Below are 144,179 nucleotides of genomic sequence, written 5' to 3'. Positions count from 1 at the left end.
GGCGGAAGACAATGAGGTAGGGACCAATCATATTGTCTCAATCCATAATGAATGGTAAGGGCATCACAGGTTTAATTGAACAAGTGACACACGGTTATCATAGAGCCCTAAAATTGCTTCTGGGTTTCGTGCTAGGTTCACGTCTGACCAAACATATGTACACGCAGACAGATGAATTTGGAAATTCGCCTCTCGTCTGATTAATATGCTCATTGTTCTGGCTCTGCATCAAATAACACTGAAGGATTAAAAAAAAAGATTTAACACCCCCCAATCAGTGCACGATTTGACAGAAGAATCACAGTTCGTTTTAGACCTTTCTAAATTTTTGAGTCAATTAATATAAATAAACCTGATAGCTTTCTGACCTGTAGTTTATTTATTGTCTAAGTTGCTTTTAAAAAAAAAAAAAGTTGGTTAATGAACCACACATATAGAAGTCGTTGACCGCCGCACTTGAAGCATCAGTGGAATACTTGAGGCTTGTAGCGCTAAAAATCGCGTTTCGATACCTGTGATGAGCAGAATGCGGATAGTTCATTTTGTAGTATTACTTTTTGTCAGGGTGTTATGTATTATGTATTAAAGTAGGGAGTCTTTTACAGAAAATGTCTGTGACATGTTGGCGATAAAATTGAAAATAAACGGACAGCTACATGTTTTAAAATAATATATTCAAAACACGTCAAAAGTATCAACAAAATTATTTACGCTATAGGATATCACCGTTATATCTAAAACTAAATAATTCTCTTTTCTTCTGTAATTACAATATAATTATTTTAGTGATACGTTCACTTACGCTACCTCCTGAATTACCACACTTGTAACCAGAGCTTTAAATATTTGTCTTCTTTTCGTCAAATTCCACACAAATACGTTCAGTTACTTTAGAACACCATTTGACAAGACAACTTATTTTTCTTATTTCTGTTAAACTGTGAAACTCACTTTAAGCATTGCCCGTTACTGCTAAGTTAACAATCACACAATCTGATTTCACTTTCACTAACTTAACGCTTTTGACTGAAATTTACACTGGGTAGAGTTGAAACAGTGGACACTTAAGACACCTTGTAAGCGACAAACGTTGGATTATACCAACCAACCAACCAACGATAAGTTACTTAATATTCAACTTCTAAATGTCATCTTGAGAATTCCGACATTTATTTCTGGACAATCTAATATCTCTCACTTAACTTGCTTTTTTGAATGTGCACGTATTTATAACAGTAACGGATTTACCGTTATATATTTAGTTTAATACTTACCTTGTTTTATATAGTTTTCTTTTGGCATGTGACGTATTCTTAGCTGTATATTGCGCAAGCCACCTGTTCTCGAAATTTGTATAAGATTCTTGAGAGTAAGAATTAACAAAATTCGTTTTACGAAAATGCGCTAGAACATTGTTGAAACTTCGAGAAAATATTGTGAATCATATAAAAGCAACTAAGAGAGACAGAAGATAATTGTTAGTCGGCAACATTTAGTGCGCTACAGGCTTCGGAAGCTATAATTGTGATTAACAACTATTAATAGGAACACCACAAAAACAAACCAGGAGTGTTTGTGATATTTCGAACATCACAAACCGTTTAACTTCAACAGATTACTTCGGACGTTATTATTTCTACAAGGACAGGCTCGGCATGGCCAAGTGTGCTAAAGCGTTCGACTCGTAATTCGAGGGTCGCGGGTTCGAATCCCGGTCGCACCAAACATGCTTGCCCTCCCAGCCGTGGGGGCGTTATAAAGTGACGGTCAATCCCACTATTCGCTGGTAAAAGAGTAGCCCAAGAGTTGGCGGTGGGTGGTGATGACTAACTGCCTTCCCTCTAGTCTTAAACTGCTAAATTAGGGACGGCTAGCACAGATAGCCCTCGAGTAGCTTCGTGCGAAATTACAAACAAACACACAAAAAAAAATCTACGAGGACACTATATGTCTTCGCTAGACAAAGTCAGCTTGCAAGGGCGTTAGGCCAATGGAACCAGCTAGCTTAAGCGAGGTGTGACAATATCAACTCTCAGAATTAATTTGCTAATCGTGGACCTGCGTCGTCGATAAAATATTTGATTCTAGACCAGATATAAAGTCATTGTTGTTTTACGTTTGTAAAACTTTTTTACATGAATCATTATTTCTAATAACTAGTAGTGATAACAGTTATTATAAATTATATTTTTTTTTGTATATTAAAGTATATTTGTGTTAAAAAAGAAAACTGTGTGTATCAGTCTTGTTGGAAAGCGTTATAAATTTAATTCATGTTAACATTTAATTAACTTCTAAATTCAAATTTCTGACTATTTTAAATCTTAATACCTGATATACGTGACATAACAAATCAGAGACGCGTCCGAAATAAATTATAATACGTAACAATACAACAGAATAATGTATAAATTATTAGATCTCAACTGGGAACAATATTACACATAACTAGAAAAAAATTGAAACTTCGAGTATGATGACGTCAACATTTCTAAAGCCTAAAACAACAGTTAAGTAGCGTACAGACCGCTTATAACTATTACTTGTGTCGCGGGTGAGACTTCAAAACAATTTTAGTATAATATACTCAACCCTGCATTTAGAAATTATTAAGAGAACGAAAAATTGCCGAAAGCGATGCCCTAGTTTTAACGCTAGTAAGAGAGTAAATAATAATCAACTATACTACTAATTCATTTTGAACAAAGAAATATATACTAACGTGAAAAACTGTCAAAGTTTTGAATAAAGCGAACTTTTCTAATTCACTTTTTAATGATGTTTATTATGCTGTATTTTACATTCAATAATATATACAAAATTTCCGATATACTTTGTAAACGTGCAAAAATAAATATCTCTTACTGTTCGGATTTCACGTTTTCACTGCAACCTGGTGAAAGGTAAAAAACTAAAGATAAATTTATTTATTTTTTAGGTTGGACAATAGAACACCAAACTTATGCAAACCTTTCAATCTGTCAAAGAACACTTTGATCCAACTAGCAACAACATTTGGGATGGAGGAAAACAACTTTCATTAAAACTTAGGTTCGTTCAGGTTTTAAACAGCAGAATAAATATGTATATCAACACTTAGATCTAACTAGGTTAAACCAAATGACACTTCAGGTGAGACACAGACTACTCACTCATTAATAATCCGGTTAGGTTAAACCTAACAACACTTAAGGTGAAACAAATTATGCTTATCAACTTAAATACGGTAAGGTCTGACAAAGAACGTTTATGAATACCTGAACTCGAAGATAACATTTTAAAATATTTCGTGACAAAGAATATTCTTTATTAACTCTAGCACCTGACCATGTTGGAATTAACAGGACTTTGTGTCAGATGAAGAGCTTTCCAAAACACTTTAACTCTAGCACCTGACCAAGCTAAAATTAACAAGATTTTACGTCAGATCAAGAGCTTTCCTGAACACTTTAACTCTAGCACCTGACCAAGTTGAAGTTAACAGGATTTTATGTCAGAGGGAGTGCTTTCCTGAACACTTAGATTAGAGAAGTCTTCAACTCAGAAATAAACGTATATTAATGTTTAGATATGATTAAGATAAAACGTATCTTGAGAGATATGGACTAAATCAGAACACCTTTGGGCAAGGGTATGATTATTCCTGTTCCAATTACCAGCACTTATCGCCTACGCGATTTTCCTTGATCTTCAAATTATTTATTTTCTTATATTATTTACTACCAGTGGGGCATTTATATACGAGAAATTACATCTTTTTATAATATCTAATACTTTATTTTGCATATTTATAGTTTGTTTAATACACAATGAAACTCAACAATATAACGCTATAAAATGTTATTTAAAAATTACAAAATGAAGGTGGTATTAAATTAGGAAAAGAAAGAGAGTAGAAAGCAATATGCACATTTATAAACAGCAAACTGTAACATAACACCTTGAGATGACATTTGCACAGAAAATATTGATAATTTTCGCATCTATCTGTTTCTTAAAGCTTTGATGTAACTAGCAAAAAATACTTGTAATCTATTGTGGGGTTCAATGACACTCTTACGTTTCATAGAAACTTCAACGTACTGGTCGTGTGCTTCCGTTATTTCTAGAGTTACCACAAGATAACCCTTGTCCAAAAACAATCAACGTAAGGACACAATCGTGTGACACCCGACCCCTGTGCCACGTATGGTCCCGCTTGCTATATGTGAGAGTAGGAATAAAATTTCAGTCGCTGCGCCCCTGAGATTCTGGGAGAACCATGAGTAGCATATCCATTACCAGATTTGGGTCTAGCGATCCTGAACACCTACTACTGGATCTTCACCGAACGTGGGTGACCTTCGGTGTGCATTATAGTCTTTTTGATTTACATTGATAGTAGAGCATACTCCCCCTCTGAAAAATTATGTTAAAACATATCCCAATGATATTAGGCTGTTGCATATTTCATGTGTAAATTTGAAACAAACTTTATTAGTGGCTGAAAGAGAAGCACCATTGTAAATTTATCATAATAATATAGTATATTGTCTGGTTCATTTCAAACTCACTTTATTTTTCTTATTATAAAAACTAAATCATATTTATATTGATGTTTGTGCCATGGATAAAATTGATGTAATTTTTATTGTACGAGTTCAAGTTTGGTCACACTATGACGAAAGAAGCTTATCATATCAATCATGCATTTGTAGATAACATAACTAATGAGCACACACCACAGCGTTGGTAACACAAACCTTGAAAATGAGCTCCGGGGTCGCCCTCAGACACCCATTAATGAAGAAGAATTGAAGGTCTTAGGTGAATCATATACCCGGAAAACCATGAGAGGACTTGCTGACAAATTTATTGTTAATTATTCAAAAGTTTCCCGACGTCTTAAACAATTGGTAACGTGAAAAAGCTCGATAAATGGCACCTTACGAATTGACTTAACACTATCAAACAGAACGAAATGAAATTTGTTCCTTACTCTTTGCACGCAACAAGAAGGACCCCGTTTCTCTATAGAATTTTCACCTGTAATGAAATATGGGTTCTTTACTGCAACTGACGACGTTCCGGACAATCGGTTGTCAATGATGAAGCTTCAAAACATATGTCAAAACAAGCTCTTTACCCAAAGAAGCTTATGGTTAGTGTTTGGTGGTCGTCAGCAGGTGTGATGCATTATTTTTTTTAAGTCCAGGAGGAACAATCACAGCAGAGGTATATTGTTGTAAACTTGAAATTATGAATTAAAAGTTATTATGAAAACATCCAGCAATAGTCAGTCACAATGGATCCATACTACTTCATGTCAATGCTCAACTTCAAGCTTCATGCGTTACTGTTCGAAAACCAAATGCACTTCAGTATAAACCTTTACTCATCCACCATATTCCTGAGGTCTTTTCCATACAGCTTATCACTTTTTTAAATATTTGGACATTTTTAAAGGAAAAGAAAACGTTTGCTAACCAGAGATCAATTGAAAGCGCATTCAAAGACTTCAGTGCATCAAAGGACGTCCAGTTCTTTAAAAATGACATTTATAAATTTATAATTCGTCGGCAGAAGTGTATTGGGTCTAAAGGAGGTTATTTTGATTAAACAAATTAAACGACAAAAACATGTACTTGTTTCACATTTTTCTTTTAAAATCTGACATTTCATGTGCAACAGCCTGATAACTAAGTAAGTGGGAGAAGTTTTGTCTCTCTGACTTGTACAATGGGCACAATTTCAAACATGAGGTTCCTGGGATCCCATGGAGGCTAGGTACACAAACTCCAACACCATATTCGGCTTTAGCGATCAAAATCACTTGCTTTTATGCCATCAACATTCCTGGATAAACTTTTAGGTGCGATTTTTCCCTCTTTAGTAGGAAAGCTTCTCCATGTAGATAAGGACTCCTACCAAACAACCCAGACTCCAATTAGCTCCAAAACTTTGGAAGGGGTTCGCGATTAAACAAATAAATTCACAAATATAGAGCGTGAATTAATGTATGATGACAGGCCCATTTTTCATTCGATGTAAGATTTTGTTTCATTCATTTTTTTTTTGTAGCATTTGCAGAAAAAAGTGTCTCTTATACAAAGTTCTCTTATTCATATCACAAAATCATTTAGGAAGTTTACATCCTGCATTAAATAGCAACTGTCCACTTGCTCAGTAATGACGAGAAAACCCACTGTAGAGAAAAATATGTATGTAAAAACGACTGGTTTGGGTTCAGAAAAAATTTATGTAGAGGAGCGAACAACGTTTCGACTTTCTTCGGTCATCGTCAGGTTCACAAAGAAAGAAAGAGGTTACCTCTTGTCCACTTGCTTGTTTTTCTATCTTTGAGGTAAGTAGCTTCATAATATTTGGTCGGAAGTATCCAATAAACCTCTGATACTGGTAATATAGGATTACCACCTGCTGTTTAATCTAGGATTACTACCTGATTTTTGGCTATTGTATGGCTTTGGCTAATCACAAATATTATTTAGCACCACAGTAGTCTGTATTAGATTATAGAAGCATATTGTTAATTGAGAATTTGGAACACACTTTTTATGAGAGCCAATTTAAATAGCAGTTAAAGTGTGTTGTTGTTTTCTTTGTATCTGGTACCGTTATATATGTGTCCAGTGATTTGTTAGGCAATTTTAAATTTCGAATTACATTTCGCTCAGTTTTCTCCAGCAATCAGATCATGTTCTTAGAACCATCTCTTTCTGGTTTTGTGTTCCTGACTGTTCTTCTTTTAGTGTGTACAAACATAGAATGTGTCACGAACACAACATAGCCGAACTTTGATGCCTATTTACAACGTTTTCTTGGACTATATTTATTGTATGAAGTGGTATCTGTCACGGGATGTGATTATTTGCTTTTAATGATCACGCATTCTGATGTTGTATAACAATGGTGAAGATTTTGCACCCATCTATTAAAGATGCTATCTATCGGTTCATATTTGTTCGATTGTTTCATTATTTCATTTGTAGTCACCAGCTGGCGTAATCCCACTACAGAAACAATGAATTTGTTAGATTACAAATGCTTCAGTTCTTTTTCTTCTTATGCAACTTGTCTTTTCGTTTTTGTCCATTTTATAATTTCGTCCATAATTGTTTTTCCAAATGACCCAACGTTGGTAAAGCTATTTTACTATCGCTTCTTCACATATCTAGTTGGACCTGGTGTTTATTTTGCAAACAAATCATTTTCTCCCATTTGTCTGCTGTCTTCATTACTGTCATAATGTGAATCTTTGCTTTCATTACTTGATGTTATCTACTCATTATTAACAAGTACATATTCAAAACTGTATTAATATTTTTTTCATCTTCATTTTACTCATGCAAAATTATTAAAGAAAATTGAAACGGAATGAATTTATTCAGAAAACTGAAATTGAAATGAATTTTACACTCCAGGTGGCGACCTTTCATACGTATAAAAGATGGTTCAGCATGATTCCACAAGAAAGATGACTGACACAATGTGATGCATCATATTGAGTAACTTCAGGTTTTTGCCTGTATACTCCTCGTAAACATGCCACAGAATTTCGTTATAATATAGACAGGGAATATAGCAGTAACTGATAGAATTAATTGCAATATGGATTTTGTTTTTGATTACATTTTTTTATCGTTAAGGAACTCGTGAAAATTGTAAATAGTTAAGAGATAACTGTTTAAAGAGATAATGGGAGCATCTTGGTAATTCTAGAACTAAGTGTTTGACTAACTGTTGCGATTATGTTGACTTCAGAACTGAAAGTACGGAATATGTTCAAGCGCATTGTACAGCTTGAACTTTGGACCCTCCGATACGCAGCCCGGCATGGTATCCACTATGTCACGACCTGACTAAGAATTTGTTTATGCAAACTGGTTTTCAAATCAGAGCTGAAGTTGAAGAAGTCTGGTACATAACTACAGGGTGGCCCGTAAGTCCCTACCTATCCATATGTTGTGTCTAAACAACGTTATAATACTAATGATGAATTGAAGGCAGCTGTTACCGCGGCATTCCTGTTATGTTGAGAAAAATGTCTCACAGAACATGACGTCACATAATATTATGCAACGAGAATGAGGGACAGCACACAGATACACTGAATACATAAGATATATGCATGGGTAGGGACTTACGGGCCACCCTGTATGTGTGTGTTTTTTAATAGCAAAGCTATTATTAAGCTAACTGTTCAGCCAACCGAGGGGAATCGAACCCCTGATTTTAGCGTTGTAAATCTGGAGACATACCGCTGTACTAGCGTGGGCTACATAACTATGATCTTACAAAACACAAACCAAAATAGACCCACTTTCTAAAAGTAAAATTATAAGTATTCTAATTTTACGTTTTTCTTAATTTACGGTGAACAATGTTTTGGATGTAAGAAAATATTATTTTTGTAAACTTGACTACTTCTGAGAAGTTGTTTGGCCTGTGGGCCACTTTTCCACTATTTGTTATCATTCTCAATTAATTCAAATGATGAAGTAAGATCTGCCTTTTGTTGTGCCAAAATTTATCGTTCGAAACTTTTCTAATTAACAAATCTTCGTTCTTGTTCACTTACTAGAGAAGTTCTGTTTTTTATTTAATTAAAATATTTCATTTACTTATCAAATTAACTCTATTTAGTAACGGCTACACATATATTTCAAATTCATTTCGATCACACGCCGCTTGGAGTTGTGAATCAGCTGTTTTCTTCACCTGACAACAATTAATGCTTGTCACTAAAAATAGCGAAAGGACGCCAAGAAACGACTATCAATATAACTGCTCAACCTATGCAAACACCGAATACGCACTGAAGTCACCCATATATATATATATAAACACACACATTAGACATTTCAACTAAACATACAAATGAGAAAAGCATTCATAGAAAAGAAAAAAATACCCAAAAGGGGGCGGCACTACGTCTCTTCTTTCTACAGTATGAATACTTTTCTGATTTGCCTTTTTAACGCACTACTTCAATATCGAGCAGACTGGTATGACAGAAGACAACGTAAAGGTAAATTGATTTTGTTAAAAACAGAAACAACTTGTGTTGTTTAATAAACTAATATTGAAAGGATTTTAACAGTTCTGAGAAAGAGGTATACTGAATAAAGAGCTAACATTAACAACGGCTATTGACAACTGGAGAAAATAAGTACAAAACTGGAAGTGATGTTTAGTTTGTAATGTTAATTTTAAATTTTCCTTTTATTCTGAAGGACATCGTTTATTTGCTGAAAGTAATGATTTTCGTCTTCGAATTCATATGCATTAGTTTCATGTCAAACACGCTGATCACGTTTGTATGTGAATAGATGTTTATTGTGAATTTTTGTACAATTCAGAAAATCCTTTTTTTACGTATCCTCGTTCTGAAATGTTTCAGTTGAACTTACGTAGAAAACCCTCCTCTTTTTACTGTATTAACGTTCAGGAATACTTATTTTGCACTTGCATTGAAATTTCTTTTTACGTGTTTTGTGATTCTGGACTTCATCAGGCGAATACATTTAGAAAACTCTTCTTTTTTACATGTATTTTCTTTCTGGACTTTATTACTTGAACTTAACAGAAATTTCTTCGTTTATTCCCGTTTTGTGTTATACAGTTAAGTTGAGCTTATATGGAGCCCATATTTACGTATTCTCGTACTGAAATACTTAACTTGAACTTACATAGAAAACCCATTTTTTAATTCTCTTCCTGTACCACATTTTCAGTTCAACTTACATTTTAAAGGATTTTGTCGTGAATGGCTGACGTTGCTTTGATTTATTTATTTCTGTAGATTGTTTTTCGATTTTAAATGGTTTTTAAAAAGTGAGGCCGGATTAAGGGTTTTATTGGCCCTAGGCTTTTCAACTTATAGAGATCCCTCTACGTCACAACGTGAAGCCCCCTTATTTAGTGTGAGACCCTGGGATTCAGCCCGCTCGGCCCATTCTTTAATCCAAAGTTCCCAAATATGATATTTTACACATAGTAAACCAATTCCTTTTTTTTTCACTTCAGGCCCAGAATGACCAGGTGGTAAGGGCCCTCGACTGGAGCCCCGAATTTGAATCCCCATTTAGATTTAAGGCTGAATGTAACAGTCAATCCCACTATTCGTTGATAAAAGAGTAGTCCAAGAATAGGTGGCGGGTGGTGATGACTAGCTGCTTTCCCTCTAGTTTTACACTGCTAATTAGGGATGGCTAGTGCAGATAGCCCTCGTGTAGATTTGTACGAAATTTAAAACAAACAAACTATACGTTCTATTCTCTTATGCGATCTTTGGATAAGATATATTCAGCACTACAGCTTTCATGATCATAATTATTTTTCTCAACTAAAACTTTAGTTATTTCAATTTACATGCAAATATATAGAAGAATACAGAGATAAGATATGAAGGAACAAATGTTTGGATGGAAATACTTAAAAGTTCAATTGTGACATTATCATCCCATATCATAACTTCAGACTTTCATAAGTCAAAGAGGATTTTCTGAAAGAAGTTAGAGAAGTGAGGGTCGAAAGGCTGTAAAACTGGCATTTAAAAAAAAATCTTTACTATTGAGGGAAAGATTAGGATTCATCACAAAACTCAAAATAGCTTTCAGGACAACAAATCATGTTAGGATTGTAAGATGTGTTTTTTAATGAGGTTGCACCATTTCGTAATACTGATTATCCCGAAATACACTCTACGTGCAAAGAATAAACCAGTTGATATATGTGAAATGACAAACAAAAAAACATAAAAGTTCAGCTGCACCAGATGTAAGAAATGGTAATGGACATGAAAATAAAATAAAATTACTGGATTTAAAGCAGGATAACACTTTAAACAAATTAATTTGATGAACAGATGATAAACAAAAGTGAATTTGTGTTAAAGTTTCTAAGCGTATCTACTATCCTACCTAACTTGGAAATACTGACCAGAAGAAATGTAGCCAGCAGTACCCAACCAAGCTAAGGGGTTCTTTGTTATTCTTATAACGTACCTACAGCTGTATTATTTTCCCACCATTTAAACTGTGGGTACGTTATAAGAATAACAGAGAACCCCTCAGCTGAGTTTGGTACTACTGGCTGCATTTCTTCTGGCCAGTATTTCCAAGTTAGGGAGGACAGAAAAAACCTTGAAATTAAACCAGGTAGAGAATTTCTTCATATTCAAGTAAATGGCTGAAGTTTTACCAGAAGCCAAGCATCTCCAATGGTTTCTTTGTACCAAGCCTTTGATTAAAAAAAATAACAACTCCCTTGAAACCTCATCGGTGATCGTATCTTTACCTTAAACCAACAGAAATTAAAACTATTTGAGATTTTTCTAATGATGGCAAACTAAAATCTATCTACAGAACATAAACTTATTTTTTTTTCAATCACGTTAACTAGATGCACCTCAACATTAAGTTCACCTGTGAATAGGAAAAAAAACTAACCAAATAGCATTTCTCAACCTCAAGATCACTAGAACTGATACACAATTCAAACAGAAATTCACAGAAAAATCACTCATACTGGACTATACATTCCCTGGGACTCAGCACATGAAACAAAACAAAAACTCAACATATTAAGAAACCAAATAAACACAGCCACAAAGCAATGCTCACCTGATAAAATTAACGATGAAATCAACAAAATAAATTAACACTTCATCAACATCAACACATTTTATTCTATTTTATAAATTATGTTGGTGTTGTGTTTGTCAGTGTAGTTTTTACATAGTACGGACTTTAGTTTTGTACCTGGTTTTTGAATAAATGTAGTGTTTATTGGAATGTTGTGTTTTGTTATAAGATTTTCCAAATGTTGGTTATTTTTTCGCTGATATATGATCGGAAATATATGATATGCAGAAGTATAAGGTTTTGTAGCTGGTTGTATCTTGGGATTTATTGTTGCTTATTTGTTATCGTTGTAGTTGTGCATGTATAAATTTTCCACGGGTTTTTGAGAAAATTTGTTGATGTTGATGAAGTGTTGTTTTATTTTACTGATTTTATTGTTAATTTTATCAGGTGAACATAGTTTTGTGGCTGTGTTTATTTGGTTTCTTAATATGGTGAGATTTTGATAGGAAAGAGAGAGTTTGAAAGTGACCTCGGAAGGTCGAAACGTTGTTCTCTCCTTATCAATAAAAGTGTTAATATCCATACCAGCCGTTCTGAGATACAAAACGTATGTGGGTTGAAACAAGCCAATTAAAAACATTTTAAATTGCTTTCTACACTCTGCGTAGGTAAAATAATTTCTTATAATGCAATCAATCACGCTACCATTGTCTTGTCTTCTATCTTTGGTGGCTAATATGTCAATCTCTAGACATTTATCTGTTTCTCAACCTCTTCATGAGTTATTAGGCTTTTCGCTGAAATTTTGATAGCGAGTCTGAATTTCTTGCTTAGGCCTGTTTAATGATATTTTTATTTTAACTGGATTTCTGAAGTTGGTGGTTGTCAACAATCGTGATATCTTCCTCTAATCTCTTCAACCATAAACGAATGCATGAATGTTTTGAAGTCCTTAATCAGTTTATTTCCTTTACTTAGATTTCTATTGCAATAAACCAAAGTCGTTTCTCTGTCTTAAACCTATGTTGTTTGACTTCATTAAAACAAAGGCTTCCATTCTGCAGGCAAAATACAACCTTTAGGACAAGAAATTACGAAGATTCTGTTATTAAACGTTCTAGTGTTCCACAATTTCCACATCACCTTTATTCCATGTGTAACAATGCTTGTTCTTCTTTTATTTGGCACTTTTAAGAACTTTCCTTGTTTCGCTTCTCTATAACCCAATGTTTTGTTTTCATAGCTTGTTCTTTCCTATCCAGTGCTAAACATTCCAAATAATAGAAGAGGATGAAAAAAATTCATTTCTGCTGGCTTGCCAACACTCATCTTGTCTATGATTCTCCTCGAACTTCTTTACTAGTAGATCTATATAGTGATTGAGCCACTCAAAGCATTGAGATGAAGCCTAACATCCTCTTGCTACAAATTCCTCAACACTTCTCAGGAAACGTTCAGGATCCTGAGGTGAACCCTACAATTCATTTGCTTCAAGCTTCCCATCATTACAACAGTTTCATTTCTCTTTTAAAATAATTTCAAACAGAAAATGTTGTTGAACACTCTACTTACAGGGCTTACATTGCGAAAACTTTTTGGGAATTCCGAGAAAATATAGCTTATTGTCATCTATATTCAACCCTGCAAAGACCTGACTTTGTGTAATTCTACTTAAAAATGCGTTTCGATTAACTGTTGGATCAAAACTGTATATTTGAAGAAAAAAGAATGTATTTTCCCATCTTCTTTGGGTCAAATTTTATCCCTGAGCTCTTACACCACCGTACTTTATACTGCTTGACTTCTCAGATTTTATAATAATCAAACACTGTCCAATTATACTTAGCGACAGGTTATTTTTTTCAGTTTTAATGTTTTTGTGGTGATCATTTCTGAGACATCTTTATTTAAGATTGTCTTAACACTACGTTATTGAGGTTTTACTGTCATCAGGTTGTACTTATCAGGAATCAGCTCATATCAAATTTAAACATATCAAGTTTATGTTTATTACAGTGTTCAGCAACAACTTTATTCTTAACTGGGCCTGGCATGGCCTAGCGCGTTATGGTGTGCGCTTCGTAATCTGAGGGTCTCGGGTTCGCGCCCGAGTCGCACCAAACATGCTCGCCCTCCCAGCCGTGGGGGCGTTATAATGTGATGGTCAATCCCATTATTCGTTGGTAAAAGAGTAGCCCAAGAGCTGGCGGTGGGTAGTGATGACTAACTTCCTTCCTCTAGTCTTACACTGCTAAATTAGGGACGGCTAGCACAGATAGCCCTCGAGTAGCTTTGTGCGAAATTCAAAACTTATTCTTAACTAGGTTTTGTTTCTTACTGACAGAATAGTGTTCTTCCTTTGCTTCCCTCATTACGGTCTGTTCTGTTTCTTTTATATCCCTCTGTTTACATTTATACTTCTTGCTCAAAACTATACCAACAAGCCCCTTTCTATCAGACCTTTCACATCTCTTTTCCACAATTAGGATTATAACACTTATGATCATGGAAGGTACCATAAACTCCACAGCGGCTAGATAGGAAAGATGGCCGATACCCCCAATATTCCCCACCTATGTTCTTAAGTACTAATCCATTAAGAACTGATCATATATGGGGCGTTTTTCCCTTTCTCGTTCATTAAAATCTTATATAAACATGTTCTGAAGTTCGGTGTAAGAATCGGTTTGGGTTGAGAAAGGCATTCAAGGATACATAACTTTACATTAAGAAACATAATCGGATCTTTGGTCTTCAATAAACTTTATTAATGAATAGCGCTACAAATGATTTAGAGGTGTGGCAGAACTGGGAAACTGGGAACATTTACTGCCAAAATATACTATGTACTTTGTGGCCATGATTGTGCTATAAGAGTTATGGTCAAATTCCACTAATCGATCAGACAAGAACAGCCCAAGCGTTTGTAGTTTAAACTCTGCTTTCCTTTTAGTTTATTATTTCAAAATTAGAAAAACAGTTATATACAAATTACTGTTGTATATTTTAGATAAATAATAAACAGTATTGCAAAACTGCTGGATCCATAGCAGAAAATACAAAATTGAGGCCACTCTTTATTTCAGCAGGATTGATAGATGTGTAAAAATATAGCATCAAGAATTTAGTTTTCACTCTGTAGTATTAAGGAATCTAGAAAATACTATAGAGGAGGCAGTTTTTTACCTTATGATGTTAACTGATCTAAAAATGCAGTATAAGGAGATCACTTCATTTTATCGTATTGATGGATCTATGAAGCGAACGTTTTACTAGGTAGTATTGATGGATCTTAGGAAAATATAATCGCTTGGTAAAGTAGTTTTATCACGGTTCTATAATAAATGCAAAATTAGTATATGCTAATTGTAACTAGTGCTACTTCCAACTGAATATAATTAAAAAAAAAAACAGAAAAGTTGTTTGACATTCTATTTCAAAAACAGCATATACGTTGTTACATGTTCGATATGTGAATATATTTTCATAAAATGAAAGCCACCAAAGGACGCAAACAAAATCATCAGTTTAAACTTGTTCAAGTATTATTTATATACACTAAGTATCTAAAATTAATGTTTAACGCAAGTCTTTCACTACCTCTTAAGATAATTTAAACTCCTGCTTTATTTAGTTTAGAACAATCTTATAAGATCTGTGAAGTCTGTTAGTCCAACCAATGGTTGAACGTATTGCCCAGAAAATGAAAACATCCTATGTCTTTACATCAAACTGGAGAGAAAAGAGGAGAGGGTAGGTGAGGTGAGGTGAGGGAAGGTGACAAAATAAAGCAATATCATGGTAACTTTCACCCCAAGGACGACCTCCTGTGGACAGTGGTCAAAGCATGAAACCATTCTGATTTGAACTCCCCGCTTAGTAAAGGTTGCTGACCCGCTCTCCTTCCCAAATATGCATCTGTGCTGAAATATATCTAATTATAGAAAATGGAGACATAATGATTTATTTTTAAGCTTGTCAGAATAGCCCCTGTTTTATCGATCTTACGCCTAAAGAGCAAAACTGACCGTTCCACTATGCTCTAACTGGACATAATATTTCACCTAGTTGAATATTTAACAGTAAAGGTCTTTTATTCTAAAAGAAAGGAGTTTTAGAATGCGTCACCTTTTCACTCCCACCTTATAAGTGATTTATTACTTTCTCCCGGTTCATCTCGCATTTCTTTGCTTCCCGCTGCTTTTGTCCGAAAGGTTGCACTACAGTTTCCATTATGATGACTGCCAGTTAGACCAAAGAAAATAAAGACATTGAAACACGAGCGCACGCCCCTGAGAAACGACATAAAATGTACCTCTTGCGTGAAATCACCTTGGTCTGCTATCATGTACATGTGTAATAATTAAACTGAGCAACCTTTGAATCGGCAGATTAAGATTCGTATACATAGGACTATACTATTTTCTTATCCGTGAGCACGTGGTAAAGGTTTTCTAAAGCTCAGATCGAATTTTCACTGGGAAATTCGAGCTCCATGCAGGAACGTGATGGCTTTATTCGCGAAATTAAATAGATCCGGAAATCTTTATGGTGTTAAACACACGTGACAAATATGACTATGTAACTGATATAGAAAATTCAACGTCTGTGACTAACTTCGCAATTGAGATCTACGTCGTTTGGCCAACTAAAGTCCGTTGGTGCTATCTATAACAAACGAAACCATGAAATTTAGTAAACCTGATGTACAGACTGCACACAGTAACGACATGTGTTTATGGATAAATGACCATTTTTTTACTTGTTTTATAGAGCACTGCTGTTTGTTTATAAGGTCACTTTTTCCGTAATTTACAAAAGTGTCACCTATGAAAGCATACAATAAGAGATAATGAGAAACATGTAATACCATGTTCTCAAAAACCATACTGCATTCAAATGAATGTATTTAAAGTTATAGTAAATTAACAATCTTTTAAACTGATATAAGTATGGCAATGGACGACTTGGTTCTGGATTAACAACTGTTGTTACTTTCTAGTATATAAAAAACTCTTTAACACTTTTCATGCGTACATATATTTCATACACAGATATTGTAATTATTTTAACACACTATTTAAGTCTCAGTTCGATAGGAACTAAAGAAATGCGTGTTTATTTACTTCTGTTCGTTTTTAAGCTTTCTCACAAATGGATGTAAACGATTGTTTGTTTAGAATTTTTGCACGAAGCCGCAAAACAGCTCTATGTAGATAGCCATCTAATTTTGAATTGACGGACTAGTGATAGAAGGCAGTTAATCAACGACGCCTACTACCTACTCTAATAAGATAATGATAATTTATTATCACACTTACAATATAGCCCCAGTCTCAAAGTACAGAATGACATTTAAAGTTAACAAAACGCGACCTGTAGTTTCTGGGCCTCACTAGTACTAACTTTTGGTTTTCTGATTTGATTAGTTTTGAATTTTGCGCAAAGCTAGTCGAGAGCTATCTGCGTTAGCCGTCCCTAATGTAGCAGTGTAAGACTAAAGGGAAGGGACCACCACCCAAAGCCAACTCTTGAGCTACTCTTTTATTAACGAATAATGAGAATGACCGTTACATTATAACGCCCCCATGGCTGAAAGGGCAAACATGTTTGGTCTGATGAGGATTCGAACCCGCGACTCTCAGATTACAAGTCAAGTGCCTTAACCACCTGGCCATGCCGGACCGTACGACTAACTTAAAAAGCAACATAGTATACACGAAGAAACTATTAGTTGGTGTCCTTTCGTTTTATTTCAGCTACAGTTATGTTTTATTTGTATGTAATTTTATAATTTATTTATTTTAAATCCAGGAGAGATAGACATGTGAACATTCACAGATTGTATTGTAAACATTCTTCACCATTTCTAAGGATACCTTTTTTTTTTGCGGGATTTCTAAAAGAAACAAAAATAATATATTAGCTTCTCTATCATAATCCCGCCAAATTACAGGCTAGGTAGTGAGAAATGTAACGTCCCATTGCATTATTTTTCATCTACATTTTAAACTTTACCACAGAAACCCCAGCCATTAAACCCCATCTGCTTCAGAACAGTTTCTTCAGAAATATAGTTTCCATGACGATGCTTTTCAACTTTTTCCTTTCTCATGTTTACATTGTTCATTGTTGTTTTACATATTGCGAAGTGCATGTGTGTATTTTCTTATCGCAAATCCATTTAGGACTATCTGCTGAGTCCACCGAGGGGAATCACTTACCGATGTACAAGCAGGGAGCATATCACGAAGTATGAAGTTATACCTACATTAACTACAATGTGTAGTTTACTAAGTAGTTATTACACCTGGAGATCACAGCTATGCATGCTTTAACTACAACGTTTGGCTGATCACATAGTTACTTCCAAAAGTAACAAGAGTGGTGGATATCGACAAATAATCCGAATGAAATACTTAAAACCTCAAAATACACCAATAAGTAAAACATTTCACATTTTTCAGTCTCTCACATGTTTCATTTTCTGGTACATCTGACTACCAATAAACTTATTTTTTACCGTAATATGTAGATGTGATAAAGGTTTTTCTTCCTCATAACGTTTCGGTAATAGGAAAGAAGAAACTGGTTGCATTTTGTCCTTTATTTGGGTGAAAGCTCTCAACTTATAGATGATATAAAAGATATAGTATTGTTATTTTATGTTACAATATGGTTAGCATTTAATATTTCTAAATTACAACATAATGAGCAGTTAGTAATGACCCTTGAGTGTTTAGAGTAAAAAAAACTAATAGTGGTCTGTAAGATAAGTCTTTTTTTTTTTTTCGAGTTGGTTTCGCCCCACTCTCTAGAAATAAAGTTTCTTTGGAGTCAACCAAATATTTATAGCTATAGTTTCAGTTCATTTCTGAGCATTTCAACTCGAATTACTCTTTTGTGAATCGCTCATCTTATTAAAAATGCCTTTTCCGATTACTGTTATTAATAATTATTAAGTTATCAACAGTTACTTTCATTTTCATACAAACTTGCAATCTTAGAAACATAAAGATATAACAATAAAACCACTCAGTTAATAACTGCAGATGTTATGTAACCATACCTTTGCGTTATTTGTGTGTTTAATAATTTATACTTTTTGCCATGTTCGGTTTGTCTTCTGTAAACAAAGTCAAGTAAAACACATAAAATTTCATGTAGTTGTTGAGTCAGATCTACCAACATGTTACCTCCAACACTAGAAACAAAACAGAATGTTGTTCTATAATAATAACAAGACCAGTAACCGTTCTCTGAGTATTTCTGATTTTATAGAAAAAGATGGTAAAGTGTGCATTGCGAATCTATAAGTTATTTCTTTAGAAAAGGCAAGAAGACAGCGAAAGGAATGATGTGATGCAACCCTAAGAAAGTTAAAGTGAAAGATATGCTCTTAACCCGGACGTGAAACTTTAATGTGCTTCCTCTAAGAACCAGCATGCACCAATATTTACAGTCTTTTCTACTATAAGATCTTGGAGTCACAAGAGTTGTCACCTACACATGATGTCCTCCACAAACGTGTTTTGTGTGGATAGTCATAGGAGGTACCGTCTACGCAGACAGGATGGATGTGCCTGCAACTAGGCGTTGCTAGAAGTTGTTATCTATGGTTGTGCAATGGAAAGCAACAAAAAGCACTATTTGTGCTTCAGAAAAAACTTGCCAGTGTACCAGCTATTGCAGCTTACCTCATGATAAACAATATAGATGAAAAAGTATAGAGGAAGCTTAGGAAATGTTTGGAACAATTTCCTGAAGGAAATAATAATTATATTGTGTTTGAATATATCAATTTGTCACGTCTGTGCAAATTTTGACTGAAAGTGTTAGCATAAATTTCTTATCTATTCGCTACTGAATAACAAATGCATCATTTTGTGAAATGCATGTTCTCTAAATAAACTGTTTTTTCGCTATTATTTTTAATGAGATTTATTGCTGATATAAGAAAACTACATGGCTTGGTTGAAACTTGGAAGACCCACAAACCACCTTAGAGTTTGATCGCATTTTCTGCTAAAATACATAAACTACAACGTGCCTTTGCCTATATTGTAAAAATATCTTCAAAATATAAATCACAGTGATTGAAAAACACACAAAAAACTTTCATTTTTAAAAAATTAACATTCTTATTCTATTGAAAATAACCCCTTTTTCGTTAGACAACACCTAGAAATAGACTCAGCAGGTGCAAATGGGAATTTTGGCGTTAACTTTTTTCTAATAGCCCAAACTAACTGGAAAAAGTCATCTCGTGTTTCATAACGGTTATTTAATACACAAAAAATAAAGTTTTAAAAATATAGCTTTAATTCTCATTTATGTTTATTGCTTTACTTGGGTTGTATTTACGGATACAATATTTGCATGGTGTATGATGTTAATGAATTTATTATATAATTTGGTGAACTTAGAACCAGATGTTTATATTATTATATAATAAATTCATTAACATCATATACCAAATTAAACATAATTAATTTTTATATATTTAAATATCTGGCAGAATAAGAAATTGATGAATTTATTATATAATTTGGTGAACTTAGAACCAGATGTTTATATTATTATATAATTTGGTGAACTTAGAACCAGATGTTTCAATCTTCTCTGCTAAGCCAGCAACAAATATCAACACAATTTTGTAAATGACATCATGATCTATTGTTCAAATTGTCTCTGGTATATAAATTGAACGTTAGAACACAGCAATGTTGTTATCCGTCAACATTAGCATAAACGGGCAAGTATTAACTTATTCTCATAAAAGTCATGGCACACCTCATAATTTAACGAAGAGAAATTTTGAAAAGAATCTTGTTGATGAATATGAATTATATAAGAAAAGGCACGAGCAAAATAAACTACAATAAAGACTTAAATGGTCTAAAACACTTTCCACAAGCTGAAGAAGTAGACACAGGAACCTTTGAAACCCAAACACATTTACATGCTTCAAAGATAGCATCAACAAAACGGGAGTATCATTATACAAACTTCGCGCGTACGACGTCAGAGAAAACAATATAGCAGCATGTTAGAATAAAACAGTTATAAGCCAAAAATAATAATCACAATCATTATTCAAATACTGGCTAGTTCAATTTAAGCCTTAATATTTTCAGTTTTACGTTACAACTTATGCTATCAGTACTTTAAACCACTTGATACACAGTGTTTTTCCATCAGGTCTTTATATTTTATTAAACGTTATTTTCACCAACAGTGTTGGTTAGAATATTGTCATTTCAGTTTTCATCTTGTATTACTATTCTTCTAAGGCCCGGCATGGCCAGGTGGGTTAAGGCGTTCGACTCGTAATCCGAGGGTCGCGAGTTCGAATCCCGGTTGCACCAAACATGCTCGACATCCCAGCCGTGGGTGCGTTATAATGTGACGGTCAATCCTACTATTCGTTGGTAAAAGAGTAGCCCAAGAGTTGGCGGTGGGTGGTGATGACTAGCTGCCCTCTCTCTAGTCTTACACCGCAAAATTAGGGACGGCTAGCGCAGATAGCTCTCGAGTAGCTTTGCGCGAAATTAAAAAAAACAAACAAAAAACAAAACAAACTATGTAAATATTATTTGCATTGTAAGCTGAGAAAAATAACTTAGGACCAACCTAAATTTTCTAAGCTTGTCAAACCTTCTTATGAGATACTATTGGAGTTACAGCCGAAAAGTTATCTCTAAAATATATAAAGGATACAACTGATAAAATAATTTAGTTTAATCTTCATAAGAACGAAATAACAGCATATTTAAGTATACATGCTCATCAGTAGGTTGGAGTTTAGCTCTGATTTGTGTAGATAGTTGGCTTCATCAGATACTAATATTACTTTCACTGGAGTGATTTTAGAAACATTGAAATTTGCCAATACGTTAATGCATCAATAATAGGTACTGGTAAGACGTAAGAAGGAGAAAATATTTTTGTCATTCTGCGGTAGTGTAAGTTAAGCCATGATTTACGTCACAACTTTTAGAAAGTAAACTGCAATCTGAAATGAAGGATTGAAACCGACTTTCAGCGTATAAAAATAAATTACGCTTGTAAAATGTCCTCAAAACTTGATTGGTGGTTGGAGGGAATTGTGAGGAACGTACCTGTTTATTTCCGGCTAAGTACAAAGTTACACAAATGGCTATCTGTACTCTGTCCACTGTGGGTATCAAAACCCGATTTTTAGCGTTGTAAGTTCGTAGACATACATTTGTGTCACTGGAGAGGAGAGAAAGAAATATCCTCATTTGTTTAAAAAATCTTCATACAACTAATTAAATAAAAAAACAAGAACAACTTCGAATTATACAGAATAACTAAGTATAAGAAGTAACGTAAGTATCTCTTACCAGACTCTATTTTTATTTTTCATAAGATAGTATAAAGTTCTTGGTATTAAAGATTAATTACATGCAAGTGGATAACGATTATTAATGTTTAATGTAGCAGTTCAATAACACAAACACATACTGATGGAACAGTAGTTAGGTTGAAATAATTTGCATAACCAAATGAAGTGAGTTGTTCTAATAGGAGCATACATACAATTTTGAATGGCCTGATTATATGAAACTATAACTCGTTTTTCACATTTACCAAGCGAAGCAAAACAAAACATAATAAAAGCCACGTTATACCACACATGCTAGTCCTTTTAGCCTTGAGGGCGTTATAATGTTACGATCAATCCCACTATTCGTTGATAAAGAGTAGACCTAGAGTTGACGGTGGATGATGATAACTAGCTGCCTTCCTTCTAGTCTTATGCTGCTAAATTAGGAACGGCCAGCGCAGATAGCCCTAGTGTAAATTTGCGCGAAATTTAGAAAAACAACAACATAATAAAAGCAAGATATATTATTAAATGTGAAATCACACTGAAAGTCTGAATACCAACTTAAACATAATTAATTTTTATATATTTAAATATCTGGCAGAATAAGAAATTGATGTGATAGTTGTACTGAAAGGAATAGAATATAACACCAAAAACATATGCAAACAAACAAACAAACAAATTCTACGATGGTGAGTAAACATTCCACAAGCACGTGTAGCCAAAAGTAGGTGTTGTTTTCTGAACAATGCAAGGACTACTCCTCTAAACACAGGGTACGGTTAACCCTAAAATCACTTGTGGAATCAATGTCTCAAAGGCTTTTGAAACATTTTTCTAAACTATTTATGTACCAAAATATTTATGAGATTACGACTTTCTTGGGTACACGGTCCCCAATAACATATGAACCACATATAAAATTAAAATAAAATTACTATTAATACTCAAGTTAATCTCATTAATTACTGCGGGGATACCCTGCGAGTTTTATAAAGAAAATGAGGTATACAGAAATTATCACTGGTACAGCAGATGATTTAATTAGCTACTTGGTTTTTCCGTGAGTTTTGTATAAAAAATTAGTTACGTAGAAAATATAAACAAAATTATCATTAATACATAGATAACCTTATTAATTACTACTGGGGTTTCCTGCGAATTTTACACAGAAATCAGCTATTCCAACTGTTGTGTTTTATTAGATATGGGTATAAAATTACTTAATAGATGCAATAAGTAGATTTCAGCACAATGAAACTACAAAGATAATCGATAACCTCAGGGCTAATATCTGAAAACACACACACAAATCAGCATTTTAAAAACAGATATAATGTTAACTTAAGTTTATAAATTATATAAAATGTATGTTGCAGTAACGATTCCATTTATATTTCTTTTCGTTTTTAGTGTAAAGGTACAGACTTGGCTATTTGAGCTCTATTTGCTGCCAGGAGTCAAACGAAAAATTTTAATGTTGTAATTCCCTAAACTTAGCGCAACCCACGGGGAGGACTTTGATTTTCAAACATTATATATACAGTATCACAGTCGACTCAAAGCAGGACAGAGACCTTGAAGCAACGGTTACTGCTGGTTGGGTACCTTCCTGCTGGTCAGAAGTTCAAAAATAAGGAACGGCTGAATATGAGCCATAACGATTTTTGATCTGGCTGATTAACTCATGATCGCAGTTTAAAAATACCAGTATCATAGATAAAGGTGCTGTTATATGTATAAGACACGTGTTTTAACAAAGGTACATTAAATTATATACATTAATAACGGCCTGGCATGACTAAGCGTGTTAAGGCGTGTGACTCATGATCTGAGGGTCGCGGGTTCGCATCCCGGTTGCGCCAAACATGCTCGCCCTTTATGCCGTGGGGGCGTTATAATGTTACGGTCAATCCCACTACTCGTTGGTAAAAGAGTTAGCGGTGGGTGGTGATGACTAGCTGCCTTCCCTCTAGTCTTACACTGCTAAATTAGGGACGGCTAGCACAGATAGCCCTCGAGTAGCTTTGTGCGAAATTAAAAAAAAAAACAACAAATTATGCATTAATAATGCTTGAATTTGATGAACATTACACATTTCAATTCCAATGGTATATTCATTAATTTATTCGAAAATTTTTCTGTTAGAAGTTTCTCACATCTTTAATAGTCACTAATTCCAAGACAGTATAACATTTGTGTGAAAGTGATAATGGAACAGAATGAAAACTTAAGCGGATGCAGTTAAGAACAAATATCACCTCCTCCCCTTCAAGTCTAAATTTATGATTTACCCCAAAATAAAATTATTGGCCAGAAACTAACATCTTAAAAAACAATAACACTGACAGCGTTATTTTTCTAAGCTCCAAAAAGTTACCTCGGTAACATATACTAAGTTAGTATGAGCTTCAATAAACTTCCTTGTTGCTGCCGAAATTGATTTACGTTTCATTAAAATCTATACAAAATTCCAAACCCATCAGAATATTTATGTTTAGGTGAAGAAGTGGATTTGTACTTGATTAATCTTATCATAACCTTCAATATCCTTCAGTATGCACTTTCTGCAACAGATTTATTCGCATGACCAATAAACACCAAAAGTACCCTCAGTGGCGTAATCACAAAAGATGCCTTCCCCGCCCAAAAAGAAATTGGGCCACCCACAATGATATCCTTTGTCGCACACCTTTTTGTTTTTCCCTCCTCGCGAATGCAGGTTAAGGGGGCATACTTATGGGCTGTTGAAGGAGAAAAGAAAAGGTTTGTCTACATTGTAGTATCCACAGTTTTAAGTAATTTCAACTGAACTAATATTCGCCATTATAAACTTCAGTATGCCTGTAACATTTTAAATATCAAAAACTTGATAAAGCTTAAAATGTAAAGGAATTCTAAAACGTAAATTGTAGAATATTTGGCGAGAAAATTCATAAAAGTATTTATTTTGTGACTATAAGAAAAGCAAATCATGAACATCTAACTAGAACGCATAAATTTGGTTTGTTATGAATTTCGTGCAAAGCTACACAAGAGCTATCTGCGCTAACCGTCCCAAATTTTGCAGTTTAAGCCTAGAAGAAAGGCAGCTAGTCATTACCACCCGCCGCCAACTCTTGGGCTACTCTTTTACCAACAAATAGTGGGATTGACAGTACATTATAACGCCCCCACAGTTGAAACGGCGAGCATGTTTAGTGTAAAGGGGTTTCGAACCTGCGACCCTCAAATTACGAGTCGAGTGTCTTAACCACCTGGCCATGCCGGAACAGAACTGATAAGACGACCTAAATCACGGATGTTTCACTAGAATGGATAGAGACCATAAAACGCCCAAATCATGAACATTTCACCAGAATGGATTACTAACCACAAGAGGAGAAAATCATTAACGTTTCGCTAGAATGGATTAGACACGTCTAAGTAATGTTGAGGTTGAAAACGTTTGTCTTTCAATATATAGCAAGCAGCCTCTTCTTTGTCTGAATACATGTTACTATATCTTTTGTCATTAGAGGGCGACCACAACTAGCACCTTCTCTTAACTACTAATTCTTTTTGGGTAAATGAAGTTCTGTAATAAAAGTTTGTTTGTAGCTAAGTACAAAGCTGCACCATGGGCTATCTGTGCTCTGCCCTCACGGGTATCAAAACCCGGATTCTCCGCAGACATATCGCTGTGACAATGGGGGGAGCGTAATAAAAGGAATAACAATCATATCAATGAACTCATTCGCTAGAAAGGCATAAAACAGGGTCGAATAAGATTCCCTTTTTTACCTCGGCTTGAAAAATCAGCAGAACGTGTTGTGGTAAAATATTGCTTATAAATATTCAGTGACAATGATATAATGATAACCACCAGTTGTGAAGTTCTTTGCACATTGTTAATCTACAACTTAGATGTGTTGTTTTTTGTTGTATAAGCACACTTCATTTACACTAAATATTTATCATTGTTTATTTGACAAATGAGAACTAACTACAGCAGTGAAGTAATACTAAACAAAACTTATAGGGGCATATAATTGCTGACCTGCCAAATGCTTGGTATCCTCTCCCATACATATAAATATAGAGTATTAGAAACAATCGAAGAAATGCAGAGGTGATACAAATGAAGGAGAAGCAAATGAAAAGTGATGAAACTAAATGGTCAATTTTTTTCATTAATACAATAAATATAAAATAAAGGTGAATAAAGTGTATAATACCCAGTATTTTCTATTTGCTTTAACCAGTGTAGTAATTTTGTTTTAATGCTATTGTAAGATTATGAAAATATCATGTGAAATATTGTTGGATACATTCTGTATTACTCTTTACAATTCAGCCAAAAGTCTAGTTGCCGTTCAACTTTCAGGGTTTTCCTGGTAACCCTTATATCTTCAATAATATTCATCTCGCAACTTTGTTCAGACCACACCATGGATACGAGTGCTACATCAATATGTTTTTATTTCATGGTATCATTTCATCAAGTTGATACACGTTATTCGTTCTGTGTAGGGCTTCAAATAACCTAACCCACTCTTTTAGTGTTTCTTTAATATGTTTCACTGTAGGTGTCTTACGTTGACCGAGACTTTGTTTTCCCCTCTGCCACTGAACAGACTATTTATTGTTGATTATTGTTAAATAATATGTACTTTCCACCAGCTGTGCTCGTCGTATTGTTTGAAGTCTGATGCTCATTATAACCGTTTGATTTGGTTATCTTTCTTCAGCCACTAATGTATTCTGGAAGAAATGTTAACACTCATTAAGCTATTGGTAAGATCTCAAATGGACTGTCATTTATCTCGTAAAAAGCGTACTCCAGGTTACCTAACAATACGTTTAAAAATGTCAACTACTTTTTTCATGAACAACACTGGTTTAACGTACCTTTTTCAGCGTTTTTATAAAGCTCTTACTGAAACGTGAGATTATGTAAGAAGACTTCAGTAGACGAAACTAATTTTTAACAGTTTGCCAAGTGGAATTTTGTTGCCATGACTGCATCTACCTCACTACTGCTGGGAATAGTATGATTGCCTCTGGTTTCATAAGAGTTATAAACTTGTATATCTCTGTCTCATTGGTTTGATAACACAAGATTAAGCTACAAACTTTCATTAAGTGACTGTATACTGGTGGAAGTCGTTTGATTAAAGGGGTGAGCAATCCCATGACATTTATATTTATTAACTATTTTATTCACTGTTTTATATAATTACTTCCAATACTATATGTTTCCAGAAGTTCACTTCTGCTTTATTTAGGTTTATTTGTTTTGAATTTCATGCAAAGCTACTCGACGGCTATCTGCACAAGCCGTCCCTAACTTAGCAGTGTAAGACTATAGGAAAGGCAGCTAGTCATCACCACCCACCGCCAACTCTTGAGCTACTCTTTGACCAACGAATAATGGGATTGATCGTCACGTTATAACGCACCCACAGCTGAAAGGGCGAGCATGTTTGGTGTGACGGGGATTCGAACCCGCAACCCTCGGATTACGAGTCGAACGCCTTAAGTACCAGGCCATGCCAAGCCTACTTTATTTAGGATATATATATATATATACCTTTGGTGGCAAGAACAAGATTCATGGATATGTCTATAATAAACATAAGGAACTAGTAGCACACAAAATGTCTTATTGATTAACAGAACGGTTATTATTACAATAGCGTTCTTTTAAGTCCTCGGGGCTACTCTTAGTATATAAGTTTTATGTTAATCTTTAATAAAGCAGAATTTACTATCAGTTTCTCACTTTCAGTCTTCTGTAACCAACGGATGTTAATACTGCCCATGCTGCTAACTGGATTATTAGCATTCAACATGGATCTCATATCGAACGGATATTAGCTAATTTACGTGGAGTATCGTATATTTATAGCTTTTAAATCAGCAGTGGTCGCTGGCTGCTACGGAGGAAGCCTGTGAACTGTGGTACGGCGAACACTTAATATATAACACGAAATATAACTTAATTCATATACAGAACTCTTATTTCTGTGTTTAGTGTTTACATAACCAATGACAAATAAACTTTATCAAAGAAAAGATTGCATGAACTAAAGAAGAGAGCAGTAAATTAGATGCTGAACTTAGTAATGAAGTAAGTGAACAACTGATGAAGTAAGTGGTGAACTCAGTGATACTGATGAACTTAATGGTGAAACAAACAGGTGATGAAATAAGGAAATAAGTGGTAGATTTAGGTAGATTCTAAGTTACCATGTGCATGAAGTCACCAGCACATTGAAACAAAGATGTGAATGGATTCTCTAATGCATTATAGCTAATGACTCACATCGATTATCTAACACAACATTAATGAGAATGTACCCGAATTCCCCAATACAACACAGATAACGAGGTACTTGTAGTTCTTACCATATTATAAATAGTGCTGTATGTAAAGTCCCACAGTGTGAATATAGATTGTGGATATTCTCTAACACGTTATAAAAATAAAGATTGTAGGTGAACTTTGAAGAACAATGTAAATAAGGCAGTATATGTTTAAAGCAGCACAATCTAAGTAACACTTTGTATGGAGTCACAGACACAATATAAATAATATTATATATGGTGTCACCAGTGTAATTTTAGTAATGATGCATATAGATTCCCCAGCACATTGTAAATAATGATGTACATGAATTCCCCAACACAATATAAATAACGATACACATGCAGTCGCCAGTGCAATGTAAATAATTAGGTAAAGGGATTCATCAGAACAATGTAAATAATGGCGTACATTGCACAACATAGATGAGGATGTATATGATATCTCCAGCAAAGTAAGCGATCTAGATATATCACTAATATTAACTTGAACGTTTGATTAATGTTTTATTTGTTTTATCTGTATAACCTAATGTAACGCTGGGAATAGAATAATTGTTTTACAGTGTACAACTGATAAAAACTCACAATCTCATATAATTAACTTTAAAAATTGTTTTCTATGCATTACCATTTTACGTGCGATATTTTAACTTTTGCTCTTTGTATTTCTGAACCCTCGGTGTTACAGCGGTAAGTTTGAAAGCTTATAACGCTACATATCAGATTTCGATACCCGTCGTGGCAGAGCGCAATAACCCATTGTGTGGTTTTGTGCTGAATAAGAAGATTTTCGTTGAAATTTTGAAACCTGAATCTAGGAGGAAAGTTTTGCATAAATAATAGTTGTCTATTACAACATACAATAGAAGATAAAACAAAAGGGAATGCTCAATAGCCACGAATGTAGTTAAATCAAAAATCGATTTAGCGATGTTGTTGTGAGCTAAAACTTTGTGTTTAAAAAAAAAATCTAAGAGACAATTTATAAGTTGTGTGGGAGCTTTGATACCCGTGGTGGTGGTGAAAACATAGATAGCTCATTGTGTAGTTTTGTGTTTAACTACAAACAAACTAACAAAACATTAAATCAGATGAATGTATAAACTGCATCTCTTAAACTAGTAAAAGCAACTTGCACTAAGCCTACATCGTTTACAAACGTTACGAAAGCTACTGAAAATCCCGACCCACGAATAACGCGAGTTAGCAATGCTATCTTCAAGAACCAATCACTCCTTAACCTGGGAAACAATTAAATTACGAAGTTTTTATTCTTGCTAACGCTTGATTAACATTTACGTGCTTGCTTTTCATGTCAGGTTTTCTGTGCTGTGCAGGATTATTGTTGTTTTTTAACGATGAACGCCGAGTAAATCTTCCAATAGCAAACATGTAATGTCGTCTGTCGTCTTTGCGACCTTCCACGACTTTTGACCTATTAAGCGTTTCACAGTTTACCATTTAACTGCACTCATATATATATATATAAGGTCAGTCTTTCAAAGCACCATTTGCTAATGTTAATTAGCAAAAATTAAATTTTTGTTAATGTTCTGCACAGAGCTAAATTTGGAAATGTTCGGTATCAATCCGACGGGATGTTTGCCGTGGGGAATTCCAGGTGAAGAGCCTGAGTCTGAGTCTATCTGGGTCTCTGCCCGAAAAGATCAAATGTTACAGCAAAGCATTCAAGGTCGATAGTGTGCAACGCATTAAGGATGCTTATGACATTGTAAACACACCTAGGCTTCTTATTGTTAGGGATTTGACCTTTTTCTTACGTTGAATAAATGCAAGCTCACAGACCTTTAACTAAAACAACGAGCAAAACCCTTTCCCTTTTTAGCTACCAACATCTGACCCACTGGGAGAGGTGCACTGGTTGTTTGTTACAAAGCTTTCATTCTCTCAGTAAGGACCCCATATCCGCTTTCTTCTACCCGAGGATACACTACGAGCGCGAATACAGTGAACGCATGACGCGAACATTGCGTCATTCTCTAGCCGTGAGAACTATGTGACGTAACGAGGACTTGTAATAGAATCTTCCCGGAGAAAATTCCCGGGAATTCTTTTGTCACCAACTAAGAATTTAAAATTGGAAGGCATTCATGTATTGATCACTTAGACACAGCTGGCCCTTAAAATATATGAGAATATTTAAATTAGACATAAAAAAATATTTCTTTTCCCCATATTTCTGCTATAAAAATAAAAAATAAGTAAGAAACTAATATGCACAAACCTTAATATTAAATATTTATAAAATATTGATATATCCTAACTAACTGACAATGTCTCTATCCATTTTTCTTATTATTTTAACACAAGTAGGATTAGTGAAGAGTTTGACTGTTTTGGGTGCCATCTGTAGTACAAAATACAACCTAAATCAACAAGCCTCGACTCAAATATCTTCCCTTGATGGCTCAGCCGTACTCTTCCCCTGATGGCTCAGCCGTAATTTTGAGGGCTGGCAATGCTAAATTTATTGTTTGATCCCGTATTTGGCCCAAATAGTTAATTGTGTAAAGTTGAGCCAAAATAAATAAGATAATTGACTATCTTTATTTACTCTTGTAGATGTTAGAAAGACTATTTCTATTTCAGATATTTTGTGTTTATGCTTCTAATTTAAGATCATTAGAAACCTGTTGTTTGTTGTTTTGAAATAAGCACAAAGGTACACAATGGGCTATCTGTGCTCTGCCCACCACGAGTATGAAAATCCGTTTTTTAGCGTTGTAAATCTGCAGACATACTGCTGAACCATTGGGGGGCCATTAAAAACCTCCATACAACATTCAAGCATATGTGATGTAATAAGCAGTAGGTCCTAAATAGAGGTGTTTTTTGTTAAAAATGTTGGCTGTAAGGTAACTAAAAATGAACCTCCAGTGTTTTAATTGTAGTCAAATCAAATGAAATCTGTACTGCATCACTGATATCGTTTTGTAAAACATTTAATATACACCTGTAACCAAATTAAGCTTATAAAGCGCAGTTATTAATGTATGTTTTCTCATAGCAAAGCCACATCGTGCTATCTGCTGTGTCCACCGAGAGGAATCGAATCTCTGATTTTAACGTTGTAAATTCTCAGACTTACCGCTGTCCCAGCGAGGAACGAATAAGAGTAAGCCAGTTTGTATCACTGTAATTTTTTTGAATATACAAATTGTTATTAAACTTACAAATTTAAACAAGTAAGAAGTTTCCTATATGACCCGCATTTAACAATATGAGCAAATATTATGTTGTACCGTAAAAAAAGAAATGTAAATATTATTCAAAACTATACGTTTTGATTCAAAATATTAAATTTTGCATCCGCTCGATATCCAGCTAGCGCCATCTATTTGCAAAACACAAATGTATGTTATAGAGCGAAATACAGCAATGAAAATGTATTAAGAAATAAATTATAGAATAAACCCAAACCAAAAATGTTCTAGCATAACAATCATATGCATTTAGAAATATCTATCACATTATTAAAATGTTGTAGTATACAACCAAAATGGCAATGTATTGATTTGTTTCAACCAAGTTTAACAGAAAATGAAGAAGGAGCTGAAAATGTATTTATACTAAACACACGAAATTAGTTACGTGTATTATTATTACACAATATTAATTAAAATTAAGTTTTATTTTCTAAATGTTTGGGGTGAAATTTTTGAAGCATATTTTGTTACAAAGTTGTAGAATAAAGTGTATTTGTTTGTAATTAAGCAGAAATCTACACAATGTGTAACTATCTGTGCTCTGTCCATCGTGAGTATCAAAACCAGGTTTCTAGTGTTGTAAGTCTGCAGACAAATCGCTGTGCCACTTGGGAGCGTAGCAAAAATAAAAAGTTTAATGTACCTTCCATGATGATAATAAACATATTGAACCGAAAACTAGATTTTTGTATACATTTCTTACTAATTTACACACTCAAGCAACCAATATCTTGTACACATTACTTCATTAATTAACATAATTAGTGTAGAGTCAAAATACTTGTATATAACAAGAGACAAAATGTTTTGCGTAGTGTTTTACTACTCATCATACTCAGAATAAAATAAGATTTGGTAAGACTATTGATTATTAATTACCACTTTTAATAGCCAATCAGTTTTCTTTTGCATACTAATTAATACACTCAATAGACAACCATCATTCTTGTATATACCGTTTTACTGGAGAATACGTTAGACAAACATCTTTGATGTACATAATGTCTTACTAACTAATACAGTCAATAAACAGCCAGGATTATTGTAATGGATTACTATTAATTAAATTAAACAGACAACCGAGACAGTGTTGCATACTGTCTTTCTAACTTACAGATGACACAGCCAATAACGTTTTCCTGTACAATATTTGCTATGCAGATTTTCTTATTGATTAATACACTAAAGAGACAAACATCTTCCTTGGAAATACTGTCTTACTAGCACTCAATAGAAAACCAACTTCTACACACTCTTTTAATAATAAACACGCTCAACAAACGACTTCCTTTCTTGTACATACTGTCTTACTAATGAAAACGGCCCGGCATGGCCAAGCGTGTTAAGGCGTTCGACTCGTAATTTGAGGGTCGCGAGTTCGAGTCCTCGTCGCACCAAACATGCACGCCTTTTCAGTCGTGGGGGCGTTATAGTGTGACCGGTCAATTCCACTATTCGTGGTAAATTGGTAAAAGAGTAGTCCAAGAGTTGGCGATGGGTGGTGATGACTAGCTACCTTCCTTCTAGTCTTACATTGCCAAATTAGGGAAGGCTAACGCAGATAGCCCTCGTGTAGCTTTGTGCGAAATTTAAAAACAAACAAATTAATTAAGACACACGAATAAGAATTAGTTTTCTTGCAAATCATTTCTTATTAATTAATATGCTCAACCTGTTGTTGTGCATATTGTATTGCTAACTAACACGCTCAACAAACAACCACCTACTTACTAAATAATACAATCAACAGACCACCACCTGTTTTATAAACTCTATCACTGAATAACATATTCAACAACAACAAACTTTCTTGTACATATTGTCTTACTGACAGACTTAATAGACAGCGAGTTTTCTTATACATACTGACTATTTAATATACTAACCAGTCAAATATTTTTTGTGTGCATAGTATCTTACTATTTCGTACAATCAACAGATCGTGCAAATTATCTTACTAAATTAACACTCAACAGACAATCACATTTTTATCATGAACATATCCAACTAAGAGTCGGATTTGTTTTTGTAAATGTTTTGAGTTACAGAAACAAATATATATTTTAGTGTTATATATTTAGTTATTTAGTATAAGAAAAATAAAGTTAAACACTGCAATTTCTTTGTTAGATATAGTTGATTCAGCATCCACGTGCGGCATGAAGTACGCTCCGCTGTCATGTGATGTTAATAACAAAATACTCACAATAAGCCCGAATGAAATTGGTCTCCAGGTCGGAAAATTATCATATTTCACCTATAATTTTATCCAGTATAAGAGGTTAGTGCCACTGTTTAAAGGCTTAGATAACATTAAACTAGCTTGTATAATGACACTGAAAATAGACATAATAGCAACGATGATTACATTGACGTGTCCTCGTAATATTACACGCTATAGTAAAACAAGACTCGATTTTTCCTGCTGTGCGGCTGGTTAAAAACAAACAGCAAAATACAGACACTATTATTTTTAGTTGATATCAATTTCTTCTCACCCGCTTTCTATTGTTAACATAATACAAAATGTACAAACATAATCGCAAGCTTTTAGCTATTTATTAGTAATAACTGGTTGAATAGAGCAAGAAAATTGTAACTGTATGGCAAAAAGAAAACTACTGTTTGTTTTCATCGTTTGGAGAAATTCATAGCTGAACATCGATCTAGGGGAAGAAATTATTCAGAACTTCTTGATGACGAGAAACCTACTTGAAATAAAAATGTATCTCGGAATGGCTGGTATGGGTATTAACACATTTAACCTAAAGGTGACATTGGAAGGTCGAAACGTTGTTCTCTCCTTACCAATAAAAGTGTTAACATCTATACCAGCCGTTCTGAGATACAAACTATTCAGAACGTTAAATTCAAGAACTATGTTGATTTCTAATCGACGTTCGTAAATAATTAGAACAAATATAGAATGCACTATACTGGTACAGACACACACACACACACACAAAATCCATGAATACTTCGTGTTAGCCAATAAATACTATGAATGAACAAGCGGTCTTTAAAACATAACATATTAGAAGAAATGCTAACTATTAGTATTGGACTTGCACCGAATTAACTATCAAACAGTGCCTCAAGTGAACTTTAAAATGCGCTGTATTATATGTTGAAAGGCTCGGCATGGCCAGGTGGGTTAAGGCGTTCGACTCGTAATCCGAGGGTCGCGGGTTCGAATCCCCGTCGCATTAAACATGCTCGCCCTTTCAGCCGTAAGGGCGTTATAATGTGACGGTCAGTCCCACTATTCGTTGGTAAAAGAGTAGCCCAAGAGTTGGCGGTGGGTGGTGATGACTAGCTGCCTTCCCTCTAGTCTTACACTGCTAAATTGGGGACGGCTAGCGCAGATATCCCTCGAGTAGTTTTGTGCAAAAATCAAAAATAAACTTATATGTTGAATATTGCTTTAGTTGCCATAAAATGCTACGTACATACTAATTTAGTGGCCTTGAAGACGCACTATATTGTTAGCAGATACTGCCTTAAAGTGAGCTTAATATATTGGCTGGTGAGTATTAATTTTGTTGTCTTGAAGATGCACCGTATTAGCTAACATTCACTGCCTTCTAGTAGACTTAGATATGTAATGTATTTGCCGATAAATACTGCTTTAGTGATCATGAAAATACATCGTATTAGCTAACACACACTGCCTACAAGTGGAATTAAATATGTAATGTATTTGCCGGTGAATACTGCTTTAATGACCTTTAACAAGCAGGCACACTGCCTTAAGTTGCTTCAAAACGTAACGTATTAGCTGATAAGTACTGCTTTAATGATCTTGAGGATGCAATGCATAGCCTGATATGAGCTTAAAAATGCTTTTGAAATATTAAATATTCAAAAACTAAGAACTGAATACAAGCGCAGTCGCGTATAAAAGGTGTTTTGCACACACAAAGAATTGTCAATTTCTAAACACGCAGCGTATTTAACGCACATGTAATACAGATGGGAGCAGCTCGTTAGCCCAACATATTTATGAGTAGTTCTGCCTATAAAAGCAAAAATGAAACCTACGTGGCTGCGAAAATGAAAAGTCATGCATGCCTTTTAAATAACTCCCTCGAAGTTCTAGGCCAAACAGTGAAGCAATGCCCGAGATCGTCCTTTAAGAGTATAGATACAATTACTGCATGGAAAGGTTATTATAATGCGACAGTTCGTGAGTTTTCGCGAGGTGCTACAGAACTAATGAAGAAAGCGAAATGGTTACAATGCTTGTGATGTGACCTTGACTCCCAATATTTTCCAGCATATCGAGATGTAATCATACAAACGAAATGTTATGAAAACACTTTGATTTTTAACTTCGTAAATAAATTAATCAAGGCACAGGTAATTTGCATACTCCGTGTTTTAAAATGTAACAACGTAAACATCCTGTTATGATAACTGTAGAGCAGAGAAAACAAGAACGTTATAAACAGTAATTATGTAAATATAGACGAGAGGAAAAGTTCATAAGTCGTCATAATGAATACGTAGCTGTGTTATGTGCTTGTTTTGATTGGTATGTTAAACGACAAACAGCAAAATATGTTTGGACTAATTAGTGAATTGGTATTTACACTAAATTTTTCTTTCTCTTTTATGTTATCAACAGAAAAGTGGATGTATTATATCGCGAGGCGTAGTAAAGGGTAGCCTCGTGTTCCAGTTTCATCTAAGTGGTAAATGTTTTTCCACAAGAAAATAGCAGGTTCTCGTAATTGTTATAGCTTACGTCAATGTCGTGAAAAACACGTGGAGACGTTTCGTTTGGGCCCGGGCCTGGCGTCAACGTTACCATGGCAACTGAAGAGTATTATAATTCCTGCGATGGTCATCATAACATCATATTTAGATATTCTCGAAACCATCTGTTTATTTTTTGTCCATAAGTGATAGTTGGTTATAATTTAATCACTTCGCCTGTATATTCAATTTTGGATTCAATGTACTATTTATGCCTTTTAACACTTCCTTACCGTATGTCACTAAACATAAACATGATAATTGATTTTTTTATAGGTGATAAAAGGCTTTTTTAGCAATTAAGAAACATATAAATTGCTTTATGTCGCTTTATTGCTAAAAAGGTAAAAAAGTATATAATTGTAGAATAAAAAATCAAAATATGACGAAAAACAAGTTTCGTCATATGTGGCATAAATCTTAACTTATTACAAATTTTAAGTAACCATGTTTTAATTGTCGCGCCATGAGTTATGTCCATTTGATAAAGTATGTACCTACCTATTTCGGCTCGGCATGGCCAGGCGTGTTAAGGCGTACGACTCGTAATCTGAGGGTCGCGGGTTCGCATCCCCGTCGCGCCAAACATGCTCGCCCTTTCAGCCGTGGGGGCGTTATAATGTGACGCTCAATCCCACTATTCGTTGGTAAAAAAGTACCCCAAGAGTTGGCGGTGGGTGGTGATGACTAGCTGCCTTCCCTCTAGTCTTACATTGCCAAATTAGGGAAGGCTAATGCAGATAGCCCTCGTGTAGCTTTGTGCGAAACTAAAACAAACAAACAAACAATCCTACCTATTTCACCTGTGTCAATACATAGAAAGTCAAAGAAATTTCTAGAAAAACAACAGTTAACACAAATTTTGTTTAAAATGAAATACTTTGAACTCCAACAACAGTTAACATGTAAATTTACTGAATTACCAGTTAACAAGTTAGAACAAAATTTATAACAATTATATTTGACACACAGATGTACTGATGTAACAGCTAACACGTTATAGATATTTCTATAAAAAAAGGTTCACAACACGTACATCTGCTAAATTTAACATGTGGCAAGTCAGAGACCCTTGTGTAAAGACGATTGTTTATAGGGTGTGTTGCCCTATTTCGAAAATCAATACACTTAGTAGATTCGGTTCAATAAACAGAGTTTTGAAATTAAGCGCAAAGCAACACAATGGGCTATCTTTGCTCTGCCCAACACGGGTATCGAAACACGGATTCTAGCGGATGTCCACAAAGATACCGCTGTGCCACTGGGGAACATTTATATCTGTTACTTCTAAATTAGAAACAAAAGTACCGGTCCAGTTTGATATATTGATACTCGAAATATTCGCTTCTCCTCGTATTGGTCAAGTGTTAAGAATGAAATAAGCAGTTCATATAAATAACCAAAAACTTTTCCTCAACAAAACAGGAAGTTTACGTTATTATTTTTTCTACAGCTACATCCTTTTCCTCTTAATGTTAAAGTCTTTGTTGGATTTCACGTAAAGCTGTATAAGGACTATCTGTGCATAGTTAACGATAATTTTGAACTGATAGACTAGAAAGAAGGAAATTATTGAGTTGATCTTGTTAAATAGAACAGTATAATTTGATTATTACTCTTATAAAGTTTAGAGGCAACGCAACGCGAATTGTGAACCTTTGGATTCAGTAGCAAAGCACACTAATAATGAATCGCGCCTTGTCGAGAATATTCTTGACTAAAGAATAAAACATAAGTCTATCTCGGTATATATTGTCGACCGTGAGTATTGTATGTGGTATGTTTAATGCGGATTCTGCACCACTGAAAGATTAACGAATTAAAAAAATGCAAAATCTTAAATAACAGGAGTCTTGGATAATTTTACAACCACATACAACATATATCAATGAATCTGGGTTACATTAATTAATTAATGTTCAAAATTACCCAAATAAAAACAGTTTAAGAAATATATAGCATCTGAAGTGTCCCTCGCTTGAACAGCAATTAGTCTTCGGATTTAAAACGCTAAAATCAGTGGTTGAATTCCCCTTGGTGGAGACAGTAGATAGCCTTCTGTGGTTTTACTATAAAAAAACAACAACACACACACACATCTAAAGTATTACTCTCAATTAGATAGAGCGAATATAAACTAGAATAAAATTACAAAAAATCAGATTGAACATACAGTTAAGCAACTTATTAGTAAGACTATTACGACTAGAAATATGAAAGTTAGTAACCATATAATGTTCAATACAGAAATTATAAATTGAAGCCTACAGATACTTACAAACACCATAAACTTGTTTTAATTTAAAACAATAATTTATGGGTATATTAAAACTGTGTAATAAGATCTCAAAAATTAAATGAGTAATATAATTATTAGAAGATTATCTAGAAATTATTTTGATAATTCTCTATGACACTAATAGTTTCATTCTATAGAATAGAAGGAAATAAAACGTACGTTTAAAACACCAAAGAGACCATTTTAAAATCGATTTAACAGATTAAAAATAGATTATAAAATATTGAAAGTAAAAATAAACGAAAGTAAAAAGTATAACAGGGGCTAAGCTGGAGCCCTTAAATAATATTTGCAGTATTATCCCAATAATTAAACTTAACAGGCTATCCTAGCTAGTTTATAAATATTTTATCACTTTTTTTCTAAGTGTGTTTTTAATCTTATAAATTCCATCTTTCTTACCATATTATATTCATTCTAGTTCATAGAAACTTCTTTCAATTTTTCCATTATTTAGATCTTTAACTTTGTAAGTGACAGGATCTTTTTTCAAAACTAAAAATTTCCTCCCTAAATATCCATTTTTGAATTGTCCTTTGCAGTTTGATATCCAAACTTTATATCTTAACTTTATACCTAGTAGTAGAAGTAATTCTTGGATATACAGATTACTAAATACTTTTCATGTAACTTTTACTTCCTTTAGATGTAATCATCTTTATTGAATACTATAATTATTTATTAATTTATATCCAAATCGCCTATATATTACAAAATTTCTCATTTTTTTAAACTTATAATTAATTAGTATGGGTTTTCCTATATTTATCTTGTTTATCGAAAAATTCAGTGTTTTTTAAATCCACTATCTTTTTAGTTATTGTTTTGTTTGTTTGTTTTTTGAATTTCACGCAAAGCTACTCGAGGGCTATCTGTGCTAGCCGTCCCTAATTTAGCAGTGTAAGACTAGAGAGAAGAAAGCTGGTCATCATCACCCACCGCCAACTCTTAGGCTACTCTTTTACCAACGAATAGTGGGATTGACAGTCACATTGTAGCTCCCCCACGGCTGAAAAGGCGAGCATGTTTGGTCCGATAAAGATGTAAACTCGCAATCCTCAGATTATGAATCGTACGCCTTAACCCACCTGGCCATGCCAGGCCATTTAGTTATTTTATACTTCTAAAACTTCTAACTGGATCATAATATGATTGGATTGTAATATATTTATTTTTAATTTGATATAAATTAAGACTTTTTTGCATTTTAACCTTACATATTCCTTTAGTCATATTCAACTCTACTCTGAACAACAAGCTGTATATATTAGTCTTACTTTAACTGCTGAAGCTGAAATTGAAATCAGTTGGAGTTGTGTAAAAGTAATGTCGAGAATGACTTAAGAAGAACGTATATCGTAAACACAACAAGTGATGATTTTATTGCTGTTCTCTAGTTTTAAGAAAAGGAAAATAATTATGAAAGGAAACAGTACGATTTTATATAATCTTGATATATTAAAAACGTGGGTATCATTAATTATGATAAATATTTCATTAAAGATTACAATGTTTAATTCATATATTTAGAATGAGATTATTCCGAATATTAGTCACATTTATTTGCAGCTGGGTTGAATAATATCAACATGGGAACTGAATACACAATAAGTTTCACTAGTTACAGAATATTTTATCCAACAATCTGTTTATTTGTTTGTTTGGTTTGAATTTCGCGCAAAGCTACACGAGGGCTATATGCACTAGCTGTCCCTAAGTTAGCAGTGTACAACTAGAGGGAAGGCAGTGACTCATAACCACCCACCGCCAACTACTCTTTTACTAACGAATAGTGGGACTGACAGACCCTTTATAACGTTCCCACGGCTGAAAGAACGAGTATGTTTGGTGTGACGGGGACGTTAAAGAGATAAATGATAATAGTGAAGCTGTTGGCTTATCGTTAATGAAGGAATCTGTTTATGGTAAAATCAACATCAATGACAAATCTTCGAATGATATTCATAACAGAAATAAAAAGGATATATGTGATACTTTTGATGCTGATAACAGAAATATAAAAGATGTATAAGAACCGCTAGGAAAATGATGCAGCGACGAATAATAATGTTAAAATTAGTTACTTAGTTTGTTTTTCAACAAAGAGCTACGTTGGGATTTCTGTGGAGAACTGAATCACGGATTTTAGCTTTGTAAATTCTTAATATAACCACATTTTTCAAAAGTTTTGGTTTGGTTTGTTTTGAATTTCGCGCAGAGCCACACGAGAGCTATTTGCGCTAGCCGTACGTAATTTAGCAGTGTAGAGCTAGAGGGAAGGCAGCTAGTCATCACCACCAACCGCCAACTCTTGGACTACCTTTTTACTAACGAATAGTGGGATTGGCCGTAATAATATAATACTCCCACGGCTGAAAGGGCGAGCATATGTAGTGTGATGGGAATTCAAACCCGCGACCCTCGGATTACGAGTCGACTGCTTTAGCCACCTGGCCATTTCGGGCCTTTTTCCAACGGAGAATAGATAAATAACTGTAAATAAAACATTAGAAATTGTTATAAGTGAATTAATAAAAAATTCGAAAGAATCAATCTATAATATTAATTTAAATATTAGAGTCTTCAATACTGAATCTGCGAGAAAAATTACAATAATTTGAAAATAATTTTCAGTGGGAAATGACTTGAAAGAAACTTTAAAAAGTCAGAGACACTTTCTCAGAAAAGAAAGCTGCCATTAATCCTTACGTGGTATTTAAAACAGATAATCTGATTAGAATGTCGCATTCTTCACTAATGGAATATATGCAAATAATGGTAATGAAACAATGGTCGATGCCTGTTTTTCTTCAAAAATGTAATATTTGTGATTTTACTGAGACGTATATAAAGCCTATGAATCGTAAATGAAATATGTATTTAAAAATTATTGTAGGATTTTCTCTTACATTCTAAGGATTTATTTATAAAAATCTTTTAAGCTCATTTTACAACTAATAAATATATTTATGCATCAAAATTTCTGTTTTTAGAACTGAAACAGTATGAGACATTGTTAACAACTTCATGTTCTAATAAAATTAACAGTAATGTATACTTAAAAATAAGAAAAACATGGAATTATAAATATTTCGAATAAAGGAAATATGTTTTATTTTTATTATGAATGTTGCGCAAAGCTATACGAGAGCTATCTCCATTAATCGTCCCCAGTTTAGCAATAAAGATCAGACGGAAGGCAGCTAGTCATCACCACTCACTGCAAACCTTTGCGCTGCTCTTTTATCAACAAATAGTGGGATTGACCGAATATAATTAACGCCCTTAGAGTGAAATAAAGAATAAACAAAACTCAACAAGTTGTAATAATATAAACGATAGTTATGGAGATGTTATGATTTTTGTAATTGCTATTTAGAGTTTGAATATTTTACATCTTTATTTCATTTATTTTTTCACAATTTTGAGTTTCTAAGTGGGGTTGTATTTTAAAGAGATGAGTCTCTGATTTACTTCTTATAATAATAATAATAATAATAATAATAATAATAATAATAATAATAAATTTATTAAGCAATAAATTAGACAATAATAAATTTATTAAGCAATAAATTAGACAAAAAAAATCAAATAACAATATAAAACCATCAACAAAGAGTTAACTCGTCCTGTGATGGTTAAACACATAATAAAATAAAATCAAAACTTACAAAATCAAAATAAAATTCCCAGAATATTATCATCAGTATTTAAGATCCATTGTTTTAAGTATTTCTTTTGATTAACACGATTAATAGAAGATCTTATACTATAAGGAATAAAATTATGAATACGAGGTGCCAAATAAAGATATTGATGAAGTGTAACTGTTTTACGTGGTGTGGGTACATTAATTGGAAAAAAAGATTGAAGTCGTGTAAAATATGAAGTGACTTTAAAAGGCTTATTAAAAGAATCATGCATTGTAGATAAAGCTAAAAAATATAAATAAAGTTTATCATATGAAAGAGGGAGTTAAATTTACTGAAATCGGTATCAAGCCTATGGGTAAAAATAGAGAGAAACACTTTTGCAACTTGTGAATAGGAATTAAAAAAGTCTTATATGTGCCACCCCAAATTGAAATACAATATTGTAAGAAAGATTGAAAGAGAGCATAATATACACTTAACAAAATATGATAAGGAGCGCAATGACTAAGTTCAAAAATTAACATAGAACTATATTTTAATTTATTAACTAAAGAATTAATATGAAATTGCCAATTTAATTTTCGATCTAAAATAATTCCTAAATATTTAACAGAGGAAACTTGAGTCAATTTGGGACACTTACAATTAGGGTAAGTATAACAATCACTGAAATGATAAAAAATAGAAGGAAAAGCTGGAATGACACCATAAAGGTTAAACTGAAGAAGAAAAGATTTAGATATATTTAAGGATAAGCCATTACAGAAAAGCCAATTTTTAATTTTATTAAGATCACTAGAAATAATGGCTTCATTAATTAGATTTGGCTTACTATAAACAACAGCAATATCATCGGCATAAGCTTGGATATCTCCAGAAAACTGTTGGTAAAGAATATCATTTATATAAATGAGAAATAATAAAGGGCCCAGAACAGAACCTTGTAGTACTTCAACATTAATTGTAAGCCAATCACTATAATTATTATGAATACAAACCGATTGCTTTCTATTGTGAAAGTAAGAAAAAAACAATCAAAACAATACCTCTAAAACCATAATAAGATAATTTATTTAACAAAATTTTATGATTAACAGAATCAAAAGCTTTGGCTGAGTCAAGAAAAACAGCAATTGGATGAAGATCAGAATTCAAAGCTTCTGTAATACTTCCCACAAGTTTAGCAACAGCAACCTCCGTTCCAAGCCCAGGCCGAAAACCAAATTGAGAAGGAGACAAAACTGAATGTCTATCAAGAAATGATAAAATTCTAATCTTCATAGATTTTTCAAATAGTTTAGAGAAATGTATTAATAAAGAAATAGGTCTATAATTCGTAAAATCAAAAATATTACCAGATTTATAAATAGGAATGACCAATGATAACTTTAAAGCATTAGGAAACTTCCGTTGAGTAAAAGATAAATTAATTAAAAAAGTCAAAATTGGTACAAAAAGATTAGCATTAGCTTTCAAAATCTTAACCCACCATCTACTCCATTAGAAGCTGAATTTGATAAGGAGAAAATATTATTCATAGTTTCAGATACAGTAACAGGATATAGGTAACAAGAAGAAGAAGGAGCAGGAGGCATGCCCTGAGAACAAAATTTAGGATCGGAGCAAGTAGATTTAGCAACATTAACAAAAAAATAATTCAAATCAGATAAATCAGTAGTACCAAAATTACAAAATTTCTTATCTTTTTTTTTCAACATCAATAATAGAGTTAACAATATTCCAATTCTGTTTAATAGTTTTAGCATTCTTAAACAGGTTATGATAATAAGTCCATTTAGTCTTACGGATCAAGCTAACAACATAATTCCTTAAACACTTAAATCTAATCTTTAGATAAATATCATCAGGAAATTGATGTACTTTCTTTTTTAACTTATCTCTTTTAATCATTAACAAAACCAATTCACTGGTAATCCATGGCTTAATTTTTCTAAACTTTCGTGACACAGAAACAGTAGTAGTACAACTTTGAATACAATCAGTTAACACTTCAGCAAAATTATCATAAGCAACATTAACATCAGAACAATTCATAACACAGGACCAATCTGAAAATTTCAAACAAGAACTCAAATCATTAAACTTAATCTTTTGAACATTTGAGACATGTTCTAGATCCGATAAAATGTCTATACATAAAACAATTGGAAAATGATCGGTAAAAAAACTCTCAACAATATAAGGATAACAATTTTTAACAGTATTTCCACTAATTAAAAAATGATCAATACAAGAATTAGTAACATTGGTTATCCGTGTAGGAGAAGAAATAATAATACGAAGATTGTTCTCAGACAAAAACTTAAAATATGCATTCTTATAACAAACATCATCAAATGCCAAAACATCTATATTAAAATCACCAACAAGTATATTAATATCATATTTGTATAAATTCAATTCTAATAAAAGCTCATCAATAAATTTCAATACAGGCAATCTAGGAGATCGATAAACAACAAAGAGATTAAATTTCTTATTTTGAATCATACAAAATAAAATTAAAGCATCAGACTTAATGTACTGTACTTCTTTTATCATAGTCAGTATCTCAAATTTAACAAAAACTGCCACTCCACTAGCCTTATTTAGACCAGAAGATGAAGAATAAAAGGAGTAACCTGGAATCGAAAAGGAAACAAATCCATCCTCAACAAACCAAGTTTCAGAAAAAGCTATTATATGAAATTTAACAACGCTTGATTGTAAAAAAACAAGAAATTGGTCAAAATTTTGAGTAAGACTTCGAATGTTAACATGTATTAAATTTAAATGACCAACAGAAAAAACATTTGGTAAATCAGAAAGAGAAGACAAAGTTGGTGTAACACCAACAATATCATCAAAATCATCAGCCATTGCAGTATTTATAAATTATTAAGATCAATCAAGCAGCGTAAAACAATGGGCTGAGTAGTTTCTGATTTCCTAATAAGAATATTACCATTCGATACCCAAAGAAATTTATAGCCAAGATCTTTCTGTTTTCGTTTTGCTTGTATGAAAATATCACGATAATATGGGGAGAGATGTTCGTTAACATAAACTGGATAAGATTCATTACAGACCTTAATATCATTAGTATTAAGAGAGCGAAATTTAGTTTTCTTAAGTTTAAGCAGATCAAATTTAATTTGCTTACGACAAAACTTAACAACAATCTGTCTCGGACTCTTATTTTCAGTTGTTTTCTTTCCTATACGATGAACAGTGTCAATATCTGTAGGAGCACAGTCAACCCCAAAAGTAGTTGTAATCTTCTCAACAACTTCTTGCAAATTCTCATTAGGCTTCTCTGGAATACCTCCAATCAAAACATTATAGTTGTAAGAATATTGTTCCGCATCACACATCTTCCTCCAAAAACTTGCCATCTCCTTCCACAATTCTTCATTTTCATGTTTTAATGTTTTATTTTCCTGTTTACACTCCTTAACTTCAGCTCTCAAAGTTGTGATATCCTCACTCATAGTTTCTACCTTCTCTGAATAAAATTGAAAGGAAGTCACTAATTCTTCGACCTTTACTTTAATTAAGTGAAAGTCATCAGGTCTTGACAAAATTTCAGTAACTTTTGTCTTAAGCCACTTCATATCTGCCTCCCCCATATTTAAATTCTTACTAATTTACACACTCAAGCAACCAATATCTTGTACACATTACTTCATTAATTAACATAATCAGTGTAGAGTCAAAATACTTGTATATAACAAGAGACAAATGTTTTGCGTAGTGTCTTACTACTCATCATACTCAGAATAAAATAAGATTTGGTAAGACTATTGATTATTAATTACCACTTTTAATAGCCAATCAGTTTTCTTTTGCATACTAATTAATACACTCAATAGACAACCATCATTCTTGTATATACCGTTTTACTGGAGAATACGTTAGACAAACATCTTTGATGTACATAATGTCTTACTAACTAATACAGTCAATAAACAGCCAGGATTATTGTTATGGATTACTATTAATTAAATTAAACAGACAACCGAGACAGTGTTGCATACTGTCTTTCTAACCTACAGATTACACAGCCAATAACGTTTTCCTGTACAATATTTGCTATGCAGATTTTCTTATTGATTAATACACTAAAGAGACAAACATCTTCCTTGGAAATACTGTCTTACTAGCACTCAATAGAAAACCAACTTTCTTCTACACACTCTTTTAATAATAAACACGCTCAACAGACGACTTCCTTTCTTGTACATACTGTCTTACTAATGAAAACGGCCCGGCATGGCCAAGCGTGTTAAGGCGTTCGACTCGTAATTTGAGGGTCGCGAGTTCGAGTCCTCGTCGCACCAAACATGCACGCCTTTTCAGCCGTGGGGGCGTTATAGTGTGACCGGTCAATTCCACTATTCGTGGTAAATTGGTAAAAGAGTAGTCCAAGAGTTGGCGATGGGTGGTGATGACTAGCTACCTTCCTTCTAGTCTTACATTGCCAAATTAGGGAAGGCTAACGCAGATAGCCCTCGTGTAGCTTTGTGCGAAATTTAAAAGCAAACAAATTAATTAAGACACACGAATAAGAAATAGTTTTCTTGCAAATCATTTCTTATTAATTTATATGCTCAACCTGTTGTTGTGCATATTGTATTGCTAACTAACACGCTCAACAAACAACCACCTACTTACTAAATAATACAATCAACAGACAACCACCTGTTTTATAAACGCTCTATTACTGAATAACATATTCAACAACAACAAACTTTCTTGTACATATTGTCTTACTGACAGACTTAATAGACAGCGAGTTTTCTTATACATACTGACTGTTTTATATACTAACCAGTCAAATATTTTTTGTGTGCATAGTGTCTTACTATTTCGTACAATCAACAGATCGTAAAAATTATCTTACTAAATTAACACTCAACAGACAATCACATTTTTATCATGAACATATCCAACTAAGAGTCGGATTTGTTTTTGTAAATGTTTTGAGTTACAGAAACAAATATATATTTTAGTGTTATATATTTAGTTATTTAGTATAAGAAAAATAAAGTTAAACACTGCAATTTCTTTGTTAGATATAGTTGATTCAGCATCCACGTGCGGCATGAAGCACGCTCCACTGTCATGTGATGTTAATAACAAAATACTCACAATAAACCCGAATGAAATTGGTCTCCAGGTCGGAAAATTATCATATTTCACCTATAATTTTATCCAGTATAAGAGGTTAGTGCCACTGTTTAAAGGTTTAGATAACATTAAACTAGCTTGTATAATGACACTGAAAATAGACATAATAGCAACGATGATTACAGTGACGTGTCCTCGTAATATTACACGCTATAGTAAAACAAGACTCGATTTTTCCTGCTGTGCGGCTGGTTAAAAACAAACAGCAAAATACAGACACTATTATTTTTAGTTGATATCAATTTCTCCAGACCGCTTTCTATTGTTAACATAATACAAAATGTACAAACATAATCGCAAGCTTTTGGCTATTTATTAGTAATAACTGGTTGAATAGAGCAAGAAAATTGTAGCTGTATGGCAAAAAGAAAACTACTGTTTGTTTTCATCGTTTGGAGAAATTCATAGCTGAACATCGATCTAGGGGAAGAAATTATTCAGAACTTCTTGATGACGAGAAACCTACTTGAAATAAAAATGTATCTCGGAATGGCTGGTATGGGTATTAACACATTTAACCTAAAGGTGACATTGGAAGGTCGAAACGTTGTTCTCTCCTTACCAATAAAAGTGTTAACATCTATACCAGCCGTTCTGAGATACAAACTATTCAGAACGTTAAATTCAAGAACTATGTTGATTTCTAATCGACGTTCGTAAATAATTAGAACAAATATAGAATGCACTATACTGGTACAGACACACACACACACACACAAAATCCATGAATACTTCGTGTTAGCCAATAAATACTATGAATGAACAAGCGGTCTTTAAAACATAACATATTAGAAGAAATGCTAACTATTGTTATTGGACTTGCACCGAATTAACTATCAAACAGTGCCTCAAGTGAACTTTAAAATGCGCTGTATTATATGTTGAAAGGCCCGGCATGGCCAGGTGGGTTAAGGCGTTCGACTCGTAATCCGAGGGTCGCGGGTTCGAATCCCCGTCGCATCAAACATGCTCACCCTTTCACCCGTAAGGGCGTTATAATGTGACGGTCAGTCCCACTATTCGTTGGTAAAAGAGTAGCCCAAGAGTTGGCGGTGGGTGGTGATGACTAGCTGCCTTCCCTCTAGTCTTACACTGCTAAATTGGGGACGGCTAGCGCAGATATCCCTCGAGTAGTTTTGTGCAAAAATCAAAAAATAAACTTATATGTTGAATATTGCTTTTGTTGCCATAAAATGCTACGTACATACTAATTTAGTGGCCTTGAAGACGCACTATATTGTTAGCAGATACTGCCTTAAAGTGAGCTTAATATATTGGCTGGTGAGTATTAATTTTGTTGTCTTGAAGATGCACCGTATTAGCTAACATTCACTGCCTTCAAGTGGACTTAGATATGTAATGTATTTGCCGATAAATACTGCTTTAGTGATCATGAAAATACATCGTATTAGCTAACACACACTGCCTACAAGTGGAATTAAATATGTAATGTATTTGCCGGTGAATACTGCTTTAATGACCTTTAACAAGCAGGCACACTGCCTTAAGTTGCTTCAAAACGTAACGTATTAGCTGATAAGTACTGCTTTAATGATCTTGAGGATGCAATGCATAGCCTGATATGAGCTTAAAAATGCTTTTGCAATTTTAAATATTCAAAAACTAAGAACTGAATACAAGCGCAGTCGCGTATAAAAGGTGTTTTGCACACACAAAGAATTGTCAATTTCTAAACACGCAGCGTATTTAACGCACATGTAATACAGATGGGAGCAGCTCGTTAGCCCAACATATTTATGAGTAGTTCTGCCTATAAAAGCAAAAATGAAACCTACGTGGCTGCGAAAATGAAAAGTCATGCATGCCTTTTTAAGTAACTCCCTCGAAGTTCTAGGCCAAACAGTGAAGCAATGCCCGAGATCGACCTTTAAGAGTATAGATACAATTACTGCATGGAAAGGTTATTATAATGCGACAGTTCGTGAGTTTTCGCGAGGTGCTGCAGAACTAATGAAGAAAGCGAAATGGTTACAATGCTTGTGATGTGACCTTGACTCCCAACATTTTCCAGCATATCGAGATGTAATCATACAAACGAAATGTTATGAAAACACTTTGATTTTTTAACTTCGTAAATAAATTAATCAAGGCACAGGTAATTTGCATACTCCGTGTTTTAAAATGTAACAACGTAAACATCCTGTTATGATAACTGTAGAGCAGAGAAAACAAGAACGTTATAAACAGTAATTATGTAAATATAGACGAGAGGAAAAGTTCATAAGTCGTCATAATGAATACGTAGCTGTGTTATGTGCTTGTTTTGATTGGTATGTTAAACGACAAACAGCAAAATATGTTTGGACTAATTAGTGAATTGGTATTTACACTAAATTTTTCTTTCTCTTTTATGTTATCAACAGAAAAGTGGATGCATTATATCGCGAGGCGTAGTAAAGGGTAGCCTCGTGTTCCAGTTTCATCTAAGTGGTAAATGTTTTTCCACAAGAAAATAGCAGGTTCTCGTAATTGTTATAGCTTACGTCAATGTCGTGAAAAACACGTGGAGACGTTTCGTTTGGGCCCGGGCCTGGCGTCAACGTTACCATGGCAACTGAAGAGTATTATTGTTCCTGCGGTGGTCATCATAACATCATATTTAGATATTCTCGAAACCATCTGCTTATTTTTTGTCCATAGTGATAGTTGGTTATAATTTAATCACTTCGCCTGTATATTCAATTTTGGATTCAATGTACTATTTATGCCTTTTAACACTTCCTTACCGTATGTCACTAAACATAAACATGATAATTGGTTTTTTATAGGTGATAAAAGGCTTTTTTAGCAATTAAGAAACATATAAATTGCTTTATGTCGCTTAATTGCTAAAAAAGTAAAAAAGTATATAATTGTAGAATAAAAAATCAAAATATGACGAAAAAAAATATGACAAGTTTCGTCATATGTGGCATAAATCTTAACTTATTACAAGTTTTAAGTAACCATGTTTTAATTGTCGCGCCATGAGTTATGTCCATTTGATAAAGTATGTACCTACCTATTTCGGCTCGGCATGGCCAGGCGTGTTAAGGCGTACGACTCGTAATCTGAGGGTCGCGGGTTCGCATTCCCGTCGCGCCAAACATGCTTGCCCTTTCAGCCGTGGGGGCGTTATAATGTGACGGTCAATCCCACTATTCGTTGGTAAAAAAGTACCCCAAGAGTTGGCGGTGGGTGGTGATGACTAGCTGCCTTTCCTCTAGTCTTACATTGCCAAATTAGGGAAGGCTAATGCAGATAGCCCTCGTGTAGCTTTGTGCGAAACTAAAACAAACAAACAAACAAACAAACAAACAATCCTACCTATTTCACCTGTGTCAATACATAGAAGTCAGAGAAATTTCTAGAAAAACAACAGTTAACACAAATTTTGTTTAAAATGAAATACTTTGAACTCCAACAACAGTTAACATGTAAATTTACTGAATTACCAGTTAACAAGTTAGAACAAAATTTATAACAATTATATTTGACACACAGATGTACTGATGTAACAGCTAACACGTTATAGATATTTCTATAAAAAAAGGTTCACAACACGTACATCTGCTAAATTTAACATGTGGCAAGTCAGAGACCCTTGTGTAAAGACGATTGTTTATAGGGTGTGTTGCCCTATTTCGAAAATCAATACACTTAGTAGATTCGGTTCAATAAACAGAGTTTTGAAATTAAGCGCAAAGCAGCACAATGGGCTATCTTTGCTCTGCCCAACACGGGTATCGAAACACGGATTCTAGCGGATGTCCACAAAGATACCGCTGTGCCACTGGGGAACATTTATATCTGTTACTTCTAAATTAGAAACAAAAGTACCGGTCCAGTTTGATATATTGATACTCGAAATATTCGCTTCTCCTCGTATTGGTCAAGTGTTAAGAATGAAATAAGCAGTTCATATAAATAACCAAAAACTTTTCCTCAACAAAACAGGAAGTTTACATTATTATTTTTTCTACAGCTACATCCTTTTCCTCTTAATGTTAAAGTCTTTGTTGGATTTCACGTAAAGCTGTATAAGGACTATCTGTGCATAGTTAACGATAATTTTGAACTGATAGACTAGAAAGAAGGAAATTATTGAGTTGATCTTGTTAAATAGAACAGTATAATTTGATTATTACTCTTATAGAGTTTAGAGGCAACGCAACGCGAATTGTGAACCTTTGGATTCAGTAGCAAAGCACACTAATAATGAATCGCGCCTTGTCGAGAATATTCTTGACTAAAGAATAAAACATAAGTCTATTTCGGTATATATTGTCGACCGTGAGTATTGTATGTGGTATGTTTAATGCGGATTCTGCACCACTGAAAGATTAACGAATTAAAAAAATGCAAAATCTTAAAAAAACAGGAGTCTTGGATAATTTTACAACCACATACAACATATATCAATGAATCTGGGTTACATTAATTAATTAATGTTCAAAATTACCCAAATAAAAACATTTTAAGAAATTTATAGCATCTGAAGTGTCCCTCGCTTGAACAGCAATTAGTCTTCGGATTTAAAATGCTAAAATCAGTGGTTGAATTCCCCTTGGTGGAGACAGTAGATAGCCTTCTGTGGTTTTACTATAAAAAAAAAATAACACACACAAACATCTAAAGTATTACTCTCAATTAGATAGAGCGAATATAAACTAGAATAAAATTACAAAAAATCAGATTGAACATACAGTTAAGCAACTTATTAGTAAGACTATTACGACTAGAAATATGAAAGTTAGTAACCATATAATGTTCAATACAGAAATTATAAATTGAAGCCTACAGATACTTACAAACACTATAAACTTGTTTTAATTTAAAACAATAATTTATGGGTATATTAAAACTGTGTAATAAGATCTCAAAAATTAAATGAGTAAAATAATTATTAGAAGATTATCTAGAAATTATTTTGATAATTCTCTATGACACTAATAGTTTCATTCTATAGAATAGAAGGAAATAAAACGTACATTTAAAACACCAAAGAGACCATTTTAAAATCGATTTAACAGATTAAAAATAGATTATAAAATATTGAAAGTAAAAATAAACGAAAGTAAAAAGTATAATAGGGGTAAGCTGGAGCCCTTAAATAATATTTGCAGTATTATCCCAATAATTAAACTTAACAGGCTATCCTAGCTAGTTTATAAATATTTTATCACTTTTTTTCTAAGTGTGTTTTTAATCTTATAAATTCCATCTTTCTTACCATATTATATTCATTCTAGTTCATAGAAACTTCTTTCAATTTTTCCATTATTTAGATCTTTAACTTTGTAAGTGACAGGATCTTTTTCAAAACTAAAAATTTCCTCCCTAAATATCCATTTTTGAATTGTCCTTTGCAGTTTGATATCCAAACTTTATATCTTAACTTTATACCTAGTAGTAGAAGTAATTCTTGGATATACAGATTACTAAATACTTTTCATGTAACTTTTACTTCCTTTAGATGTAGTCATCTTTATTGAATACTATAATTATTTATTAATTTATATCCAAATCGCCTATATATTACAAAATTTCTCATTTTTTTAAACTTATAATTAATTAGTATGGGTTTTCCTATATTTATCTTGTTTATCGAAAAATTCAGTGTATTTTAAATCAACTATCTTTTTAGTTATTGTTTTGTTTGTTTGTTTTTTGAATTTCACGCAAAGCTACTCGAGGGCTATCTGTGCTAGCCGTCCCTAATTTAGCAGTGTAAGACTAGAGAGAAGAAAGCTGGTCATCATCACCCACCGCCAACTCTTAGGCTACTCTTTTACCAACGAATAGTGGGATTGACAGTCACATTGTAACGCTCCCACGGCTGAAAAGGCGAGCATGTTTGGTGCGATAAGGATGTAAACCCGCGACCCTCAGAGTATGAATCGCACGCCTCAACCCACCTGGCCATGCCAGGCCATTTAGTTATTTTATACTTCTAAAACTTCTAACTGGATTATAATATGATTGGATTGTAATATATTTATTTTTAATTTGTTATAAATTAAGATTTTTTTGCATTTTAACCTTACATATTCCTTTAGTCATATTCAACTCTACTCTGAACAACAAGCTGTATATATTAGTCTTACTTTAACTGCTGAAGCTGATATTGAAATCAGTTGGAGTTGTGTAAAAGTAATGTCGAGAATGACTTAAGAGGAAGGTATATCGTAAACACAACAAGTGATGATTTTATTGCTGTTCTCTAGTTTTAAGAAAAGGAAAATAATTATGAAAGGAAACAGTACGATTTTATATAATCTTGATATATTAAAAACGTGGGTATCATTAATTATGATAAATATTTCATTAAAGATTACAATGTTTAATTCATATATTTAGAATGAGATTATTCCGAATATTAGTCACATTTATTTGCAGCTGGGTTGAATAATATCAACATAGGAACTGGATACACAATAAGTTTCACTAGTTACAGAATATTTTATCCAACAATCTGTTTATTTGTTTGTTTGGTTTGAATTTCGCGCAAAGCTACACGAGGGCTATATGCACTAGCTGTCCCTAAGTTAGCAGTGTACAACTAGAGGGAAGGCAGTGACTCATAACCACCCACCGCCAACTACTCTTTTACTAACGAATAGTGGGACTGACAGACCCTTTATAACGTTTCCACGGCTGAAAGGACGAGTATGTTTGGAGTGACGGGGACGTTAAAGAGATAAATGATAATAGTGAAGCTGTTGGCTTATCGTTAATGAAGGAATCTGTTTATGGTAAAATCAACATCAATGACAAATCTTCGAATGATATTCATAACAGAAATAAAAAGGATATATGTGATACTTTTGATGCTGATAACAGAAATATAAAAGATGTATAAGAACCGCTAGGAAAATGATGCAGCGACGAATAATAATGTTAAAATTAGTTACTTAGTTTGTTTTTCAACAAAGAGCTACGTTGGGATTTCTGTGGAGAACTGAATCACGGATTTTAGCTTTGTAAATTCTTAATATAACCACATTTTCCAAAAGTTTTGGTTTGGTTTGTTTTGAATTTCGCGCAGAGCCACACGAGAGCTATTTGCGCTAGCCGTACGTAATTTAGCAGAGTAAAGCTAGAGGGAAGGCAGCTAGTCATCACCACCCACCGCCAACTCTTGGACTACCTTTTTACTAACGAATAGTGGGATTGGCCGTAATAATATAATGCTCCCACGGCTGAAAGGGCGAGCATATGTAGTGTGATGGGAATTCAAACCCGCGACCCTCGGATTACGAGTCGACTGCTTTAGCCACCTGGCCATTTCGGGCCTTTTTCCAACGGAGAATAGATAAATAACTGTAAATAAAACATTAGAAATTGTTATAAGTGAATTAATAAAAAATTCGAAAGAATCAATCTATAATATTAATTTAAATATTAGAGTCTTCAATACTGAATCTGCGAGAAAAATTACAATAATTTGAAAATAATTTTCAGTGGGAAATGACTTGAAAGAAACTTTAAAAAGTCAGAGACACTTTCTCAGAAAAGAAAGCTGCCATTAATCCTTACGTGGTATTTAAAACAGATAATCTGATTAGAATGTCGCATTCTTCACTAATGGAATATATGCAAATAATGGTAATGAAACAATGGTCGATGCCTGTTTTTCTTCAAAAATGTAATATTTGTGATTTTACTGAGACGTATATAAAGCCTATGAATCGTAAATGAAATATGTATTTAAAAATTATTGTAGGATTTTCTCTTACATTCTAAGGATTTATTTATAAAAATCTTTTAAGCTCATTTTACAACTAATAAATATATTTATGCATCAAAATTTCTGTTTTTTAGAACTGAAACAGTATGAGACATTGTTAACAACTTCATGTTCTAATAAAATTAACAGTAATGTATACTTAAAAATAAGAAAAACATGGAATTATAAATATTTCGAATAAAGGAAATATGTTTTATTTTTATTATGAATGTTGCGCAAAGCTATACGAGAGCTATCTCCATTAATCGTCCCCAGTTTAGCAATAAAGATCAGACGGAAGGCAGCTAGTCATCACCACTCACTGCAAACCTTTGCGCTGCTCTTTTATCAACAAATAGTGGGATTGACCGAATATAATTAACGCCCTTAGAGTCTACGGTGTCGAGCGCCCCTTCCATCTGGCTAGTGAAATAAAGAAGAAACAAAACTCAACAAGTTGTAATAATATAAACGATAGTTATGGAGATGTTATGATTTTTGTAATTGCTATTTAGAGTTTGAATATTTTACATCTTTATTGTAAGAAATATTGAAAGAGAGCATAATATACACTTAACAAAATATGATAAGGAGCGCAATGACTAAGTTCAAAAATTAACATAGAACTATATTTTAATTTATTAACTAAATACATTAATATGAAATTGCCAATTTAATTTTCGATCTAAAATAATTCCTAAATATTTAACAGAGGAAACTTGAGTCAATTTGGGACACTTACAATTAGGGTAAGTATAACAATCACTGGAATGATAAAAAATAGAAGGAAAAGCTGGAATGACACCATAAAGGTTAAACTGAAGAAGAAAAGATTTAGATATATTTAAGGATAAGCCATTACAGAGAAGCCAATTTTTAATTTTATTAAGATCACTAGAAATAATGGCTTCATTAATTAGATTTGGCTTACTATAAACAACAGCAATATCATCGGCATAAGCTTGGATATCTCCAGAAAACTGTTGGTAAAGAATATCATTTATATAAATGAGAAATAATAAAGGGCCCAGAACAGAACCTTGTGGTACTCCAACATTAATTGTAAGCCAATCACTATAATTATTATGAATACAAACCGATTGCTTTCTGTTGTGAAAGTAAGAAAAAAAACAATCAAAAACAATACCTCTAAAACCATAATAAGATAATTTATTTAACAAAATTTTATGATTAACAGAATCAAAAGCTTTGGCTGAGTCAAGAAAAACAGCAATTGGATGAAGATCAGAATTCAAAGCTTCTGTAATACTTCCCACAAGTTTAGCAACAGCAACCTCCGTTCCAAGCCCAGGCCGAAAACCAAATTGAGAAGGAGACAAAACTGAATGTCTATCAAGAAATGATAAAATTCTAATCTTCATAGATTTTTCAAATAGTTTAGAGAAATGTATTATTAAAGAAATAGGTCTATAATTCGTAAAATCAAAAATATTACCAGATTTATAAATAGGAATGACCAATGATAACTTTAAAGCATTAGGAAACTTCCCTTGAGTAAAAGATAAATTAATTAAAAAAGTCAAAATTGGTACAAAAAGATTAGCATTAGCTTTCAAAATCTTAACCCATCTACTCCATTAGAAGCTGAATTTGATAAGGAGAAAATATTATTCATAGTTTCAGATACAGTAACAGGATATAGGTAACAAGAAGAAGAAGGAGCAGGAGGCATGCCCTGAGAACAAAATTTAGGATCGGAGCAAGTAGATTTAGCAACATTAACAAAAAAATAATTCAAATCAGATAAATCAGTAGTACCAAAATTACAAAATTTCTTATCTTTTTTTTTCAACATCAATAATAGAGTTAACAATATTCCAATTCTGTTTAATAGTTTTAGCATTCTTAAACAGGTTATGATAATAAGTCCATTTAGTCTTACGGATCAAGCTAACAACATAATTCCTTAAACACTTAAATCTAATCTTTAGATAAATATCATCAGGAAATTGATGTACTTTCTTTTTTAACTTATCTCTTTTAATCATTAACAAAACCAATTCACTGGTAATCCATGGCTTAATTTTTCTAAACTTTCGTGACACAGAAACAGTAGTAGTACAACTTTGAATACAATCAGTTAACACTTCAGCAAAATTATCATAAGCAACATTAACATCAGAACAATTCATAACACAGGACCAATCTGAAAATTTCAAACAAGAACTCAAATCATTAAACTTAATCTTTTGAACATTTGAGACATGTTCTAGATCCGATAAAATGTCTATACATAAAACAATTGGAAAATGATCGGTAAAAAAACTCTCAACAATATAAGGATAACAATTTTTAACAGTATTTCCACTAATTAAAAAATGATCAATACAAGAATTAGTAACATTGGTTATCCGTGTAGGAGAAGAAATAATAATACGAAGATTGTTCTCAGACAAAAACTTAAAATATGCATTCTTATAACAAACATCATCAAATGCCAAAACATCTATATTAAAATCACCAACAAGTATATTAATATCATATTTGTATAAATTCAATTCTAATAAAAGCTCATCAATAAATTTCAATACAGGCAATCTAGGAGATCGATAAACAACAAAGAGATTAAATTTCTTATTTTGAATCATACAAAATAAAATTAAAGCATCAGACTTAATGTACTGTACTTCTTTTATCATAGTCAGTATCTCAAATTTAACAAAAACTGCCACTCCACTAGCCTTATTTAGACCAGAAGATGAAGAATAAAAGGAGTAACCTGGAATCGAAAAGGAAACAAATCCATCCTCAACAAACCAAGTTTCAGAAAAGCTATTATATGAAATTTAACAACGCTTGATTGTAAAAAAACAAGAAATTGGTCAAAATTTTGAGTAAGACTTCGAATGTTAACATGTATTAAATTTAAATGACCAACAGAAAAAACATTTGGTAAATCAGAAAGAGAAGACAAAGTTGGTGTAACACCAACAATATCATCAAAATCATCAGCCATTGCAGTATTTATAAATTATTAAGATCAATCAAGCAGCGTAAAACAAAGGGCTGAGTAGTTTCTGATTTCCTAATAAGAATATTACCATTCGATACCCAAAGAAATTTATAGCCAAGATCTTTCTGTTTTCGTTTTGCTTGTATGAAAATATCACGATAATATGGGGAGAGATGTTCGTTAACATAAACTGGATAAGATTCATTACAGACCTTAATATCATTAGTATTAAGAGAGCGAAATTTAGTTTTCTTAAGTTTAAGCAGATCAAATTTAATTTGCTTACGACAAAACTTAACAACAATCTGTCTCGGACTCTTATTTTCAGTTGTTTTCTTTCCTATACGATGAACAGTGTCAATATCTGTAGGAGCACAGTCAACCCCAAAAGTAGTTGTAATCTTCTCAACAACTTCTTGCAAATTCTCATTAGGCTTCTCTGGAATACCTCCAATCAAAACATTATAGTTGTAAGAATATTGTTCCGCATCACACATCTTCCTCCAAAAACTTGCCATCTCCTTCCACAATTCTTCATTTTCATGTTTTAATGTTTTATTTTCCTGTTTACACTCCTTAACTTCAGCTCTCAAAGTTGTGATATCCTCACTCATAGTTTCTACCTTCTCTGAATAAAATTGAAAGGAAGTCACTAATTCTTCGACCTTTACTTTAATTAAGTGAAAGTCATCAGGTCTTGACAAAATTTCAGTAACTTTTGTCCTAAGCCACTTCATATCTGCCTCCCCCATATTTAAATTCTTACTAATTTACACACTCAAGCAACCAATATCTTGTACACATTACTTCATTAATTAACATAATCAGTGTAGAGTCAAAATACTTGTATATAACAAGAGACAAATGTTTTGCGTAGTGTCTTACTACTCATCATACTCAGAATAAAATAAGATTTGGTAAGACGATTGATTATTAATTACCACTTTTAATAGCCAATCAGTTTTCTTTTGCATACTAATTAATACACTCAATAGACAACCATCATTCTTGTATATACCGTTTTACTGGAGAATACGTTAGACAAACATCTTTGATGTACATAATGTCTTACTAACTAATACAGTCAATAAACAGCCAGGATTATTGTTATGGATTACTATTAATTAAATTAAACAGACAACCGAGACAATGTTGCATACTGTCTTTCTAACCTACAGATTACACAGCCAATAACGTTTTCCTGTACAATATTTGCTATGCAGATTTTCTTATTGATTAATACACTAAAGAGACAAACATCTTCCTTGGAAATACTGTCTTACTAGCACTCAATAGAAAACCAACTTTCTTCTACACACTCTTTTAATAATAAACACGCTCAACAGACGACTTCCTTTCTTGTACATACTGTCTTACTAATGAAAACGGCCCGGCATGGCCAAGCGTGTTAAGGCGTTCGACTCGTAATTTGAGGGTCGCGAGTTCGAGTCCTCGTCGCACCAAACATGCACGCCTTTTCAGCCGTGGGGGCGTTATAGTGTGACCGGTCAATTCCACTATTCGTGGTAAATTGGTAAAAGAGTAGTCCAAGAGTTGGCGATGGGTGGTGATGACTAGCTACCTTCCTTCTAGTCTTACATTGCCAAATTAGGGAAGGCTAACTCAGATAGCCCTCGTGTAGCTTTGTGCGAAATTTAAAAACAAACAAATTAATTAAGACACACGAATAAGAAATAGTTTTCTTGCAAATCATTTCTTATTAATTTATATGCTCAACCTGTTGTTGTGCATATTGTATTGCTAACTAACACGCTCAACAAACAACCACCTACTTACTAAATAATACAATCAACAGACAACCACCTGTTTTATAAACGCTCTATTACTGAATAACATATTCAACAACAACAAACTTTCTTGTACATATTGTCTTACTGACAAACTTAATAGACAGCGAGTTTTCTTATACATACTGACTGTTTTATATACTAACCAGTCAAATATTTTTTGTGTGCATAGTATCTTACTATTTCGTACAATCAACAGATCGTGCAAATTATCTTACTAAATTAACACTCAACAGACATTCACATTTTTATCATGAACATATCCAACTAAGAGTCGGATTTTTTTTGTAAATGTTTTGAGTTACAGAAACAAATATATATTTTAGTGTTATATATTTAGTTATTTAGTATAAGAAAAATAAAGTTAAACACGGCAATTTCTTTGTTAGATATAGTTGATTCAGCATCCACGTGCGGCATGAAGCACGCTCCACTGTCATGTGATGTTAATAACAAAATACTCACAATAAACCCGAATGAAATTGGTCTCCAGGTCGGAAAATTATCATATTTCACCTATAATTTTATCCAGTATAAGAGGTTAGTGCCACTGTTTAAAGGTTTAGATAACATTAAACTAGCTTGTATAATGACACTGAAAATAGACATAACAGCCTCGATGACTACAGTGACGTGTCCTCGTAATATTACACGCTATAGTAAAACAAGACTCGATTTTTCCTGCTGTGCGGCTGGTTAAAAACAAACAGCAAAATACAGACACTATTATTTTTAGTTGATATCAATTTCTCCTCACCCGCTTTCTATTGTTAACATAATACAAAATGTACAAACATAATCGGATTTATTTATAAAAATCTTTTAAGCTCATTTTACAACTAATAAATATATTTATGCATCAAAATTTCTGTTTTTTAGAACTGAAACAGTATGAGACATTGTTAACAACTTCAAGTTCTAATAAAATTAACAGTAATGTATACTTAAAAAATAAGAAAAACATGGAATTATAAATATTTCGAATAAAGGAAATATGTTTTATTTTTATTATGAATTTTGCGCAAAGCTATACGAGAGCTATCTCCATTAATCGTCCCCAGTTTAGCAGTAAAGATCAGACGGAAGGCAGCTAGTCATCACCACTCACTGCAAACCTTTGCGCTGCTCTTTTATCAACAAATAGTGGGATTGACCGAATATAATTAACGCCCTTAGAGTCTACGGTGTCGATCGCCCCTTCCATCTGGCTAGTGAAATAAAGAAGAAAGAAAACTCAACAAGTTGTAAGAATATAAACGATTGTTATGGAGATGTTATGATTTTTGTAATTGCTATTTAGAGTTTGAATATTTTACATCTTTATTTCATTTATTTTTTCACAATTTTGAGTTTCTAAGTGGGGTTGTATTTTAAAGAGATGAGTCTCTGATTTACTTCTTATAATCGTTAATATTAACGATTTTTTAAACCATCTTGTATCCCATTGTCACATAATTTGAGACCTAGAGGACAAAGCATTGGAAAAGTTTGAAAAACTTTGCTTTTCGATTTTTTAAACACTTTTGAGCTATTTTTGACAATCTTAGGCTATATTTTATTTGATCTATTTTTAGTGTTTTGAAGCTCGTTTTTACATTTTATTTTTTTAATTCTTTGACTTTTAAGTGGTGCAAAAGCCCCATTGCACGTACTACTATTGTATCATATTGAATTACACTATTGATTATATGCCTTAATTTACATTGTAATACGTATTGTAAGTATTCATATGCTTTAAATTATAATATAATAAACTATGTTATGCTTAGTACATTTTAAATTAAAATATAATATTTATATGCTGTAAAGTACGGCTACTGACGTTTATGTATTCAATGTGTAAGCAAGGCTAATTTTCATTTGCAATGAATTTAAAAGCGATTTTAGCTTCACAGAATTTAACTATAATTAATACTTCCGATCGTTGAAGAACGCTAGATACCAAAGTATTGACCTAATGGTGCCCACCTTCTTTTCAGGTAATCGTCCCTAATTTAGGTGCCCGGCATGGCCAGGTGATTAAGGCATTCGGCTCGTAATCTGAGAGTCGAGGCTTCGAATTCCCGTCACACCAAACATGTTAGTCCTTTCAGCCGTAGGGGCGTTATAATGTGACGGTCAATCCCATTACCCGTTGGGTGTTAATGCCTTCCCTGTAGTCTTACACTGCCAAATTAGGGTAGCTTTGGGTGAAATTAAAAACAAACCAAACCCTAATTTAGGGAGTGAAAGAGACGTAATCAGTAGATCTTCGATAACTCTTTTAACAAAAAATATACGTATTGACCATCACATTGTAACGCTTCAATGACTTAGATTTTCGGCGAGGGGTATTCGAATCCGTAACCAGGAGAGTATGAATCGAGCGTCCTAACCACATAGTCAGTAGTATTATACATATTTTTTTCTTTCAAAGATATTTTTCAGTGAAAGTATTGTTAATTTTTTTTAAGTTTATATTTCAATTTTGGACAATAAAAATATCGAATAATAATTATCTAGTCCCTACTTGAAACAGAAAAAGTGTGATTTTTTTTTAAAATTTAACGTATTTATTGTTCATGACTTTCTACCTAGTCACAGTTATCATGCTGTCTTTTATTTAAACTGTTGTCGTTCTTTTAAAGTGGTTACAATATAAACTAAAATACTTTTGTATAAAAATTCATAATTATCTGAATTTAATATTACATAAAAATATGCCATTTTTATGCTAAATCAGATAGAAGAAACTGGCTGAAGTGAACTAACAGTAACTTGAGATTTAATCGTACAGTTTTTTGTTCTTTAAAATATTGTGATAGAATAATTGATTATTAGTTTTGTTTCCTATTTTGTATGATTTCTTAACTACATAGACAACTGTACATACTTTTCATATTTTATTCAGTGTGAGATTGAACACGTTTTGACATCGCCTAATGGAAACCTATTCCAATATGTGCATAGTTTCAAACTACGAAATTACTGTTAATCCTAAATAGATTATAGAAACCATTCTAGTATGTTATCTAATCGTGGTAAGCAATAGAAATCAATGTAGTTGGCAAAACTAATTAGGGAAACAAAAGGTTTCGATGTATCAAGTTATCTTGGAATTCTAAATATAATTGGTTCCTAGTCGTTCTCTTATGTTCTTGTCCAATCTATTGATACCACTTTCTGATTCCTCTGGAGATGATCTGAATGTTGGTGCGTTACAATTATGATACTCAAATCCCACTATTCGATCAAAGTAGTCCAAGTGTTTGCGACGGATTTCGTTGACTAGATGACGTCTTTCTATTTTATCAGTTCAAAATCGAGAAGGCTGTTGTGCAGCATTTCACGAATATCAAAAATAAATAAACAAAATTAATAAATATGCAAGAGTATTTCTAATAGGAAATTATTTGAAAGCAACTTTAAAGTGTTTGTGATTCTTCACGAGAAGAAAATGCTGCCATTAAATCTTACATGGAATTTAAAACACATCAAAATCAATTAAATTTAGTGTCAATTTCACTATTTATCACTATTCTCATGTTTGTAATGCAGTACAGGAGGTCACATTATAACGCCCCTTAGTATTTATACTAGTGTTTTTAATTGTAAAAAAAAATCATCACGTGACATAGATTTCCATAATAGTGGGAAATAGATATAAAAGCTAAACATAATCGAGTAGCGTTCTCAGCATTATTGAATTCCTTGAGAACCATTTAAGTATTAGACAAAATGTAATGAACACACGATTCCTTTACAAAGTCGATAATAGAGCAGCAAAAAGAAAAACAAAATGTACACAGCGTTTGACGTTTATTTATTAATATTAGTCAGGCTGAATCGAAATAGGAAAAATATATTTTTCATGTTTGGGGATTAGATTGCTTGGAAATTTTAGAACCACGTAAAATAATATGTGATTCACATTTTTGTTTCCCTAGGATCAGGTTATTAAAGAGAAACTACACAACTTAAGGTGCAGTTTTAAAGGTGAGAAACGTTTCGTGTCAATCGTATACAAACCTGTAGGTGACACGTTAGCTAAAGAATACATTTTGTTTTCTAAGATATCAAAATTACACACTGCTCGAGTTTTGAAACAACTCTATTCGTTGAATGTATATTAAAACAGTGATATTCATTGGTTCATATTTCTTTATCAGAATGACTGTTGGTTGGTTTTTTATAAGTAAACAACTCTATTCGTTAGTCTGTGTTTTACTATTAAAACAATAGTGTTCCTTAACTCGTGTTTAACTGTTAAACGATATTGCATATTGGTTTGTATTTTGCTATTGAATCGATACCTTTTGTTTTGTACTTCCCAATAAGAAATATGCTTTTCATTGGTTTGTTTCGCCAACATGAAAATGATGGACAATGTTTTACAGAAACCTATAGATCTTCAGCGAATGTTCCTCTGCTTTTTTGAAATAAGTTATTGTGCTTGTCGACAGATTGATGTCATCATTTTATTCTTATTGAAACTTCTCACAACAGTTGCCAGTCTAACGTATCGATTTTTCCTATTTTAAGAACTTTCTGGTTCTGTTTTAAACCACGATAATAAAGTGCATTCATATAATTATATTGGTACCTTAATGAATAGCATGTATACATTCTTACTTCACTCATTCGATAGGTGTGATATTACATCATTGTACACCTGCGTCATGAGATGGAACTACTCATTACAACGGATATGACGTTGTATTAGTATACAACTTCCTCAGTGGATTACATGTATAAGTTTTATACTTCACCCGTATTATTTTAGTACATGTGACGTCATCAGACATTTACTGAATATATCTAGTGGTTTTTGATATTCTACCTCTCACACTTCTGTCTCTTCCAACATGTTTGTACATGTTACACAATATGATACGACATGTTTGTACATGCTACACAGTATAATACGTTGTTGGTAACTTGTGGTAACGTTTTGATAGTTATAACTCGAACATCATATCAAGTTGAACTTTAAAAGAAATACTAAATTAATATTTTTGATCTATGTATTTGCAAGAACTAAATTCGAGAAGTCACTCAGAACTGTCACTTTTAAAATCCATGAGTGACGTCACAAAATAACTATGTTTAGCTCTTTTATTCACAAAGGTTCAGCCAAAAGATTAAAGAAAGACAAGAAGTTTAATAATATTGTAGAGTGAATTTTTACATGGATTACGTCATATTATTTTCCACAGAGAGACTACCTATAAACTTAAAACGAGCAACAGACAGGAGTTCCTTTTCAGTAGACACCCAATGACGAGCCGATTGCATAAAAAAAATTACAAATAGTGCTTTACGTTTCTATGGATACCTTATTAGCAGGCTGTAATAGCTTAAACCACAAGATATACAGTAATAACTCAACTAATGCAAACATTTTTTAATTTTCCATTGCGTTTTAATATCAAGTATAAACACTTGTTGTTGTTTTTTGTATAATAACTAACAGTTTCAAAAGTATTCCAGAGTAACAAATTTTTTATGAAATTTCAAAGTTGTACGATACAAGGCTAAACAGATCTAATCCCCACATATAAATGTTAGTAAAATGTATATAAGTATCACTGGCTTACCCTGCATGTTCAAGATATCACTAAACAGATATAACTTTGCTTAAAAATCCACCACCCTTGTTACAAGCTTATCCATATTCGATTCAGAGGTCCAAACTTTTACATAATATGTGTGAAGACTGGGTCTTAGCTCTGATAATATTTAGTTGTTCCTCATGAAGCATGTGTTCTACAATGTACAGTTTTGCTTTCTTCATCTGGCAAATGACAAATAGAGGGAGTACCTATTGCTTGTTAACGACAAGTGTGTGTCTGAATTGGATTTTAGTCCTAACAATTTTTGGTTGTTCTTTATGAAGAAAACCTTATAACGTCTATCCTCGTCCAAATGCTCTACTTTGCCTGTTTTAGCTGGAACATGACAAACAGAGAGGTTGTGAAGTCTGGTGTGGAAATTCCTCCACAGATTTGGCACCCACCTTACTCCTAAAAGTATTTTTTACTTATTCATATCCTTTTTGATGACAAGAAATCCACTTGAAAGTACTCGTTTGTACTCTTGTCCCTAAGACATGTGTCCAGCAATGGTCATTTGCAAACTCTTTTTGTTAACCTGAAGATGACCTAGGAAGGTCGAAACGCTGTTCTATGCTTATCAATAAAAGTGTTAATATCCATTCCAGTCGTTCCGAGATATATACTCATATCCTTGTTTCTCAACCATCTGCTGCTTTTTATGCCGAGAAGTGGGTTTCGGCATCTTGTCTTCAAATGTATCTAACTTATCACACCTTGGATGCACACAGGCCTGAATGCGTTATAGAGTGCACACGCACAGTTTATGTATGATATACTACATGATATAACCGAACAAGAGTCACAAACAGTCACATCTTGTCATTTTGGACTTGTTGAAAATATGATCGTCCATTCTTGGCATTGTGTATAAATTAAGAAAATAATAAAAGTTAAAATTTCACTATGAACGCAACCCTGAGTCAAGCTGATTTTTTTGCAACAAGACAAATATAAACGCAAAGAAAAAAGAAAAAAAAAATGATTTTGGAATGCCAACCATGTATGATTTTTTTTAACTAAAAAGACAAAAGTCATCTAAAGTATGGCTTTTTCTGAAACAGTCTAAATTCAACAACTCAAAGAGATAAACAGTTTTAAAAGCATTTATAGATTACTCGTTATTTAGGGTTTAGTTTGTTTCTAACGCCTCTTATGACTTCAATAAATATATTTTAATAGTGCACAGTAAAACACTGTACTTTTGTCATTTATTTGAAGCTTACGAGTAAGTTGGGCTCGGCATGGCCAGGTGGGTTAAGACGTTCGACTCGTAATCTTAGGGTCGCAGGTTCGAATCCCCGTCGCACCAAACATATTCACTCTTTCAGCCTGGGGTCGTTATAATGTGACCGTCAATCCAAGAGTTAGCGGTGGATGGTGATGACTAGCTGCCTTTCCTCTGGTCTTAGACTGCTAAATTAGGGACGGCTAGCGCAGATAGCCCTCGAGTAGTTTTGCGCGAAATTAAAAAAACAACAAACAAGTATGTTGATAATTTCATATTCACGCTAATCACATATGATGATAACAGAATCTGAAGACATTAACATTGTGTATTTATAGTTAAAGTATTTATATGAATGTATGTACGTATACTAATATTATCTTACGATATTGAAATCGAAGTCACTTCAAAGATTTCTTTAATACTTTCTAAAATACTGGAATTGTTAAGTTGCATAATTTCTCTTTTACGAAGAAAAAATTATACATACTATTATAAAAGCTGTAATTCGTTTTTAGTGTTTTTTTTACTTTTATATCTTATTTTTTACATGCGATGGATGACACACCCTACCCTGATGGTCGATTAGCACTACGCTAAACAACAGAACTTTCAATGAGTTTACGAGTAGATCATGGACATAAATATTTTTTTTACATTTGATTCCCTTGTGTATTCTAGGTGTTCTCATAATGTGCTCACTCTTATCTTTTTTTATTTTGCTGCACCTTTATTACCAGTACTTATAATCGTGATAACATTTATACCACCTATAAACCTTCATTAGAATACAGAAATTCCTATCTTTACGCCATTTTGATAACGCAAGGACAAGTATTGGTTGATATCAAACTCTATAAAATCTGGAAAGTTGCCAACAGATAGAAGATGAAAAACTAAATATTCCTTCAGTAAAACACCACTAAATGTAATGTTTATAACATGTGATGTGTGCATAACCTGTTGTATCAAGGGTCTGTAATACTGTGAGGTAAGATTCTTCTGTGGAAAAAAGATCACGACCCTCTAACTATTTTGTATGATAATCTAACTTTAATACAACATATATTAACAATAAATTATACAGTAAGTTTCAAATGATTGGAATTTAATAATATCTACAGCTACTATTACATGAAACTTTTATTACCCGTCTTCAAAAATGCAAAGAACTGGGAATTGGCTAAATGGAGCGAACACAGTCAAATTTCTAATGCAATTCATCATCATTCCTCAAGATCACAGAAAAGTCCTTCGTTATGACCAACCTGTTTCAGTAATAATTCTGATTGCATCACTTTAAACGATAACTTTCAACAATAAGGCCACTTGTAATTATACCTCATAAATATTATCATTTGCAAGTCTATCACAACGTTTCAAGTAATTTCAATTTCACATCATAGTTTAAAGCACGTTTTTATTTTATTTTTCAAATGACACAACGCAAAACAAACCACCCAATTAAACAAAAGGTAATAAATTGGCAAAACAAAGCTGTTTAAGTTGAAAGTGGGAAAGAAGAGAATGTAATTCAATGCATGAGTGAAAATATGTGTTAAATTTGTCAAAACAACAGTTCATTTTTATAAAAAACTAGCAAAAAATTGCTTTCATTGTATTATAGTTGGCTTATATTTAATTGACGTGATTATTATGCAGAAAATAATGAGGATAATTTCCTTAAAAGTATATTAAAGGACCTGATTCATATAAAACCTAAGTTAATGGAGACTAATTGGTGTGTTGATTTTGGCGTCAGCCAGTAAGTAATGTGTTTTAAAATCTAAGTTTCTTTCAACGGACTACTAAAGCTACAAGAAGTACTGCATGTTAAAGAATTAGCAAATAAAGGAAATCTCTATTTATTTAAGTGTTACTTATTAGTCCTGTCATTAGTTATGTGGAACTTGTACTTGTAGCAACACTTGTAGTTAGAGAAGTGAAAATATTTTATTAACAAAAACTGGACTTTGCATTCTTTTTTTTTTTTTCCAAAAGAAGAAACTTCTTTATTACTTATGTCAGACGTGAGATTAGTTTGATAAAAATCGAAATGAAAATTCAACACTATGACACGTGATCGAAACGAGGCCAAACATTTACTGGAAATGATGAAACAGTGGAAAGATGATCAAACGCGAAGAGACAGGAAATTAAAAGAAGATTGGAAAGTTAAGAGAGAATTATAAGATGTAAGATTTACAAAAGCATTACAGATAAAATCAAGTTTATGAAGGAGGTCAAAAAAATGTAATAAGTACACTGAAGTAGAAAAAGGAAGTTCATATGGACAGCAGTATAATACAAAAAGTTTATAATAACAAACCTGAAGTAGTGTAAAAGAAAACTAATGACAGGTAAAACACCTAGATATTGAGTTAGTCAATGCATTGACCAAGCCAACCACACCTCTATTTTCATCTTCTAAAAATTCCAACTTCAAACCATCTCCTATGAAATAAGATAACTTAGCTAGTCTTTATCTGTGACTGCTACTGTTATAGCTTTTATGCCTATAGAACTTTTCTGGAGTACTCCAGTAACAATAGTATTTCATCAAAATATAACAAATAGTAGGCCCGTTCAATAACGTCACCCAGTTGAGAAACCGATATATTATGATACAGTTTCAGCATTTTCTAAGGTGAATTAATGAAGTAGTGAGAGTCGAATTATTGTCTCGCTCTGCACTTTCAAAAGAGCCGGTTGTAATGATACAAAACAATCTCCCAAAAACTACTCATAACAAATACCAAGCATTACTGGTTACCTTATCAAACCTTTTTGGAGATTCTCGCCAAAAAAGGAGGTTTACAATGGAAAGCCCAGGAGCATAATTAGGAGGAAGAGTGAGACGTTAGCTGATTAAAGACATGGAAAAGTCTGCTCATTTGTACGTGACCAGTTCATAAACGTTTCAGTGAATGGGTTATCTGAAGTGGCCTAAAGAAAAGTAGGTGTGCATCTGTCAGAAAAGTTGTCCAGTTCATGATAGAATTTGAGCCAATTAAAGTTGCCGATAAATATCTGAAGGCATTGTCAACTGGGAATGCCAGATTAAATAGTGTAGAAACATTAATTCTACCTCTGAAGGAGGTATAGAAGGAATCAGACAATTAATTAGATAACTGATTACTCTAGACGGAAAAAGCAAATCATATGAGAGAATTTTTTAATTGCAGCTTAAATTGACATATTCCCAGGAACTGAAGACAAAATCTTTAGGAAATGAGTATCACTCTCATAGGATGGTAGAAAAAGGAGACTGTTATAAATATGGAAAACATAGACGTTACAACTGAGAGTGCAGCGAATAAGCAAACGATAATAAACAAAGAAGACAATATCTTAAGGACAAAAATGCTTCATCTACTATGAAATTATTAACACATTACTCAAAGGAACATTGCACCAGTTAGTGGATTTAGTGTTTGAATTTTTCTTTCTATAAGATATTATAAAAGTACCTCCATAACAACAATACAAAGAGTTCCAACAATGAGAAAGAGTACAGATCTATTTTACTTTTGTTTATCCGAGACTCCTTGGTTCGTATCCCGTTGCCCCCCTCACTCCCAAAGTATCATGATCTCTACTTTCATCACGTAGGTGCTTTATGCTAACCCCACTATTCGGTTAGAGCAGCCCATTAGATCAAGATTAGGGACGATTAGGATGTGTAGTCTTCGAGCAGCTTTGGATGAAACTGAAGAAACAAAATATATATCTACTTACACAACAGTGTATTTAAATCTGAATTTCGATCCATGTGTTAAAACAGCATTCGACTTCTAAAAACAACAACCGTAATTTTGATGCAAGACATTTGATGTCCTTCCAATTCACATGTTCAATTAATATTTGATTAAAAACACCCATCAAGTGGCTCAGCAATAGAACACTAGACTTATGACGCTTAAACTTAAGTTTCAGTATGTGCCGTAGGCACATACAAATAATCCGCTAGGGAAACTAGACAAGCACTCAGTAGAGTGTATACCTCCACCACGAAGCAGTGATCATATTCGGTCCTCAAAAATGACAAAAATGTGTCCGTTATTAATAGCTGTGATGGGCACAGAACAAACAACCAAGTGATTCCAAACAACAACAAAAGAAACAAAAACGAAACTTGGCTATAAAACAGCTGAAGTCCAAGCCTGTGTTCAATTGCTATTTAATTCCTACAGAGAAATGAATAAGAAAAACACCTTTCACGTGTGTTAGAAGACATTGCCACCTCTTGTACAATATAACAGGCATAGTGTACATAGAAATCTCTCTCTGTTCTGTAAAGGATCTGAGAACAATCACTTCCAATGCGTTAAAAAGTATCAAATTGTCGGTTACTAAAATAACATGACAAAGCAGTGGAAAGGCATGTTTCACAGCAGGTTATCTAGTTATGTTTGGGATTTGTCGCCAGTGGTCATGAAATCATTCTGGAAGCTAGAGGAGTGCTCAGTAGAGAGTATACCTCTTCCACAAAGCGGTGATCACATTCGACACGTACTGTTTTTGGCATGACAATGAAAAGTACTATTCTACATGAATCAACTAAGATTCATCAAAATCTGACAATATTTGACAAATATAGATCAAAAACAGTGTAAAAAAATTGGCCCCACTGTTCACAAAAAGGAATCTTTTTTTAAATTTTCATGACCTTTCAGTGAATCCCCCAAAAACTAATCACTTCTAAGTTTGTTCATACTTCAGATAAACCAACTTTCGCCCAAATCCATTCATCCATTTTCAAAAAATTTTGTTAACACACATACGCACACAGGAGTGAAAACTTAACGTCCGTCACTTTCGATAGCGAAGGTAATAAACTAAACAACTATAAACGCTGACCTCTAACAAACCAAGACACTTTTTAAAATTATAATAAAAAGATTAAAATGATGATAATTTTAGAATTTGTAGGTAAAAGTTGTGTGCTTATAGTAGTTCGTATCTCAGAAGTTTTCTTTTAAATGAAGACACATCTGTTTCGAATAAGAACAAATCGTGGCCTCCTTCGATAGTTTGCACTTAATATTGAAACTAGAGACTGTCCGCGTAGGATTGTGTGTGTGTATGTGTTGTGTTTTGCTCATCTTATAGCAGAGCCACACCAGGCTATCTGCTGAGTACACCTCCACCGTGTAGGATTGTGTGTGTGTATGTGTTGTGTTTTGCTCATCTTATAGCAGAGCCACACCAGGCTATCTGCTGAGTACACCTCCACCGTGTAGGAGTGTGTTTGTGTATGTGTTGTGTTTTGCTCATCTTATAGCAGAGCCACACCAGGCTATCTGCTGAGTACACCTCCACCGTGTAGGAGTGTGTTTGTATATGTGTTGTGTTTTGCTCATCTTATAGCAGAGCCACACCAGGCTATCTGCTGAGTACACCTCCACCGTGTAGGATTGTGTGTGTGTATGTGTTGTGTTTTGCTCATCTTATAGCAGAGCCACACCAGGCTATCTGCTGAGTACACCTCCACCGTGTAGGATTGTGTGTGTGTATGTGTAGTGTTTTGCTCATCTTATAGCAGAGCCACACCAGGCTATCTGCTGAGTACACCTCCACCATGTAGGAGTGTGTTTGTTTTTGTGAATTTCGCACAAAGCTACTCGAGGGTTATCTGTGCTAGCCGTCTCAAATGTAGCAGTGTAAGACTAGAGGGAAGGCAGTTAGTCATCACCACCCACCGCCAACTCTTGGGCTACTCTTTTACCAACAAATAGTGGGATTGACCGTTACATTATAACGCCCCCACGGCTGACAGGGCGAGCATGTTTAGTACGATCGGGATTCGAACACACGTCCCTTGGATTATGAGTCGAACGCCTTAACACACTTGGCCATGCCGGGCCCCCGCGTAGGAGAGCACTAAGTCTACGAATCTATAACGATGTACTTCAGGGTTCGATTACCAATGATGAATACAGCAGATTACTCAATGGCACTACAGAAAAAAATCGAGTAATCTAAATACTGACTTGCACGTTCATACTTTAACATTTATCTCTCATGAATTTCCAAGATTTAATGATTGAACGCCACACTAACAAAATACGATTTAATTTCTCCTTACTTCTGGGTTGAGATCACGTAAACATCTGTAATAGTTTACCATTTCTAGTGTTCTCTTGTAATGAAATCACCACAAGGCATCGTTTGGTTTAATGATTCAGTAATTAAAGAAGCTAGTGTCACCTATCGTCCAACATTATAACTATTGTTAGGAAGAATAAAACATTAAATATATATATATATATATATCAAACAGCAAATTTTAACTTCCATGATGTTAAAATTTCCCAGTTAAACTCCATTTTTATATAATTGCCATTCTCATACATCATAACAGTTTAATGGTATATATCTGTATTGTCTGTAACCCTAACACTTTAATATATATATATATGCCCAAAACACGTAATTAAATAAACACAGCATATAAATCAAATATGAAATTTATAGAATCTGCAGGTTAGGTAAAAATGTACGTTTTTTATAATTAAGTTAAATTATAATTTTGTTTTCTCTAATGAAGTTTATTAAAAGAAACGCTATAGTTAAAAGCATATTTTAAATTTGGTAAATGACAAATTAGTTTTTGACATTCATGTTTGAAATAGCAACTTTGGGAGACAAACACTGGCGAAGAAAAATAATAGCACAAATTAATAAGTTGTTTGGTATTTAAATAATAAAAACAATATTTATGTAATTCAAGCGTCAAAGAACTCGAAGAGGTAAAATAATTTTCATTTCAGCAAATTTGTGGAAAATCAAAAATTGCTCAAGTCTTCCTTGTTTTTTTCCGGATCCAGTTGCAAAGATTTTAATAAAACAAATACCTTGGACTGAAATATGATATAGAATATGATTGAGAAGTGAGAGCGTACAGATTACTAAAGTAATTCTTACAATAATAAGAATAATCATTTTTAAAAACTGATAGTTGGTTTCAAGTGTATAAATGTGTCGCAACCGAATGTGCAAGTTCCAATAATTTTAAACTTAAGTTGATGAAAATCCAAGTTGCAGTTCTTATACTGAATTTGTATTATATTTTATGTTGCTTTTACATACGGGCTGAGCGACTCCTAGTGGTTAGCATCGTTTGTATTCCACTGTTGTCGAAGACAAAAAACTTCTCTGTATCCCTGTGTTGGTCAAATCTCTTTGTTCAATTAGATTATCTTACGAGTTAGCGATATATGGTGTTGACTAACTGACTGTCTTTCTTCTAATTTACTGCCACTTTAAAGTTATGGACAGCTAGCGCAGATAGCTCTCGAGCAGTTTTTGTAAATTTCAACAACAAACAACTAAACATATACACAATGTTTCTTAGCTGTTGTTTTTTACTCTGTATAATTAAAATTAATTTAATTGAGTAAAAAGTTTTATTTTTAGTCTTAGTTTATGAAATAATATGATACTTAGGGTAAATCTACTATGTATTACACAGATACACCACTCAAATTTGTAGGCTACTCAAATTTAATAAGGTTAGTTTTTATAAAGAAGAAAATTAAAATGTTTATCCAACTTGCTAACTGTGGAAAGTTGCGATGGTGTATGTTTTTCGTTCGAACTGATTAAATCATACTTGGTAGGTAATGATGGACAATAACGATAATTATCTTCGTAATATCATCATCGTGTAATTACTATGATTATTTTACTTGTTACAATAATTTGGAACTTTAAGTAAAAAAAAAATTCAAAATTTTATTATGCAATCCGATCAACTATGCTTTTCTACATTCGTTTTGAACACTGCATTTGCAAAATTAATCGAATAGGTCATTTCCTTCAGAAGTTTATATTTCATTTACATTGGTGGGTTTTATTGTAAACAATCGCGACTGGAGACAGCATTCGTCGTGACATTTAAAGATTCTTGCGATGACATGATGTTGTTGTTTTCTCTATTATTCATTTAGAAAGGGAGACATTTGATTATTTATTGACATTCTAAAGACAAAATACTCAAGCCTAGTAAGTTCAAAGCAAACGAGGAATGTTTATAGTTCAGGTCTTACCGCGCAAAAACACTGTTGAACTTTGAGTGTGCTAATAAGAGTTTGTTTGAGACTGAAGCATTATGGTTTATATTTAAAGTTCAGCTAAGTAATGTATGTTAACAACTAAGCAAGCACATACTCTACTATAGACGTTCTTTTGAACTTTATTACATCTCCTGGTCTGAAATAAATAAATATACAAACTATTTTACCACAAAGTGCAAATCTTATAGGCTCTCTCGCATTGTTACTTTTCTGTTTCAGTTATGTGTGTTTTCTTTATAGCAAAGCCACATCAGGCTATCTGCTGTGTCCACAGAGGGGAATCGAATCCCTGATTTTAGCGTTGTAAATCCGTACTTACCAATGTACCAACGGGGTACTATTTCAGTTATGACCTCTAATCAAGTTTGATTACTCGCATCATAATCACAGCAAAATTCTGAATTTCTTGAAAAACCTAAACCTAACAAAATCCAAAGTGAAACCGAAAAACATTTCTGTGTAGCATGAAGACATAACACTGATTTGAACTTAAAGTTGTATGCAAATTTATTGGCAACTGTTATGATTTGTACATATTCTACAACATTATGAGAGTTATGAGTGTTTATACGTACACATTCTGCAACAATATGCAAGTTTTTTAACTGTGAGTGTTTTCTTTTTTATGTGCACACTCTACAACACTGTGCAGCGTTACGTCATTGCTAATGTTTACAAGTACATGTTTCACAACACTGTGCGACGTTCATTAATTTTGGGTACAGTAGACTTCAGAATTTATGTGTAGTTTTATTAATTTCCACTTTCTTCTTACTGTTACGTATTACAATTTCAAATAGCCTCAAACAGAGTTTGATGATAATTTAGATTTGGAAGTCAACTAAATGTCAACATGTAGCTTCTTTTTTCTTTTCTTACAAACAAAATCGAATCTTCTATCTGGTCGTCCCTCGCTGCTACAGCTATATGTTTATGGATTTACAACGCTAAAATCAAGGATTCGATTCCCTTCGGTGGACTCAGCAGATAGCCCGATGTAGTTTTGCTATAAGAAAACACAGACACACACATAAATCTATCTGGCCGAGAACTTCGTTGATACCTTATCGAGGGTTCTCGATGAACGAATTAATTTTGATTTGATATAGGTGCAATTCACTTAACATATAGCTAACTAGCTCTGTGTTCGTCGCTGGTCACATGTTGATTATAGTAAGAAAATAATTGCGTAGAATATAAAGTAGTGGTGAAAACTTGCCAAATTTATCAGGTTACCAGTGGTGACATAAGAATGACAGTCATATCATACTAATTGATCTGATAATAGTCGATATTTGATGTTGGCTAGCTGTACCCTCCTGGTCTATTACTTCACAATAACCTCCCAGTGGCTCAGCGGTACGTCTGCGGACTTACAACGGTAAAATCCGGGTTTCGATACCCGTGGTGGGCAGAGCACAGATAGCCCATTGTGTAGCTTTGTGCTTAATTCAAAACAACTACAACAAATACTTCACAATTATTAATGTTACAGACGGTTTGGTTTGTTTGTTTGTTTGTTTGTTTTGAATTTCGCGCAAAGCTACATGAGGGCTATCTGCGCTAGCCGTCCCTAACTTTGCAACAACACCTACTTCACAATTATTAATGTTACAGACGGTTTGGTTTGTTTGTTTATTTTGAATTTTGCGCAAAACTACACGAGAGCTATCTGCGCTAGCCATTCCTAACTTTGGAATGTAAGACTAAAGGAAAGGCAGCTAGTCATCACCACCCACCACCAACTCTTAGGCTACACTTTTACTAACTGATAGTGGGATTACCGTAACATTATAACATCCTCACGGCTGAAAGGGCGAACATGTTATGTGCGACGGGGATTCAAACCTGCGACCCTCAGATTACGGGTCGAGTACCTTAACCACGTAGCCATGCTGGACCTAATCTTCATGTAGTTTTACGAAAAATCCAACGAATAAACATTTCCATCCAAAATGTTTATTGCGCATTCCTGTTTTAATACTTGTTTCAGGGGCAAAGCCATCAATCTTTATAATCGAAATTTTTAGATAAGTCTAAATCACCTCTTAACGAAGAAAATGAAGCATGCTGAACGTCGCAGTATCAAATTCAATGTTAATTCTTACACAGACATCCATAATAACTCGTTTTGTGTATTTTTATTATGTGGTATGTTTTGCTTACTCGATATAAAGTTTAAGCAAGGTAGAAAATACTTGAAAGGTGCTATTAATGGACTGCATCTACTGAAGATTTGCACTAGCAGTTCGATAAGTCATCCAGAAACTTTCTAGACAAGTCTATTCGTCCCTGTTGGGACAGCGGTAAGTCTTGGGTACTTAAAACGCTAAAATCAGGGGTTCGATTCCTCTCGGTGATCACAGCAGATAGCCCGATATGGTTTTGCTATCAGAGAACACAAACAAATGCATTCCATTAACCCAGCGTTTCTCTTAATATATCATCTTATTTAAATAGATTAACCCAGAACGTGTTACTTCAATATTTTTTCTAAATTATATGTATATATATATATATATATTAATTTAAGCGAAACAACCAAAGGTCTTTTGCTTAAAGTGTTTTGTATTATTTTACACTATGTTGTTCTCGTGAAGACATTTAGTTAGTCGTTTCATCCGTTTACTAGTTAAAATATTGTGTCTATGGTTTCATGTTTTACGAATTTTCTCTTATTATGCAACAAGTCGTATTAACTAACACACAGAGACTGAAGTCTGTGAGCCCTCTTATTTGTTACAAAATGTACAAACAATTTGGCCAAGGCTGTATTTTATGTTAATATATGCTTTCCAAGTTAAGCTAGAGAGTCCAAGATTTCTTACTGCATGTGTTTTATTTACTATGGTAGCATGGCCAAAGAATGTTCTCAATTGTTTCGCATACTTACATTGATCAAACATTTATGTTACAAATATGGTTGTAAAGTATACGATTAGAATACTCGACTGAAAGACAGGAGACATCAATAGAAATATATTTATTTTCTATAGTTCAAAATAAGAATAAAAGTTTGTTTACGTGATATAAAAAGATGGAACATAATCAGTTTTCAATTTTCAATTTCTTTTTATACAATTGTTTATACTGAGATAAGTATTCTTTCAACGAACAATGAGTATGCTGTTAAAAGAATAAACTACATGACATCTTGGCAATTTTTCAGCCAAACAAATAAAAATCAGAATGGCTGTTTTGAAACGTGCATAAAACAAATATTTAGTGTTGACGATAATGTAGCACAAAACCAACACAAAAGTCTGTGAACATCAGGTTTCATTTAACGCGCAGAAAAAAGCTACGTATTTGAAACAGGCGTGTAAATAATTTTAATTAATTAATGACTTACTATATTTCCAAAGATATGTGTAAGTCTATGAATTTACTTCTAAGAGGAGGGGGGAGAATTTGTTGTAGACCTAGAATGATCACTGTTAAACACCAACACAAAACGGGTTAGGCAAAATATAGCATGTGTTGTTTTAAAAAAATGATATTTTAACAGGGCGGAACAAATTTTATAATCACATTCACGCACTAGATGGCGTTCTTATGAATTTTAACATCGATATTTACTACCAAGTCGACTTCTTTCTTTTTTTTACAGTTATTGTATTCAATGGTTAAATCTTTTACTCAGTACTCACACATGCTTGTAATCATTACATCAGTGTGTCGTCTGCATAACCTTCGTTTCGAATTCCATTCGATATAGATTTTCCGTTTTTCTGGGGCATTTCTATGGCTTCTTTTTCCTCCTGATCTTGGTTTACGTACTTATAGAAGTATCCCATAATTGCAAAGATCATCATGTCCGCAGCCATAAGACAAGCGAACATGAAGAACTCTAAAGACTACAAGGATAATAATAATAAATAAATAAATTAATTTTAAAGGAAGAAATACTTATTTTTAACACTTGTGATTTTATTCTTAAGCTGAACAATATTTTGATAACCACAATATTATGAATAACAACAGATTATATTTGTAAGTTTGTAAATTTGTTTGATTTTTGGATTTCGCGCAAAACTACATGGGGCCTATTTGCTCTAGCCGTCCTTAATTTAGTAGTGTAAGACTAAAGGGAAGACAGTCATCACCACTCACCGCCAACTCTTGAGCTACTCTTTCATCAACGAATAGTGGGATTCACCATCACATTATAACGCCCCCACGGCTGAAAAAGCGAGCATGTTTGGTGTGACGGGGATTCAAACCCGCGACCCTCAGATTACGAGTCCAGTGCATTAACCACCTGGCCATGCCGGGCCTGAATATTTGTAAGTAAAGCAGAAATAGTGAATGTTAACATAATATGTATAAAGGAGCAAATGCGTATTTGATTTGGATTTATGTTAAAAAATCGATGTGTCATTTATCATGTGTCACGACTCTTATTAAGAGAGTGCACAACTGTTTCAGGGCATTTTGCACATTGTACCCGTCCTAGGAAAACGGTCCCCATTTCATCCTTAAAGTTAACCATTTGTTGCCTAGTGCCTTGGAGATTGTCTTATTTGTGGTTATTCCTTCCTTCAAATTGGCTGAAAATGTTACCCACTGGTGGTTGACGTAGGTTGTTTAAAACTTAGGGAAATATAAGCATAGCACTTCAAATATTGGAAATAGGAAAATTCGGAAGCAAGTGTCGACTTACTACTGTGAATCCAGGTTCGTAGCGAACGCGTTCTCAGACAACTGGTTAAGTGCAATAAACAAAGTCAACTACGTCATGAATAACTGCACAGCGTGACTACCACGAATTATTGGCCTCAGGAAAGCAGTTGGACTGTTAGAAATTGACTTCAATGTGATAGTAAAGAAGAGTATATATTAACACGTCAACCATATCCAGTGCCGACGAAGCCTTTCGTCCTGTACTAGGGCTTTTAAGGGATGTTGTTATATAGTAGTTGTTGAGACGTTATTTATATTAACATATTGACAACAGCTGTTACACTGTGAACTAGGATAAGTTGAGGAATTGCGATTTTCATCAATTTTCATTTATATCTGTCTGTTTATTTGTTTTGAATTTTGTGAAAAGCTACATGAGGGCTATCTATGCTGCTCGTCCCTACTTTAGCAGCATAAAACTAGAAGTGAGACAGCTAGCCATCGCCACCCACCGTCAACTCTTGGACTGCTCTTTCACCAACGAATAGTGGGATTGACATTATAACACGACTGAAAGGGCTAGCATGTTTGCTGTGACGGGGATTTGAGCGCCCTAACCATCTAGCTATGTCGAGCTATTATTTATGATACAACAATCAGAATAAGAGTAAGGATTATTTAACACTATACTGATAAGAAAAGAGGCCGGGCATGGCCAGGTTGGTTAAGGCGTTCGACTCATAATCCGAGGGTCGCGGGTTCGAAACCCGCTCGCACCAGACATGCTCGCCCTTTCAGCCATGGGAGCGTTATAATGTGACAGTCAATCCCACTATTCGTTGGTAAAAGAGTAGCCCAAGAGTTGGCGGTGGGTGGTGATGACCAGCTGCCTTCCCTCTAGTCTCACACTGCTAAATTAGGGACGGCTAGCACAGATAGCCCTTGAGTAGCTTTGTGCAAAATTAAAAAACAAACAAACAAACTGATAAGAAAAATATTGTAAGTACGACCATTTCGACGGTTGTCCAGTTATGTATCTTTTCATGAAAAATATAGAAATGGGAGGTAGGGCTGTTGATTGGTACACTGGTATGAATACCCTGCTATTTAATATATTGGGGTTGAAACGTTAAGGCGAAAAAGCTGATAGTTTATATTTTAGGCTTTTATCTGTACCATTGGGTGACCATACTATTAACTGATATACTGCACAGATATAGAAGCTAGTAGTTATTATACTGGGACAGATGTATTAGTAGTTGTTTGATTATTATGGAAATCATGTATTATGCAGAATATGACACTCCTTTAATATTGAGGTCGATGTGCTGATAGATGATATACTAGATCGGAAATGTTGGCAGTTGATATATACGACAGTTACGTTGGTAGCTGAAACATTAGGGTAGATATTCTGCTAGCTGATATACTGGGGGAAGATATACTGGTAGTTGGTACATTGGGGAGAAAATGCTGAGTCTCGTTCTATGATCTTTCCGAGACGTCTTCGTACGCGATGATACTTCGTGAGATGTAAAACTACCAGAAATGAGCCGGAAGAAGACATTTCACATGTCACAGAGTGATCAGGAAGAAGATTTGATGTGAATCCTGAAACCATCCTTGGATAGTGCATGTCTGAACGCTTTAGTCCACCAAATGATGTCATAGAACTTTACGTTATACTAACTGAAGAATGAGGCATAATTTTCAGTGTGACATTCTGCCAAAGCATCTAAAATGTGATCCGTAAAGTCAGGGCCTGTTTGAATATTGTGAGTTTTATCAGCTATCCTTTCAGACAAGTTGATTGAATCAGACACTAAAACTGATAAATAGTGTCAAAGATGTCTCAGGTTTGTCAACCTCTAAGCGACAATTTATTTTACATTCTAATATCATTGTTTGTTTCTCAACATTCTCTGATAAGTGTAATCCGGACAGTCTCTTGTAGTACAATGCAATGCTATATATTTAGTCCTACATTTCAAAATACATTCTATAGTAACATAAAATCGAGTGTAGCGATTTAGTACTCAAAAGTAAGACCCTGCTTTTGTTAAGAGTAACAAAGAAATTCCTTTGTTAAAGAAACCTTACCTGTCTATTAAACAATTGAAGTTTGGCAATGATTACTACAATAAGGTTTCCGAAAGCCACTGTTAACAGCCACGCAGCTTGCAGTACTGACTTCATGGATACTGGAGCCTGGGAATAATAAACAAAAAGTTAGAGGTATCCGGATTTATAAAAAATCCACTAGAGTGATAACATAATAGATATTTATGAGAATCGATGTTTTACTTGTTTGAGATACGTGACAGAAAACTGTCACCAGTCGTCAAAGGTTTTTTGTGTCATACTAAAGCAGCAATCAGACAGTTCCACACTTTCATTACTCTATACTACATCAATTTTACTAACTTTCCTAAGGTTTGATAACTTTACACACAACCGTATTACGTGTTTCTCTATCGACACTCATTCGTTGTCCTTGTATGGACCACCTCTTGTATTCTAAAGTCTGGATTTCTTGGACAGGACATTATAAATACTTAATCCAACAATGGCATGCGTAAAACACTGATATTTTCATACAAAATACATTGGCTAAATATTTAGACTGTGATACAAACCTGGGAATACGAGAACTCAAGACCCGTAATGGAAAACATGATTTCTCCCATTGTGATAACCACGTACTGTGGAATCTGTAGATACATGGCGATTTTGTTGGGTTGGACAATGGTGTGCAGTTGAATTTCATGCTAATTTCATGCAAACGAAATAAAGAAAAGCAGAAATAATTTATAACTGGCACATACCCTCATACACGATCTTCTAAGACTAAATCAATAGAAATTATTATTGTGTTAGGTTTAAGATACTTCTACTTTAATCTATTAGAATTTAATGTTGAACTATATAATACCACACATATAATTATACAAAACATAACCGGAAATTTTACTGTGGAAGGATATGTAATTATTGTAAAGCCATGGTGACTAAAGCACAGTGATAATAAAGAAGCCATTCGACTTCCTCTTGTTTTGGAACAAAAGTGTCTACATTTTGTAACATGATAAAACATTCTACAATTTTACTCAAAAAATTATCGTCCTCTAACATTGTGGCTTACAACTGATTTTATTGATGTCTGTATATTATTTAATAATATGTATCAAAAAACATTACAAAATAGTTAGACAGAGACAAACTTAACTACTTTCCTAAATAATAAGTGTTAATTATTTCCAAAACATTTTAATTTTAGACAAAAAATCATTTATTGACTATAAAATATCATCAAAATTCGACCAACAACCATGTTGGGGATAGTGAGTTTATTAATAGTGTAACCAACCAACAGCCCAGTCTATGTTAAATGCATCAGTGATGCATTCTATATAAAGTCTAGTCTATGGCAAGTTTGCCAGTGATGCATCATCAACAATCCTGTCTGTATAGCTAGAACAATTTGTCAAAGATCTGATATGTTGTAAGTAAATGTCCAGTAATAGTTATGGCAACAATTTGATCTGTTGTAAGTATATAGCTAAAGCAATTTATCATAGATCTATCTTATTGTGAGTGAATGTTTAATAATAACACAATAATCCAGTCTGTTGTAAGTATATAGCTAGAGCAGTTTATCAAAGATCTAACCTACTGTGAGTGAATGTGTAGTACTAATTATGACAAGAACTATATATATAAAGTAATTTATCAAAGATCAAATCTGTTATGAGTGAATATTTAGTAACAAATGACTTACAGTGAAATCTATGAAACCCCAGTCTGTAACAAGTGAAAAATAAGATTTACCAGCTGTCAAGACTGTATATAGTAAGTTGATTGTTTAGTTCATTCATTGTGTTTGGTGTTGTTAAAAAGTTAATTTACCTCATTAGTTCCATTCCCAGGTGCAACTGTCACAATGTATCCTCCACCATTTTTCCCTTCAAATGTTCCAACCTTCTCATCCATGTGAAAAAATTTCTCTTCTAGTGAATCATTAGCCACTGGTAAGTAGAGACTGTACCTGTGTTAAGATATCCAAATATTGAAGATGAAAAATCATTAGAAAACTCTATAAACAAGAATTCATTTAAAATTATCTGAGCAATTAAAAATCTTAGCAATTTGTCAACATGAATCGTAAGTATTTTATATATGTGTGTATATATATATATACAAAGTTCATGTTATATAGCTGATTAAAATCAATTTAAGTTTTGCATAAGCAGGTTGAATCAATGGATTTAGTAATTATGACTGCATGAAAGTCACCAAATAAATATGAACCAAGTTTTACAGAGACAAAGGTACAGGGGCATAGTTGGGTGTTTAGTAATTACCTTCATTCTGGGTTTCACTTAAAACAACCAGGTGTGACATACTTGTTAATGTGCCAAACGATGATCTCAGGGGCCAAGATTAGAGTCCCCTTACTGCAAATATCAAGAATCATAATACACAGCTGTAAGTGTGTATTATAAGAGCAATGGTAAAATACTACTACTGAGTTAGAGAAACCCAACAGATGGTAGTGACTAACTTCCTTTCCTCTAGTATGGGCCATTAAAATTAGGGGCTGCTAGAAAGATAACCGCTGTACAACTTTACAAGAATATTGAAAACAATCAAACCATTATCTTCCAGGTTGTTTAAAAATAAAATATATGCACCAGGAATAAGAAACATACTCTGATTGTTTAAAGCAAATACTAAAACTTCTGATCACAAATATTCTTATATTAAAATGAAGTATGTGTGTTTCCATGTGAAAAGTTTACTCTTTAGGTTTAGTTTTTATTGAAGACTCACAACTGAAAAGTAGGAATACAAGTTTCTATGTGATGAGTTTACTCTTTAGTTTTTATCAAAGGCTCACAACTGAAAAAGTAGGAATACAAGTTTCTATGTGATGAGTTTACTCTTTAGGTTTTATCAAAGACTCACAACTGAAAAAGTAGGAATACATGTTTCTATGTGATGAGTTTACTCTTTAGGTTTAGTTTTAATTGGGGATTCACTACTGACAAGTAGGAATACATGTTTCTGTGTGATAAGTTTACTCTTTAGGTTTAGTTTTTATTGAAGACTCACAACTGAAAAAGTAGGAATACAAGTTTCTATGTGATGAGTTTACTCTTTAGGTTTTATCAAAGACTCACAACTGAAAAGTAGGAATACATGTTTCTATGTGATAAGTTTACTCTTTAGGTTTAGTTTTTATTGGGGATTCACTACTGACAAGTAGGAATACATGTTTCTGTGTGATAAGTTTACTCTTTAGGTTTAGTTTTTATTTGAGGCATCCTACTAACAAGTAAAAATACATTTTCCTATATGATAAGCTTACTCTTTAGGTTTAATTGTTTAAAGAAGACTCATTACTGACAAGTAAGAATACATATTGCTGTGGTAAACTTACTCTCCAGGTAAGATTCTTTCATAATCAGTACTTCCTATAACTAAGTCAGAAGGTGAATCTCTTTTAAAATTAAGTGGAAGATAGTATTCTTTTTCTTTTCCGACAATTTTAAAAGTGCTGTTCATCTCAGGTGGTTCTTTCAGATTTTGTTTCAGTATGAATACTATGCGAACATTCACTTCACCTTTCTCTGGTTTTTTGAGAGTGTCCTCCATCTAAGAAAGCAAAAATTACGAATGAAGAAATGCCTGAAGACTAATCATAAAGAGAGACATTATGCCCTAGTTCTGTTCAAGGTAAAAATAACACTCTCATTATGGATATGAACGTATTTTTAAGTTAATTAATACTTGAATATATTACTTATGTTGACAAAATGAAGTGAAAATTTAACATTCTGAAATATCTTATTAGTTTAAGCAAAAGAAAAAAGGAAGATAGAACAAGTAATCTTCACTTAACTTGTAATATAAATATTAATATTTATTAGTTGAAGGATTAACTGATGTGTTTGAATTATTAGATTCCTTAGGAATGTAGTTGTGTCTTTCAACTTGTTACATTCATAAACACTCTTACATGATCCTAATAAGCTTAAAAATTCGAATAAGATGTTTACAAGTTAAACCAAAATTCAACAGTTAAGTGTATCTATTTTCTATTTACTGAAGATCGTATTAAAAAGATTTATCTTGCATATACACAGACACAAGATTTTAAAAACTAATAAACCTTGTAAAACCAAACTTCTGAATTCTTTGAAGAGCTTACTTCATGAAATATAACATCCTTGTCGTCAGATGTCACTAATAGTGTTTGTATTTGTTGACTTGTTAAATTCATCGTGTATATGTTCTTTTCAGAAATTTTTTGGCAGGATTCTGTGATAAATGTTATGTTCTGAGCCACGTCAGCTTTAACATCTTTAAGAATATGCAGCTAGAAAAAAATACAACAAAATACTGTTTTAAGAAAATTGAAATGGATCATGATTTTAAAACATTTACCATATTACACAATGATTAATAATAAATAATATTTTTACATAGTTTAATTGGCTTCAAGTGAAAACGTAATATAGAAATATATTCAAAATTTTTATTACGAAAATTACCAACAATGTTTGTTTTATTAATTCATGATGCATATTTAATGAACTTTAAATACAAAAAATAATCTACGTAGAAATGTTATTCCAAATATGAAGGTAAACATTCACTAAGGTTGTAAGTTAACACCTATGTAGATATTCCAGTCACTCACCATGGTTCGGCATGACAATGGTAATAAAAATTATTACATGGTAGTTAATCTTATTTCTTACAACAAGATATATAATATTTATAAAAATCCTTACTGAGTATTCAAAGACAAATAATAATTATTATTTCCCATAATACTTATTATTATCCATTATATCAAAAACTGGCATCACTCACAGCAGTTATTTTTATCTAGTATACAAAGAATAATAATAAATAATATCTCCCTTGAGAATAATCCTCATCAAGTATGACAACACAAATAATAATTAATATTTTCTGCAGTAGTGATTCTTATCTAGTATGCCAACACAAATAACAATTGATATTTTCTGCAGTAATGATCCTTATCTAGTATGACAACACAAATAACAATTGATATTTTCTGCAGTAGTGATCCTTATCTAGTATGACAACACAAATAACATTTGATATTTTCTGCAGTAGTGATCCTTATCTAGTATGACAACACAAATAATAATTGATATTTTCTGCAGTAGTGATCCTTATCTAGTATGCCAACACAAATAATAACTGATATTTTCTGCAGTAGTGATCCATATCTAGTATGACAACACAAATAACAATTGATATTTTCTGCAGTAGTGATCCTCATCTATTATGACAACACAAATAACAATTGATATTTTCTGCAGTAGTGATCCTTATCTAATATGACAACACAAATAATAATTGATATTTTCTGCAGTAGTGATCTTTATCTAACAATTGATATTTTCTGCAGTATGCAACACAAATAACACAAATAATAATTGATATTTTCTGTATGCCAACACAAATAATAATTGTAGTGATCCTTATCTAGTATGACAACACAAGTAACAATTGATATTTTCTGCAGTAGTGATCCTTATCTAGAATAACAACACAAATAATAATCGATATTTTCTGCAGTAGTGATCCTTATATAGTATGCCAACACAAATAACAATTGATATTTTCTGCAGTAGTGATCCTTATCTAGTATGACAACACAAATAACAATTGATATTTTCTGCAGTAGTGATCCTTATCTAGTATAACAACACAAATAATAATTGATATTTTCTGCAGTAGTGATCCTTATCTAGTATAACTTATCTTACCTATCTGGTACGACAACACAAATAATAATTGATATTTTCTGCAGTAGTGATACTTATCTGGTACGACAACACAAATAATAATTGATATTTTCTGCAGTAGTGATCCTTAGGTCAACCTACACTTTTAAAATAACTAGGAGGCATTAATAATATTGATACCAAATTATATTTCACAAACAGGATATTCTACGCTAAAGTCTTAGGAATTTGTGACGTAACTTAAAAAGAATACAATTAACCTTTTAAAAGTCCATGATATAATTTAAATTGATAGATTAACTTACACTTTTCCTCTTACAGTTGACGGGTACTTTTGCTTGTATATGTATGTGTATACATATATTATAATTAATTGATACTTAAACAGTCGAGTAAAGAAAAGTCAAAATGATTGTGTGTGTTTGTTTATGTTTTCTTGTAGCAAAGTCACAGTATACTATTTGCTGAGCCCACCGATAGGAATCGAACCCTTGATTTTAGGTTGTAAATCCGTAGACTTACCACTGTACCAGAAAGGGACGAGTCAAACGAAAAGACTGCGTAAAAAAACAGGAAATCCAAACCTGTGGTGAATGACATTCTAGTTAGCAAAATACGTTTAAACAAAAAACAAAATTATATTTAAAACGCTGCATAAATTCCCAATTCTTATCCCAAGGTACAGGCTCTAACATAGGATATAAAATGTGCTCTAGAGTTTAGAAGTGACTGGTTTGGTTTGTTTTGAATTTCGCGCAAAGCTACACGAGTGCTACCTGCGTTAGCCGTCCCTAATTTAGCAGTGTAAGACTAGAGCGAAGGCAGCTAGTTATCACTACCCACCACCAACTTTTGGGTTACTCTTTAACCAACGAATAGTGGGATTGACCGTTACATTATAACGCTTCCACGGAAAGGGCTAGCATGTTTGGTGTGATGGGGATTCGAACCCGCGACACTCGGGTTACCTTAATCACCTGGTGGAAGTGATTGAAGAAGTAGGATCGACAATGCAGTGAAGATAACCGTTTATCTGTCTTAACCTCCGTTCGCCAGTCTCACATGACGAAATTCGTAACAAAAATATTCAAATATTTGATTTTACCACATTATATACCAGAATTCCTTTAAGAAATTTAATTTTTGTTATAAACTCATTAATAGAAAAATTATGTTCTTCTTTTATAGTACTGGAAAAAAGAAAATATAGCTCTAAAAAAATAAAGAGATTTTAAGATTCTGTATTTATAATAACCATTTTCCCTACATAATCATGTACTGAAACAACTAATAGGAGTTTCAAAGAAAGCTAGTTATTCTACTTGTATTGTAAATTTATATCTTTATCTTTTGAGAATAGGTTTATTGAAAATTGTATAAACCCAGAAATTTTTGCTTTAACTTATAAATATATATATGATTTAATTATTATGAATAATCCTATTTATCCAGTAGAATACTTTTATTTCTAATGTAGACGCACATTATTTATATCTAAAAATTAAAATAACTTACAATGATATCAATTTAAATATGTTTGATAAAAGAAAATATTTATTTTTCTCAGTACATGATCTCTTTTAATAGTAGTGTCCCGTACTCTTCTGTAGTATTATAACTTATTATTACTATTATAACTTCAAAATTATTCAAATTTTGCAAAATTTGTAATAAATTACAGTACTTCATTATTATCTTTGAAATACTGATGCAAAAATTAATATTCAGCGAATTCAATATCGAAACTCTGAATAAAATTATTAAAATATTTTGTGATAAATATAAACATATATTAAATCTAAATTAGTAAAAATTAAGAAGTTTTTGCTGGAAATAATACAATAAGTATATTTAGTTTTTAATAAGGTCTTTTAAACAATTTAGCACTACTTTTATGCGGAAGAACATATAAAGACTCGTATAAAGGATGAAAATTGGTAGTTACAGTGGACTTAATGAGTGGCGGTTGAAAGTTATACTAGTTAGTTTTGGTGGTTTAGTTTCATAATTTCTCCAGAACAATTCATTTACTGTATTCCTAATTACGTTATATTAGTACTTTGCTACTATAATGGGGGCTAGTATGCCAACTTCAGGAGATACGTTTGTCTAACTTACCCACAAGTCGTAGTACCTTATTTAGTTTTTCTTTAATTTTACTTTGGAGAGCAGTCAAATCCCCACAACACTCTGCGGGCAGTGAAAGGATGATATAGACGTGCGACGCTGGGGGTTTAAACACCCAAATTATAGCTTGTATTTCTTTTGTTTTTGAAGAAAAATTTTAATGAATTTCTTCACGTGAGACTGACAAATAGAGAGAGATTAAGATTGATAGATGGTGTACTCCCACGACAATGTGTATTCCTACTTCTTCAGTTACCTCCAAAACCCAGGGTACATTTTATTTCCCACATAATAATCTATACCCCTAAATATACTTTTAATGCATGCAGCATTTAAGATTTACTTTTGTTCTTTGTTTATTTATCATTTAATATAAATATATATAGTCATTTAATGCATTTCCGGTCCTGGTTAGTCGTTTTTAGTCGTAACGGATTAAAGCTTGTGGTAGTGGCACCTGTCACGTATTATAATTTATCTCAGACAAGTTTCCGATTTATCACGTCTTCTTTTACGATTTCAAGTAGCCGAAAATTTTGTTAACTTAGAAGTTAATTAAATATCGATGCTTATAAAATTTATGATATTTGCCAACAAGATTGACGTACACAGTTTTCGTCCTTCAAATATATTACTGTCTTATTGTCTTACTGTCATATATATGTATGTATATAAACAAACACACATTTTATTACACCTGATAAGTTATAAGCAGGTTTGCAAGGTGAGGTACATCGTATAAATATACAACTTACCTCATTTGATTCTATTGTGACATTACTAGAAAGGCTTATAAGATCAAGTTTACAAGGCAGTGTGTTGATGACTCCCAGTTGAGCAAACCCCGATGCTGGAATTACAGGAAGCGTATTCTGTAACGATGTTTAAAATGAGTTGAAAGTTATTGAACTAAACAATCTGCTGTATTCTAAACTATTCTTCTTGAAGGGTATTTTGGTACATTTCCTGAAAGTTAATATTCTTTGTGATATCAATTTATTGGGTTGAGGAATAATTCGTGAGAGTTTTTTCAAGTTAAAAAAATATATTCATAAATGAAACGCTTTCGCAAAATATTTTATGTCATTTGGTAGATAATTTTTTGCTCTAATAGATGGGGTGTTTGATTTTCATATGTTTTTAATATTTGCTTTCATTTTCAGCTCATTAAATGGAATGTCAAGTGGACAAAATCGAACATTTCGACACCATCTGCTTTACGCATTTAATTTCTTGCAATTTCGTTTAAAACAATGCATACTATATACCTAGGTATTACATGAAATAAAGTATCATAATAAATGTGTTGGGTGTAATGTGTTCATGCATTGAAGTATTGTATAGTCTTGCAGGTAATGCTTGAATGAAATTATTTAAAAACGCTCACGAATTATTCCTCAACCTAATATATAAAAATAGTCTAAAATATAAGGACTTAATCAATATAAAAGTAGAATGTTGTTCACCTTTTACTGTATTTCTCTCTAAGAAATAAACACAAAAGATTTATGGAAAACTGTCTCATTACCTCAATTCTGAGCTGCAGGAAGCCAGCAATTACAAAAGAGGAAGCAGTTAAGAGGCCTCCAATTGCGATTCTCTGGAGAGGTCTGAAGGAAGAAAAATATTGAACAAAATACGAGAAGATAGTTGATCTTAAGATTGCAATTGTTCAAAGAAAGACTTAAAAGCCCATTTACAGAGTTTTGTCTTAAGGTTCATCATTGTCACCTTAGGATAAATATAGGACAGTAGAAGTGAGGCTTTAGGCCCTATTGTAGAACGAATTCAATGTCTGCTCATTTGTATGTGAAACGCATTACTGAAAACTTAGCATAGAGGATAGTGTTAATAAATTGATAGTTTAAAACATATTTAAACTATTGAAAAAAATCATATGTTTTATCGATTTAATTCCTGGGCAGAAAAAAATCAATGTGTACAACTTTTAAATTATCTAAATAAATTTAATTCTTGCCCAACAAATAAGGTATTAGAACATTATATGTGTGGTCCATTTTGGTTGTTTTATCCTCTTTCACTTAGTTCTTTTATGTATATATTTGTTGTTGAATGGTTTATTCAGAACGTCTTGTTTCTTGAATATATGTAAATTGTTTAGTGGGAATTTTATGGTGCAACTTATCAAAAAATGTTTGCCAGTGAGTAAACTTTCTTTTTAATATGAAGCATGAAACCACTTTTGATAATTCTTTATTTATAAATACAAGAATTCCGTCAATTATAGCAGTAATTTCATGTTTTGTAATAAATACGTTGAAATGTAAACTATATGTTATTTATATGCATTTCTACTTATATTGGAAATTATTTTTTCATAATAAAATGAGACATCCTGTTATAAAACTACTTTTATTAATAGAACAGGTAAAAAACATTGTACAGATCCTACCTGGTTAAAAAGTTGCACTTAGCCGTCACTGGATATATTATGTATTCAAAAAGGGGAATGAAAACTATAATCAACAGAGGATTAATGACTTGCATCTGGTCTGGTTTAATTAGAAATTCTCCCTGTAAAACAATTATTATAGATAATTGTCTGTCTTTATATCTGGTCTGGTTTAATTAGAAATCTTTCCTGGAAAACAATTATTACAGATAATTGCCTGTTCTTACATCTGGTCTAGTTGAATTAGAAATCCTTCCCGCAAAACAATTATTACAGATAATTATTGTCCGTTCTTACATCTGGTCTAGTTGAATTAGAAATCCTTCTTGCAAAACAATGATTACAGATAATTGTCTGTTCTTATATCTGGTCTGTTTTAATTAGAAGTTTACTTTGAAAATTTATCTTTTCTTTTCAATAAATACTTTTTTTTAAAGATAAATTTGTCCTACAAAATTAAATAAAGATTGGTCATTGCTTTAGGTTAAAAAATATCATTCTGATAAACATAAGTAATCGAAGAAGGTTTAGGGTAAGGTGTTTACAGTGTTTAAGTGTGAGTACAATAGATAAATTTATCGACAATATTTGATGTATTGCACATATTCTTATTAACGCCGAAGAATAACAAGATCTTGTTTTTATTGTTTGTAGTTTATTCGTTTTATGTTGTGTTTTTAGTGTTGACTATAATTAATATACATTTTGTTTGAGCATGAAATTTATTAAAAGACATGATCAGTTAGGGGCCATATCTTTGAATTAACAATTATTTTAAGTTTCATTATTAACTTCAGCTAAAGCACATCTGTATTTATTTAAGAAATGTGCTGAAGGAAATATATGTACTTAGTTAAAACATCCACACTGAAGATAGTTCATTATGGTTTTGTGGTTAAAACATTCACTGGATTAGGGGGGACTGTCCCTCTCTTTTTCATAATTTTGCGCCCTTATGCTCTAAAGTACGCCCCTTTTAACAATAATTTCAATAAATTATTATTTTCATGCCTTCCTAGCTACAAGACGATAATATATAATATAATCTCTAAGTTTGATGTATCATATGGATGTATCAATATAAATGAGGTGTATGCTAAAATTATATGAGGTTCATCCAGGCGACCGCATCCCCCTTTCCAAAATTCTAGATCTGCTACTGTAAACAGAGAATAGTTTATAATGCTATCATAGTTAAAACATCTATACAGAGGGCGATTCAGGATGTGTGAATGTTTCGAAGTTACTCTGTGGTTCTGTACATATAAATCTGGTATGGCTTACAAAAACTTTGATTATATGTTTTGATGATGTAATGAGTTAATATCACAATTTTACAATAATACTATTGCAATAGCAATTGACACTTTAAAAATACGTGAAAACCAAAAAGAATTCGTTTTGCTCACAAAGAAAAGAATTTGTAAAATTTTCACGCAATAATGGCGAACACGAAATGCAAATGTCGCACAAACGTTGCACAGATGCTTTTGTCAAAATGTGTTTTTTTTTTGTTTTTTTAGCTGTGTTGCTTTACATCGATACTTACAATTTGACCATCCATTCTTGTGGCTTGAAGTGTCCATCTTGAACCCTAAGTTTTACAGAAAGAATAATATTTATATAATTATATTGACGAAACATCGGAATATTGTAAACATTTACTTAACTAGTCTTTGACCATCACGACAAACCTTAACTTCTTTGAATCTAAACAAATACTGTTTATTTATTCTGATATCTATGTTGTTATAGCCGAATATATGTTTCTAAAAGATAAACAGAATAGTAACCTAGAAAGATGGCCCCTTAAGTAAACTTCTGTTGGTCAGAATTCACTTAAGGTGATATATGAAGCCTAAATTCATTATGAAGCTAACAGAAAAAGTAAGGTACTAACTTGAAATTTGGACATTATGAAACAAATTTAGTGACTATATTCTTAATAAGTAGAGAATCAGTGTAAAAAACTGGTCTGGGGTTATTACGATAACTAATCAGGTCTGTAGTAGCATGTTTTGTTGTTTTCGATATATGTTCAACTCACATCAGTTATCTGGTATATACACTTAAATATACGCATATGTGTACTCAGAGGTCAAAGGAAGTTTAAGATGTAAGGCTTGCTTTGTTAAAAAACAAACAAACACGAAAACTACACATTTTGGTACATGAGCTTTGTGCGCTGTGGGTATTGAGCATTTATATTAAGCGTTACAAGCCCATAGTCTTACCACTGAACTATGGGGCATAACACGGGAAGAAGAAACTTATTTAGAAATAGGTTCCGTAGTTTGTTTGTAGTCGTCATCTAAAAATATCATAACTTACCTGCTGGTCAAAAAGTGCCCAGAATACAGGCAGTGGTAGATATAACTTCAAAACATGTAACACATCCTTAATATCTCCTATCAGTTTGTGCTGGAAAAAAAGTACATTAATGTTAGCAGTCATTCTTTGGTTTATGGTGCAATAATACTTATAAAAATATGAATAATAATTGTTTTGTTTATATTTAGACTACGAAAATATTTACAAAACGTTAACAATAGGTTGTTTTAACAGTTTAATTTTAAAATATTTAAGAACGTTAACAATATTGTTAGTCAGCTTATACTCAGAATGTCTTCAAAATATTAGCACTGACTATTGTTTGTTGATACTAAACTGTGAAAATATTCAAATAGATATTAAAACTATTTGACATTTTTCAGTCTGGTGTGAAAATATTTAAAAGAAACACGGACAGAGCTTGTAGTGTATCAGTTTAGTGTGAAAATACTTAACGTTAATAATTGTTGTTTGTCAGTTAATACTGTGAAATTGTTGAAAAACAAATCCTTGTCATTAATTGCAACTAAAGGTTTAATTACTGTAATAATCAGTCGGTTAGGAGAAGCAGCAGAGGTGAAGGAGGTTGACAGATGGATACACTAGATCTTAAGATATTTCTACATTGGCTATTTAGCCCAAGTGTCAGAATACATACCGTTGAGATAAAAAAATATCAAACAAATATACATGCATTAACCTTAGTTATCGCAAAGCAACTTAAACTGTGTGAACATTTATAAAAATGTTACTTTATAACAATAAGTAACCAAGCAGACGAGTAAAGCTCCATTAAGAACTTTTATAGCTCGTGAACTTCTGCTGACACCATGACCTCTGACGTTGATAATTCTTCTGATAGTAAGTCAAGATATTTTAAGTGAAATTGATGTGCAAAGAAATTAATTATAAAAAGTAACACTTACGTCGTATTTATCATCAGCGTAGTCTAACCAGTGATCTTTACGCTCTCCGTTTTTCTTAGCGCTACTTTTTCTTCCTAGTGCGTGCTGAAAACATAACCTATAGATGATTTCGTGCTACAGTAACATTTTAAATACTGCATAACATTACAAATTGTTAGAGATAATGTATTATTCCGCTACAACTAACATTTTAAACATTGTTCAGTTCTATAAATCGTTAGAGATAATGCACTGCACCACTATAAGTAACATTTTTACATACTTCACAGAACTACAAATGATTAGAGGTAACGTGCTGTTCCGCTACACTAGAGCTCTGCAAAATATGTTATAGCTACTAACTTTCTGGAAGTAACATATTTTACTTCTCTACAGAATACTTTATGAAAACTATACTGGTCTGTGTGAAATGTTTTACACATCGTACTTGTTTGAGTAAAATATTACAAATGTTATAGTGCTCTACGTTATGTCATATAAACAATCTGATTATGCTTTCAGTATTATCCGACTAGCCTTAACAATGAAATAACAAATGTTTTTTCATAGTTACGAAGTTACTTTATTATTTGGTAATATTAATCGATTCTTTAGGAATTCTAAATATATTTTATTTTTCTCGCAGATTTTATCGGAAACTTTGTCATCTTAAAAATCTAAAACAAAAAACACTTTACTTACACATATGCATTTTATAACTGTGATAACAATGTTTCCTTTCGGTGGAACAATTTTGTAGAGCGATTTTCCCAGCAGAAACAGGACTAAAACAAAATTATACAAAATTTGGAAACTTTCATTTGTTCTGTATGAATGTTACTATCGTGTTCAAACTTTGATGTAATATAAACATAATTTCAATGAGTTTCAATTTTAGCTACTGTGTGTTTGAAATGAGGGAAACTATTCAATATCAACTGTAGGACATTGTTCTTCCAAACTCAGTTTAACATATATTTTAAGTTAACATACTTTTATTTATTTTGTTACACCGGGGTAAAATATAATTCTTTAATTTATAAAAGAATTAAACATTTTAAGGAATGTATTTGGTAAAGAGAGTTTATTTTGTTTCTTGTTAAGGGTTAACCTACACAATGAGCTATATGTGCTGTGGCCATCACGGGTACCCAAACTCCCAATGCTTAGTGTTGAGTTTCCTCAAATTTACCAGACAAACAATAACAGTTCATGTAAGTCGTATGTTCCCCACTATCGCGGCCATAGGATGCTGTCTCACATTAACTGGATGCGTCATGGAAAGAAAAGAGGGATGATGTTATCAAAGATGACGAGATTATAGTTCTAGGTTTTGCCACAAGGGGATAGTTAGTCTTAAGGTTCTGCTATTTTATATACAAGTTAGTTAATTGGTTTATTTTTTAATTTTGCGCAAAGATACACGAGAGCTATCTGCGCTAGCCGTCCCTAATTTAGCAGTGTGAGACAAGAGGAATGGCCGCTAGTCATCGCAATCCATCGCCAACTCTTTTACCAACGAATAGTGGGATTGATAGTTTCATTATAACGCCTCCATGGCTGAAATGGCGAGCATGTTTGGTGCGATGGGGTTTCGAACCCGCGTTTAGAGGTGTTTAATGGCTATATATAAAATGGACGAAATAACTCAATCATTTATTATTTTTAGAAGAAATAATTAATTTTAACACAATTAGATCTTGGCATTGATGACTTGTACTGTCACAGTATATTTGTTAAAACCTTACAGTAATAAGAGTGATTAACTATATGTTAAAGTCCGCCTTTGTAAAACGTGCATATATTACTTTGTCACAAATTAATGTGTTATTTATAATAAATGTTTTATTGACGATGTAAATTTTTGTATTAAATATATGTTTTAATTATTTTATGATATCACTGAGATTATTTAAACACTTGGCTGATAATTAAAATTGAAAGTTTTAATTAAGAAATCGTCTTTTAGGGCTGATTATTCAAAAGGAAATGTAATTTCCTTGTTTAAGATTCTGTCTTTAAATAAAGTAACATATGTAAAGTGTTTTATTATCTGGTGATACATTGTTGAACTATTACAACATGGCCACCTGTCATAGCAACACGTCCCTAATAACTTGGAACTATGACGTCGTTATCTCTGATGACATCACGCCCTCTCCTCCTCCCTTGAAGCTTTGTTTGTTTTGGAATCTCGCACAAAGCTACTCGAGGGCTATCTGTGCTAGCCGTCCCTAATTTAGCAGTGTAAGACTAGAGGGAAGGCAGCTAGTCATCACCACCCACCGCCAACTCTTGGGCTACTCTTTTACCAACGAATAGTGGGATTTACCGTCACATTATACGCCCCCACGGCTGGGAGGGCGAGCATGTTTAGCGCGACGCGGGCGCGAACCCGCGACCCTCGGATTACGAGTCGCACGCCTTACGCGCTTGGCCATGTCCCTTGAAGCAGTGAATCCTTTGGATGGGACAATGTAGAACTTACTACCCATGTATCACTATGAAGTGTAGAGAACTGTATTAACATATTATAATCGATAAAACACTACTACTAAAGTACTAATATAATACACGAAGAATGCTCTTAATAGTCATAAAATATTATTTCTAAGTCTTACTTTCCAAACATGGGTAAATGATATTAATATTTTACATCTCAAAAGCATAAGTAACTGACTTACAGCAGTATTCAAGAAATACTAATGACAAAATTAAAGGAGTATCAGACATACAATAATAAAACATAATATAAACCATACATGAAGTAAAAATAATTTCAAATGTAAATGAAGATATTAAAACTCCGGGAACTTAAAAAAAGGAATTATACCAACGAGTAGTGTAATTTGTTGCTAGAAATGTCAGAAATAATTAGTTTCAACAAGGAGTGAAGAAAGAAGTTGAACAGAACGACATTAATGAGCACCACAAAGATTGTGTTTTATTTATAAATAGAGATCTTGTACCAGTGTTGAAAAAAAAACTACTGAAACAAATGAAAACTACAGGAAATAAATGTTGTAAATCTATTTGTATTATGTAAAGGGAACGTCCTTATGAGAAAACCAAAACATTAAAAGTTATTAAGAACAAATACTGAACGAGACTTTAAAAATCGTGAGTTTTAAAACCGCGATATTTAATTCAATAGGGTAATTCAAGATTCAATAGTTAGCAATCATTATAATAACATTGCTTATGGTTTAAGTACAATTATTGTATGAAGTTTAATCTATGTTTTGTTTTATTTGAATTTCGTGCAAAGCTACACGAGGGCTTTCTGCGCTAGCCGTCCCTAATTTAGCAGTGTAAGACTAGAGGGGAGGCAGCTAGTCATCACCACCCACCACCAACTCTTGGGCTACTCTTTTACCAACGAATAGTGGGATTGACCGTCACATTATAACGCCACCACGGTTTTATAGGGCGAGCATGTTTGGTGTGCGGGGATTCGAACTCGCGACCCTCTGATTACGAGTTGAGTGAGTTAACCACATGACCATGCCGGGCATTTTAATATTTAAACATCACTTTCACTGAAATATTACTTTATATATTTCAACTCATTATTTATATTTTTGATAAAGTCTTTATAAGAATTTATTTTGTAAATTATTATTGAATTATCTTCAAAACTAAATATTTCTCTATCAAACTTAATTTTAAAATAATCATTTAAATAAAAAAATAATGATAAACTTACAGTTGATCTCCCGTGTGCATCAGATTAATTTACATTTCATTTGTATTAACTTTAGCTAATTGTTTTGTGATTAACATATATGACTTAAGTCAATTTAAAAACAATAGTTCTATTTTTATAGATACATTTATATAAAAGTCTCTTATGAAAGTTATCACAAATTTCTGATATGTCTGAGAAAAAGAGCATGCATTATGCTATTATTATAAATAAAATTATTTTATTAATTACAATATATAGTGCACCTTTTGTATTAATATTTTTCCTATACCTAACTGAGAGAGCATTTATTGGTTATAAGTGTTTTATAAATCCTTCTTGAACTAGTTGTTTAGAAGTTTTGCATAAAACTGATAACAAAGCATTGTACAATGTATACTTAGATTATACTTCTTGGCCAGTTATTTCATTACTTTCAAATGCTATTCTCCTAGTACGTTATAATCCCTAACGATATAGTATTTTCATACCCTTGTTTATTAAATACGTTTTCAGCCAGATTTCTCTAAGGACTATAATATGAAATTTCTCTTGAATTAATTGTTAATATGTACGAAACAAATCCATATTCATAAATTAAAGAGTGAGAGTGGAGGCATGGGTCAAGACGTTTAACTCGTAATCTGAGGGGCGCGGGATCGAATCCCCGTAGTACCAAATATGCTTGCCCTAAAATTAGGGACGGCTAGCGCAGATAGTCCGTAAGTAGCTTCGCATGAAATTCAAAATATTAAAAATAAATAAGTAATCCAATATTTCATAACAACTGCTTGCAGATGCAAGTTTGTATACAGCAAAATAATAGAGATTTGAATTCTATTTAACAAAAATCAGGTCAGAATGGTTAAACATTTTAGATGAATAACAAATTATTGTCTGAAAGAACTTTCTCTTACTGAAATGAAAAGTAATTCATGCCTAGTTTGTTTTTTCCCTACACTATGGTACAATCTTTAAAATATCTTAGGGAGGTACTTATCAACAAATTCAAATACATTACCATTTCATAAAGTATATTAACGTCTGTAAAACATCGTATAAATGCCTCCCAGCAGCATAGTGCTACTCACATCGCCAGAAACTGGGCAAGCATAGATAGCCCATTGTGTAGTTTTGTGTTTAATTCCAAACCATTGACCAAACATTGTATAAATTTAGCAAAGATATGTGTAATTTCTAATGTTTTGTTTGTATTTAACACTCGAGCTTCATTAAGTACAATAAAATCACTGTTTATTAGTAAATATATATCGACTTTGAACAAATGAATAACTAATACTGATAAAGCTGAATATGCATTTACAATAAAACATTAGGAATGTTTCAATATAAATTATTTTATAATAAATATTTTAATGTGTACTTGATATTTTGTCATATTCAGCGATTACTTGTGTAATATTATTAATATATTTATTATAACTAATATTTAGTATAGTCAATTTAATCATATTAATCAAACACGGGCCACATTCAAGTAAATACTGCGTATCATAAAGTATATTATCTCTCCTGCGGGGCCCGGCATGGCCAGGTGGGTTAAGGAGTTCAAATCGTCATCTGAGGGTCGCGGATTCGAATCCCAGTTGCACCAAACATGGTCGCCCTTTCAGCCGTGGGGTGTTATAATGTTATAACTAAATGTTACTACGAAAGTTTTTTAATTTTTAATAAAGATTTTCATCGATAAAAAATAAGAAATAACAACATTATTTCTTATGGTATGTTTTTAATGGATATAAACATTATCTCTGAAATCGTGTTATAATATGCACAAAATATTCGTAAGATATTCAGAATATCTTATTGTAAAACGTAAAAAATATGTTCGTCTTCTGATCAAAGCAAGGTACTTCCATATACTAGAACCTAAAATTACCTTAATAATTAATACAGCTAATTTAATAAAATGTTCTAACTTTGTGCATCAAAGTTAAAAATAATTTTATTAAGGTGCATTGATTCAGCATTTCATTCACTGCCTTCACTTTTAACAATATATTTGGCTGTAATAACAACAATATTTCACGAGGTTCGTCCAAAAGTTAGGTTTGGTTTGTTTTGAATTTCGCGCAAAGCTACTCGAGGGCTATTTGTGCTAGCCGTCCCTAATTTAGCAATTTAAGACTAGAGGGAAGGCAGCTAGTCATCACCACCCACCGCCAACTCTTGGGATACTCTTTTACCAACGAATGGTGGGATTAACTGGTATATTATAACGCACCCCCACGGCTGAAAGGGCGGAGCATATTTGGTATGACGGGGATTCAAACCCACGACCCTCAGATTACGAGTCGAGTGCCTTGACCATCTAGCCATGCCGGGCCACCAACAGTTAGGAAGTAATGATAAAAACAGTTATGTCATATATATTAAACGAGTTGAGTATTTATGTTAATGCAATTAACTTTAAAAAAATAACAGAATACACCTTATTTACAAATCGCCTGAGAAGTAATGTTCATTTCATGAACTAGCTCACAAGACAAAACAATATTATGGAAATTAGATCATATATGTGTTTCTATCTAATACAACGATTGATGAAACGAAACATCTACTTTGTAGCGACGTGATTCCAGGGATCATAGCAGTTTGAATGGTCACTTGGTTATAGAAAATGTACGTTTAAATACAAACAAGACCCAAGAAAAAAAACTAGTTCATATAATAATTTTATAAATTACTTTCAAAAGTTTCATGAACTCTCTTGTTTTAGCATTCAAGACTTTTCTTCGTGAAATGCTTTTATTTTCAACAATATTCGGGTGAAATTCGAAATGTAACACTTTCTAATATTAAAGAGAGCTACTTGCCTACAGCGATGACCATAAGACCAGCAGGAACTCCAAAGGCGAGAGGATAGCACGTTTCATTACCAAAACAATGGACGTCCGCTATACGAGAACTGGGTCATTTAGTGTTTGAAAACTAGTTATACGATTAAATAAAATAAACATTAAAACGATCTAAACTCGAACTGTATTTATGTAAGTTGAAAATATCTATAAATAGTAATTAATTAGTCATGAAAAACAAATTTTGTAACATAGACCTTCTGTTGATGAACACCTAAAATCTGACTAAAGTCGTCACAACTTTCTAACTTTAGTTCTGGGCGTTTTGATAAAATTTCACATCTAGTACTTGAAACACTGCATTTGAACTTAAGATAATTAGTCTTAGAAAGCAAAGAAAATAGTCCTTGGATGAACTAAATTATTAGAATTAACACACATTAATTCATCCACATTATTGGGATATGTTTCTTGGGGCACAAACACACATTGAATAAACTTTTCCGAAATACTGAAGGATGTATTATACTGCTTTTAAATTTTTAGGTGATAACCTAAATCACTAGTTTATAGTATGTGAAAATCTAGTTTACAAGGTTGAGTCATGTAGTTTTTGGATAACGAAACTGTATTATGTGATTATATAAATTACTGGCTAGGTCATATAGTTTTTTGATAACTAGGATGTATTACGAATATTATATATTACTCATTATAATATCACTGCTCTATTGATTTCTGGATAACTAGACCCATCATATTAGTTTCTAGTTTATATTATGTAATGATCTACATTACTAATTAAATCACGTAATTGTTTAGATATTTAAACTGTACTACACTTTCTAGATGAGTACATGTATCATGCCGGTTTCTGGATAACTAGACCTATTATATTAGTTCCTAGTTTATATTATGTAATAATCTACATTACTGACTAGATCACGCAATTGTTTGGATATCTAAACTGTACTATACTTTCAAGACGAGTACATGTATTATGTTGATTTCTGGATAATTCGACCTACTATATTGGTTTCTTGGTACCTAAGCTGTAATGTATGATTATCTGTTTAGATAACGTAGTTTTTTTATATATAACTAAGCTATATTTTGTTGCTTCTTCTAGATTACAGTATCAACATCACAGCAATTATTACATGAAGAGAATTTCATTGTTTTTTTGGATGATAAAAACTATCACATACCTCTTAAAATGGGTGTAAGAAAAGTAGAAAGTAGACTTCCTGCATTGATAGAAAGGTAGAAGAGGGAGAAAAATCTTTGGAGTTGTCGCTCCTAAAAAATAGAAATCATGTGATGATCATATCCAAGGGAACAAGAAGTCATTTATCGGTAATACTTTTATAAGATACTGTAAATTAAAGGTTCTATATACATCTCTTGGTAACCAGGCTTCGAAAGTAGGTTTGTGTCCAACCGTTTTCACTTTAATACACACTTTAAGACCGCGTCTTTTGGTTATGTACAAACACATATATGTTGTTAAATTTCTGAGAAAACCAAAAGGATCTTGTAGAAGTTACACGATCATATCGGTTAAAGTTGTATTAAGTAGATGACTTTGAACGTAACTAAATTTTGAATTAGTAGTTTGTTTTTTTATTAAGCTTCTTTAACTAGAAACTAAATTTATTTTCATTCCAACTAATCGGTTTGTTTAGGTGTAATTTCTTATACTTCGTTTATTATTGTTATTTACCAGTTACTACTGGTACTAACTTGAAATTTAACTATCAAAATGTTAAAAAAGAAAATTAAGGAAGACGCATAAGTTCATAGAGGGAGTTAATAAATAGCACATATTAATATTATTAAAAGCATGAACACATTAATATATATTTATTTCGACCAGTTCTAATCAGATATCTTCACATAATAATGGTATCAGTTCTCAGTGACATTAATATTTTATGTTGCCATCAACATACATTTACATCCAATGAACCAGTAACTAAACATCACGAACGTGTGTAGAACACTTTAAGTTTAAGCTAAAAGGATAAGAGAGAAAAGTCGGACCATTCTCCTTGTTCATAAGTTGCTCATGTCTCTCTTTTTTATTATTACTTTGAATAGCTTCACAAATATTAAAACTATTTGTAGAATTTAATTTCAGCGATAACTTTAGATCCCTCTATACTAACTGAATGGTTAGTAATACAAACACGTAATACAACTGCTAATTATTCCTTCCTCTTACGAACAACATAATATTCGTGAAGCTATTGAAACGGGGGGGGAGTGTGTGCGTGTGTGTTTGTGATAGCAAAGCCACAGAGGGCTATCTACTCAGCCCACCGAGGGGAATCGAACCCCTGATTTTAGCGTTGTAAATCCGGAGACATACCGCTGTAGTAGCGGGGGGGCGGAGGAAAAGACATGAACAATATTATGAACGAGAACAATGCTTCGGTTTTAAACCACGTTAGGAACTTGATTTTAAACTTTGATTTTAATTTAAACCATATGTTCTGTACACATTCATGACGCTTACAATGCATTATTGTTACACTAGTTAGGAAAGTACAATGAGTAGAGCATTTACATATTAATATCTGTAAACTTATAACACTTTCTTCTGAGATAACCGGCGAGAAATAGTCTACACACGTATATTATATATTAATTTTAATTGTTGGTGTTGTTTTTTCAGTGCAAAGCTGCACAATGGACTAGTTGCATTGTGTCCACCACGAACTTCGAATTTAAGCTTTATAAGATAGTAAACTTACCACAGGTTCATCAAGAGTCATTTAATTATAATGTTTTTAACGTTATAACATGAGTTTCTTTTTCTTGATATTTTGTTCTTGAATTGTTTTAATGTAGTTTCCATCACATCTCATAGAAGAGACTTTCCAAAAGTATTAATGCAGTTAAGTCAAAATAAAAATAAAGTACGAGAAGTGTTCAGAAAGAAAATGGGATTTAACTTTCTTTGAGCCAGCCATATCATATTGCAGCTTACAAACGATATTAAAGTTGTTAAGTACGATGTAGCTCTGTTATCTTTATGTAACATTCAATAGACCAGATGGGAGAAATGTAGGCGTAGTGTTAACAATTTGAATGTGTTTATCTGCTTTAACTCTTAAAAGGTAGCCATCATCAACTGATGTTGCTACCCACAACTTTCCCGCTGTTTATGGGTAAAGAACGTCAGTCGTTTAGATAAAGCTACCCACAGAAACCATTTATGATAATATAAAAACTGGGGGTTACGTGGTACTTTGTTAAAACGGAGCAGAACGATGTGAAAGGACAGTAATTATACAACGAACGATATGCTGCTTGCTGTTAGAAAGTTAAAGAACACTTTATTTTTGTTGTCGTGACGATGCGTGCATAACACGAGCTTGCTTCGTTAGTGTTAAAATGCAGAGCCCTTTTTGTTTTATTTTTCAAGTAACAATCGCAATAGTTATTTGTAATTGCGTTACATGTCACTTTTTTACGGAAGTACATAACATCTAACGCCGCTAGCAGTCGACGGATATTGTCGTGTTCCTAATGCCGTTAGCAGTGGACGGACATTGTTCTGGGTCACAATTATTCTTTGATGATAATTTACGCGTTCCTAGTGCGTGGGAAAGAAGGTCTGATTTCTGTCTGAACACAATTCGTATGACGAGGTTAAATTTTGATTTTGCAATTCATCTTTTGTTTTCCACCAAAATTCGAAAGATTTTATTTGGGTAAATCTCTTAAATACAAATGTAGATCAAAAACCCACCTGACCAGGGCCGAACTGATCACCTCCAAAAGCGGACACACAAGGCTTTATACCACCAGTACCAATCGCTATGAGTGCTAAACCTGCCATCGATATAGGTCTGAAATAATGATAATACAAAGCTAAACATAATAAATATTGCTCAGTTGTCTTTGAGTGTTGTTATGTCCATTATGTAGTGCCTTGTGGTAGTATTACACCCATTATTCGAGCGTCTTGGTTTAATGTTAAAGATATTGCTCAATGTATTGAGGTAATGCTTTGCACATTAATCGAGTATTTTGAATAATTATAAAAGCGAGTTCAGACGAGACGTTACGTTTCGTCGATCAAGAATAACAAGTGCACAAGATACCCGTTATTCCAAGCCACGAGACTCAGTTTACCTGTTAAATGTTAAATACATTTATATATTATGTACCTTGTACAAGGATATTTCAGATAAACTGTTCACATAATTCTAACTAATACTATCAAAAAAGAAAAAAAGAAACTATTCAATGTTAATATGTTGATAATGATGACCGTTCACAAATAACCTTGTGAATAGAACCCGAAAAAGAGAGATATATCTCAGGATGTGATAAGAAAGAGAAACAATAGCTGTATCAAGTAGAATTAATCAACTACTAATAAGAATCGAAACAGTTTCTATTGACTAACGTTTCTAGTTTTAACAATACTAGTTACAGCTCACTTAAGGACTTGACGTCACCTTTATTCTGGTTTTGATAAAACCTTGCAAGACGTTTGATTTCAGATCTGAAGGCCATTTTAATGTCACATATTTATAAGACAGAGTCGGTATTTATTTTACAAGATCATAAGTGAAAATCTGTATTGAGAAATTTCATGTCCGTTGGTATCATTTTGTATTAAACTGCTATACACCTGTTAAAGAAGTGTTGTTTTAATATGTTAACATACGTAGAAGAGATGTTGCATTTATATATATATTGTATTAAAAACATTACGTGTATTTAGGTAAACTATTGTAGTAGCATAGTACATATATGCAGATGAAATTCTATTTCAAAATGTTATGTATCTGTTTGTATGTGAGATTTTGTATTAAAATGTTATATGTCTGTTGATGAATTTTTTTACTTAAACTATTTCATGTTTGTGTGAGTGATATTTGGTCATAAGACATATTTAGGTGAGATTCATGTCAAAAAAATGTGTCAAGTATTTAGTCAGTTGTTACACAGTGTTACGAAAAGAATAAATGATAAGACAGACCTTTCTGTATTTTATATCCTTTCGAATGGTAGCATTTTGAAATATAGTTACACGTTCAAGAAGCTATGATGGGTTATTACTTCATATTCAAAGTTTCTTTTCATATTTAGAGTATTATATAAATAGGTATGCATCATTATAAACATGAAAAGTACAATGTAAGTATTGATCAGTGATGACGAGAAACCCACTTGTTGAGAAATTTATATGCAAAAACGGCTCGTTTGGGCTGAGAAAACACTTTTACATAGAAGAGCGAACAACGTTGTTCGAGCCGTTTTTGCATATAAATGTAAGTATTGAATTTCAAATATCATTCAGGACTTTTAATGAACAATAATTCAGCATGGTTGTTCAAAACGTTATAGACTACGTAAAAGCTAACACACCTATTGTTTGTTTGCAATATTTATTCATCCGTTAATTTTGTTTTTTCATTTTGACACGTATAGACACCATAGTGTGATTTCTTCTCTAATTTTTATTTCGTTTAGTTATATTCCAAACTAAATTTTCTCTAAACGAGTGTGTGTGCGTTTTCTTATAGCAAAACCCCATTGGGCTATCTCCTGAGTCCACCGAGGGGAATCGAACCCCTAATTCTCTAAACGAACTTTCTGTCGAGAATCACAGACCGCTATTTTTATTAGACTAGCTTGAACAGTGTCAATATTATCAACCATAACCAGGTAATGTTTTGGTATAGTAATGCCGAGTCATTAAAGCTATGATCCATTTTGTTTGTTTATTCGAAATTAAGCACAAAGCTACACTAAGGGCTATCTGCGCTCTGTTCATAACGGGTATTGAAACCCGGTTTCTAGCATTGTAAGTCCGCAGACATATCGCTGTGCCACTGGGGTGCGTTATTATTCATAAAACGTCCTGTAAAAATCGATATACATACATACACACACACATATATATATATAACTTACTGCAGACAATTAGTATTATTTTAAATTTCGTATTTTTAGAGAATTGGAACAAATGTTGACAAAATTGGAAGATGATCTCGTCAGTGATTATATTGAACTTACATCATTGGTAGAAAATTTGGAATAGATGCCAGTGCTAAGACGATGTTTCCTCCTGCATAAAGTATGGAGATGTAAAAGATGGTTCTAAAAAGAAGAAGATGGAATTATGGAATATGAAAACTGTAAAATAAAACACTTCAAATACTTCTCAAGAAAAGAATAAACTATGTATATAGAATATGATCTTTAACAAGAAGGAAGAATAGACTAATATATTGTGGGAACGAAGAATAAAGCGGAGAAGATATAAATAAGGATTTAAAAAAAAATACTAAAATGGGTATATATAAACAACACTATGTAACAAAAATTTTGTTCATAAATAGTACGTGTTACTTCTTAATTACTTATGTTGTAAAACTACAGAAAATGGCCATTATTCTCTTCAAACTTTGCTTTTATGACCTGGATAATGAAATTTAGAAATTAACCTATTTTCTATGTAAAAATGGGCAAATTTGCACATTTTCATTTACATAAGGTCTGAATAAAACAACATATGAATAAAGATTTACATGTATTTATACTAAAGTTATACAAAAATGAACAAAAATGTTTAGAAGTGAGTAGGTTTCGAGATTTGCGACTGTAATGTAAATTACTTTTCCGTATCAGCGTCCAAATATAGTCTTCCATCATGTTTTCGTTATACGCTCCCAGGTCACAAAAGCAAAGTTTGAAGAGAAAACATAGGTATTTTCCATTTACTTCAGGCATAAGCAATTGGGAAATAACACTTTCTGCCCATGAACAAGAAAAAGTAAAAAATTTGTTACATAGTGTAATAATTCTGGCAAAAAAGAGGGTTGTAATGTGAAAATTATGTTTAAAATTAGTTACGATGGATGTATAGATTACTGGAATAAGAGATATGTCATAACATCACTTAATGCAACCCAATTATCGAGGAAGTTACGTAAGATAGTAAGGCAATACGTAAACTATAATACGGCTTTAGTAATCCAGAAAAATCACTTCATATCACCTTAATATAATCTTGGAAGAAAAAAAAAGGTGGAGAAATGGGTAAACTAATCGTGAAAGAGATGTACAATAACCAACAGCGAAAATTACTCAAATTGTCATTATTTTCTGTTAAAAGTTAACACTTCAGTTTTTGTTGTCCAATTCATTTTCGTGTTAAAGTTACTGTTAACTGGGCATTCTCTTTTAACCAAGCAGAGTTGTATTTCGGAAGATTAGGAGCCATTTAAAAATTGCATAACTTTATAAAGTATGGAAGGATATCCAAATCTCTGTTAAATCGGTGTCTTGAACAGTGTTAAATAACATAATTTACAGTGTGTGTTTTCTTGTAGCAAACCCACATCGGGCTATCTGCTGAGTCCACCGAGGGGAATCAAACCCCTGATTTTGGCATTGTAAATCCGTAGACTTACAACTGTACCAATGGGTGGCATAATTTACAGTAAAGGCACTTAAGGTAAAAAGAAAAATTGGGTTGCAACTTAGCATACTCCAACTTCAACACAAGACATCGTTATAAACAGAAACACAAGCCAACAAAAGTAAGCCTATGTCACTTTTGTAGAATAACATGTTTAGTCAGATTTTTCTTATATCGTAAGATATGTAGAAGATAAAAAACAACAACAACAAATACTAGTACTGTCTACAGGAAACAGTTTACTTGGAGTTTCATGTTATATCTTCTGTTTAACTTTCTGTATATGTACCAGTATATACACACACATATATATATATATTTATATATAGTTACAAATATCTAGGTTGGATTTTATTTAAACAAAGTAGTTTTAACGCTATTGTTACCATAAAAAAATTATTGTAACTGAATAAATCTGGTGATAGGCCATATGAGTAATTAAAAATTTAGTGATTAACTGGCAGTGTTATTTCTGTTATTACATTAAAAAAAGTTAACTGTACGATTACTTTCTGCATAACTTACATGATTTATTAAAGAACTATTTTCCGTTCACTCCTCTACTAGTGCCTTCTCTACCCATATCAGCCGTTTTCAAATATATAAATAACAATTTTATTTGTCTCTTTAGTGTAAAGCTACACAATAAGCTTCTTGTGCTGTACCCATCAAAAGTATCAAAACGTGATTTTTAGTAGCGTGAGCCATCAGACTTGGTGTTGAACCACTCGTAGAAATTTGTTAATATTTTATATAATTATTTTAATATGTTTACACTTGGAAGAGTTAAAGAAAGGGTCAAGGAGAGATTGGTTTGTCAATGTTGCTTAATAAATTAGTTGTAATAAGGTTATTTGTTTGTTTGTTTTTTGAATTTCACCCAAAGGTACAGGAGAGCTATCTGCGCTAGACGTCCCTAATTTAGCAGTGTATGACCAGAGGAAAGGCAGCTAGTCATCACCACCCACCGCCAACTCTTGGGATACTCTTTTAGCAACGAATAGTAGTATTGACCGACATATTATAACGCCTTCCACGGCGAAAAGGGCAAGCATGTTTGATGCGACGGGGTTCGAACCCGCGACCCTCAGGACGCCGTAACTACATGACCATGTAAGGGTAATAAGACCTGTGTTACATAAAGTTGGGGGTCCGACATGGCCAGGTAGTTAAGGCACTCGACTCATAATCTGAGGGTCGCGGGTTGAAATCACCGTCACACGAAACGTGCTCTCAGCCGTGGTGGCGTTATAACATTACGGTCAATCCCATTATTCGTCGGTAAAAAAGTAGCCCAAGAGTTGGCGGTGGGTGGTGCTGAGTAGCTGCCTTCCCTCTAGTCTTACACTGCTAAATTAGGGACGGCTAGCGCATATAGCCCTCGTGTGGCTTTGTGCAAAATTCAGAAACAAACCATAAAGGTTGGGATGTTAAGAAGAGATAAAAACTTCGTTATGTAATTTTTCCACTTACTCTTGACTACCAATCAACCAGAGTTTGTATAAGCTTTTTTTTACGCAATGCAACATGTAACAATATTTTCGTTTTATTTTTATTAAAATTGTTGTCCCTACCAGTATGGTGATTAGCAAAAATTTAGCGTTTGAACTAGTAATTTTCAATGACTACTACACTATCATGAGTTCCATAGCATTTATTGTGCTTTCGCTTCCAGTTCTTTTAAATACGTTTATCATTTGAAATGCTTTCCTCGCGAATTTTTAATACTAATCGGGGCTCTCCTGAACATTTTAAAAATAAAATCCTGAACTTTCCTCAGTAGTTCTTCACTACAAACCTTAATTTTCCTTAGTATAATTATTCAGTACAAATCTGGACTATTCTAAGTAATTTCTGTTACAAAGTTACACGTTCTTCAGTAGTTTTTTTTTAAACAGAGCTTCCACAGACCAGGCGCCTAGGATCTGGGCTGTATGGTAAACCTTAATATATAATATCATTCTGGAATTAACTAAACACCTATATTTAGCGTTTTCAGGTTGAACTAAAACTCCACACAACGTTGTACAAACAAATTCGCAGATTCAGTGACGCTGTTGCAAGTTTTTAATTCCCATAGTACACAGTAATAAACTTGAAAGATGCACGAGTGGTGTTGTATTGATGACTTATCCGCCAGGTCTCTCGGTTGAGATCAAACATAATTTGTTGTGACGCTTGGTTATTTCTTCCCGTTCTTTGTTTTCAGAGTAGATACGAATCCCTTGACCTTAGCATCAGTAGAATAATTCTCATCACCTTGATCAATGGTAATCTACCGTTTTCAGTGCAGCACGCTTACAGTAATGTTGGACGGATCGTACTATAGATTCTAGCTGAAACCCAGACTACATTCGACAAAACTTCCATTTAAATGTTTCAAAAGTTTGTTTTCCAATGTTATATTTCTCTTTCACTTCTTTGAATGTCATTTATTGACACAGTAGTGCACAAGTATACTTTTTGTTTTTCTGGACATACTTCTCTGACACAGATTGCTGCACATCGTTGGCAAATGAAATAGTCTTGTAATATCAGATTTCTTACAAATGTTTCCAATCACGTTCATAAGGCCACCTGGATCTCCTGGGAGTAATATGGTGCATAAAATTCTTAACACAGTCATGCAAAATGCAAGCAACTGAATGTTTCTGTCAAGTACACTAAGCTTGACGCTTTCTGCCAAGCTTCTTCATCTGGAAAGTTTGATGTCGTTGTGAATTCGATACCAAAGAATTGTCGAATTGGATACATGTTCTTCTTGTGCCTTGCTTTCATACTTGAGTGCTTGGGTGATCTGAGTCGTTTCTTCAGTGTCACGAAATCCAAGTGATCTTCAGAAGTATCACAAGACATTTCATCTTCATCACTCTCTAATGGAATAGCGTAATCAACCCTTCCTTTTTTCTTACCTTTAATATGCTCTGAGGCTGTTTTCCACCTGTTTTACGTGTCATTTTGACTTCTCAGTACAAACCGTTGCATACACACTGACGTTGAGAGCATTCCTCAAAAGTGCCACACATACCAACTTAACACTTATAAGCCATTTTCTTTTTTTTCCTGTATTAACGTTACATTACTGATACAAGGTCAGTACACTTACTCACTGAATTTCGATAAAATGTCGATATATATTTTGTGACCAGCCATGGATTCAGTTTTTACAAAGGGTGCACCAATCGCTTGCTTTTTGTCCAATCAGATTTTGGCAAAAGTGTTAGCCAATAATCAAACGATCCGGAATAACTTGAAAAATTAGGTTCTGCAAAATCCTGGGTGCCCGGTCTGTGGAAGCACTGTTAAAACACACATGGCCTTTTCTAAGTAATCATACAGTAGAAACCTCAACTTTCCTATGTAATGTTTAATACAAACCTCTACTTCCTGAAGTAATTCTCTGATAAAAACTTGAAATTATTTCAGTAATTCTGTAATAAAAACTTGGACTTTCCACGATTACATTTAATACAGTCTCAACTTTCTTTAGTAATGTTTAACAAAGCCTAAACTTCCCTAAGTAATGTTTGATATAAACCTAAGTATTTCTTTAACACAAACTAGAACTTTTTTCAGTAATTCTTTAATACGAACCTGAACTTTCCTAAAAGAGAATCGGCCAACATGGCTCCGAAGATGGGTGTAAAATAACAGCCCATAGAGAAAAGGTGGTAAATCATGGTGGCCGTGTTATCATCGTAAAGAAGAATCAAAGTCAGGTAGAGGGTTAGCACGGCTACAAAAAACATGAATATATTAAAATATCACAAAATCATGTACCAAGCAAAACTGTACTAAAATATCATAAAATCAGTGTTATCTGTGTTTTCATACCCCACTATACAATAAAAAATATTGGTGCAAAGTATAATGAATTTGTATAGATTCTGTAAGAGTGTTATTCTAATAGGTGATACTGAAAGCTCACCTATTCGAGTTATATCTCATTTGGTATGAATGTTATAAGTTTTATTAGATGCAGTGATACAGCACACTGTTTGTGCATGATAGGATGGAATAGCTCTTCTAACCTGTATCGCGCGTTATAAATCGAAATTTGAAAAGGTTATTAGAAAAAAACGTTCGTTGCTAACTGAATTGGGTATATAGATTAATAATTTAATCCAATTAAACAGAACCCACTTAGCGAGTTTTGTATATGTTGTTTTTAACAGCTTGTGACATATAGAACGACGAAACTTTTGCTCTCTCCTTTGGTTTTTATCTTGACGGCTGCAATTTCCACAATATTAAGACAGTCATACTGAAAATCAGTTGCAGTTTCTGATATCAGGTTATTGGTGTTTCCATAACTACTAGAATATTTCTTCGAATCTATTGGTTTTTGCTATTTCTGTACACTTAACTCGAAACATTATTTGCTTTAAGAGTCGTGAGATTACGATGCTTGATTTATAAGCGATGGTGCTACATTACAAATGCTATCACACGTCATAAAAACAACTACTGGGAATATTTTATCTCGATTGTGATTTGGTTCTGTTTACAATTTCTGCGTTTCCATAGGAGATATATTAACATTAGGTATGTATTGAATCTTGTCTATTAACTTGTAGCTTAGTGTCACACCTTGTTTTTATGAGTAGCAGTTTTAAACTTGTCTCTAGCTACTTGTTCAATACACGTATATACATGCATGATTACAGTAACATTCTGCCTACTGCTACCGTAATTTCTTATCGAAAAATCAATCATGACGTGAAATAAAACCTTGATTAGAGACCCTCACCATATTGGTAAATAAGCTTTTAAAATTGTAAATAAAAACTCAATCAATTTCCATACTTAGTAAGTATGTAAAACTTTTACACACGAGTTTGTTAAGATGTTCAATAATACCCGTTTGTGTGTATACAAGCTGTGGTACCAATGGGCTCCAATAAGGAAAACGTTTTATCAACATTGCAATATGCAATTTACACTTAAAATGAACTGCAAAATTACATGACCATGTTCTATATTCCTTCGAATTCAGTTTAAAAAACATAAAAAACAGTCTGTCTGAATACGTAAAACTCCATTGATGTCACAAGACCAAAAAGACCAAATTATAAACATATTGAAAACAAGAATATTTTGAGTGTATTTTTAATTTTTTTTACTGACTGAGGTAAAACATGTTTTTTAAGCTATATTTATTGAAAAGTCAAACTTAGAAATTTCTAAATTAAAATGTCAAACGCCGTATCAATTATTACAAAAACTGACGAACTGGGAGACATAATATTTTGTCTATTTTTTATGAATGGCACCATTTTTACCATAACTGGATAGCAAAAATTAAACAGTTTAGTTTAAAAACATTTACCTAAAATTAATTATCCTTTTGCTTTCTTAACCACTATTTTCATAAGGTCTATAATTAGTCAAGAATAAAGAAAAATATGGAAAAAACATTGTATTGTTATACGTGTTAACAAGCAAACCAAACCTTGTTTGAGATATAATAGCCAGAAAAACGAAAATGTTTGAGGCATATTTCTGTAGCTTTATTTTATTTTTTGCTGGTTGGAAAACATTTCTAGCAACTTTTTTGGGTGAAAGGCTTTATTTGAAAAGTTTCCGAGTGGAAAGCTTTATTAGAAACTTTACTGGGGAAAAAGTCTTTACTTGATATTTTACTGGGAGAAAAGCTTTATTAGAATTTTAAGTGAGTGGAAAACTTTATTAACAATTTAATGAAGGAAAGCTTTGTTGGAATTTTCAATGGATGGAAAGCTTTTTTAAATATTTTAATGTTTAAAAAGCTTTATTAGAAATTATAATGAGAGAAAAGCTTTATTAACAATTATAATGAGAGAAAAGCTTTATTAACAATTATAATGAGAGAAAAGCTTTATTATAAGTTTTAGTGGGTGGAATCATTTATTGAAAATTTTACTGGGTACAAAGCTGTATTACAAACTTTACTGGGTGGGAAGCTTTATTAGAAACTTTACTGGGTGGGAAGCTTTATTAGAAACTTTACTAGGAATAAAACTTTATTACAAACTTTATCGAGTGGAAAATATAATTAGAAACAAGTGTAATTTACACTAAACATGGAGTAATAGCTCCCTTGACATTATATTACTCCCGAATCTCACTGACATCAAGGAAAACACAATTAAAAACATTTTTGTTTGCACAAAAGAATTTAATTCGGTTTTTATTCTAAAAACTCTTGAAATACTTTTTTATCAATGAATAGTGTGATTGACAGTCACATTATAACGCCTTCACGGCTGAAAGGGCGAACATGTTTGGTGTGACAAGGATTCGAATCCGTGATTCTCAGATTATGAGTCGAGTGCCTTAACCACCTGGCCACGCCGGGTCTTATTATGGATTTTAGCGTTTTACATTTGTAGACTTACCGTTATCCTACCGGGAACAATTAACTTTGAATTAAAATTGAATAATAACAATTTTTATAAGATAAACAATGGTAAATATTGTAAGTTGTTATAGAAGAGAAAATGGCTTACATGAATATGGATTAACATTTTTACCTAATTATCTTGTCAGATAATAATGTCCTCTGCTGAGACAGCGGTAAGTCTTCAGATTTACAAAGCTAAAATCAGGGGTTCAATTCCCCTCGGTGTACACAGCAGATAGCTCGATATGGTTTTGCTATATGAAAAACACACAACGAGCTAATAATAACAATGTGAGCATATACGGAAAATAGAAATCCATATTACTTCTTGGTTTCATTATTTGAATAGCGTAATCAGGTAGCGTAATGGCTGCTTAAGTCAGTGACTAAGCAGCAGTAACTGTTGTAAACTTATGATAATTGGTGAAGACTTTCACAGAACCCATTTCTAATGGTGAAGAAAATAGATTTAATACACATTACCTTTCATCCCATAGTAAGAAATTCTTTCACAGAACTCATTTCCAATGATGAAGAAAATAGATTTAATACACATTACCTTTCATTCTATGGTAAGAAAATCTTTCACAGAACCCATTTCCAATGATGAAAAAAATAGAGTTAATACCTTTCATTCTTATAGTAAGAAAATCTTTCACAGAACTCATTTCCAATAATGGAGAAAATAGATTTAATACACATTACCTTTCATTCTATACTATAGTAAGAAAATCTTTCACAGAACCCATTTCCAATGATGAAAAAATAGATTTAATACACATTACCTTTCATTCTATACTATTGTAAGAAAATCTTTCACAGAACCCATTTCCAATGATGAAGAAAATAGATTTAATACACATTACCTTTCATCCCATAGTAAGAAATTCTTTCACAGAACCCATTTCCAATGATGAAGAAAATAGATTTAATACACATTACCTTTCATCCCATAGTAAGAAATTCTTTCACAGAATTCATTTCCAATGATGAAGAAAATAGATTTAATACACATTACCTTTCATTCTATAGTAAGAAAATCTTTCACAGAACCCATTTCCAATGATGAAAAAATAGATTTAATACACATTACCTTTCATTCCATAGTAAGAAAATCTTTCACAGAACTCATTTCCAATGATGAAGAAAATAGATTTTGGGTAACTGAGTTTCTGGGTTCCCTGTTAAGAAAAAAACAAAATCTTCTTGTTAACAAACAAGGAGAAAAGTAGTATACTCAAGTAGAAACTGATAAAAATAAAAATATTTATAATTATATATATATTTTTTCTTTTTAGAAATGCAGTAGAATGTGCGCATCGCGAATATGGAAATGCAAATTGTTGCGGTACGAGCAGTCGCGGTTACCCTGAATTACTGAAAGATATGTAAATTTGAAACAAATATTTTCAATTAGAAAGAAAAAAACCCATAAATGAACAGGTAATGTTTCTTATTAACCGTGTTTATTTCAGAGAAAGCATAAGTTTGATGGTTTGGATGAATTGCCTAACCTTGTCCTATGTCAAATCAACAGGAAAAGTATTTTAATCGAATTATTAAGCCAAATGAGAAACGTATGAAAGTATCAGTCCATCGTGCCAAATGACAAACACTTTTTCTTAACTGATAAACCACGCCAAACGACAAATAGTTTCTAAGTGTCAACCAATAATGCGAGGTCACAAACACTTTTAAAGTATCACCTGTCAAATAAAATAAAAAATATGTTTGTGATATAAAAGACATTGCCTCTTTGAACGGCATATTCCATAATATGAAAAAGTATTTGCAAACATAAATAAACTGACGTCTTACTTAAACTTTCATTGAAAAACATTACCGTCGCTTTTGCTTAAGGAATAAGTGCTAGAAGGAGAAACGGTCCTCACCCATGATAGATATAGTGATCTCTAGCAAACTGAGTCAACTTCGTTGTCAAAATCATAGTATTAAGTGTATCCATATGAAAATATTTTAACATCGTGTATTGTAACACTGGAAACAATATAGACAAACAAACAACCAACGTATGCAAATACATTATATTCACACATGAATGATCGCGAAGATAACTTGATTAGAACCTAATGTATAAAGCTAGAACTGTCTTTTTGTAGCTTTATCATAACCGAACATTTCAATGAATTTCGCAAAGTTTAGCTTTCGAAGTATGTCACATTTTATGTTCATTATAGACAGACTGTCTATAGTCACCACTGTAACATTCTATATTCCTTATATACAATTTAGCTCATTTTGTGCTCTTCTATTCCTGAGTTCACTTTTTATTTGCTTTTAATTTCGAAAACGATCGCTGTAGCTTTATAGCATTATGGGTATTATAATCTCAGCACTATCTCCACATTAGAAAGTGTTTGGATAAGGGTGTGTCTGTAGAGAAAGAAAAATATGTTAAACATCGATTCTGTTGGTTCAGATTGTGTATGAGTAAACATCAAAGCTCTGAAATTGTCAATGTAGGAAACTGAATCAATTTATTTTCTATCCCGATTTCAACATCGTTTAGAAAAAAATGGACTTGCGGCTTGTCTGATTTCTTGACATTAAAGAGATAACAATTTGAAAAGGAATCCTTATATGTATAGAGACGGTATTTCAGTGCAGTGACAAATACTTGTTATAATTTTATCCTTTGGTAATAGTATGGTATCCTCTGCATCTCCATCATCATGACGACATCTGGACACGCTTTTGAACTGAACTATACTCACAATGACCACATAGTTCAGCAAACTGGACTTTAAATTCATCAACCATTGTTCTCTGATTTTCAATAAATTTGATAATGGCATCCAATGACACAGCAATGTTGAAATCTAAACCGGTTTGTTGAAGTGCGAAACTTGTCTGGTGTAATCGTTCCAATCATGTGTGCTGAATACCCATGAGAAGTCTCGAGTCTAGTTCTCCAGGTTTATCAAGGATTGATGAAGCTTCATTCCTGCATACCGCTTTTTGTTCAACGTCGTTTGCTAGGGTATTTGTTATTTTCATATCTTGGCGACCAACGAGTTTCAGAAATTTATTTGACAACACATAGTCCTAAAGGTCACTGCTTGTTACTAACCGATTGCAGATAGAAATGTCTATGTGCTGTATTAAAGAATTTTCAATCGCAGAGCAACACTCGGCACTGTTTTTCCAACCAAGTTTAATGAGTGAGGTATGTAATTCATGATATTAGAAAAACACGAAGGTTCAAGAAGTCTTGAATGAAATGAAATAAAACCCTATAACCCAAGCGCTTTCGAAATGTGGATATTTCTTCTTCAGGGGCAAACTGGGAGTGAGGTAGGAATATACGCTACATAAGGTTTGTTTGTTTTGCTTATGAATTTCGTGCAAACCTACCCGAGGGCTATCTGCACTAGCCGTCCCTAATTTAGCTGTATAAGACTAGAGAGGAAGGTAACTAGTTATCACCATTCATCGCCATCTCTTGGGCTACTCTTTTACTAAGAGAATAGTGGGACGGCCGTTACTTTATAACGTTCCCACAGCTGAAAGAGCGAGCATGTTTAATGTGACGGGAATTCAAACGCGCGACCATGCCAGCGCCCGATGCATAAGGGTTTTTGCTAAAATACTACTATATTTTCCATTCACATTTGAGCATCATCGTAAGATTGACCACGATAATTTTTTATATTAATACCATTCTCTTCCAAAATGGCCAGTATGATTTCAGCTACGTTTTAGCCAATACGACCTAATATGGATATGAACTGCTGGGTGAGTTGCTCATAATGTGTAATATCTGGCGCTAAATCGACAGACACGAGAAAAAATGTAGCAGGTTTTGTTCTTTGATAATTGCCTGAAGTGCATTGTCACTTATAAAATGTATTAGTTCTTCACAAATAGCAAAGGATAAATATGATCTGTGTCCCTTTGTTAGCGAAAAACTTGATTTATTAGGCAATAAACGAGCCGTACTCTGCAAGAAGTTTCAGAATACCAAGAAAGTTACCGTTGTGTAGAGCCAATGATTTCGCCCCCAGGAGCACAGCGATATTTCTGTGGACTTACAATGCTAGAAACCGGTTTTCGAGACCCAATGTTAGTAGAGCACAGATAACCCATTGTGTAGCTTTATGCTATACTTCGAACAAATAAACAGTCGTCTCTACCTCGCAATGATCTTCTTTCACAGAGAAACTTATTCACGCTTACAGCACTTTTTAGCACTTAGAAATTCATTGTCCACACAGCCGATACCTGACTGCTTTGTACAAATCGCTATCATGACATCTTGTTGTATTTTGATGTTCTCATGAGATGAAATTTTTCCAACCCCGTGTTTCCGACAACTGTAACCACAAGTTTTTAAAGGACCACTTTCTTCTGCAGGAAATTTACATGAAAAACAGTATACCTTCCCATCAGACGGTGAATAGCAAAGTCATATGAGTTCAATAAGCTCTCTTGTCAGTGTGAAGAAATCCTTCGAACAGTACCAGTGACAACCTTCTCCACCTTGGACTACATGCCAATTTTGAAAGTCTCCATTATAGTGTCGACAGTTTTCGCTACTGTTTGTAATCTAGAAGTTATTTCAATTCTTCAAATATGTGGCCTGTGACTGTCTTTCGATTCCATATCTCCATTACAATTCAGTTCTATATCAATCTCTGTCACTGTTTTTGTTAAGTTTAGTTTGTTTTAAATTTCGCGCAAAGCTACACGAGGACTATCTGCGCTAGCCGTCTCTAATTCACCAGTGAAAGGCTAGAGGGAAGGCAGGTAGTTGTCACCACCCACAGCCAAATTTTGGGCTACTCTTTTATCAACGAATAGTGGGATTTACCGTCACGTTATAACGCCCCCACGGCTAAAATGGCGAGCATGCTTGGTGCGACAGGGATTCGAACTCGCGACCCTCAGATTACGAGTTGAATGCCTTAAACACCTGGCCATGCCGAGCTCTTATTTAATTACAGAGCTATCAAATAGAGAATCACACTTCTCTGGCCACTCTCACCTGTAACATCAAAACTTTCAAAACTTGCTAATTGTCCTCGCTGATTTTGAATACTATATTGCTAATAGTAAATAGAAAGCCAAGGTTTCTTTTTATCAAATGGCACTGTTTTCTGTGTACGGAATGCTTAGTTTGGCTTCCATTTCAAATTTTGTTGCCAGAAAAATTTTGACAATAATGCTTTCTATTATTCTGTGTTCTTTTAGGAATTATTTAATTAAATAAAAAATACTGAATACAGTAATACCATTAGTATAAAATGTAGGGTTAAGTGTCATGAATAGTCGATAGAAAAAATAAACAAGATCCAGGTTTGTACTTAATTTCTTTTCCTGTGTGCATTTTTATTTATTATTTTAAAACTAACTAATATGTAAAAATGGGAAAAGTTTAAGTTGTTTAAGATTAGATTAGATAAAAAAAATAATAAAAAATTTTCATGAGGTAACGAAACCTGGTTTATAGCGTTATGTGTTCGTTGACATGCTGCTGTGCCACTGTGGAGAGGAGCAAATAGTGGAGAGCAGCCGTGCCACACTGTTTTCCAGATTAGAAGTTCACCTTTTTTTTTTTTATATTATCAAGTCAAAAGTAAGTGCCCTTGAGATGACTACTTCAGTATAAGCATTTTTCAAGAGAAATAACTGTTCTAATGGTAAATATTAAATTATTATCATGATTAGAATCCTGTCTTTTCTACACATATTGCATATTGTCACTGGATTTAAAGCGCTGAAGGTAAGAAGTTTTTAAAACGCATTATAATTTCCTAGTTGAGAACTTCTAGTGTCAATAACAAGCATTATTTACTCGGCAGAATGTCACGTGCCGCAAGCTGCAACATAGGAATTGTTGGACTTTACCCTTTTCAGGATAGTGGCTACTTTTCAAATATTACGCAACAAATGCATTTGTTTTATCACTCACCGATAAGAAAACATGATCCCTAAATGCACTACCTCGGTTGATGGGTTCTATTCTTTTACTGAGGAACACGAGTAACGAATGAATGCTGACGCAAACAGTAACTCCAATTTCATCATTGGTTAAAAGCAAGCCATTTATTCTTTTCGCTGGGCAAGTGCTAAGTTTCGGATATTTCTATATTAAATCACTGCAAAAGAACTAAAACCAAATTGCCACATTCTTGCTTTAAGTGCTATTATTTTTCGCAAGTAGCGTTTTTGTATATAATTGTATTTCATATAAAATTTCTGGTTTATATTATATTACGTGATATTCGATTCAAAAGCAATTAAAACTACTCAAAAATGTGCAAGTAGCATTATCACAAAACATTCTTTCAATCTTCCGTCTTCTTTAAAATCACTAAAACATTTTTAAAGTAAAATTACGAAAACATAAACAGACTACAAACTGTTTTGTCCCCTCGTCCACTGGAGGATTATATAATAATTTATTTCTTTTATTACACCCTACTATTACACCCCTTTAACTAACAAATACAGAACAATGATGAATGTTTACATTATACTATCTTAAGATTCCAGTTTAAAGATCATTAATCCATTGTATGACATATCTGAAGATACATAGTTCACAGTACTAACTATTGTCATGTTGACATTTAGTTCAATGTACTGATACTTGTTATGTTAGCATACAATTTGCAGCACTGAATTTTTTTCGTGTTAATGTAGTTTAATATAGTTATATGTGTCATTTCAACATATAGTTTAAAGCATTGATTCTTGTCATGTCAAGATGAACACTGATGTCATGATACTATAGTGACGTTTGGCGTGGTCACATCTTAGTTTACTGTAAACTCATGCGTTATTGTATCATATAGTTCATTTATAATTATAAAGTTATAAAGAACTATTTTATCCATATTTCTGAAACTCACTTTTCATACTTTAATTGTGTTATTTTAAAAAATCATTCTGTGTGGACATTTATACTGTGTGTGCAAGATGTTTAACTTTGAAGTAAACAGTGAACTTTGATTTAGATTAATATACGTTTTTTGTACATTCTTTTCTTAAGGCATATGGTTTTTATTATTTTTGAAAAGCAAATTCAAAATACAAAAAAAAAAGGATTTGTTTGTTTTTCAGAGGAAAGCGACATTAGGCTACTTGCTGTGTCCATCGCGGGAAATCGAACCATTGATTTCAGGAAGTTAAATCCAGAAACTCACCGCTGTTCCACTAAAAGACGAAAAAATATTTGCTAATTTTGATGCTATCTGAGCCATCTATTGTCTTTTCAGTGTTTGTGATAAATGCCATTTATTTGCTAACAACACAAACTAAGCGTGCACACCTAAAAGTAAAAAAAAAAGAAAATTTAAATCACATGATGTAATTGTATAGAACATTTGCATTAGGTCACATTTTCGACCCCCTCTGGTACAACAGTATGTCTACGGATTTATAACGCTACAATCAGGGGTTCGATTACCGTCGCTGGGCTCTGGAAATAGCCCGACGTGACTTTTCTATGAGAAAACACACTTTAATTTTAGATTGGATTTTACTATGCCGTGAGGTAGATAAGCAGAAAAAACACAAAACCTGTAACTAATTGTATCTTTATATTTTCAAGGGCTTATTTTTTTATATCTACATCCGCAAAGTAAAAGCGATCATCTAAGTAATGAAACATTTAACTAATTAACAAATCCACCGAGCTGTAACCTTCTTACTAAAACTAGTAAAAGAGGAAAAGCTATAGTTTAATCACTTTTCAAGTTCATATAGTTTGACACTTGGTCCAATGAGCGGTATAAACAAGTCAATTTTTCTGAAAACGATCACGTTAATGAAGTTTTGTATTGCATGTTATGAGCGCACATCAACATCTTACATCAGGTGTAAGATTTTGAAGTTTGAAAGAAATCTTCCTTGATTTATAACAGTTGCTAATCAGTAATGATGTTACTTTACTTCAGTAATATAATGATTGTTAGTTATTTGTTACAGAATGAATGTATTAAATATATATTTCACATTAAGGGGTAGAGCGTTCGTAGGGCATTATTTCACAACTACAGATGTGGGATTATAAACATGAATTTACCCAGACAAACACAAAACGATTCATATTTTAAGAGAAATTCAATAAGAATGAGAAACATTATCCAGGTTAATTGTTTCATTGAATTTGAATGCAAAATCAAACAGTTTTCTTATTTTTATCTTTTGTTTTTCGTTTACCAGGCATTGAAAGTAAACAAGTCTGTTTAAGATGAAAAATGACGAAATGGCAATAGTCGTGATAACAGAGAACGTTATTTGATAAGAACGTTACGAATTTCGTTAGGCTTGTTAGGTATAGATTGTACATAGCTGAAGCAGTATTTCCAATATTTTATAACCTATGACCCAAAACTGTATCTATAGAATAAGTGAAAAGGTCGCGAATAGACTGCAAAATATATGGTAAATTTTGGACTGTTATTTATTTTGTTTTTACTTATTTATTTAATATATATTTCATTACGACTGGATTCTGAGCTATAAAAAAATAGAATACAAATACACTTAACACTGTCAAACTGAGAAATGCGTGTTATGTTAAACATCTACATGTATAATTTGTTCTATGGACGTCATACACAATTTATTGGAACAGCAAACAGTTTTAACAGCCACGTAATTCAGAACTTTACCTACTACAACAAAAAATTAATAACTTATATATAACGACAAACTATAACATCAAATTATTATAAAGAGCATCTTTAAACTAATATCAGTTCGTATTAAATATTCATTACTTGGTTCGTCTTCCTCGTATTCTCATAATCTCTTGAAGACGATGTGGCATGTTATTGATGTAATCCACCGTGATTTCATTTCAACTTTTCATTAGAAGACGCTGCAACTTAGATACAGTAGCTGGTTTAGGGTTGGAGTTAATTTTCTGGCTCAATTCTGTCCAACATTTGTCAGTGGGATTACAATTTGAAGACTTCGCTGGTTATGGCAATCTTGTAATGTTTTTATGATCAAGATAAACCTGTACAATATGCTTAATGTGGGCAGTGGCATTGTCATCTGGGAAACAAAGTTATTTTCAAGCCTTGTCCTAACATATGGCAGAAATATCATCTCCATGTCATCCTTTAAGGAGGCATTAGTGACGTTCTTGAAGAAGATGAATAGCAGGTTTTCCATCACGATGAATAGCTGCCCAAACATGTATTACACCACCTCATGTATGATCCCTGTGGGAAAGACAATTTGTTTGCAGACAAATTTTGAACATTAATTTTACCATCAGCTTTAACAAGCTGAAAACAGGACTCATCTGAAAAGATGACATGCCACTAGTGATCTGATTGTTAGTTGGCATGCTGTCTGGCCTGAGTAACACAGTAACGGCAGTGAATGCTCGTTAATAGCAGCTCACAGATAGCCCTTCCTGCAATATAACTTTGGTTAGTCTTATATTCACTCTTTTTCTGAATATCTGGGAATGAATGTGTTAATGTCATTCCTGTCGTAAAGTGTTGCAAGACTTCTTTTAACCTTGATATGTTAACCTGATTAAAACACGGTTATCTCGGGCAGTAGTTTTTCAGCGTCTACCACTAGAGTTTTCTGAGACAACTTACTTTTTCTGTAACCGGATGACGTTTCAGGATTCTGAATACAGTGCGCTAAGAGTAAACCTACTGTTCTGGCAATGCCCGTTTGCTTCATACCATTTCTGGACAGTCGACCAATTTGACATCTTATAGCTTCTGTTATGTGACCAAGCATGACTCTACATCAACTGCAAAAAAACTGCCTGAACAAAGTATTGATCTGTTTTGATAAAGATTATACCGAACACACACAACAGGGGGGGGGGGATATGTGTGGTTTGACGAACAAATGCTCAAACCAACTTATACAGACCAGAATAACGACTGGCACATGCTTATCCGATCATACGTTACAGTCTCTGTTACCACTAAGGCATGTACTCAATAATTATTCGATGCATATAGACAATAACATAAATATAGAACAGTATGCAAATATTTTGACCAAGACTGTTTCTTATTCCCTACAGGTTCTGTCACACTGCACGTTTTGTCAGCCTTTCCTCAGCATGGGGTGTTAACGTAACAAAATAAACATTTTTGAATTCATCATTAATCTCGAGTTTCGTCTAGATAGTTTTATTACAATCATTATTCGGCGCCCTAATGTGGACCAAATTATACTTAAGAAACAGGTGAAACAAACTAACACAGAAAAAAGTTACTATTTTCGTAATATAAGCTCACCAAAGGTATCCTACACCCTTTAGCCAAATAAGAACAGAAATAACTGACTGCTATCAGTTTTCATCTACATGAACTGGCTACAGTTTGCACGTAATTGATGAAGTGCATCCTTTAGGCTGAAAACGACATCAACACATTGTTTATGCTCAACACAGGTTTTACCAATGCGTTGTGATACCATGTTGTTCGTACTCGATATCAATATTTATTAATAGTAATGTTTATAATGGCGTGTGATATTACGCTATTCATAGTTAGTTTAGTTGAACCATTTTCTGTGCCTCAGGCACATAAGACCCATGTTTTCGAATTCTGCTTCCAATGACACAACCAGATGAGGGTGATGACCCATCCCCCTAGATGAAATGACAGACAACTGCTGATTACTCTCCAGCTAATAGTTAGATACCCATCATATAGCTGGATAGATTAGTAATCAAGGTCTTACTCAAGACCTCAACAGCCGCATGACGCGGGCTCGTCTCTATCCTGCAATCATCCGATTAGGAGACCAAAGCGCGAAGCCACCGAGACGTACTCAACAGTCAAAACTATGTGGTTTGTGATGCCATGTTTAGTTACGTTCGTGTTTCCTTGCAGTGATATGTTTTTAATATCCTCTTTTTACCTGTTAATTAATCATTCATTTACCACCAGAGGTCTTTATAAGGCAAGCAAAACTGTGTAGTGATGAGTAAAACATATGTGCAACATATATCTTGTTATCTGACAGTTACAATATGCTAAACTATTTCAGAAAGGCAGAAACACAATTTTCTCTGAAGTTGATTACTAACAATAACTCATTTTTAAAACGATATATTTAACAACCCTCATTGTTACATTCTTATATTATTTGAATTATAAATGATTGAAGTAGCAACTTTCAACGTCTCAATATTAATTTTTACTACGTAAATCAACTTACCGATTCATTGTCGACAAGATCTTTTGCTAGAAAAAGAATAAAAAACATAAAAATCATTAAACTAATATTAAATATATTTATAAATAATAAACAGAAATGATTAAATTCATCATAATCTTGGAGAAGGATCATTAACTGAAGAATTGTTAACATATGACAACGAACAGTAGTGAGGTCATTCCGTTATCAGTTATGAAAACTTTTCATTAATTCAAAATACACAGAAATAAACAATGCTAAATACTTCGTTAGTTTGTTTTAGAGTAAAGCCACATTGGGCTATCTGCCGTGTCTAACGAGGGAATCTCACCACCTAATTTTAACATTGTATGTCTGTAAACTTACTGCTGTACTACCAGTAGACTAGGCCGATTAAACATCGACGAATATTGAATTGTATCTTTTGTGGAACGCAGGACTTATTTCAACGTAAAATATTTTCAAAGTTTCTGAACACAGTGTTAAATGTATATGAATAAAAGAAATATAAGATCATTTATATAGTTTAATAGCTATCCTCTACCCACTATAAATATAGTTACAAATAACGTTTAAGACAAAATCTCAAACCTCTTCCATCAAATTAACATGTTCGTCTTTTTCTTCTTTCTTGTATGCTCTTTCTATCATTTGTCTCTGGTACCATGCAAAACATTTGGTAGAAAAAGTGACAAAAATTCTTCTTCAGTCACATTTCTAAACTTGCCATGACATCTGAGCGTGAACTATTCTACATTCTGTCCAACAATTACATAAAGTACCAAACTGATTTGTAAGATACATTGCGAAAAATGTTCAGAATTCTATTGTTAGAAATCAGGAAAAGAAATGAACACAAGACTCAAACAACACTTTCCTTTGTCTTCTTACGTCTATAGTCCTGTCGTACTTGTTCTAAATCATGTGACTAAGACTGCTAAATGGGTGAACGTACAGATTTCTTGATCATATATTGGTTTACATCACAAGAAATTTCAACCAAGTTTATGCAATTCTTTCTCTAACCCTGTTTTATGCAACAAAAGTTTTTGTTTTGGTTTTCATAATACATACAGATTGATCCTGATAGAATGTAAACACGCTTGATTTGTTTTGAATTTCGTGCAAAGCTACATAAGAGCTATTTGCGATAGCCTTTCCTAATTTAGCAGTGTAAGACTAGAGGGAAGGCAGCTAGTCATCATCACCCACCGCCAACACTTGGACTACTCTTTTACCGACGAATAGTGAGATTGACCGTTATATTATAACGTCCCCACGGCTGAAAGGGTGAGCATGTTTGGTGTGATGGAAATTCGAACCCACGACCCTTGGATTACGAGTTGAGTGCTTTAACTACCTGACCATGCCGGACCTAAACACGCTTGGACAAATACACTTGTCAAGAGAGCTCTTTCATGTTTTGTATTACATTTCAGGATCAACTTAAGCAAACACATAATTTTATTAAAGTAATATTATAGGAACATTATAGACGAATATTTAAAATTTCATTTATTCATAACGTATAATGGTTGAGTACGTTATATTAAAACTCTTTTGGTACCATACTTTATGTTTCAGTCCATGTTTCTACTTCCGGTCTGCTCTATCTGACGTTTGTGCATCTTGACAATAGCTGTGCAGAGTAGTTTCCATTGCCAAAAGTTAGCATGTCTAATCAACGGCACTTCTCCCTACTAGTTTCAATAATCCATCTAGTTTAAGAAGATATCTGTTTTCCAGCTTCCTCTTTAAACAGATCGATTGCACAGAAATCCACAGGTGATTTGATTACTATGGCTTGAAGTACACGACGACTAAACTGAAAATATGACTGGAAGCCCTGTCTCGGTGAACCCATATCTTGTTGGCTTCGTTTATACTCAGAGATGTTTCTTGATTATGTTGCCTGGAACACGTGGACCACTTTTGCCATTTTTCTTAGCATTTGTGAACACTCTCCTATTCCAAGACTCCCCACTTTGTTTACCACGACTGAGTTACAACTTATTCCAAGACTTTTTCTGTGTATATTTTAAGTAAAAAAAAGGCTGTTATATGCTCTTTACCAAAAGCAACCAATTTTAGATGACATCATACAATCTGTGACTCATTCCAAAATGTCAAAATTTGGTCCTGATACTTTATATTTCATCATGACCTTTTTTTTGTTTGTTTTTACTGTGATTGTCACGTGAGTTGTTGATTTGGATATTTCAAAATCATTTTATTATAACGTACTTAACCTTATATTAAGAGAAGTCAAAGAAACCCCTTTCGTCTCTTAATCTTAGTAAACTAAAGTCTTTAAAACGGCATCAAAAAATATACCTTCAGTGGGTTTTCTACTTCCTTTCGACGATATCAACACAGCCATTAGTCAGCACACACAAGATAAACTCAGCAAGGACCAGAGCTACTTTCTGATGTTTACAATAAACACGGTAATCCACAACATTAACACACACAAATAAGCTGTAAAATTTAAAGCAAACATTTACAAAAGATGTAAGATTGGTAAAAAACAACAACAAACAGTTCAGTCATTTTGTGAAGTGTCTTTGTACATATAATAACGATGATATTAAATCACAATCACAACTTTTCATGAATTAATACACATTAGATGGGTTTTAAAGTACTTTGTTAATGTCCCAGCCTTCAACTATTTACTTAAGAGCAAAACATTGGCACATACGTAAATTTCTGACTGACATAAGCATCTCCTTATAGCGCCTAAGCAGGTATCGATAGTTCTTTTGAGTTCAATCTATGTTACGTAACTGGCGTATGTTTATCGAAATTCAGGATTAAATTAACTAGGTACTTTGTTTTGTCGAAAAGAATTCCGTTTTCAAAGTATTTAACACATTTCAGCTGGATATTCCAGCAATGTTACACAGTTACTTAGTTTTCATCTTAATATTCAGAATGTAAAAGTTCAAAAACATGATTTAGGAGCGAATGGTAATCCGTTCACTTTCTATGTTAAACATATGAAAATTCATAGACATACAAATTTACATTTATAAAGTCACTTCATCGTGTAAAAACTAAATTATAAGTGAATTTCTCAAGCGTTTAGTGAAGCGGAAATACAAATGTAAGCTAGTTATAGAACTTCGTTAAAAATTAAATTATAAACGAAAACGGTTTGTTTTGTTTTGAATTTCGCGCAAAGCTACATGAAGGCTATCTGCGCTAGTCATCCCTAATTTAGCAGTGTAAAACTAGAGGGAAGGCAGCTAGTCATTACTACCCATCGCCAACTCTTGGGCTACTCTTTTCAATGAATAGTGTGATTGACCGTCATTTTATAACACCCCCACGGCTGAAAGGGCGAGCATGTTTGGTGTGACTGGAATTCGAACCTGCGACACTCAGATTACAAGTCGAGTACCTTAACCACCTGGCTATGAAAGAAAACGTAAGACCCTATAAATACACACACACACACACACACACATACAGACATATGGGCCATACCTATGTGGTACAATATAAATAAAACTTTGATAAAGATATACAAATAGTTACGTTACCTATATAATAGTACAAATTCATTGTGATCGCATAAAACTTATTAATTTCTAATCAAACTTCTTGCATATATCAGAACCAAAATATATACCTATAATACGCATAGCTAAGAAATATAATATTCAGATTATATTACTTATGAAAATTAGAATACAGTTTCATTAGCTGGGTGTATCTTGCTATAAAAATATTTTCGGCCATAAACCCTATCATATTTTATGAAATAAGGGTGGTCCAGGAGGTTTAGGTTATATTCTAACTATATACTAAGCTAATAACGCAAAATTATAATTATAACAAACAATGATCATAAATTAAAATAAGAAATATTAATAAAAAAATAAACACAGGGATATATTTTAACCAACGCCATGTGTCTGCATTTTGATAAACGTTTCACTTAAGTCGATGACCAAAGAAGAACTACTATCCCGTGGTAAAAGTTATACTTGGTTCAGTCTGCTTAGTAGATTTAGATTAGTCCTAAATCCATAGAATAAGCTAAGAATATGAACTAATCTTTATAATTATAATAAAATAGAAATAATAATTGAAATTAGTTATAATAAATATAATAACCAACACTATGATAAGAGTAGCCTTCAAGAGAAGGTACGGTCTAATCAAGTTGCTATTCTTGCTGGAATACAAATAATATTCACTGTCCATAAAAATCAGGTGAAATCCACTCCTTGAGCACACGTGAAACTAATAACACCATGGATTTGCTATAACTAAATAAGGCATACGTTTGTGTGTGTTTATATAATTTACAGTATTAAATGTAATTAATTTAATTTGTATTTTAGTTGTTTATAGTATTACATAGATTTCACATATAACATTAAATTTAATTTGTATTTTAGTTTTTTATAGTATTACATAGATTTCACATATAACATTAAATTTAATTTGTATTTTAGTTGTTTATAGTATTATATAGATTTCACATATAACATTAAATTTAATTTGTATTTTAATTGTTTATAGTATTACATAGATTTCACATATAACATTAAAGCTATGCATGAGACAATTCTAAGTCTTTGCTTAGTAAATCGTAAAACTGACCCAATTCTGTCAGGCTTTCTTGGGATAAGGGCCAGAAACATCGATAACATTGAATATATCTAGCTAATAGTCATAGAAGGGTTTTGTAGTTTGTCTGTCACTCATAGGTAAGTTACAACTTCTAGACATCATCTACTCTGCTAGGTATAAATATTTCACTGTCCACTTCTATTTCTGACGTGGGGTGACCCATGACAACAGGTAACTAGAGTGAAAGGAGATTAGCTGATTTCTTTGAACAACTCACCATATATATATAACTATGCAAGCGGTTGAAACATTGTATATGCTGAACTTCTGTGACGTCTTCCCAGAGGCACAGCGCTATGTCTGCGAACTTATAATGCTATAATTTGGGTTCAATACTGGACAGATAGCCCATGGTGTTGCTTTGTGCTTAACTTCAAACAAATAAACAAATAAAACTTTTGGAACAGTTACTAGGTAAAATTAGATAAGAAATATCATGTACGCACCTCCAAACATATGAAAAAATATTTAAGAACGTTAGCACTAATAATAAGATTAAGTGAAGGATGCAACAAAATTGTGAATATTACAAATAGCTAGGATAACTAAAGCAAACTAACTAACTGTGATTTGTTATAGCATACACTACAGTAAGAACACAAATGTAACATGTTTTGTGATTTAGTGCAAAGCCACACCGAATGGAAATGAACCCCAGATTTTAGCGTTATAAGTCTTGTTTGTTTGCTTGATTGGTTTGAATTTCACGTAAAGTTACACAAGAGTTATCTACGTTAACCGTCCCTAATTTAGCAGTGAAAGACAAAAGGGAATGCATAATATCGTCACCATCCACCGCCAACTCTTGGGTTACTCTTTTACCAATGAATAGTGGGATTAACTGTAACTATATAACGCCTCCGGGGCTAAAAAGGCGAACGTGTTTGGTGTGACAGGGAGTCGTACCCTCGATCTGGATAATTTATAGGAGAAAAGTATCTAGATTTTAGATTAGCTCAATAGATGATATTATTATTTGTTAGAAAAAGAAATTTTTACGCGTGAAAAATGTAATAGTACTTAACACTTTAAAAATAATCGAAATCTCGGTAACTGGTCGAAAAAATCACATAAATTAAGGTTCCACATTAAAGGTAAGTATATGTAGTAAACAATGTTGAAATGTTACTCTAGCAAATTATAAGAAAAGTATTTGATAGTTAAAACTTTCGAACGAATCCCACCTTACATGATAATATGGTAAGATTCGTGTTCAGGTGCTTCTTTATTCAACACTACACCAGTGTCTATGAAGTAGGTCATAAAATTGTTTTCTGCTTCTTTTTCATTTATTGAAACTAAACCATTATGAATAAGAACCAAAACTCCTTTTCAATCATCCCACAAAGTTTCCATATAATATGTGTATCATGATAAAAATGAGATTAAATTAATATATATGCTGATGCATATAAAAAGTAGGTTTTTAAAGGATAATTGAAACCAATTTATCTATTTTGTTGTTTAATTTATTTAATCAAAATAAGCTCCTTCAGACTCAATACACTTCTGCCAAAGAGTTGTAACTTTGTAAATGCCATCTTTAAAAATTGGACGTCCTTTGATTCAGGCCCGGCATGGCAAAGTGGTTAGGGCACTCGACTCGTAAATTGAGGGTCGCGGGTTCAAATCCCCGTCCCACTACATGCTTGCCCTTTCAGCCGTCAAGGCATTATAATGTCACGGTCAATCCCACTATTCGTTAGTAAAAGAGTAGCCCAAGAGTTGACGGTTGGTGGTGATGACTAGTTGCCTTCCCTTAGAGACGGCTTGCGTAGATAGCCTTCGTGTAGTTTTGGGCGAAATTCAAAATAAACCAAATTTTTGAGGCAATAAAGTCTTCGAAGGCACTTTCAATCGGCCTTTGCAAACACTTTTTATTTTAAAAAGAATTCAAATGTTTAAAATAGTGATTAACTGTAGGGAAAAGATCTGGTAAATATGGTGGATGAGGTAAAGTTTTGTACTGAAGTTCGTTTAGTTTTTAGACAGTAACGTGAGACATGAGAAACGGGTCGTTTTTGTTGCGGATAAGGAGTGAGTAACAAATTTCAACTCGTCTTTTTTGACGGTTTTCAGTCAATTCGTAAAGTACCATTTATCGAGCTTTATTACCTTGCCAATTGCTTCAGGATGTCGGGAAACTGTTGAATAACGAACCTTAAGTTTGTCAACAAATCCTATCATAGTTTGGTGGGTATCTGATTCAACTAAGGTCTTCAATCCTCCTCATTGATGTCTGTGTGAGAGCGGCCTCGAGACTCATAATGAAAGCTTGTGTTACCAGAACAAAATCTCCTAAACCAACACTGTGTCTTACGTGCTCGTTAGTTATACCATCACCAAGTGCATGATTGATATCACAAACTGCTGTCGCCACAGCTTAAACTCGTGTAATAAAATTACACGAATATATATTTTTCCACAGTGACAAAATTCAATATAAATATGATTTAGTTTTTAAAATAAGAAAAATAAAGTGAGTTTGAAATGAACCAGATAATATACTATATTATTATGATAAATTTACAATGGTGCTTCTCTTTCAGCCACTAAAAATCGAGTTTCAAATTCGCACATGAAGATCCGACATTTCTCATGCAACAGCGTGACATTTATTCTAGCTTGGTTCTCGTAAAATAAAAGAAAGTTTATTAAGAATTCACCTGATATAAATTGACAAATTTCTCTACAATAGTTCAGCGGTAAGTTTATGGGCTTATAACACTAAAAACTGGGTTTCGAAATCCGCTATGAGTATAGCACGGATCAGGAGCGTAGATTTTTTACACCCGATGGGGAAGGGGATGATTTTTGCAACCACTTTTGAGGACTGTTCAATTTGCAAATTGGTAATCTCTGAATACGTGAACCTAAAAGCTGTAAACATGCAGTCACAGAGTAGGTCGCGCCAAACATGCTCGCCCTTTCAGCCGTGGGGGCGTTATAATGTGACGATCAATCCCACTATTCGTTGGTAAAAGAGTAGCCCAAGAGTTAGCGGTGGGTGGTGATGACTAGCTGCCTTCCCTCTAGTCTTACATTGCTAAATTAGGGACGGCTAGCACAGATAGCCCTCGAGTAGCTTTGTGCGAAATTCAAAAATACAACACAATACAGTCACAGAGTAATCTTGTTGCCACGATACTTGCATGTATACTTAGGCCTACTGACTGAAACTTACGAACTATTGCTTAGATCGAAAAGCTTAGAAGCACGCCTATATTAAAGATGTACATTTCAGCTACTGAAAAAAACCTACATCTAGGCCTAATTATGTAATTCGATTGGTAAGAACACGAGAATCACAAGAACAAACACACAATTTGTAGGCCTGTGATGCAATAAAACAATCCAACAGACCAAACTGTAGGGGAGATGATTGTATGCACTATACCCCCCACCTAAACTGAAGGGGGATGTATACATTCCATTCCCCCAGGATCTACGCCCCTGGCAAGGATAGTTAATTATGTAGTTTTTTGCGTGATAATAAATAAACAAAATATAATTTTTAAGACCTTCTTCTTGTGCAAATTATCCAGCATTACTTATCATCCTGTGATATCAACTATTTCATGTTATTTCTACAAGAAACTTTTATATATTAATCCAATGACCTAATTTAACCTTTGTTGCGGTTTCCGTATATATTTTGGTCTGCAAAATAAATATCTTTGAAGGATTAAAACTTTAGAAGAAACGTCAGTACTATAAGACATTTAAAATCAAATTTCTACCATTTTATTGAATCTCATGTTTTTTTTTATATTTACTCTTGGTAAATTTCAGTTTAAGATATGTTAGTAAGCAACAAAATGAAACATAATTATATACAATATTTGACAGTAACTTTATTTCAATGTAAATTAATCCTAAAACTTACCTACCAAGAGAAGAATCAGTTTCAAATGTGAAAAAAAATATATGTAAGAAAGTTTGTTTTTTTTTAATTTTGCGCAAAGCTACACGAGGGCTATCTGCACTAGCCGTCTCTAATTTAGCAGTGTAAGAGTAGAGGAAAGGTAGCCAGTCATCACCACCCACCGCCAATTCTTGGACTACTCTTTTACCAATGAATAGTGGAATGGACCTAACATTATAACGCCCCACGCCTGAAAGAGCAAGCATGCTTGGTGCGACGAGGATTTGAACTCGCGACCCTCAAATTACGAGTCGAACGCTTTGACCCAACTGGCTATGCCAGGCCGTATGTAAGAAAGACTCTACTAAAACAGCTGTCATAATCAATGTGAACAAAATGATGAGAAATCGTGTAGCAAGACAGCAATCAGCTTCCAATTTGAAAAATATATAAGGGATACCCTATCAAAACAGCTATCAGCTTCCAATATGAAAAAAGAAAAACCTTACCAAGTTTCAATTTTAGTACGTTATGAGAAATATCTAACCAAGGTTAGATGAAGAGATGAAGCCAACTAAAACAGCAACCAGCTTTCAGTATGAAGAAACCAGTGAGAACTTCAGATGATCAGCTTCTGATGTGAAAAAAATGACCAGAAACTACTGAAGCACACAGCTGTCAGTGAAAAAATTATATGAAACAACAAATCAAGATGATATTCACACACACAATTGACTAAAACAACGACCAGAGACCAATCAAAACAACAATAGCACTGAAATTCCAGTGTAAAGAAATTAACAGAGACACCTGATCAAGACAACACTACACAGGTTTCCAATGTGAACGAAGTATTAGAGGCAACCGAGCAAGACAATAACCAATTCCAATTACGAATAAATTATCAGAAACAGCTAATCAAAATAGCACCCGACTATACATGTGTATAAATAATCAAAGATAGCTGAACAAGACAACAACCAGCTTCTGATGTGAATAAATTATCGAAAACAACTACTGAAGACAGCATCAGCACCCAGTTTTCGAAGTGAAAAAATATCTAGAATAGCTGATTCAGACGCTAACCGGTTCCATAATGACAAAAGATAATAAGAGAAATCCGACTACAACAATATCCAGTCTCTATTGTAAACAAATTATGATTCTAAAGTATATTCTTGTTTACCACTAAAAAAGACAGTGCATAGAAATAATTAAAAAGAATTATGTTAGTAAGTTCATGAATACTTAATATAACAATGTGGTTCTCGGTTATTACACGCTCTGTCGGGAAGAATATACAATAAATAATTTATCAAAAGGGACTGCAATTGTGTGAATATTCTGACGACATTATCGCTTCTTGCCTTTGGGCAACTGTTAATCAAATAACATAGTGACGAACGCAGCGATTAAAATTATAGACTAACGTTGTTTGGAATACATACGAGTAATCTAAATATTATTATACAAAACTTACAATTCTTCGATTTTTTATCTTCTTTCTTTTCAGATGACATTGTCCGGAAAAAGCAGTTGGTTTACCCAAGGTGCTTGTAACGTTCAGTACGCAAACGTCAGACAAACCAGCAAAAGTTTTTCACAATCTGCACTCACGAGAAGGCCGACGTATGTATTATCAGCTATGTTATCAATAGACGTATCACAAGACTTGTTAACATGAATGGAAATTATCTGAAACTTCATGTATACAACCTTGGATCTCAATCTACAGACCTAATACCATCCAACATTAAAAAGTGTAGGATTTAAACAGAACATTATCCATCACGATGTGATATCGCATATATACGGTAAGAAGTACAGACCAGGTCATTATCGATCAATAAGGGATACTACATACTCAACAATAGAAGTAAAACAGTACACTCTTCAACTAGAAAGGATAATACGTATACAGTAAGACGTGTAAAACAGTACATTATCTAACAACATGTGATATTACGTATAAAATAATAGTTCAGAACAGCACATTGTCCAGTAAGAAGGAACATCGCACATGAAATATAAGGTGGAATATAGTACATGATTTAATAAGAAAATATACATGTACGAGCAATAGGAAATGTGATTTTTTTATTGTTCATGTTTTTATTCACACATGGTCTTACATTACCGAGTGTGTAAATTCGTTAACTGGCTAGTAGTTATAATGCCCTTCCTTTGAATTATCCATATTTTATCACTTCCACACATTCCATCTAAGTTACGCTTTCTTGCATTCATTGTGAGTTATATTGATAAATCCTGGTCTATTTGTAAAGAATTGTATTCGGTCAGACAGACAAACTCAGGCAGACGTAACTTTATTTAATAAAACTACACATACGTAACTCCAATAAAAGTAAAACTAAAGTAAACAATAAAGTAGCGTTGTTTATAATGTTTTACAGAATAAACAATTATGATAATTTTACGAGTTGAAGCAAAGAATCTCACAGAAACGAAGAAGGATAAAACCCGTTGTGAGCAAAAAAGTAGCTAAAAGGTGTTTATAGCAGTCTGCGTAACGAATCGAAGCTAGGTTATTGCAAAATAAAATGTAAAGTTGAAATGTTTGTTTTTGGTTTTTAGATTTCGCGCAAAGCTACTCGAGGGCTATCTGCGCTAGTCATCCCTAATTTAGCAGTGTAAACTAGAAGGAAGGCAGCTAGTCATCACCACCCACCGCCAACTCTTGGGTTACTCTTTTACCAACGAATAGTGGGATTGACTGTCACATTATAACACCCCCATGACTGAAAGGGCGAGCATGTTTGGCGCGACTGGGAAAGTTGAAATGAAGGCAAACGAAACTGTGAGCGGAAATGTTTGCGTGTTAACAAAGTGATAAAAATACAGTTTTGAACAAATTGCGCAAGAGTAGTTTGGACTAATAAAAATCGAGAGAATCCATAGAAACTGTATTTAGTGTAATCTCCATTCTTTTGAGGAAAGTAAAGGCGGATTAAGTGTTGTTTGCGTGACATACCTTGCGAATAGTTTAAATCAAAGCCAGTCATCACGTGATGATAAGAACATTGCGCTATCATACACCTTTGAAAAGCCTGACTAATCAAAAACAGGTCAGGCGATTTTGAATTGAAAAGCCAATATACAATCCTGACTCATTGGACAAAAGCCTTTCTAACGATAAGAGACTTGTAGCATTTGGCAGAGAAATCTGTGAAAAGAGATTTGGACAGAATAACGCAGTGTATTATTTATATAGATTATCTACCACTCGGTGAAAATGCCTCATTACAAATTGTTTTATTTTATCTTTTGGAGTTTAATCGTTTTCAGTGTTCTGTTAGTGATCTTACAATGTTTCAAATGGAAAGAAAAGATCGATACTCAAAGACTCGATGGCTACTAATGCCATTAGTAATAGATCTACTAACATTAAGCCTACAGTGTATGTTATTTCATGTATTATATGTTGGTTTTTCAACTTGTATTTGGCCTAACTAAAAAGTTGACTTAGGAACACATGGATAATAATATCTTAGGAAAAAATAAGGCTACTTAAGTAACTGAAAGAGCCACTAACATTTCTACATTAGGCAAATGTGTAAATTTCTCCGAATTGTCGGCAGCACTCATTTCGCCAGCAAAACTTTATTTCATTTCTGCTAACCACTCACACCACTATCCAATAGTGTGTTGTCTGTCAGTCAGTCAGTTTAAACTAAAATGATATAATACAAAAGACGCTTTACGTTGTAAGTTATACTTTCGTGACGTCAGTAAAACGTACGCATGTCATGAATCACGACAAGAGTTATGCACTCTTTAGATTACAACACAGAATGACATATTAACTCAAAAAGCAAGAAAGAAAAATATTTGTTACTCTTAATTTTGGTTTTATTTATTCGTGAAACAGAATATTTTCGGGGAACCTGTGGAAGAGCATCTAGTTGCAATAATATTTAAACTGAAGGCCGATGAAAAACATTACTTGTCTAACATTCTATCTGTGGGACTGGAGTGTGTATACACATTCAAATGTATATAGGTACATTACTCTAAATGATGGTTTGTTTGTTTTTGAATTTCGCGCAAAGCTGCACGAGGTCTATCTGCGCTAGCCATCCCTAATTAAGCAGTGTAAGACTAGAGGGAAGGCATCTAGTCATCAGCACCTACTACCAATTCTAAGGCTACTCTTTTACCAACGAATAGTGGGATTGACCATCACATTATAACACCCCCACGGCTGAAAGGGCGAGCATGTTTGGTGTGACAGGGATTCGAACCCGCGATCCTCGGAGTACAAATCGAGTGCCTTAACCACCTTGCTATGCTAAATGATAAAGTATTGCTTTTATAAAATGAGATACTTATATGTACACGATATATCATTCTATAGAAAAGATATTACTTGTACAGTTAATGATATATATCACAGAAGATATAATTTAGTCAATATGAGGCATGTTATAAGCACATTACCAAGGAAAGTTTGTATAAAATAGACAATAAGACGTATAACCATTGTTAGCTATAGTTTAATTTAGTTAGTTACTAAAGAAAGCTGCTAAGATGATCATGGCGCTAAACTTAGAAGGTTAAATAGTACCTAGATTGTTCAACAATGTTAATCATTAATAAATATTGGGAGCAAGAACACTATTACAATAATCATGAAGCATTGAGTTCAATTTTTAGTTCATTGAGTGCCGGTCAGTGAGTGAAGTATTCATTTGAGTAGTGAATGAGAATTCTGAGAATTTAGCTTGCTATTCTAATATATTCAATGTTTGCAGTCGATTAGCAAAGAAATTTTATTATTCGGTGGTTACCCAGTCAAAATCGGTGAGTTACGTGTTTGTTTTTCTACCAACGTTAATTATGCTAGGCGTGCGACTCACAGTTTGTTACGAAACATAGTATTTGAACTAGCGCCGACATCTTATAATAACATGAACATAGCCTGTAGAAACGTTATAGAAGAAGACAACTGATTCATTGATCTTTATATGGACAAGATTTCAAATTATTGAGCAAATAATTTAAAAGAATCCGCACAACAAAAGAACACGTTTGAACATAAAATATATCATCTTAAAAGAAAGAATATTGTTTACAACAGTAAGAAGCAGAGGAAGGTACCTCTTTTTACAGTAAGCTATCTTCCATATTTTATGGGTCATGTAATAGTACCCTATATTAAGTTACGTTGAATGTTATATATATTTAAAAACGGCTGGTATGGATTGAGAAAATTCTAGATAGAAGAGCGAACAATGTTTCGACCTTTCGGTCATCGTCAGATTCACAAAGAAAGAAAGAGGTAACTGACCGACAGTTGACCACGTGTTTGAAGGGGGTTGTGTGATCGAGTGTAGGAATGTAGAAGGCGTGCTTAGATGTTTAGTCAGCTGTCGGTCAGTTACCTCTTTCTTTCTTTGTGAACCTGACGATGACCGAAAAGGTCGAAACATTGTTCGCTCTTCTACCAAGAATTTTCTCAATCCATACCAGCTGTTTTTAAATATATATTTTTCTCTACAAGTGGGTTTTCTCATCATCAAGGATCATGTTGAATGCTGTTTTTTGTCCGAAGTTCTGCTACAGTTTTGGAACTAAAAAGACTAAATGTGTCGGGTGTCATTATCTATGAGGCTAAAAAAACCCATAAAAGTTACCCAGACATGCGTTTTTAACCCTCTTTGGAAGCATAAGGTGTCTTGTTTGAAACTGTGTCCATACCTCTTCTCACAAGGACCTGCATGGCCAGGTGGTTAAGGCGTTCAGCTCGTAATCTAAGAGTATTCAAGTTTTAAAATAAAACTATAATTTACAATAGTATTTACCAGTAATTGTTAAAATAATATTTTTAATTTCGAAAATCTTTTTTTCCCAGACATATCGTATTTCATCAAATTATTTTAGTTCTGTTTTTTTTTTCTTTTCCCTGGTCTGTGAATAAATAATTTAGACCGAAGAAAACTGACATTTTTACAAGCCGTTTGGAACCTCAGTGTGTCGTGCTTTATATTCCAGTTGTATGTTTTATATTTTTTTGCTTTTTTATGTGCCGATTCTAAATACAACTGATGCCATGTTGTAACCTTTGAAAAACTGCCTTATTCAACTATATTAAGGAAACAAATGAAACACAGTTATCTGATGGTTGTGGATGGTTAAAAATGGTAGAAGAGTACAGCAATATTTTATACTAAATAATCATATATGTCCTCAATATTTATGTCACTGAAGCAGTGTTTATTTACAATACATGCATGTATGTGCATAGGGGGCTATGTATCTTAAAAATATACGTCACAATTTTGTTTCTGCTAGAGGTATGATAGTCAAAGAAAGTAGAACACTACGGCGACGTTGCAGATAAAGTAAGAGTCTGAATATTGAACATCTATGTTTATGGATTCAGGTTGACATGCGCATTGCAAATAACAAATCTGTATATATTGTTCTTTGGTCTACTAAGTGAACCATTTCTGAATTACGGAATATGTTTTGCAAACACTTACATACAGTGAAAATTTATTGTTGTTTGATAGATTCTATGAATCTAGTATCAAATCAGCTTCAAGAGCGGAACGTGGTAAAGTTGTATCTAGGAGCCGTAAACTGACCAGGTAAACTGTTATCAAACTCTGTTATGTTGATTAAGAGAGTAAACAAGATGGAGCTCATTGATATTACAGATCTTATGAATGTTCTAAAGCAGAAAAATACTCAAACCGACTTGTTGTTACTGGTAGGTCAAACATACCAACACAAAATATGCAAAACGTAAACACACAAAGAACGGACTTAAAAACAAACTGAGAACAAGATGACATGATAATGATACAGCAAGAGACCTGTAAATCAACCTGGGTCTGAAACGACGCAAGCATCCTTTGGCGATACTGATGTGTTCGCTCTTTTAGTGTATTAATACTGGAAATTTAGCATAACTGACAAGGTAACTAGTAATGTATAAGTGGTGAAATTACTCATAGACATTGGCAAGACTGTCAAAAAAACACAACGATTTTGTACCAAATCTGATAGCAGCCTATGAAATACTCGAATATGATACTGCTGCACAAAACCAATTTTTACCTACAACAGAGACATTTTAGGAAAGTGATCAGAAATTTCAGATTCTAGCCATTCAGTTGTATTCAACATCCATTCCCAAGTCTCCATTACTAAATCCGTCGCTTTTTAAGTGGTTAAGTAACCATGAGACAGATTCATTGATTCCTGTCTATCTAATGTTTCACCTGCTCCTCTTTCACCACGAAACCTTGGAAATGATTAAATACTGATGTTATTTAGATTAACCATGTACTAAGGCCCGGCATGGCCGAGCGCGTTAAGGCATGCGCTCGTAATCTGAGGGTCGCGGGTTCGCGTCCGCATCGCGCTAAACAGGCTCGCCCTCCCAGCCGTGGGGGCGTTATAAGTGACGGTCAATCCCACTATTCGTTGGTAAAAGAGTAGCCCAAGAGTTGGCGGTGGGTGGTGATGACTAGCTGCCTTCCCTCTAGTCTTACACTACTAAATTAGGGACGGCTAGCACAGATAGCCCTCGAGTAGCTTTGTGCGAAATTCCAAAAAAACAAATAAACAAACCATGTACTACAAATAGGTGTAAGCATGTGCCACTGGCGAGGGAAACATACACGAGAAGCACTATTATCATTGAATTACGGTAAAAAGAGGATGAAGAAATGTGTAATTAAAAAGTTTATTCAAATACATTTCATTTATTTAGATTTTTAAACATTTACGTTATATAAGGGAAAACATTAAGTAAGTTTGCATATGGATGTGTAATACATACGCGAGGGGGGTGAGGAAAGCGTAATAATATAGTTCAGTGGTTCTTAACCTTGTTGGAGATACTGAACCCCGGATGTTTCGTACTTGTATTCACTGAATCCTTCATAATTGGAAAAATAAAATATGATTTTCTTGAAATTCAAAACATAAGTGGATATTTTATTAGTACACAAAATGTTTTTGTTTTGTTTTTAAATTTCGCACAAAGCTACACGAGGGCTAACTGTGCTAGCCGTCTCTAATTTAGCAGTGTAAGACTAGAGGGAAGGCAGTTAGTCATCACCACCCACCGCCAACTCTTGGGCTACTCTTTTACCAACGAATAGTGGGATTGACTGTCACATTATAACGCCCCCACGGCTGACAGGGCGAGCATGTTTAGTACGATCGGGATTCGAACCCGCGTCCCTCAGATTACGAGTCACACGCCTTAACACGCTTGGCCATGCCGAGCCTGCACAAAATGAACCATGCATCAGTTGCACACAATATCACTGTGTTCAAAGAACAAAACATGAATTTCACACAAAAACAAAATTATAACTCAATGAATATTTACTGCAAATCAATGTGACTTTTGCTGTTGCCTTTTAGAGACAAGTTCAGAAATGCGCGGCTCCACCTTGACAAGTGCCACTCTCATATCATTTTCACAACAAAGTATGTTCCTTTACTTCGTTTTCATGTCTACCATCCTCGAAAAAGGATTGCTTACAAAGATACGTTGAAACAAACGGTATGAGTATCTCAAGGGCTTTCTTAGCAATAAGAGGGTACGCTACAATTTGGTGACACCAAAACGTTGAGAGCGTTGTTGTTCTGAAAAGTTGCTGTTGAACCTGGCTCTGCTAAAGTTCAATTATTTCGTCGAGGTATTCATCATTGACATCTGCTGTCGCAATACTGAACGTAAAAACATGGCTGTCTCACCCATGCTGGATAAAACTCTCTGGTGGGGAAGTATCTGTCGAGAGATTTTGCGAGCTCATCTAAGTGCATGGCAATTGCTTGCTTCAGTTCCCCGGGTACAGAAATGTCTCCGATTTCAGACACATCTTCGATCTTACTTACACAGTCGTCCAGCAGGGGAAAGTTTGCGAAGTTATCATTCTCTGTTCGTCGTTTCCATAACGGTAGCTTTTTTTTGAAAAGCCTTCAGGTTTTCTTCTGCTTCGATGATGTTGACTCCACCGCCCTGCATCTGTTGATTGAGATGATTGAGAGCATTGAAGATATCGGCCGTGTACGCCAAAATGAGAATGAACTCAGTATTTTCGAAGCAATCTGCATGACAATGTTAGTGCTCTCGCAAAAACAGGGTTAATTTCACACGCATGGCAAAAACACAATTCAGCAC

The 144,179-nt window shown here is 33.3% G+C and overlaps 1 protein-coding gene across 2 annotated transcripts; it reads right to left on the bottom strand.

Annotated features, from left to right (window-relative positions):
• Nucleotides 1-78,297: 78,297 nt before the first annotated feature.
• On the bottom strand, nt 78,298-136,647 carry LOC143225757 (solute carrier family 15 member 1-like). Of its 2 annotated transcripts, none has more exons than XM_076455708.1 (21): nt 136,494-136,647; nt 126,526-126,551; nt 116,441-116,528; nt 112,560-112,701; nt 107,558-107,641; nt 105,276-105,375; nt 102,727-102,817; nt 101,537-101,617; nt 95,717-95,799; nt 95,036-95,119; nt 94,110-94,199; nt 93,328-93,372; nt 91,779-91,900; nt 90,894-90,975; nt 90,121-90,237; nt 85,663-85,830; nt 84,892-85,106; nt 83,358-83,496; nt 82,088-82,219; nt 81,552-81,659; nt 78,298-78,685 (listed from the first exon to the last, which is right to left on the bottom strand). In XM_076455708.1, exons 1-21 carry the CDS (start codon nt 136,531-136,533, stop codon nt 78,494-78,496), a joined length of 2,229 nt encoding a protein of 742 aa, XP_076311823.1. In that variant the 5' UTR covers nt 136,534-136,647; the 3' UTR covers nt 78,298-78,493. The 2 variants fall into 2 exon arrangements, with proteins under 2 accessions (XP_076311823.1, XP_076311822.1); XM_076455707.1 differs by lacking the exon at nt 136,494-136,647 and adding an exon at nt 128,839-128,962.
• Between the last annotated feature and the right edge of the window lie 7,532 nt (nt 136,648-144,179).

This window comes from Tachypleus tridentatus, chromosome 9 (genome assembly GCF_004210375.1).
Source record: "Tachypleus tridentatus isolate NWPU-2018 chromosome 9, ASM421037v1, whole genome shotgun sequence".
Taxonomy (NCBI): Eukaryota; Metazoa; Arthropoda; class Merostomata; order Xiphosura; family Limulidae; genus Tachypleus; species Tachypleus tridentatus.
Note: the sequence above shows the minus strand (reverse complement) of the source record. Positions and strands in the feature narration are given on the sequence as shown.

Excerpts from the sequence above, each read along its gene's own strand:
- LOC143225757 (XM_076455707.1), bottom strand. The coding sequence starts at position 128,884 with ATGGCTGTGTTGATATCGTCGAAAGGAAGTAGAAAACCCACTGAAG. Across the intron at positions 102,818-105,275 it reads ATCAGTTCGGCCCTGGTCAG|GAGCGACAACTCCAAAGATT; the intron begins GTGGGTTTTTGA and ends TCTATTTTTTAG. Across the intron at positions 81,660-82,087 it reads TTGAGTTCTCGTATTCCCAG|GCTCCAGTATCCATGAAGTC; the intron begins GTTTGTATCACA and ends TATTATTCCCAG.